The 105007-nt window shown below is 41.5% G+C and overlaps 1 protein-coding gene across 4 annotated transcripts; it reads right to left on the bottom strand.

The window, feature by feature from the left end:
* Positions 1–23000: 23000 nt before the first annotated feature.
* LOC138608714 (triple functional domain protein) lies at positions 23001–99768 on the bottom strand. Of its 4 annotated transcripts, none has more exons than XM_069681274.1 (63): positions 99526–99768; positions 82383–82433; positions 65734–65808; positions 62913–63027; positions 60974–61166; positions 58345–58449; positions 57823–58019; positions 56858–57107; positions 55984–56106; positions 55257–55448; positions 52713–52844; positions 51676–51906; positions 50833–50955; positions 49942–50133; positions 49438–49607; positions 47955–48129; positions 47649–47844; positions 46638–46804; positions 46380–46499; positions 46061–46252; positions 45807–45956; positions 45603–45717; positions 45193–45308; positions 44903–45025; positions 44579–44773; positions 44344–44459; positions 43594–43660; positions 43365–43474; positions 42427–42496; positions 42094–42183; positions 41920–42012; positions 41723–41834; positions 41412–41602; positions 41054–41155; positions 39962–39991; positions 38337–38479; positions 38120–38219; positions 37768–38011; positions 37557–37664; positions 37245–37438; positions 36965–37135; positions 33807–33902; positions 33376–33524; positions 33191–33257; positions 32896–32999; positions 32742–32811; positions 32545–32634; positions 32367–32459; positions 32098–32148; positions 31928–32005; positions 31564–31755; positions 30055–30235; positions 29670–29918; positions 29016–29518; positions 27895–28142; positions 27365–27506; positions 27236–27263; positions 26917–27079; positions 26529–26650; positions 26345–26423; positions 25834–26034; positions 25588–25726; positions 23001–24810 (listed from the first exon to the last, which is right to left on the bottom strand). In XM_069681274.1, exons 1-63 carry the CDS (start codon positions 99593–99595, stop codon positions 24253–24255), a joined length of 9312 nt encoding a protein of 3103 aa, XP_069537375.1. In that variant the 5' UTR covers positions 99596–99768; the 3' UTR covers positions 23001–24252. The 4 variants fall into 4 exon arrangements, with proteins under 4 accessions (XP_069537375.1, XP_069537374.1, XP_069537376.1 ...); XM_069681273.1 differs by having other exon boundaries at positions 29670–29936; XM_069681275.1 differs by lacking the exon at positions 39962–39991 and having other exon boundaries at positions 29670–29936.
* Between the last annotated feature and the right edge of the window lie 5239 nt (positions 99769–105007).

Consider the following 105007-nt stretch of genomic DNA (forward strand, 5'->3'; position numbering starts at 1 on the left):
AGCACAGATAGAACCTTGTCAATCCAAGGTAATAAAGCAAGCATAGATGTGCAGGGTTAATGTTCATAATGAAAGATCCTCAAAGAAAGGCCCTTTAACTGAAAAAAATCATATTTAAAGAAATATGGCACTTTATAGTGAACAACAGCAAGAATGGATTGTTATTAATTTCATTTCAAACACGTCAAATTTTATGAAACCAAATTTTAGTTGCTTTTTGTGAGTTGATAATATAAATGTAATGGATTCTGTTAATGGGCATGTATCATCTGATATTGATAACAGGCCCCTGAACTGAAGCGAAGCGAATCGTATCAGGACTTCGAGACTTTGAACAATGATGCGATATTTGCCGATGTCACAAAGAATCTATATATCGTATCGTGATGAAATTTGCAATTTACACCCCTAGTGATTAGTACACAATACTTCTTCACTGAAGTTCTTCCTCGTGTGACTTTTCCTATTTTGTTCTGGCTGCTGTTCAATATACTTCCAGGAGTCAGGGTAGATGGATCACTCACAGCGGTTTATTCTGCAATCATGGGACACAAACAACCACAGTAGCTGAGCATGACAGGAAAGTTGGTCAGAAGTTCGCTCCAACATGAACAAGTTGCAAAAGTCTGTCCATCCACTGGTCAAACACCTCACAAGTCAAGATTCAAGTCCTGCAGCCCCAGCTTTTTTAGAGCACCCTCCATGTGCTGAGGAGACCTTGAATTTGCAGAGTCCTTTAAGACACTTTGCGTGTTGACACGATACTCATCATCAGGCAGAGACAGCTCCTCGACTGCTAGACACGGGAAAACATCTGTGTTCTTGCAGTTCCTTTTCAGGGTTTCTGCCTCACTGCTAGGGTTGATCAGTTTCAGGGGCACCCACCTGTCTCCCCACAAAGGTGAGATGACGCGCCCCACCAATACATTCCTCGGCCTTGATCTTGACTGGGTTGGTTCGACAATGACAGTGCTTCCCAAGGTGTTCACGCAGTGGTTCAAGTGTCACACTCTGTCTCAGCTTGACTGTGCCGATCTTGTCTGGCATGGGTCCGCCCCTCCATTTCTGAGAGTTGGAGAGCAGGGACAGGAACCCGAAGCAGTCATCGTCTGCAACGTCAACTGGTGTAACCAAAAGTCTCCAATAGTTGTCAGAGCTTTTCATCAAATGTAACAGCTTTTTGATTGCATTACTGCCGGCAATCATGTTGCTGTCTGCCCTGGGATGACGAGCGTTGGGATAAGCAGCTTGAAACCATAGATGGTCACCTCCAAGTCATAGACTGCCATAGGAGTAACATGGTGACCCCCAGCACCAACCACAACAATGTCATTAGCTGGACTCTTCTTTATGTCAGGGCAGTGTTGCAAAAGGCGTGCTGCAGCAACCTCATTCAGAGAACATGACATGGAGCCACTGTCAATCATGGCTTTCAGCTGAACTCCATTAGCTGCAAGAACATCGGTATAAAACAAACAGTCAGCCCTCTCAATCTTGTGTGTCAATTGGAAAATAACAGTATTTCCAGAGGGTGCAAAAGAGCAAGGACAGTCATATAAAGATTCCAAGTTGTTGCTCTAAAGGCTGGGAGGGTCACTTTCATTATCCACACTGTCCTCCCCTAAGTGCGGACCCACTAGTTTCCTGTTTGGTGTTGAGAGGTTGACTTTGTGCGGTCGGGGCAAGCACGTCTTGAATGGCCAGGTGAATGCCACTGAAAGCAAAGCCTATGGTCACGACAGTGAGTAAAGGCAGAATGAGCAGCATCATTAAAGACTGAACAAGCCATCTCATGCAGATCTCCAATCTTGGGGAGCCATAAGCCAGACTGTCTGTTTGACCCTTACACAATGGGTCTCTGCAGAAGCACTTTCACGAGCATGCTAACGAGGCGCTCAAGGGCAGCAGAGTCTGGGGTCTGTGCCTGTTGTGGGCTCTGTGCCTCAGTAGTTGCTGCAGGTGGCGGAACAGCAATGTGGGAGACATTCACTGACACCTTCTCCTTAGGCGTCCTATTCGCCACTAAAGCCATGCCAGAATGGTACTCATTCAGAATATCTCGAACCTCATAAGCAGTCCACCTATCCAATGTCTTTGAGTGGAAAGTCACAGCAAGCTCAGTGGAGGGGCATTTTCTTATGAACATGCGTGTCACCTCAGTGCCTGGACAATCCAGCGTCTTACCATGCTCTTTCAACCGCTCAGTGGCAAGATCGACGGCACAGCTCAGCCTGAGCCAGTAGTCAAACGCACCCTCCCCCTTCTCAGGCAGAGTGGTGTAGAAGTCTGCTAATGGAAGCGGTGAGCATGGGGCAGAGTTGAAGTGCTTCCGCAGGAGGCCGTAAATAGCTTCAGGGTTGTTGGTGATGTCAATTTCACTGTTCCTGGTCCCAAACCTGACCACATCTCTGGCTTTCTCATGGGATCTTCCCACTCTCGCACTGAAACAGGGTCAGAACTGTCCCCTCTGAAGCAGGGAAGATCCTTTAGCTTTCTGTGGGGCACATACTGAACATGGAAGGCATCAAGTGTATTTGAAGTTGACATGTCAGCATTGGCAGGTAAGGCAGCAGCACTGGGTAAAGGGGCACTAGCAGATGGGCTGAGGTGAGTAATAATGTTCTGTGCCACCTGCTTACCGACTTGTTGGATTACAACCCCCATCTGACTGACAATGTCTGCAGCAAGGGAATCTGGGCCAGTAGTAGGGGCACTAGTGTTTTGGGACACGTGTGAAATGTCCACAGGATGGCCCAGGGGAGGGGCTTCAATGTCATTAATCAAAGGGGCCCCTGTTGTACGGTGACTATCACCCATCACAATACCACCCCCCTGAACAGGACTGTCAAACTGCACAATCAAGGGTGTTTGTAAAACTCCTCTACCCCTGCCAATCTCACGTGTTGTACTAAATCCCCTCCGAGCATAACTCATCCTCAACAATCAATGAAAAGAGCACAACACCATTAAAGGGAGGAAAATAACAAAGTACACAAGGCAGGCACAGATAAAGGGCAAAGAAACAGTCAAATCAATTTTTAGTCTGGCCAAAAAGGGAGGGGATAACATGTACTGTAATATACCGATAGTATTGGTTAAAGAAAGATTTAACCCCTCACTGAAAGCTGATGTCAGTCCAAACAACTCATCCACCTGTTTCCACACGGAGGAACAGCAGCAGCAGCAGAACAGTCCCAGATAGGCTGAAGAAACCGCAGTTCAACAGAAGAATCGACGGGTCACGGCACCAATGTGACTTATTCCTATTTTGTTCTGGCTGCTGTTCAATATACTTCCAGGAGTCAGGGTAGATGGATCACTCGCAGCGGTTTATTCTGCAATCATGGGACACAAAAAACCACAGTAGCTCAGCATGAAAGGAAAGTTGGTCAGAAGTTCGCTCCAACATGAACCCCAGCAGAGTATTCACAGACTGCCATATATAACAACTATAGTGATCGTATAGTGACATTATGTTCATATAAAAATAGTAACAAAAATATAAAAATAAAAACATATTCAAGCTATGTAACAATGAGCTGCCATCAACAATAAACACACTTGTTTATACTGACAATTTTCAATATAGACTCATGTTACATTACTGCACACTTATAATACAAAATCTTCTCACTTAAAAGCTCCATTTCACACATACAAAACCGTAATAAACAGTTTACTGCCACCTTGTGTGGTAACTGGTAAGCATCTAAGCTACAGAAACATCCTAACATTTTAATGCTGTGTAACATATACAATAAAACAAACAGTTCAATATAAAAACATACCTGCAATCATCGGACACAAACAACCACAGTAGCTCAGCATGACAGGAAAGTTGGTCAGAAGTTCACTCCAACATGAACTAGAAGACAAGGTTACGTAACAATGAACTGGTCGGCAACGTGCGGGACACAGCTTGCTAGCGGCTAGCTAAAGTGCTACTCCCTACTAAGTCAGCAATTACTTTAAAAAAGATAATTTCAACACTTAATATCACCCTGGAATAAACTTTACCAGGGAGGCTAAGAAGTGTTATACCGCAATAATTGGGGCACACCCACCAGTCCCCCTGTTTAAAGATGGGCACCAGTTTGCAATTCCAGAAGTACTGTCCCAGACCAGCCTTGAGCATCTCAGGGCAAATCTCGATTCTTGACAACCCCAGCGACCTCTGCCATCAATATAGATAAGGCTTCCCCTGGACCTTCGAACTCTGCCTCCTCATCAGAGGATGTGTTGGTTGGGTTCAGGAGTTCCTCAAAGTGTTCCTTCCATCGTTTCACAATAACTCCAGTCCAGGTTAGCAGTTCTCTACCCCTGCTGAAGACAGCTTGAACCAATCCCTGCTTCCCCCCTATGAGTCGTCTAACGGTTTGCCAGAACTTCCTTGAGGCCAACCAAAGGTCCTTCTCCATATTCTCCCTGAACTCCTCCCACCCGGGTTTTTGCTTCTGCAACCAGTGAAGCTGCAGCCCTTCTGGCCACCCGGTACATGTCAGCTGCCTCTGGAGACCCCTGGGCTAACCAAGCCCGAAAGGCCTCCTTCTTTAGCCGGGCAGCTTCCATCATTGCCAGTCACCACCAACGGGTTCTAAGGTTACCACCATGAAAGCCACCGATGACAGACAGACACACACATATGGACAGACAGACATATAGACATGTAGACAGACAGACATACAGATATATAGACAAAGACAGACATACAGATATATAGACATAGACAGACAGACTTATAGACAAAGAGACAGACATATTGACAGACAGACGAACATATAGACAGACAGTCAGACAGACAGACACACACACACACACAGACTATATGATGGTCATTACTATTACTATATTTCGGTCATTACCCAAATCTCCAAAGATCCGTCTGTCAATCTCATGATCCATTTTACCCTCACTCGTGAACAAGACCCACAGATATTTAAACTCCTTCACTTGAGGCAGAGACTCACTCCCCACCCGGAGGGGGCAATCCACTGTTTTCCGGCAGAGAACCATGGTCTCAGACTTGGAGGTGCTGACTCTCATCCCAACCGCTTCACACTCGGCTGCAAACTGCCCCAATGCCTGCTGGAGGTCCCAGTTTGATGAAGCCAACACAACATCATCTCTAAAAAGCAGAGATAAAATTCTGAGGTCCCCAAACTGGAAACCCTCCTCCCCCACGGCTGTGCCTTGAGATCCTGCACATGAAAATCACTAACAGAATCGGTGACAAGGGACAACCCTGACGGAGGCCAACACGCAGAGGAACGTGTCTGACTTTGTGCCAAGGATGCGGACACAGCTCTCACTTTGGTTATAAAGAGACCGGATGGTTTGTAGCAACCGCCTCGGTACCCCGTACTCCCGCAGTATCCCACACAGGAAGCCCCGGGGGCATGCTCATAGCCCTTCTCCAAGTCCACAAAACACATGTAGACTGGAAGAGCAAACTCCCATGCTCCCTCAAGCAGCCTTGCAAGGGTAAAGAGTTGGTCCACTGTTCCACAGCCAGGTCGGAATCGACATTGTTCCTCCTGTATCCAAGGTTGGATGATTGGCTGGAGCCTCCTTTCCAGCACCCTGGAATAAACTTTACCAGGGAGGCTGAGAAGTGTTATACCCCGATAATTAGGGCACACCCACCAGTCCCCCTGTTTAAAGATGGGCACCAACACCCAAGTTTGCCATTCCACAGGTACTGTCCCAGACCTCCACATGACATTGAAGAGGCGTGTCAGCCAAGGAAGTCCAACAATGTCCAGAGCCTTCAGCATCTCAGGGCAAATCTTATCTACACCAGGCACCTTGCCATTGAGGAGCTTCTTGACAACCCCAGCGACCTCTGCCACCAATATAGATAAGGCTTCCCCTGGACCTTCGAACTCTGCCTCCTTAGCAGAGGATGTGTTGGTTGGGTTCAGGAGTTCCTCAAAGTGTTCCTTCCACCGTTGGACAATACCTCCAGTCCAGGTCAGCAGTTCTCTACCCCTGCTGAAGACAGCTTGAGCCAATCCCTGCTTCCCCCCTATGAGTTGTCTAACGGTTTGCCAGAACTTCCTTGAGGCCAACCAAAGGTCCTTCTCCATAGTCTCCCCGAACTCCTCCCACCCGGGTTTTTGCTTCTGCAACCAGTGAAGCTGCAGCCCTTCTGGCCACCCAGTACATGTCAGCTGCCTCTGAGACCCCTGGGTTACCCAAGCCCGAAAGGCTTCCTTCTTTAGCCGGGCAGCTTTCATCATTGCCAGTGTCCACCAACGGGTTCTAAGGTTACCACCATGAAAGCCACCGATGACAGACAGACACACACACACCCATGGACAGACAAATAGACATATAGACAGAAAGACATGTAGACAGACAGACATACAGATAGATAGACATAGACAGTCAGACTTATAGACAAAGAGACAGACATATTGACAGACAGACGAACATATAAACATACATAAAGACAGACAGACAGACACACACACACACACACACACACACACACACACACACACAGAGACAGACATATAGATAGACACACATATAGACAGACAGACAGGCACGGACAGACATAGAGATGTATAGCCATAGACAGACAGACTTATAGACAAAGAGACAGACATATTGACAGACGAACATATAGACATACATACAGACAGACAGACATCTAGAAAAACAGTCAGACACATACACACACACACACACACACACACAGATAGACAGACTATATGATGGTTATTACTACTACTATATTTTGGTCGTTACCCAAAGCTCCAAAGATCCATCTGTCAATCTCATGATCCATTTTACCCTCACTTGTGAACAAGACCCACAGATATTTAAACTCCTTCACTTGAGGCAGAGACTCACTCCCCACCCAGAGGGGGCAATCCACTGTTTTCCGGCAGAGAACCATGGTCTCAGACTTGGAGGTGCTGACTCTCATCCCAACCGCTTCACACTCGGCTGCAAACTGCCCCAATGCCTGCTGGAGGTCCCAGTTTGATGAAGCCAACACAACATCATCTCTAAAAAGCAGAGATAGAATTCTGAGGTCCCCAAACTGGAAACCATCCTCCCCCACGGCTGTGCCTTGAGATCCTGCACATGAAAATCACTAACAGAATCGGTGCAAATCTCATCTACACCAGGCACCTTGTCATTGAGGAGCTTCTTGACAACCCCAGCGACCTCTGCCACCAATATAGATAAGGCTTCCCCTGGACCTTCGAACTGTGCCTCCGTATCAGAGGATGTGTTGGTTGGGTTCAGGAGTTCCTCAAAATGTTCCTTCCACCGTTCGACAATACCTCCAGTCCAGGTCAGCAGTTCTCTACCCCTGCTGAAGACAGCTTGAGCCAATCCCTGCTTCCCCCCTATGAGTCGTCTAACGGTTTGCCAGAACTTCCTTGAGGTCAACCAAAGGTCCCTCTCCATAGTCTCCCCGAACTCCTCCCACCCGGGTTTTTGCTTCTGCAACCAGTGAAGCTGCAACCAAGCCAGGAAGGCCTCCATCTTTAGCCTGGTAGCTTCCCTCACTGTCAATGTCCACCAATGGGTTCTACGGTTGCCGCCATGAAAGGCACCCATGATAGATATATAGACATAGACAGACAGACTAATAGACAAAGAGACAGACATACATACAGATGAACATAGAGACATACATATAGACAGACGGACACACACACACCCACAGAAAGACAGACATACAGACAGATAGACAGACAGACCTGTAGACAGAAATACAAAGATATATAGACATAGACTGACAGACTTCTAAGCAAAGAGACAGACATTTTGACAGAGAGACGAACATATAGGCATACAGACAGACAGAAACACACATACACCCACGGAAAGACAGACATACAGACAGACAGACCTGTAGACAGACAAAGATATATAGACATATATAGACATAGACAGACAGACTTATAGGCAAAGAGACAGACATATTGACAGACAGACAAACATATAGACATACATATAGACACACACACACACACACACACACACACAGACATATAGACAGACACAAACAGAAAGACATATAGACAGACAGACATATAGGCAGACATGTAGACAGACAGACAGACAGACAGATATAAAGGTCGACATATAGACAGACATCTAGTCAAACAGACAGACATATAGACAGGCAGACAGACAAACAGACAGACATGTAGACAGACAGACATATAGGCAGACATATAAACAGACATTTAGACAAACAGACATGTAGGCAGACATATAGACAAACAGACTGACACATAGACAGACAAACAGACAGACAGACAGACAAACATATAGACAGATATATAGGCAGATAGACCGACAGACTTCGACAGACAAACAGACATATAGACAGTGTTACATGTCCCTCTGCATGTATTGTTCTGTGTGTGCTCTGTGTGCTCATTCTATGTCGTCTGCTTCTAGATCTCTCTGATCACTGACAGCTGGGTGAAGCTGTGGGCGGGGTATAAAAGGGGATCTTTACTCCGCCCACATTCTCTTTTCCCTCCATGATCCAGGAACCAGCAGTTTCGTATGTTTTTTGTCATGATATACTTTTAATTTCTGTAAATAAATGTTGTTACTTTGCATTCAGACCGGTGTTGTGTCGCTCCATATATTCCTCCAACCAGTCGTAACATAATGGGGGCTCGTCCGAAGCTCATTTTGGAGTAGGTATGTTTGTTTTTGTACCCCTAGAACATAATTTCTCTTTTGTCTCTGTTAGTTAGGAGGTTCATGCCACATGAGGTAAATGTTTCAATTCTTTTTGAGCTTGCCTGGTTAAGTAAGCCTGTGGGTGTCGGAGACACCTTCACCACTTTATTATTTTTGAGCGGAAACCCTGGGGTGGCCCCTGGCGTGCCCGGGAAAGCTGACGAAGACTAGTTGAGGCCTAGTTAGACAGCACAGTCTCTAAGGTAAAAAGGAATCCAGGTTAGTTCTAGAGCAGGTTAGTTAGAAATGTCAACTTCTAATCAGATGATACCATGTGGTGGCAACCAGGTGATTTCCCAAGCCCCACTCCATCCTATACCAGTGATGGGGGAACCATTTGTGAGACTCATTATTGACTGTGTGGGTCCGCTGCCTAAGTCCAAAGCTGGTCACCAGTATCTCTTGACTTTAATGTGTGCTGCAACTCTGTACCCTGAGGCAATTCCAATACGCTATCTCAAAGCCAAGGTGGTGGTGAAGGAACTAGTGAAGTTTTGTACCATTTTTGGTTTGCCAAAGATCATTCAAATAGACCAAGGTACACATTTTATGTCCAAAGTGTTTGCTCAGGTGTTTGAAGTGTTGGCTGTGAAGCATCAGATCTCTAGTGCCTATCATCCAGAAAGCCACGGGGCGTTTCCACCAAACCCTTGAGACTATGTTGTGTACCTATTGTCTTGAAACTGGCAAGGAATGGGATGAGGGTATTCCTCTCCTGCTTTTTGCTATTAGAGAGACTGTTCAGGAGTCATTGGGTTACAGTCCCGCAGAGCTGGTGTTTGGCCATACAGTTCAAGGCCCATTGAAGTTCTTGCGTGAGCAGTTAGTTGGAGATTCGTCCCCCAGCCAAAATGTGCTGGACTATGTCATTCTAACCATAAGTATGTATTACCTGTTGTTGTTCATGTAACAAGGACATAAGTTGTTGTTGTAACAAGATCACCTGTTGTTGTTGCTCTCTTTGCCCGTCTCTATCCTGCATTTCCTTCTATCCCATTTTCGGCCCATCCAGTCGAGGCAGATGGCTGTTTAACATGAGTCTGGTTCTTCTCGAGGTTTCTGCTTGTTAAAAGGAAGTTTTCCCTTGCCAATGTGCCGAATATTGCTAAGTGCTACTCATGGTGATTAATGTTGGGCCTCTCTTTAAATAACATAACAAAGAGTCGGTCTAGACCTGCTCTTTTTGTAAGGTAGCTCGAGATAACTCTGGTTATGATTTGCCGCTATACAAATAAAATTTGATTGATTGATTGATATGTCAGCTCTTTCAGAGAGCGCCTTCACCAGGCCTCTGAAGTCGCAAAACAGTCATTGACGATCTCCCAATCTAAAATGAAAGCATACTTTGATAAGACTGCTGTTGAACGAAGTTTTCAAGCCAGGGACTCGGTGCTGGTTTTCCTCCCCATGTCTGGTTCAGTACTGCAAGCTAAGTTTGCTGGTCCCTGTGTGGTTGAGCAAAAAATTTGTGAAACAGATTATGTTATCCGTACCCCAGATAGGAGACGCAAGACTTGTGTGTGCCATGTGAACATGCTGAAACCTTATGTTGCCAGGTCTAGTGAGGCAGTCACATCCACTTCAGTTAAGGTGTTGCCTGTAGCTTTGACTTCAGTGTTGCCTTCTTACTCTCCTCGGGAAGATGATTTGGTGATGCAGGATTCTCCTGTTCTGTGTGCTCGATTGCAGAATTCCCAAATGTTAAGTGAGTTAGAGAATAATCTGTCTCATCTCTCTGGGTCCCATAAAAGTGACATTGCCGGGTTCATTGAAAAGGATTGTGCACTCTTTTCAGATGTACCCACCCAGACAACCGTCTTGCAACACGAGATTGATGTTGGTGATTGTCTCCCTATTAAGCAGCATGCTTACAGAGTGAACCCCATTAAAAGAGCTCAGATGCAAAAAGAGGTTGAGTATTTGCAAAAGCATGGCCTAGCTGTTCCTAGTTCCAGTCCCCGGAGCTCTCCGTGTTTGTTGGTGCCAAAGTCTGATGGGACACCACGCTTTTGTACCGACCTCCGAAAGGTTAACAGTGTCACCAAGCCAGATTAATTTCCTCTTCCTCGTGTGGAAGACTGTATAGATAGGGTTGGTGCTGCTCGCTACGTCACCAAGTTAGACTTGCTCAAGGGCTACTTGCAAGTACCCTTGACAGCCCATGCTTCTTAGATCTCTGCATTTGTTACACCAGATTCTTTCCTACAGTATACAGTCATGGCATTCGGTATGTGTAACGCTCCGGCCACCTTTCAACGACTACGGCGTAGGGTGTTGTATGGAGTAGCAAACTGGGAGGCATATCTTGATGATGTGGTAGTCTATTTGTTTCAGTGTTTGCAAAAGGCTTCTCTCACCTTGAACCTTGCTAAATGTGAGTTTGCCAAGGCCACTATCACTTATCTAGGCAAGCAGGTTGGTCAGGGTCAAGTGCGTCCAGTTGATGCAAAGGTAACTGCTATTGCTAACTTCCCTGTTCCCACTACTAAGCGGAAGCTGTGTCGTTTTCGCGGCTTAGCTGGTTACTATTGAGGGTTTTGCCGTAACTTTGCCTCTGTTGTGTCCCCTTTGACAGATCTCCTTAGCCCTGCTAAAAATTTGGTTTGGGAAGAGAAGTGCAATCATGCTTTTCAGACTGTTAAGGTTCTCCTCTGCAGCTCACCAGTACTGTCAGCTCCAGATTTTACAAAACCTTTTAAGTTGGAGGTTGATGCGAATGGTACTGGAGCTGGTGCTGTACTGCTACAGGAGGATTCCTTCAGCATTGATCACCCAGTCTGCTACTTCTCTAAGAAGTTCTCTGCCGTGCAGCGTAATTACAGTACAATAGAAAAAGAAGTCCTAGCAATGCTCTGGGCCCTCCAGCATTTTGAGGCATACGTTGGCTCCACTCCGCAACCAGTGGTAGTTTTTACAGACCACAACCCTCTTGTTTTTTTATCTTGGACATACAACAGTAATCAAGTCTGATGCGTTGGGCCCTAATGACCCAGAACTTTAATTTAGAGATCCGTCATAAAAAAGGGCGAGATAACATTGTGGCCGATGCCCTTTCACGTGTACCTTAGGATGACACCCAGATGGCTGTCATCTTAAGGGAGAGGGTGTTACATGTCCCTCTGCATTTATTGTTCTGTGTGTGTGCTCTGTGTGCTCATTCTATGTCGTCTGCTTCTAGATCTCCCTGATCACTGACAGCTGCGCAGAGCTGTGGGCGGGGTATAAAAGGAGATCTTTACACCGCCCACATTCTCTTTTCCCTGCATGATCCAGGAACCAGCAGTTTTGTGTGTTTTGTGTCATGATATACTTTTGATTTCTGTAAATAAATGTTGTTACTTTGCATTCAGACCGGTGTTGTGTCGCTCCATATGTTGCGGCCTCCGAGCCAGTCGTAACAACAGACAGACTTATAGACAGACAGACTGTCTATAGCCTACGTTTGAGATGTGTATCTGTCTATATGTCTGACATATAAACTATAATGTTGCATTCCTTGTCTGGATGGTTCTCTAGGTTATACATATGCAATTCAAAGTTAAAGAGACAGAACATAGGAGGTTAGGTAGAACAGAACTCTGTATACGTATAGATTCATAAATAAATATGTATAGATACACTGTTATCCCACCAGTCACTTTTGTTGCCGTCAACATATTTACTCATGCTGTGACCACACTGAACAAAGCTGAGTGATTGTAAATACATATCTCAATACTAGACACCTTAAAAATGATGTATTGTGTACCAAAAATGGTTGACTTATCTTTATATTTAGATACTTTAATAACCTCTTTGTCAGAGCTTTAAAGCAGCCATCCTCCTCTAATGGTGCAACAAGAAAGTAATCAGCTCTGGTCATGTGAGAATTTACACTCAACAAGTGAAACTGCACATATGTTATTAAGAGGTTTTATTCTTTCAATATTTTCTGGAAATGCATTGATACATCATTCAGTAACATTTTTAGCGCCTTTTAACTGAAAAGGGTTTTTTACGTTACGATTGTGACCAATGGGATTATATGTTATTTTTTTTAAGACAGAAATTGTTTCAATATGCACTCCTTTCCAATTATAGGCAAGGATCCAATGCAAGTTCAGCTCCACAAAACAAGCAAACCCTTGTAGCGTGTAGAGCTTCTTCTTCTTTGGTCAAGCTTCAACTTTATTTCCACTGTTGCAATAGTGGAGGCAACACTACTTCCTTTGTTCTTGAACGAGGCTGAAGTCAACAATATCATTAAATGTAGCTCTCCGGCCATGCCTTTTCTGCAACTCACAGGCCACACTTCTTTTTTTTTTATGATGAATAGCATATTGTCAGGTGTGTTTAACTCAAACATGTACTCAACTTCTTCCATGGCGTTGCAATATCCTCTCACAAAGAGACTGTATGCCAGCAAAGATTTTACATCCTCCGACTTTACTGGTTTCCATGAAAGAGCCTTTTCCATGTAGCCAGAAGCGAGTATAAGCAGTCTTAATGTTTGTCAGTCTTCTTGTTAATGCTGGCCTCAAAAGCTCGGAATATGTGATTTTCTAATGGGTCGCCATCAAAAACCTGAATTTCTCATTTGGGCAAAAATTTAAAAAATAAATGAGACTTTTTACTGTACTAAGAATGCTATGCTTTTTTTTTGTGACTCTGATCACAACTGCTGTGTGGCAGTGCTGTCGATTGATTTCTTTGGTCCCGATACTGTGGAGTAGAATGGGTCATTTGTATTGCATCTTGATGTTTCTTGGCCTCTGAGATATGTAGCTCAAGATCTAAAACTCGACTCACTGTGTTGGGAAGCTCAATTTTGATTTTGTGTGCAGGCAATGTAGATGTGGTTCAGGCGGGCCACCTGTGGCAGGTACAAATGCTAGTGCATCAGTATTGAGTAATTTAACTTTCCTTTGTCCCCTTTCATGATGAATTGTTGCCATCTGTGTCCTGTGATACATTGCTTGCAACACCAGACTCACCAGAGCCTCTTAGCTGCATCAATGGCTAAAGTGAATGTGCTATTTCTACTTCAAGTCCCAATTGCTCCATATTTTTACTTAGCTGCTCCTCTTGTTCCTGTAATGCATGCTTGTCTTTCAGTAGGCTTTGTCTTGCAATAAGAGCAGCCATATCAGTCTTAGCTTTAATTCGTGCTAATGACGTTGGACCATATGACCTAGAACCAGAAGAGCTCCATTTTCCAGTCCCTCTGCTTCCAGCATGTGACCCACTGTCGCATGGATTGATCTCATGTTGTGCAACAAGAGGTTTCAACATTTTGTCAAGAATGTTTTGAAATATGAGGCTGATTTTCACCCAGTTGTTCATCAAATGCCACATCAGTTGCCTCGTTTTGGTATTTATGATTTATCTCCCAGAAACCCACTGCATTCATCCTCAATAAAACCAGTTTTGTATTCAAGTATTGCAAACCTTTTATTTTGTTTTTCCTGCTCCTCTTTTGGTAGTAATGGAATCAGACTCAAGTAACAGGGTGGTTTCTTAAACCAGTTTAATTAAATCCTTAAGTAGTGAGTGAACTCCTGAGGAATTGTCATCCTTTTGCATTAGATCCTTCATTGCTTTAATTGCAGCTTTTATTTAGTGAACCTTTGCTTGACGCCCTTTCTAGAGTTTTTCAACTTTGTTGCCCAAAGGCTTTGAGTAAGTTTAATTTCTCTTTTATGGCCATCCATTATAACTCATTGACATACCCCAGTGCACATTTTTCATTTAGTTGAAAACTACTATGCTGAATGCCCCCTGACTTTATTCTTACACGCACGCACACACATGTGCACCTACCCCCCATCCCACACACATACACACACTTTAATTACAAGTACAACTTTACTCTCATTTTCAATAGTGTATTTTGTAACAGCCTCAGCAGCAAAAACGTTTTAAAGACATCAACATTTTCCACATTGGCAACATTTTTACAGCTTCACTTTTCAGCAGCGTCCATAGTGAGCAGCGTGTGTGTGTGTGTGCGTGTGTGTGTGCGTGTGTGTGCGTGCGTGCGTGAAAAGCGAAGGCGCACACATACAAACAGCACTTAAATGTTCCACGAAATCTGTTTTTCACACAAACAAGCAAGACAGTTCCACTGTTCCAAATTCAGTTCATATGCGCGGATTTTTCCCAATAAAACCCAAACGGCACACAACTCAGCAGCAGTTTCAAACATTGAGCATGAGAAAAGCACAGCTTGGTTCATCCAACGGTGCCTCTCTTACCTTGCCTTTGGATCTGCAGCGGCGTGTCGGCCTCTCTGTCCGCTGAAACCTCAGCGCCGCACGTGTTACCAGCGTTCTTTCGTTGGATCCACAGCTCCGGTCTTTTCCTCAGGGCTGGTTCAAACTTCTGTATTTCTCTGAGATGATTCTTACTTTTGTTGTGACTATGTATCTAATTCCATTGTCTCTATTATAATCACATGCATAGTTATAGAATAATGGTCTTGCAGCGTCCAGATTGAGAGATGTGTTTGGATGATATTGTAAAATGAGGATTGACAGACAGAAATGATCACAGTGATGGAGATGATAAGCAAATGGTGAGTGACTGGTTATTTACTTGTTTGCTTGATTTAATGTTTTTTCTTGTCGTGATGAATTAATGTTGCCTGTCTATGTCAAGTACCATATGCCCCCACCCCCTTACTCCACCAAACTTCCTGTTCACCTGTGAACTTTTAACAGCTGACGGCGTCACCTGACTAATTAGCCTATCCCCCCCAAAAATTTGCTCCTATCACCATCTAGTGTCTACAGTGATTATAGTCAAATGGTGCATTTTGCTGTAATTTTATCAACGGCTGAAAACTTTCTGTGGAAAAGGTTTAGCATCAGATATTACACCAGTTGGTTCAGGGCCGGGCAGGGCCGGGCCGTGGCATAGACAGTATAGGCGAATGCTAAGGGTGCATCCATCCACTGGGGGCGCCGCACCGCACCGCCGCCTCATAAAGTTGTCTTTTTTTTTTTTTTTTTACAGTATCGTCAATCACCAGAATCAGCACCTCAGCTAAATGTATATGTCACTCAATAGAAAGTGCACTACACTATAATAGGGTATATAAGCCTATCAAAGAAAAACAAAACAAAACACGGAACTTACATTTTTGCATATTTTATTGAAAACCACACTGCAAACCATATCGAGAGAGAAAAACATTCGACGCTGAAAATAGCACACGTGTGTTAGGATTGTTCTGATTTGAAGCTTCTAGCTCCTACTGTTCATGAGTTCTGCCCATTCTTTTGGGCAGAGTATTTGGGCGTTTTTTTTTGCCAGGAATTGTCTTCTTTTCCCTGCTAGAGCATTTCCTTATCGGGGGCAGAGTCGTCGGGTTTTTCGTCCACATCTCCGTCAAAAAATAAACTGCAAAGCCTCAGCTGTATTATACCTCTTTTTTTGCCATTTCTGTTTTTCTTTCTATGTAAAAACTAAACTTTGGAAAACGTATCTCGTCTCTCTGTTTCGTCTCGCTTTGCTCTAGTACGCCTCCGTTTTCGCCTCTGTACCATGATTGAAATAAAAAATAAAAAAGTAAAACATAGGCAGATGGCACCCACTGGGGCCAATCAATGTGTCTGATTCGGAAACGTGACTCTCTACGTCAACAACAAAGATGGCTGATGACCACTGATCTATAAACATACAGAGAGAATGAGCAAAGCGCCAGGCAAAGCGTATCCATACTTTTTACAACTTTACGTTTTAGTTTTCCAACAAAACGAAAATCCACACAAAAGCAAGCTCGGGCTTGTTGAAAAGCTCTATTTCTCTAGTTTATGCGGAAAAAACTCTCTGTCAAGCCACCGAAGAGTTATGACGCTCTAAAGACGACATGGAATTTGGGCCCGTGTACGGGCCCGTGAGTCTCAAAGGGTTTTAATTGATTATAATTTGTTATGTCCTACCTTATTTATATTGTTTCAATGTCAATGTCACTTTTGTTTTGTAATATTGCCTAGGGCATCGAGTTGGTCAGGGCCTGCTCTGAGTTGTTTAACTGGTTTTCTAACTGGTGGAGGTCCAAAGAGGGAAAAAATATCCACTATTTTACTGAAACAGCAAAGATTTTGAACCTTTTCTTCTGTCCTCTCCTTTCATTCATCGCACCACCCCTCAGATAATTTAACTATTTATGTATAAAGCAAGTACTTGCACTTCGGATGCTTTAAGTACTCTACATTTTGCTGATAACATCTCTGTATGAGTTTTGAACACTAGAAATGTACGTGTAATGGAGTATTTATACAATAGAGTATCGATACTTTTATTTACCAAACAAGTAACCACGTAAGTGAAAACACTACTTTCAGCACTGACAGTCTCAAATGTATTAAAAGGGCATCTACTTTAAATAATTGTATTACCAATTACCAGAGCGTCACAAAATGAAGAGAGTATTTCTGTACTACATTTGATATTAATTAATATACTATTTATGATTTTTTCTTAACTAAACTTTAAAACAACAACAACTATTCTTCTAATTTATAGGGCTTTAATCACCATCTCTTCATTAGCCTCTTATAAACCAAACATATTCTTCATCACTATAACTCAGCCTGATATCCATTCCTCCTTCATTCATTTGATATTATCTGTTTATATACTTATTTACTCCCTCATTTATTTATTTACTTGTAATCATTTTATTATAAATAAAAAGGATTAATTTCCCCCCAACCTGTTGTCTGTCCTTTTTCAAAGCAGAAACTGAAGCTCAATGTATTCGAGAACTTTCAAGCCAGTAAATGAGATTGATTATTACCAAATATTTGTTTAATTTCCTCTGTAGTGGAGGTGGTGCCCTTCTTAACAAATGCAAATGATGAAATATTAATTTTAATAATACCTTATTTAGCTACGCAAGTCTTATGCATGTCCACTACACCTGGTGGTAAAATTAGGAGCTCTCAAACTGAGGGCCACCAACTCCACGCCACTTAGTACAACCATCTGCTTAGGGAAAATAATATTTGTCTGAAAAGTATAAAAAAGCCCAAGCTTCCTTCTGCCAAGCCAGAAATTGGAAAACTATGCATGGCCTACGACCTGAAAATCCTGCTAGATATCAGCCAGCACTTAATCTTTTTGACTGTAAATGCCTCCACTTACCTTCGCCTAGATTTCACTAAAAGTTGTGTGAATAATAGAGCTCACAGTCCAATCCAAGAGGATTAGGTCGAGAAGGCCTGAGTGTAAGGAACTGCGCTTTGTAGAGCTGGTAACAGAAACCAGACAGCTTTCCTGGAATACATAAATAAATCTGATTGAATGGGGAAGCGGAGGATTTGTGGCTCGGCAGAATACCAGCTGATCAGTCAGATCAAAGGCAGCTGAAGAAAATGTAGTGGATACGGCTCAAGTGGAAAGATCCTTGCTGGCCTTAAAAAATACAATCAAAGATTGGTCAGCACCCCAGGGTTGGTCTGGGACACCAGTTTCCAACCTTGAGCCCTCCAGAAATGTACACACAAGATTGTTTAAAACCAGTACTACGGAGCGCCAGTTTAGCTGAGCAGGTTAAATCGTGCGGCCCATGTACAGAGGCCATAGTCCTTGATGCTGCAGCCCTGTGGTCAACTCCCACCCTCGGCACTTTTGCCATGTGTTATCCCCACTCTCTCTTCCCCTGTTTCCAGCACTATCCACCGTCCTCTCTCTCAATAACGGCACAATGGCCAAATAAAAAATATAAAAACAGTACTATGTTAATTGATTCAGTTCAGTTCACCCCCCTACATCTGTCAGATCACTTCTTCATTTAATTCACTGTCTCCTAAATGGAACTCCCACATGCTCCTCCTGGTTTCACATCACGGAAACATCCAGTCATTTACACCAACCCAGCTTTCTAATGAGGTCTTGCTACCATGCCTCCTCATAAGGAATTCACCACACTCTTAGTAAATAAGCTACAGACACACTCTGCACCTCTCTAGCCTCCTCTCTAAACAAACTCTGCCCTCTAGTTTCCAAACCTACTCATAACACCCCCCTAGTTCATGGCTCAGTGAGGTCAGTGGACCGCTCATTGCTCTTCGATCTTGCATCAATCTCCTCCAGTTTAAAAACTGCTAGGACCTCTTATTATCAAAGCAGGAACTGTGGTGCCACTGATGCACGGAAATTGTTTCCCCCTCATACTTTACCGATAAGGTTTCTACCATCAGTAATCAGTTCTCTGAGCCTGACCAACTTAGTCTGCAAGCACCAGCAAATAGTGCCTGTTCAACCCAAAATCAGTCTGGCTTTTAACAGGGCCACCCTATGGAGGCTACACTACTGTCAATAGCAGTCAATGCTTTTGTCTAGAGCTGCTGGCCAGTCTGCAGCTCTATTGCTGCTAGATCTGTCAGCTGCCTTTGACACAGTGAACCACAAAATCCTCCTCTTCACACTCTCTAAGCTTGGTATCTCAAGATCTTCCCTCCACTAGTTCATATATTACCTCTCAGGGAGCTCTTTTAGAGTATCTTGGAAGGGAGAAGTGTCCAAACCGCACGGCTTATGCACAGGGGGGGCTCGGCCCCCTTCTCTTTTCAGGATACACCACCTCACTTGGTGCAATCATTCACAACCATGGTTTTTCATACCATTGCTATGAGGACAATGCCCAGCTCTTCCTGTCATTCCAACAGATGAAACTACAGTCTCGGCACGGATGTTGTCATTCCTTGCCCATATCTTTAAATGGATGAAAGAACGCCACCTTCATCGAAGACTGAGCTCCTTTTCATCCCAGCTAGTCCCTCTATGCAACCACAGATCAATATCCAGCTTGGACCAACCAAATTCATGTCCACAAAGTCTGCCTGGAACTTGGATGTCTTGATTGACGACTAGCTAACCTTTAAGGTTCACGTGGCCTCAATTGCATGGTCATGTTGATTAGCCCTGTACAACATGAGGAAGATCAGACCCTACCTGTAAGAGCATGCAACACAACTCCTGGTACAGGCTCTCGTAATATCATGCATTGATTACTGCAACTCCCAAATGACAGGCCTTCCTGCATGAACATGCAGCTGTGTAACTGGTCTTCAACCAACCCAAAACAGCACAAGTCACTCCGCTGGTCATATCCCTCCACTGGCTCCAAGTTGCCGCTCATCAAATTCAAAACCCTCTTACTCGAATTAAAAACAGCAACAAAAATGGCTCCTGCATGCCTGAACTCCCTCGTCGAGGTCTACACTACCTCCTTCACTCCCACAACATGGAAAAGTCCATGTGAAAGCTTGGAGAGAAGGCTGACTGGAGGTAGCAGTACCCGTGCAGCATTGCTGTTTCAACATGTTGGAGACATCCACAACTTGCGAGGGAAAGTCAATAAAGGAACATAACCTAGAGGGAAGAACCTACAAGAGCCAAAATCTAAGGGTCATCACAGTTAAAAACCCTGAAACGGGAAGAGAAAAACACCGCACAGGTCAACAGACGAGAGACACAAGCTTCAATTTGGTGTGCAATTTATGTTTTGGAGAAAGTGTGAATTAGCCCAAAGCATTGCTTTGACTATTTCTTTGGGCTGCTGTGGCTCAGAAGTATATCGGCTAGTCCACTAATGTATGGCAGTTCGGTCACTAGCTTGTCTAGTCCGCGTCTTTCCCAAAGTGTCCTTGGAAAAGATACTGAGCCATAAATTGCTTCCGTACCAAAATTCCCCAAGCATCAGCACCTTTGTCACTGAAGGGGATAATACAAGCACTTCATTGCCAATTGAGGGAAGAAGCATATGAACCATGTGCTGTTGCTTTTACAGACACCAAGCAACATGTCACAGCATAGTGGTGGACCATCGCTTCATTTCTTTTACATGAATGTCACCTTTTTTTTAATGACCAGAATATTTTAGTTGAAAGGACAAAATATGATGCGAAGCCTGCAAGCTAGTTCAGGCAGGCAACTTGAGCTGCACATACAGTATTTCACTTGACATGCATCACTCTCCACAATCACCTGACAAACACTTCTTCCAAATTTGGTGGTCTATTTCAAGATGCAAGATTTCCAGTCTCTCCCTCTGCTCTGTCATTGCCATCGCTGCCCTGCACCAGTACAGCCCTCATACTTTCAGCCCCACCACCACACAAGCATCAACTGCAGGCTCAAGCTGGGGGGTTTAGGATATTATCTCAGCACTCCTCAAATATCTGCATGTAAAAATAAATAAATAAAAATCAATCAATAAATAAGACAAAAAAATCTGTGAGGAGTGATGAGGTCAGAGCGTAGACACCAAACACAAGCAATCTTCTGCTGCTGCAATAAACATGAATAATAAACATCACAAATGTGAGTTGTCTGACTGAACTGTGCAAAAGAAAATGTTGTGAGATCATGACACTTACATCTACTCATATGCTGCAGATCCCTGCATTACATGGAGCAGGAGTTCTCTTGCACTTTAATTATTTTAAAGAGTTTACGGAGTTGTTTTAGGTACTGTGCATACCAGAACAGGGACGTCTTTACTATTATACCAAGTGTCAGAAGTCTGTTTTCAGTCTGACAGATGAGCCCTGGCTGCCTGATGGTTTGACCAGCAACATCATCAAGTGATGAAAAATAAGCTTTTAACATTTTTTTTTTTTTACTGTACGAGGTCATGACTTTGAAAATAAAATAAGGTTGAAAGGCCTGTTTTTTAAGATGGATGAATACATAATGTTTGACAGACCTTTGCTATTGAAAAGTGATTGTCTTATGTGTTATGTCCAATTGAGCTAAATTGACTATGCAATATAAGAACTACATATCTTCATTTTGTCAGAATTCTTTAAAAAACAACTTTAAAGTATATGTATGAAATGAGTTTTGAGTATATAAAAAGAAAAAAAACATCCCATATTCAATATATTGTCATTGTTTTAATTTTTTAATTTAAATTGGCTTAAAAATCTAGTATTGGCTCGAGGCCTTAAAATAGGTGTGATGAAGTCTTATCCACTGCTGATTCAATAGACACAATTATGTTAAGACCACTCCTGGTAAAGCCAACCTGTCTTGTTAAATAAATAGCTGGAATGAACACCGTCAGGCTACCTTTTACACTTTAGTATAAGTAAAATGTGGAAGGACTACAATTAAGAAACTACACAGAGTTTGAAGACTCTAACACAGCTCTCCCCCTTGTAAATTGAGTCAAATCCAAGCCACAGTAGGGTCACTGAACTGAGTATTCTCAGCACATAAATATGTCATCCAATTAAGAAAAGTGCTGGTGAAAAAGGTTATTACCTACACTAATCAAGTCATTGTTTACACTAATTTTTTCATTTCAACTTAAATTGATGTTCAGCTGTTCAAATAATAAGACACAAGAAGAAACAATACTTAAAAAACAAAATGTAAAACAGGATACATGATTTCATTGTTTAATTTTCAAATAACTGATGGCAGAATGGGAATATTTACAAGAGAAAATAAGTATGATCTGTACAAAGAAATATACATGCGGCGATAAAAAACAACATAAAAACAAATGCCAAACATGAAACACATAAAACAAACATGACAAAAAAGACAAACAGCAATGATACAAACCTAAACTGAAGTATCCAGTCCAAGTTTCCTTGTTTTTCATGGCCTGTTCACACCTCTTAAATAAATAAAGATAACAGAGGAAGTGGCCCTGTTCCTGACAGAATCAGTCTGAATGCAACATATCCTTACCCAGACTATTAATGGATTAATGTACAGTGAAGTGTTTTAATGTAGCTATCCTGTGTTTTAATTTCCAGGAAAGGAAACTAATTAGAAAGAGGGCCACTGGTTGGTTGCCGATTCAGGGTAGTTTTTTTTTTTTCTTTCTTTTTTTTATAAAAGGAAAAGGAATTTATGGTTAAATATTTTGGCAACAAGTATCTGTACATAAAGTTAGAACACCATTTGCTTAATGATGTACAAAAATCTCCCATTCATTCATCAATTGAAAACATTCTTTAATCCTCTGCCTTTGTTATAAAGAGCACAAAAGACTAAATAAAGTTCCCTCCAACATTGAGTTTAACTAGTGTAAACAATCATTTCACATGGTCATAGATTAACTAACTCAAGTGGCAATAAAACAATTTTTATTATTAAGTACTATAAAGCTAGCGCAACTTTGGTGTACCAATACTACAGAGGCATACAGTACAAAAAGTGTTAAATTATTTTGATCAAACCATAATGATTGTAGATTATGACCTCTAACCTGGCCTGGCCTGGAAGTCGTAACACTCAAAGAGCAAATAAACACAAACTACCAGCAGTGCTTGCAGTACCAAGTACATGCTTTTCTCTAGATTTATTACAGATACAACAGATGTCTTCATAAATAGTTGCATAAAATGTTAAAGCCGCAACATTGCACATGATAATCAAACATAACATACAACGAGTGCATTTACAGTAATTTGCCTTCCTCTACCTCTGAATTCACTCCCATCTGATTGGCAATCAGTGCTGCCACCGAGGCTGGGACAGTCTCATCTCCTGCCATCCAAAAGCAGGAGTCCAATGTGAATGTCAGAGGAAAGAAGGCAGAAGTCTATATACAAGGTAAGGCTTAAACATCTCATATCTGCGCAACGCAAGTTTTGTTCTAGGAAAAGCAAACGATGGATGTCTATTGTTTCTTCTCAGATTGGACAGTGCAGCATTGTTACTCGCAACATGGTCATCATGGTATCTTAGATTAGGTACATTATACAAGCGCAGCCATCAAAAAGCTCTGATCGGACGTATAAATGTCTCATTAAAGTTACTGTCTACAGGTGTCTACAGAGTCCAAAGTAGCACAGCAACTTTCAACTAAGGAGCATTTTCTAGAGTTATTTTTTTCTTGGAAACATAAAGACAGACTTTTCCTTTGTATACATTGTTTCTATGAGAAAGGGCTGCTTCTCAAAAGTCTTTGAGTGACAGTTTTAGTGTAAAAGAGCAAAAAGACAATATCTGTGTCCCTCTAGCAACAGGAAGGAGGGCAGTTTGCTTTCAGCGCTCTAACCAGCTTTGTTGGCATCACTTTCTCCTGAAAGCTCTGCATGTGTGCAGTGGTGTCAAGGCTCGATCAATTGGCTCTTCTGATCAGCTTTAACTCTTGCAAAGGAAAATAAATTACTTCATAATGTTTTGTTTTCATATTTTTGTTCACTTAACTACAAAATCTGTTTTGAGTTTAAACCAGCAAGCAGCAGTAGACAAGGGCATCCATTAATTTACGTGACTGGTGAGAACTCTGTTCTCTAGGGCTCTGATTTGCTAGGTCTCAGTTTAATTGGTGAAGGACTAGTCGACTTAATTAAATCAGCATTCTGTGAAAGAGGATAAGATCAGCATTCATTCTTTACATCTAAACCATCAAGGTGCTCAATTCCAGACGAACCTGCAGCCCCTACAGCCTCAGTACTGGACAACAGATGTAAAGGGTGTCCTGCTCTTCCTGCTTTTGTCTGTTATCATCAGGTAGTAGGCATAGTAGGGAGTAGGGATTGAGGTTTGGTTCAGACTTGTGTATCCTGTCCTTTAAACTTGAGGCTGAAGGCGACTTTGGATGAAGCTCCTGACTCCTCCGATGGCCCGGGCATCAGTTTGATGTTTCCTCCGGTCTATAAAGGAGATGAGGCGAGAGGTGTCCAGGCAGCCCTCTGCTCTGGCCCTGCCATCAGCCAGACCGGCCTGCAGCCACGGCTCCTGGAGGCAGAGCCCGGTGGGAGGCCTCCTTCCAGGGTCGGTCCTCAGTAGCAGACAGATGAAGTCCCGAGCTGCCTGGCTGACACCCTGGAAGTAATCCCTGGGGAAGCTGAAGTCTAGCCGGCAGATGTTCAGGCAGGTCTCCTCTGCGCTTTCATCAAGGAAGGGTGAGGCGCCGCTCAGCAGCACGTAGGTCACCACTCCAAGACTCCATAGGTCAGAGGTCAGCGACACTGGCTCTCCAAGAACCAACTCTGGGGAGGCAAACTCAGGGCTGCCCAGCAGAGGGTGAACGTAGTGGGCACTGTTGAGCTGGACAGCATCACCAAAGTCTGTGAGTTTGACCGTTGGCTGGCCACTGGAGCTGTGGGCCACCAGAAGGTTCTCAGGCTGAGAAAAGAGATTACAGTGGCACAATTAGTGGTGTCTACTTGATTCTTATTCATTACAGCAGTCCAACAAGTTGGTTGGCTGGTTAGTTAATTAATTTGTTGTTGCTGGTGAACAACACATCAAGTCTGTTTGTCCTTCAGCATAAGTGGTAATGCTGTTTTGGAAAGGACAATATTGACATATGAAAATAAGCTTCATACGGTTGTACGCAAAATATGCTAGTTTCTTCTTGATGAGTTACATAAAAAGATTGACAGAAGTCATACCAGCACCTGCACAATCTTGAGAACAAACTGATGTGTGAAAAAGAGAAGTTATGACTTTGTGGAGGATTAGGTGCCAGACTCCTTGTGCTAAGTTAAATGTTTGCTGGTGGTATCTTCTCACACTGCATGAAAGTGATATTAATCTTGTCATCCAATTCAGGGCAAGTTTTCGAAAAAACGTGTTTCAAAAAAATACTGAAATTTTTTTAATGTTGTTCTGCAGCAGGAGCAGGTCACTGACTCAAATCTAAACAGATCCTGTTGGCAATAAGAGCCTTGAAAGAGGGGAAAAATGCACTGAATGTGGAATGAGACAAATCCTGCTCCATGTATGGGGGGATTTGCTTAGCAGCACATGTTTTTACATGACTAGGAGAGAAAAGATTGTTGTTTTTAGTATTTTCATGCAAGTCTGTACACAAAATTGTACATGATTAACACCAAATCTTTATTATTACTTTATGTAATATCCACAAATGAATATACACAAAATTAAGGTAGTGCTTACTTTTACATCCAAATGTACTATCCTGCAGTTGTGCAGGTAGTGTAAAGCTTCTAAAATATCCCGTAGGTAGCAGGCCACTTTCTCCTCCGTCAGATTCCCCCAGCTAACGATGTAGTCCAGCAGACGACCTTGGTCAGCCCTGAACCACAAACATCACAAACACATTAGATGGACGAAATAAAAGGTTTCTCAAAGTTTATCAAGCTGATGATTCTCATACTGAAGAGTTTGATTTAAAAAACTCACATCTCCATGATGAGGGCATAGCTGCATGGGGTTTCATACGTGTCTATCAGACTGACTATATGGGGGTGTTGGAGTCTCTGGAGCAAGTTGAGTTCCTGAGTAACCCTATCCCTCCTCATCAGCTTCTTGTTCACATGTTTAACCGCCACTGTACGTTTGGTGCCCCGCTGGTCACAGCGCTTGACAACAGAAAAACGACCCCTGGTAAAAGAAAGAAGATGGATATTCATGTCAGTTACTTTACTTCAGAATATTGTTGTAGTTCTCTCATAAATACAGCTTTCATAATCAGAGTATATTTATTCTATAACTCCCCGTTTAATACCTGTGTACTTTGTTGATGGCTAGTAAAACAAACTTAGATCAGTCATATCAGTCAGGGAGAGAACACTGAATGTCAACTACTAAAGGTCAGTTTTTCTATTCATAACAAAAGGCCAAGATTGGTGCAGTATTGTTGCAATACCTATACCCTCGACTAACCAAGGAGATATTAAGTTGCGTCACCTACCTGCCCAGTTCAACCACCTCAGTAAAGTGAGACTCAAAGTTGTCCTTCCAGCTCACTCGGATCCCATCAGTGGACATGGCTGTGACAAAAAAACACAATCAATTCATTTCCAAACTGAGCACCAGCATTGCCTAATATCCTCTGATTGATAACTGTGCAACTGGTTCTCTACCTGCACTCTTACCTAACACTCTGAGGCTAGCTGATGATGCTACGCTGCCAAGCTCGTTCGTGGCAACACAAGTGTAAACACCATCATCCTCAGAGGCTACGCCGATTATCCGCAGTGTTGCTTCACCAGTGTCACTGAAATAAATAGATACACGTTCATCAAAATCTGATTTCAAGCCGATCTTCTTGTCTAGTGAGTGCCTTATTTATTGTTGAAAATATTCAACTGTGCTACAACAAATGTTCCAGTCAAATTGCGCAGAATGTACAATAAACCTGAAAGAAAATCTTATCTGCGGTCTGACAGAGCTTTACCAACATTTGTTACATTTAAAACAACCTTTATTTTTTATTTGCACTTTATTTGGTAACTGAAGGGATCTTCGATTGTGTTTCCTTACCTGTAGGTGATGCTGAAGTGTCCGTTGTTTGTGAGGTTGCTCTGGTTGGGTCCCTTCCAGGTGACAGCTGCCCGGGGGCGACCGCAGACCTTACATCTGAGGGTGACACTCTCTCCGTTGTCACAAGTCACATCGCTCAGAGGAACAAGGAACTCTGGGGGAACTGAAAGAGGGAGGAAGAAAAATAAGAGGTTAAGTCCTGTTAAATGCTTCCAATTTGGCACAAACTTCAAATAAGTGCTTTTAAAAATATATGGAATTGTGTTTTGGGAATTTTATTAATCATCAAATTGACTAACTTCCACAAAGTAACACTTACCATCATAGATGTAGTTTGGATTTAGAAGCTGGAAAAAAAGAACATAGCACGTTTGAATGGAAAATACATCGTGGAGCAGAGGCATTATTTAATGGCAGCACCAGTTTCCTGGTGTACTTTTAAACTCACCTTTACAGAAACTTTATTTGCTAGGCCATCTCTGGACTTCCTATAACCATTTTCCAGTTTGGTCTCTTTCTTTGCCTCCTTTTCCTTCTTCTCAGACTTTTTACGGATGCGCAGGGACGTGTGCCAGGATGAAGACTTCCTACTAGGAAAGCAAAATGTGTTGAGTCAAATCAATCTGTTTAACTTAACAAGGGAATAACACTGGGATCCCTTATCAAATTTACAATGAAATTGTACAACTCCCTATCACTAATGTGGATGAAATAAATGAAAATGATTGTATGAATGAAAATGATTGTATTAAATGGGCCTATGATATCATCTCACATGAACAGCAGACCCCTGAATTGATTTGAACCACAATCGTATTGCGGCAGACTTTGTGATATCAGGAAATATTGTGCCTTTATTAAAAGGATCAATATAACATTGTACTATTATCACACTTGTGATTTTGTGTACACCCCTAATTAATCCTGAAATCCCATCTGAACAGAAAAGTGAAAGTAAATCATTCTCAGAGCTCTTACTTTATGGTTCCCTCGGGGCAATCTGGTACGATGGCTGAGGTGTGTCCAAGAACGAAACCGGGGATCCAGCCCTCGGCTGCGGGGCCCTGCTCAGTAGCCGCCCTGAACACCAGAAACATGTTTTGCTGGTTGCTGGCTAAGATCTGGACCACTTCGCCTTGAATGACGCTGATTTCATCCTCCTTCACGGCCAGGTAGTCCTGAGTCACCAACATGGTGGATACGCTACTGCTGCTGCTACTTTCACTCTGCAACAGAGACAAATAATGAGCATTTGGAAAATTGTTAATTAAAGCTCTTGTGGTTTCATTGCAATCTTAACTTTCACAAATTTCCACTTTGTCCAAAAATAAACTTTTATATCAGAGGTGACTCATTGAGACAGATTGCCACTATAATTACATACTATTTACTTCTACTCATGGTGAGGAAGATTGAGAGAAAAGGTAAAGCAGACGAATAACACTGGAAAAACATTTTGGATTAATTGTTTCTACTTTATCAAGGAGACAGTAGAGTTAAGTGCAAGAAAGACCAGCGATTGGTTATTTTCTCCTGGAAAAAAACTGGATAAAGAGAAGAGGCAGGAAAAAGATGATTTCCATTTCACTCGTTTTTGCTCTGCAGCTCCAGGCAAAGACAAGAGTAGGAACGTTAGGTTGAATGAGAGGATCTCTGTCAAGTACGTTTGTAGACAAACCACAAACGTCAGAGGTTAGTTGCAGGAAAAGTACATTTCAGATACACACCATGAAGACAGCAGGAGGTGAAGGACGGCCAAGAGGAAGTCAGGTGTTAGTATAAGCTTTGTCAGAGTAAGAAATCTAGAGACAGCCTTGAAAGGGAGCCACTGAAGAGCTGACTGAGTTCCACTAGTGAGGTTTTGAATCTGAAACATGTTGACAGTGGAAATATTTTCTAGAGATTGTCTTCAGGAATTTTCTAAAGCTAGAGAAGATGATGTTGAAGAGTGGTGAAGGTTGTCAGAGATGCGTAGTAGGGGACAGATTAGTAGAGCTGGCTGCAGCAGGACAGGAGATAGCAGGCAGACAGGACAGACCAGGCTCCCCTCTGCCTCAGTGTTAGTTGGTGCTACACTGGGCAGCAGGTAGTAGTCTTACCCCGTTACTCTGGGTGGACTGGATGGACTGCTCACTGGCCGATGAGCATGTACTCATGCGGTCGGCTTCCTTGCTGTGCGTGGAGTGTCTGTGGGTTTGGCTCCCAGATCCAGAGCCAGTCTGGATCTGATTTGAGTTCTGACGGACTGGAGTCTCTCCTGCCTCCCCTGGGAAGGTGAACGAGCCAGGCCTGCTGGCTGGAGAGCCTGGCATGGAGCTCCAGAATCCAGATCCAGACTTCTGGCCTGGACTGGGCGGGGGAGGAGGAAAGCCATCCTTGCCAAAGGCAGGTGTGGCCAGGGGGGCGGCCATGGGGGACACAGCTCCTGGCCTTGGTTTGGAAGTGGGTGTAGAGGGCACAACTTTGGCACGGGGAATAGGGGCTACAGCACTGGCAGGAGTGGGTGTTTGTGCTTGCTCCTCTGGGGTCTGGTTGGGGCGCTTGCCCTGTGGGCTACCCCCTGGAGGCACTAGTGGAGTAGTGACAGGAGAAGGGGACGAACCTAGATCATAAGTGAGCAAAAACTCACACCTCAGTCACATATTTTATTTTACAATGTTAAATTTTGTCCAAAGCGACATACATCAGAGTTAGTACAACCACATTTTTGCCATACAAGATCAAATTTGCAAATAAAAATGGATGCTCCATACCTGACATCTTGTTGGGGCCATCCGGGTCGGCCCCAGGGTGGTGGCGGAGGGGCTGGGGCAGACGGGAGGGCTGGGGAATCCGGGAGGGCCGACGACAGCCACCCTGAGGTCCTGAAGGGACAGCATTTCCCTGGGAGCTTCCACTACCGACACCAAGGGGCGTACTCGTCCCACTGCTGCCTCCAACTGGAGCTCCCATGCTGGGCACACATGACCCACCGCTTGCCCCCACATGGTTCCTCTGATACTCTATTGGTGAGGTCAGAGCTGGGATGAGGTACAAAAGAGACGAGGGTGCCCATGTTGCAGTTGGTTCCTTCTATAAAACTTATCCTCTAAGTGTGTGTATGTGTGTATGTGTGTGTGTGTGTGTGTGTGACCCTACCATTGAGGAAATTGCGTTGGCTCTCCAGAATCTGGCCTATCTGAAGGGTCCAGACCTCACGTACCCCTGGGTGTGAAGAGTGAAGCACAAAGGACTCCCCACTGCTGTTGGTCGACCGAGAAGTGAGAAGAAACTTGCAGGGATCGCCTTCCACATTCTCCTCTAGACCCAAACAGCTTACCTGTGCAAAGAGAAACAAAAGGGAAGTAGATGTATGTGAGTACTGGGCTTTCTTTGTTTTGTTTGTTAGTATACTAATTGCTCTTTCTTTGTTACAGACAGGTATTTAGGTCCGGGACTTCAATGTTACATGTTCGTCACTGGTTCTAAAATACTGACCAAATCCTAAGCAAATGGTGCTGCTTTTAGTATTTATCATTTTAATTCATTCAAACAAACATTACATAACTGCCTGTTTACCAGAGGAGACCATCACAGCTGAGAACGCAGCTTTCAACACAGCTATAAAATTAACCATATTGGCCACCTCATTGGTAATTGTTGAATTTTTCCTCTCTAAAATTGGTATCGGTATTTTGTAAAAATACAAAATTCTATAAATCTGAAGCAGAGCCTTAATGGCAGCTGTAACTACGTCCTTGGTGTAACAGTTGTTCAGCTCCTCTTCAAACTAAACTCATGTATTGGACTTCACTAGTCTCATGTTTTAGCTCTGACTCTGTGAAACATTTTTACACAGTCAAAGAAAGTAAAAGTGTGTGTCCTGGAGTCGAACTGTCTTGCCTCACCCTGCCATACATTTCTATCACCCACATTTCTATCACCCTTCTCTGCCTGTATTACAGCTCGCTTTGGGGTTTGTGCTTCCTGCTCTGCTCTGTGTACAATGACACAGTATAAAAAACCCAAAACAAAAGTGCATTGATTCCTCTGACTGTAGTTATGAACTCAGGACATAGTAAGCATCCTTTTTAAGCACTTTTAATTGATCTTCCAAAAAAAAAAAAAATCACAGAAACGATGTCAGTTAAGCAGCAGCCCAGCTTTTGCTAATTTCTTAACAAATAACAAACAAATAATTATATCTATGGAGACTGGTATCAATGAGAGTATAGACAAATATTGGTATCATTAAGCCTAATCAGTATTAAGTCCTAACGATATCCATTCCTATCCATTGTATTGATAAGAACAAAAAGATTGTTACCTCCAAACAAGGATGTCTAAAAGCAATGGAGAATCTGTCCATGTTGCAAAACATGACAACCCTTTTCCCAAAAATGTATTTGACTTTAAAATCACCAAATGAAACAAGTTTATAAATGTTTTAGTTGTTTATCTACTTGTGCAAATATTTTTAAATTTGTTTTTATTGTAAAGTTTGTAACTGAATCAACAAATTCATTTTCTCAGGCTTCAGTTTGTCCACCAGAGGGAGCTACACACATTTAACTGATATCTATTCACACACACACACACCCTTATTTCCACTGGCCTTCACCTACAATGTAGAAGAGCTCATATTCTCATATTCTGCATGTCTGTTACCTTGATGCTGTTCTTATAGAGGAAGCCTGGCAAGGAGAAACCTTTCTTCTTGTCGAGGGGCTCGCTAAAGATGACCAGCTGCTCAAACAGAAAGACTCTCCTCTCCTTCATCCGGCCGAGCAGGCTGCCCTCTGGGTCAGACACCATGAATGTGTCCTGCAACAAAAGGCGGCCTTGGGCCACGATCTTCCCCTGGAGCAGAAGACATAGATGGAAATTTGAAGATTAGGTGTAGGAAAGAAAGAGAAAGAGATATGCCATGGGACAGTTGGAGAAAGTTTGTGTTAATTTGGAAATGTGCTTTAAATAGCGTGGTGTGTTGATGAGTGTATTGCTTTCATTCATATTCAGTGCTATTTCTTACATCAAATCCCTGAAGCCGGCCGACATTCATCATGTCATTACACCTTTTTGGCACGATGCACATGACCTCCACTGCTTTCTGTAAGAGTCAAAAATGACCAGGTTAATGGGGTAGATCAAAAGGTTTGTTTTGATTTTAGGCAATTCAGGAGCACAATCACATTATCGTACCTCCAACTCCATAGACTCCAGCCCAGCCTTTTTAGAGTGTTTCAGGAAATCCTATAAAAAGGAAGAAATTTCATCAACTCACCTATTAACACCTTTCAATATTACTGTAGACTATAAGCAGCAGATATTTGCATATAAAGAAAGCAGATACTGACAGTGACGTATTCTATAATAATATGGTTTCTAGTTAAGATGGCGAGACTAGATAAAGAGAAGCCTAAGCAGCAGCGGATGCTCTGGCGCCCTCTGCTGTCTTATAACAGACCAACCTTAAGCAGCAGCTGGTACTTCATGATCCTCTGGACCGGCTTGATGAGCAGGTCTGTGATCTGCAGCCTTTGTCCCAGTCGCTGCTTCAGTTCCTTCAATGTCAAAGGTCAGAGGTTACTTGAAATGCTGATATCTAGATGATGTTAGCAGTATCTGATGAAAATTATGGCCTCATACCTCAAAGTAGGTGTCAATATACTCTGAGACAATGTGCTCTGACTTGGGCTTGTTTTGACAGTACACTACATACATGTTAAGTCTTCGTTCCTGGATACAAAAAAACAGACAATTATAACATGATCTTATATATACAAATATAATTATATATATACATGTACAAATTAGAAGAAGTTGGAAATTCACTGTAGACGAACCTGTTTGAGAAACAGTGGTCCCAGTCTGTCGGGGTCCTCCAAACATTTCTCTAACTCCCCAAGAAAGAAACTGTACGAGACAGAAACCAGACAGAACAAAGTAAGCTCTTGTACAAGTCATGTGAACAGGGTACACTCTGTATTCTCCACGTACTCTTTGTGCCAGTCGTAGATCTGGTGGATGTTTCCAAAAACGATCTTGTCTTTTCCTTTCATGTCGTCAGGGACACCCTCCTCCTTCATCCGGCTCATGTAGCCCTTATGATGAAGAAACAAACTATTTAACACAAATTTACACCAGGAAGTCTCCAATATTCAGCAAATGTATTCTAATACTTTTAGTGACATTTTAAAATTATAAGAATCCTGTCTGCTAGACTAACAACAGAGGAACCTACATTGTCTTTAATAAAGTACAGTAAAAAGCAACTGATAAAGCATCAACTCACCTCCACGACCAAGCCGAGGTCTCTGACATAATCCCTCTCTGTCTCCACCAACTCCAGCAGAATATAACTACAGCAAAGAGAAAACAGATGTATGACTCATCCATTTAAGAACTGATTTAAAGTCATGAGGAATTACTCTGAAAATTGGTGTATTTTTGCGCTATAGATAACAGAAGTTGACATACTGTCTTTTCTTCAGAATGCTGGTTCGCCGTTCATCCATTTCTTCCATAGGGGAGGAGGAGGAGAGGAGGGAATTGTCAGATGGGTTGAAGGAGGGAGAGCTGCTGTCCCCCTGTTCAACTGAGAGTGAGCTTGGTCTGTCCTCCAAAGCCTGCACCAGAAAAAATCAGAAGGGGAACTAACATGTGTGAAAAAGAGCACGAAAAAGGTCAAAAGTGTAAGTCTGAGCAGCAAGAAGACAAACTTAATCTCTTGCTTTGGCAGTTAATCAAGCCAACTCATTATCCAATGCTGCGTCGGTGTAGATTCCCAGTTACATTTCAAATGGCTATGTATTGCATTGAATATCTGTGAAGCACACTAAGCACATTAATGTTGGATACACTTAAACTGATAAAATACAAAAATAATACATCAAGTTCTTGTCTCCTACCATCTTGCTTTTGACCAGCTCCTCGATTGCGCTCACCAACTCAGCAGCACTGGGCGTCTCTGAACTGGAAGGACGGACCGATAGGCGAGAAGAGGTCTGGATAATAATAGAGGTGAGAGGGTTGAGGAGGAAAATAAGCATTAGAAGCTGATAATAAATATAATCTAATAAATATTTCTGCCAAATGTAGTTCTACTCTCATAAACATAATTTTTTAATCTCTTAAACAGACAATAAAAAGTGTTATCTGTTTCACTTGAAAACTTTAAACCTCATTAAACCTATGTTTGTGAACCTACATGTAACAAGTTGATATAAAAAACAAAAGATATAGCTTAATATAAGTTTATGGTTGAAGCTCATGCCTAAATTGTGGTTTAGATTAATCTCAATATTAGCTTTTGTGAAGCTTATATTTTTATTTATATTATCACAAGTTAACGTTATATTTAAGTTACTTGTGTGAGCAATGACTCAGTGAGAATGTTTGTTAAATGTTCAATGTTGTAATTTGAAGAGAATTCCAAAGATGTTTCCAGAAGTGAAACCCCGGTGCTCAGGGTCTTCATCTAAAGGTTGAAGAGAGCGAAAAGGAAATATATATGAAATTTATATTTAAAAACTTGAGGCTGGAGGTGGCGTGACCAAATGAAGGTATGGGAGAAAAGTGAAATAAGAGAAAATATGATGAGAGATGGAGATTTGGGGTGAAAGAAAAGTGATTGAATGGAAGATGTTTCCGTTGCTTTCTCAGGTGATGGTGAATAGCCTATGAAATAAAAAAGGATGCTAACAGAACGAGAATGAAAGAGGTTTATGAATGTATGTATATACAGTTGAGGAAACTCTCACCCTTGCTGTGCTGTGCTTCAAGACTTTCCCCAATTAGGAATCTGGGTGAGGCTGTGTGCCCTTCTGGCCTCGCCAGCGTTTAGAGATGCCAATTACTCGCATGGTTAATGAGGTTAACGCACAGAGGGTAAAAGGGAGATGAGGACGAGCGGGCAGGGCGGGTGAGGGAGGGGGTTGGAGGATAATGGCAACAAGGGGGCTTTTGACTTTTCACCTCAGTGTGGGTTCAGATTTAGATTATTATCCAGGAGAGCTTCCTACTCAGCTGACAGAGAATCTTACAGACTTTGCTCTTGGTATTTATATGGACGCTTTCTTTTTTTTTTATAAAACTTCACATAACAGCCAACTATTTCAACATATGAATAAAAAACTGCAGTCCGTTTTTACTCCAACAGGCTCAAGGCATTACAAAATACAAAAGTTGATGTAAATTAGGCATTATATAAAATCTGATTTGCACTTACACAGGCAAAGAGCACCTCGACATTTCCCTCCATTTAGAGTAAAGAGCTACATGCATCCTCTTTTTTTCCCTACATTTTCATGTAGTGCCCTTTATATGCCAGGGGACTCTGCATTACAGTGGATTTGTTGTAGAGACAAGGCAGAAAGCTCAAGTCAAAATGAGTTAAACTAAAAAAAAGAAGAAGAAAGGAAAAAACTCTGCTCTACTGAAATTCAGGAATGTTTAATAAGAGTTCAGAAAAATATAAAAGTTAGGAAGAATGACTTGTAAGGGTCAAAGAAAGGTGGATTTTCAAAAGACAAAAGTTAAGTCTTAAGCTGCTAACTTCATTTCCGCTCAATCTATAAACTGACGTATAAACCAAAGAAAAAGCCTTTAGCAAGGAGTGCTTAGAGTTGAAGAGGGGAAAAAAAGAGTTTTGAAGAATTGACTGAGGTAAGAGACAGAGGGGGGAGAACGGGGCATTTCAGATGGAGAGGTATGGAAACTGAGACAAAGCAAAGACAGGACATAAATCAAGGTAATGCTACAGCATGGCAAACAGCAAACGATACAACCAGGAAACAAAACAAAAGAGAAAAAGAAATTAGTGTCAGAGGAGTCTCCGCTTTAGTCGAGGAGGCGACTTGGCGTGCCTGAAATGTTTCATTGCTTTCTGCTTTAGAACAGGGGGAAATATGATGCAACATGCCAAGTTAAAATGTTATGCATAACAGAAACTAAGGAGTCACTTAAAATTGTGTCACGAATGCTCTTTTTTGAGGAAAGTGGGGGACTGAAATGAGAGAAAATGTTACCTACAAGAACTAAAAGGCATAACAGCAATGAGAAGGAAGAGAACCAGTATAAAAAATGTTTCATTTAGATGATTAAAAAAAGCTTCATTTAGCTCAAGTGGTTAGCTTGTTCTTAAGTCTAAAAACATACATTATATAAGGTCTAATAGAAGTGAACCCTTACAGTGTAGCCTCTTCAATCTCAGACCAATCTTGGTGATTTAAGTCACTAATTTGATAACAATACCTACTGCTTAGATATAAAGATAGTTAGGGCTGTCTCCCCTTTTTATTAAATTTCATTGCCTTTCACAGTTAAACCAGAATGACAAAATGCATAAACAAAGAGCTTAAATTCATTGTTGGATTGATGACAGTTATTGACTAGTTGGCCTTCTTAAGGAAATGCCTACAGTATGCAGACGGCAACATCTTGCATATTTAGAGTGAGGATAATACATTATACTTCTCTCTCAACAAAGGTGGGGAAACAGAGCAACTCTCTTGAAGTATTTCAAATAGGACAAAATAACTGTGTTTATAATGTGTATAACAGTTATAGAGTTACTATAACAGTCTTAAAAATGAACAAAATTATGTTATGTGAATATTCTGTTTGATGGCCAAACAGGTATATTAGTGAATTTATCTCAAATAAATTAAAAATACTTTCATCAAAAGTATCCCTAAAGTGTAATAAAGTGTTAAAGACCAGAAAAAAAGTACAACAATAAGCCTATGTTGCCTTTTTACAAGTAATCCCAGATAGCCTTTATGCTCATCGCCAAACAAAGATTCTCCTGGGTTTATTCTAAAACGATAAAAGTAACTTGTGTTCGTTGTAGATATAAAATTTAAAAATATACTTTGAACCAACTTAGTAGCTCCAGAAAAAGTTAATTGTCAAATGTGAATACAGTTTGTGCCCCCATCCCACTCCTAACGTCCCCTCTGACTTCTCTGCATCTCTTTTTCAGTATCTTCACCTGTCCTTACTGCCTCTGTCTCTTTTCTCTGACCCCTCTCTGCTGCCCCAACTGCTTCCTCTTCCATCCCCTCACCTTGTCATCCTGTGAGTCCGGCTGCAGCAGGCTGTGCTGCTGGATGGCCATAGGTGGAGGCAGAGGTACAGAGTCAGCACCCTCCTCTCCCTCCTCCTCTCCGCAGCTCTGCATTCCTGAAGAACTGGACTTGGACAACGTGCCGCTGGATAAGCCCTCGTTACGAACCCTCTGTGACACACATGGGTAGAAAAGTTAAGATGACAGCCCCATAAATTATACAACTGCTCAATTAAGAGACAACATCTTTGAGAGTATGAAGTATTGTGTGTCCGCCCACCTCCTCAACAGTCTCGTCCTGAGGAGTAGCGGCACTGTCGTCTGAGTCCTTCTGGGACCCCATCGTCATCTCACCACTCTTCCTTATGTCACGACTCTTCTTGTGCTTGTGGGCTAGTTTCTTGACATGGCCATCTGCCTTGCCGCTGCTTAGCCGACGCACTGGACTGGTTAGCCACTTCCGCAGAGTGTTACCTAGGAAACCAGACAATCACATCTGAATGGAGGACTTTTTCCATTCTTCAAGACTGTTTTTTTTTTACACTTTTTCAGAGAGCAGATACAACAGACAGTATGACATAGGTGACCATACCTGGTCTTTTAGGTCCCGGTGAGGTGTGGGAGCTGAGGCCATGACCAGGCTGGAGCGTAGCGGATGACCCCGGCATGATGGAGTCATTGCTGCACACCGACAAAGTGTCTGTGAAGAAAAAGTGATTTAATCATTAAAAATGTGAGAACCATTTTTTCTCAGCCCTTATGCATTCATTCCTTAAACTGTCCAAAGACACCACAGGATGTACCTTTGTGGTTGAAGATGCCCTCCATCTCCATGGAGGACCTGGAATGGGCAATGCAGAGCATGGAGCAGGGCACCAGGCCCTCCAGTGCAGGGGAGCGGTCTGTGGTCCTGACCAGGCACCAGTCTGGCCTGTCATGGCAGCGCTCAAGAACCTCAACTGTCTGACAGCGCCTTACTGTCAGCTCATTGCTGTTGCTGGCCATGAAGTCATGGATCACCACAGTCAGCTCACAGCCACCAGAGAGCTGAGGGAAAAAATAGAATAACCGTGAGCTTGTTTGGAAATCTTGAAGATTTTTTGTAACTGCATAACATGTGTAGTTAGGCCATAATTAATGTAAATGTTGGCTCACCTTATCGCTGTCCAGTGTGTTCTGTGAAGTGCGGGATGCCAGAGAGATGGTGTCTGGTTGGCTGCTGCCTTCACCCTGGCTGTCCAGGTCCTCTCCATCCCTGATAGATACACAAATGATCAATTAAAGATGGCACAGTGTCTGAAAGTGATTTGATAAAAACTTCTCTCTTTCCCATGTGCATAACTCTCTTGTTATTAGGATGTCACATGTTTACCTTCGCCCCTTGAGATGCTTAGCTGTAGTTGCTTTGGGAATATGAATGGGCTCCTTGAGTGCTCCTCTGAGGTGAATGGTACGCTCCTGAATCACCTCCCTGATGTGTTTGATCCAGTCCTGCTTGTTCTCTATGCTCGATGCCTATTAATGGCCAATAAGGGATCGAGAAGTCAAAAGTTGTCAGGAAATGAACTTCCTTTGGAATTCTTGTTTCACTCTGTGTTTCTCACAAGTCTGAATTTATCTCTTGTCATCTCTTATCAACTTAAGGCAATTTTTTCATATTTTCTGAGCCCTAAAACAGTTGTTCCCAACCCTTTTTATAGGCTACACCCCCACAGCCCTGTTAGATAAACCCAAGTACCACTTCCTGGACACCCTGTGCCATGTTCCAAACATGTTCATTTGACATTAAACAATAATGTTTTATGCTTTAACTATCAGTATTTGATTCAGTTACCTTAAGTTTTAGCAATTGTTTGCTACTTTATCACTTTTTCATCCATTACTCTTAACTATGTATTATAGCCATTATCTATAGTCTCCTTTAGCTACCATTAAAAATTTAAACTACCTGGGCCACTTTCAACGCATGCATTACTTATAACTAACTATTTTCACTGTAATTGAGTTACCTTAACTTGTGTGACCGCTATCTGACCCTACTACGCCGCTCTCAGACTGGAACAGCTGATCAGCGGCTAACAGTACGCTGCAGGCATAGTAACACGTAAATGCTGCGGTCCACACAGTGTAGTGCCAAAGAAAGAGGCTTTCTTAGTGAAAAGTAAAGCGCGGTGAAAAATTCAAATATAGTGGTCCATTGAAACCACTATTGGTTTTTAGGTCGGACGTCCATATAAGTGGATAAACTACGTGTTACCTGTAGCCCTATCTGCTGCTGCTGCATATAGCCTTGCTTCCGTGCCGTCAGTCCGGTTACTCAACACAGGGGTCATGCTGACCGGCGTCCATTATATGTAGTAGGCTACACTTACTTATTTATAAGTATCTCACACAACCCCACTTCAAACAAACCAAACTGTCCCTCTAAGTCAAAATTTTCAACTGTGCATCCATTACTTACAACTGCCAACACTGGCTAACTATTTCATTCATCAATTTACACATTAATAAATTATTTAAACATTAAGTAACTACAGCTTTCTATCTAATACTTTAAGCTAACTTGGCTATTTGTACAGCTTATTTATAACTTCTAGCTAGCTAGTCCAACCATTTATCCACATTTGTTAGCTAACCTAACTGTTTAGACCTCTCTTCTCACTGGCTGATCACTTTTACCAAACACTATATTGCATCACAATGTTTTCAGGTGTTGCATCCAAATCTTTCAAATTAGTAGAGTGATGGAACACTGGGTTCCACGACTGTTCTGGGAATCACTGCCAAAGAAGAGTTCACACTATAATCTTTCAGCCCCCCAGCTTTGGCAGTGGGGTAGAAGTGGGTTTCTGCTTTGGATCACAGGTAGTGCTTTGGCCAATCAATTTCATTCTTAAGCTACTGTTCAACAAGGGCGAAGATTGGAGTGAGAAGAGTTTTTCTTTCAGACTTGTGAGAAGTGGCTTAGGGCTGTTCTGTAGGATAGTTTGTACTCACCATCGCTCCGTGTTTGGATCCCTGACTTAGCTTTGAATTTAAAATATAAAATAGAAAATTTCACTGGTTTGGTTTTAGAAGATGTACATGACAATTTTTATGCTGACAAAATGGGTTGACATGATAGAAACGTACAACATTGATAATTTGCCTTGACAGCTGAGTGTAGGTCAATTAAATGTTTCACATATTGTAATTGATGGTGTGTGTGTGAGTGTGTTTGTGTGAGAGAGAGATTCAGATAGACAACATGTGTAGTAAGTAATGAGAGACACTTCATTAACAATACACATACCACATAACTGTTTCTCAGCAGATAGTTTGGTAATCAACATGTATAATAGCGTTGTAATACTCAGAGTTAAATGTGTTAGGATTCATGCTGTTCCAACGGCTGACCCAATTTTTAATCCATCTGTGACTGTATTCAGGAAAACACAAGATGCTTGAAAATTGGGGGAAGAAAAATTCACACAGAGAACTAAATAAATTGATGTCGTATCTTAATTCTACAATGGCGTCCAAATCATTAAAAAGTTTATTTTTCTGGTAGAGAAAGATGGCTATTCGTCACTTCAGTAAAGTGGCACAGAGCCAGGATGGGAGATTGTGGGCGTTAAGGGGTTGAATCGGTGTCAGCAGCGTTGGTGGAAGCATGTCAGCCCACAGAGAGAATTAGAGATACAAACATCCACAGAAAAACACAGCCCAAATATTCAAATGTGCCTGTGTTTGTTAACAGATGGAACAAAGCAGAAACAGAGGCTGGCAGAAAAGGATGGACAGAAGACAGAGAGACAGAAGACAGAACTCAGGGAGAGCTTTTTGTAAATATGGGAAGGATCTGGGACACCTTAAGCTGCTCATGCACTAAAAAGGTATCAGAGAGACGAGAGTAGAAGAAAAAAGGTAGTGAAGGGTCAAATATGAAGAAAGGAGAAAGAAAACTGGGTAAGACCAATATAGAGAAGTTTGGCCAAAATTAGCCATTTTCCCAGCAATCAGATATTGATCCATCTAATATCATAACATATATTGGTCGAACCCTTAAGCAGATTGTAGAGGAAACAGAAGAGAGTAAGTGTGTTTTACCTTGAGCACAATCTTGTTGTCAGAAGTTGGGGTGCGTCCCACCCATAGAGCAAACTTACAGGGGTCTCCTTCAACATGCTCTGTCACACCTAACTCTGACGTCTTGGAGAACAAAAGAGTAAGATAAGAAGACATCATCTGGATTGCCACAAGAGAGTCTGAAAGGTTCATTTTTCACTGCAGTACAAAACCTATTGGATAAACTGTCACTCCCAAAAACTGTGACTTGTTGACTGTAGATTGAAGTGGCATTTAGATGCCATCTACAACTAAGACATTTCTTTAACTCAAAAGTCTGATTGGCTCTGTAAATAGTTCCCAAATATCTTTCCTTACACATTTCCAAATATCTACTTACAAAGAGTTTGCTCTTATAGATGTATTTGCTCCTGCCGTTGGAGTCCTTGACCTCCTTGCTAAAGACAAGAGACATCTCGAAGAGGAAGAGGTGACGCTCTCGACCCTTTCGGATCAGAGTCTTGGGATCCCAAACCTGGAACGACTCCTGGAGAATAAGCTCGCCCTGGGACTCGATGTTTTCATCAAAACCTGGGAGCAGGGGATACAAGTATGAGAATTAAAAAAACAAATACAAACAAAAACATGTCATCTGATTTATAAAGAGTGGCAAAATATCACAGCAACAAAAATGAGTGGTGTGTTAATCACCTTCCAGCATTGAGAGGTGCATGGCATCGTTGGCTCTCTTAGGAACGCTGAGCATCACCTCCAGGCCGTCTTTGATCTCTCCTTTCCCTTCTTCACAGCACGTCAGCAGCTCCTAAACAGACACAAGCACTGAAACCATGACAACAAGAAAGTACGGGACGGCCACCACAGCAGTGAGATTTAGTTTGGTGGGTTACCTTCAGCAGGAGCTGATACTTGGTTATTCTCTGCACAGGCTTGATCAGGTAAGAAGAGATGGAGTTGGCCAGTCGATGTCTCTGTTGAATTTCCTGTAAAGAGAAGACCAATCATGTGGACGTACCTGCAAAGAGCCGTGTATTTTCAATTCAACGGCCATAGGCAATACTCACATCAAAGTAGTTCCCAGCATGCTCTAGGATGAGCTGGGTGGAGTCAGGTTTGTTCTTACAGTAGTTCACATACATCTGGAACTTATCAGCCTAGATGAAGAGAGAAAGATGTGACGGTGAATGTGAGTAGAACTTTAAAGAGGAAGAAAGTTGACAGTGATTGAGATTAAGCATGTTTCCAGGGCCAGGAGACAGTCATACTCATAAGTAATATGTACTATATCGTTATGAAAATATCTAAATGTCCATTGATACAGTAACATTGTATGATTTTTTTTTAATTTAATGGAAGGTTTGAGACACAGACAATGCCATTGAACAATTGATACATACCCATGTGACAAAGCAATGCCCAACATCCTCTGGTAGCTGCTCATATTTCTCCAGCTCTTTGAGAAAGATGCTGACAAACACAAGAACAATTTTAAGATTAAAATGTGACCAACAGCAAATACACAAAAGCTTTATTAAATAAAGTCATATGTCATATAACTTTAAAGGGGACATGCTTTAGCTATGCTTTGCTAGTGCAAGAAGGCAGCCTGAGGTGAATGACGATTGTTTGATTTCAGCGAAAGCAAGGTAGAAACCTGCAGCTGTTCTGAACGGCCCATTTAAGAGGCTACCTTATTAAAAATATAATTCTGGAAAAAAATAAAAAACACAGAATTACTTTTTTGCTGTGAACAATAAACACCCCAAAAATATGAAACCCATGCAAAATATGAGAATATCCATTTAAAGGTATGGCCCCTTAAAACCTGTAAATACAATAACATCTTTGGAGATTTGCGACATCCAAAGCAGTTCAAGATTCTTCAATTTGATTTAGTCTTGATCTGAAGTGCATCAGGCTACTTTGACTCTGCTATAGAAGCTTGCAGATGTAGTTTCAAAATTAGATTTTACATACTGTAGATCACAATTAAAGCACTGGTTATAGACTGAAATTAATTCTGATTACTCTACATCAGCTACAAAAGCAAACCAGACCATCAGCGACAAGATTGATTATTTCTATAGTTATTTTTAACATCTGAAACTGTTGGCTGGGGGGAGGTGTAAGACGAAGCGATTAACTGCACGCTGCCTTTGTTTACATTTTCCAGGGCACAAAGTTAAAGTGAGTGATACATATGACCACATAAAACCACCACTTAAGCATGTACAGGTCAAAATCAGCAAAGAGATAAGAGGCACAGGGGGCGCCAAATTCAACACAAACTGTAAGTTCCTCACAGAAGCTTTAATTACTTAAATGTAATACTCACTTATGGTGGAATTCATAGAGGTCCTGCATGTTTCCAAAGATGATGTGCTCCTTGTTGATGATTCCTGGAGGAATCTCCTCAACACCACTGGTCATCTCCCACAGGTAGGTCTGCATGCAGAGAAGAAGACAAGTTTAAAAAAACAAATTCATTTGAGCTTTAAAAAAAAAGTTGTTGCATGACTGGCATGAAAAAAGTTAACAGTGGTGGGTTTAATAGATGGACTTACATCCATGCACTCCCGCAGGTCTCGCACGTAGGCTTTTTCTGTCTGAATCAGCTCTGCCATGATGAACCTAGACTCACACAAACACACATAAGCACAAAATTAGCAATTGTCATACTGTCCTCATCCACAGAATGATTTATCACCAGGCCAACAGCTCTCTTTTGTTCTCTTGTGAAGCAACATTATCGTGTCTGCAGTTCTTGTGCTGGTGCAGCCGAGAAGAAGCCGGTGTTTAAATTATAAAATCCTCTATGCGTTTACATGTGCACTGAACTCACTCTCTTATTCAGAACCACTTTCAACTATTGAGCAAGCGGGATTCACAGCGGGTTTGACAAAGACGCTAACGGGTGAAATAATCGAACCTTTGACCCTCTTATAACAGATCATCTTCGTAACCATTAGGCTGCTCTGCAGTGCAGTTTAGGCACTGAGCCGATAATTGAATTGCTTGTCATGTGGGGCAATAAAACATTACCAACGGGGGGAAAAAGTGCTGAGAAAGTGCTGACATGCTACTATTTGTTTTGGTTTGTAGGCATAGCACGTACTGCTTTTAGCTATGCAGTACAATTTTTTATTAGTTTAACAGACACAACCTAGTGTGCTTTATAACCTAATTAATTATGTAGACTAGAAATTGTATTACTTTTCTGAAAAGCTATTCTTTACATATAAAATCAGCTCTGAACACTTCTTCTGTTTTTCTATTAATTAAAGGTATGAAATATAAAGGAGGGACTGACTTACTCCTTTCTGCGTGCTGACTTGCGTTTCTCCTCATTTAGCTCATGAGCAGCATCCCGCAGCTTGACTTCTGACCCTGGTGCCGTGGCTGGGATGATGTCCAACTGGAGATCCTTACTCTGTCACATTCAGAGACAATGAAAGATTAAGTGATATAAAGAGAATGACCATAAAATCACAATGTGAATTAGATGACTTCCTAAACATGTAATTTTTTAACAAACACATCACCACTTACGGCCTTGTTGGAGTCTGAAGAGATGCCCAGGGCTTTCTCCAGGCTGCAGCGGTACTTGTCCATGCGCAGGGAGAAGTCTCTGTAGCGTTTGTCCACAGCAGTCACCCATTTTTTGATCTCCCCAGCGTGACTGTGGCCTTTCTCACAGAAGCCGTCAGCCAGCTGTATCAGCAGCTTTACACGCTCCTTAGTTTGCTGTAGGAGAGAGGGGAAGAAGCGTTTTATGCATATTAGATAATCCTTTACTGATCCCCAGGGGGGAATATACACATCAAGCACACAGTGACATGATTGTCTGTGTGTGTTTGTGTGTATAAGACCTACCTTGGCTGTGATGTGGAAGTCCTCATGCTCCTTCAGAAGTTCCTGTGTGTGGTGGATACTTGAGCCAGTGGAGGTGTGTGTGGACAGGTAAAACTCCCCAGTGTCATGAATCCACTCAAGAGCCTGAAAACACACAGGATACACAGATTGTCAGATAACATGACAACAAAGAGCAGTGTGTGTCCAAGTGTGTTGCTATTTCAAATGAGCTACACAAGTTCTTTTTCATGTGTTCTTTAAAGAAATAAAATAAAATAAACTGTGTGTATGAGTGTATGTGTGTCATGTACCTGTTTGGCACTGCGCTCAAACACCACATACTGCTGACACTGGTCCAGCCGTCGTTTCCTCATGGTCCAGAAGTGGAGGACACGATTCTCTCGCTGTAGCAGCTCATTGAGGATGTCTTCAAAAACAAAAGACACTTTAAATTCAGGCACTGAGGACTCAAACACCCAGCTTTTCTAAATGATTTAATCAGGCTGCATAGTAGTGATATGCAACAGAAACTCCAGGTTGTTAAATAGCATTTCTGACTTAATTTGTTAGCAAGGGTGGAAGTTTATGTGAGACCATTAGCTAGGCAAACTATTACTTTTTATTTTTGCATAACCAACTGGCTTTCATAACCTCTCCATCACTACATGCTGAGTTGAGGTGTTTCATCTTAGTGGTGTTCAATTTACATCCTGACACTTACTTTTAACCTGCTGTTCTGGGGCTTTGACGTGGCTCAGCATCCCGGGCATGTTGACACTGTTCCTGTGCATGTACTTGAGGAAGACGTCTGCGTTTCTTCTGGCCAAAGTGCATGCCTGATAGAAATATTAACACCCACATACTGAGATCAGTTTCGTAACTTGATATTATGCTTAAGATTTGTTCTGATCGTCAGATATGTTACCTTGAGGAAGGCCTCCTTCTGCTCAAGATGTTTACTGATCATGGGGGTGACATGGTCAGTTTCACAGTTGGGTCCTAGTTTGTCTGCTCCTCCACACCAGTCCTCCTCTCTCTTGTACTCCTGCTCCAGACTTTCCAAAACACTACAGACCTGTGAGGACAAAAACATTTAATCTGTCATCCACAGTCCCCTTGAAATTTGGGGGACAAAAAAATACTAAAATTGAATGCTGAACTCTTTGTGGGGTCTCCTACCTGTTCAGAGGTCTTATAGAAGGCCACTGATGCATTGACTAGCTTGAGTCGGTCCTCCATTTTCAGCATGAGCTGCTGCCAGTGGGAAGCCACGCTCTCCGCACAGTCTCTGATCAGGTCCATGTCATAGTGGTTTGCCTGGAGCAGAGCCTCTGCCTTCTGCTGAACCTGCAGGGCATTCTGGTGGGTTTTCTGCAGAAAGAGAGAAGAGGTGGAGAATGAATAAGGATTAGAATGACCAACCAAAAATAAAGTTAACCTCCAGATTCAGACTTGGAACATAAAACACACTTGATGGTAAGCGCAAACCCCGTCTCACCTCAATGGCATGTTGAAACTGTTCATGTTCTCTCTGCAGTTGTTCAGCTTCCTGTAGGGAGCTCGCTGTTATTAGACCAGCATTCAGCATTGACTCGCCATTACGAATCCAACCCAGAACCTGAAAAAACAGGCAAGTTAGGATAAAATGTCACACTTTCTATTTTAATCTTTAACTTTGAGATATCCTGGTATACTCTTGTAACAAATTGTAATCCTGCAGATGGCGTCTTGTTAGAGGTATGTGACTGTGTCCTACCTGTTTGACTTCAGCCTGCAGGTGTCTGAGCTGGACGCACTGCTCCAGGTGTCTGCGATGCTGCTCGGCTGCCAGGTCCAGTTCTTGCTGCTTCTCATGGAGAAATTCCAGCAGGTCCTGAACCCGTGTTGCCATGTCAACATCCCGGTCACACAGCAGCTCCACACCTGGACACAACACATACACTGACATTAGCTTTGGATGGATACAGTAGAACTTTATTTATTTTAGCTGCAGTACTGAAGCCTTGCAATAACTTTCAATTAGCTTCAACTACTTTTATTCCTCACAACCTGAAATATTACCTACATTCATATTTGTCTCGCAAAGAATGATTGAATCTATTCTATCACTTTTTTATAAATATCATCAGTATGTTTCAATACACGTGACATGATGTAACCATTCTTTGTACAGTTTTAGAGAGCACCTATTAGCATGTGAGATCACAGGTGAGTTATTATGGTTAGTGAGTGGGTGCCTCTCATCACAAACGCTGACCGACTCTGACCCGCGACACCTACACAATATCAATATTAAACTAATGTAGCCAACACAGAAATCTGTGCAGCAACAGTGAACATGAGCCGTACAAGGCTTTAACTCTCCGCTGAATTCTGACTGATGACTGATGTGGTAGCAAGGTGACAGTACAACATCTCTTCACTTTTACTTCAAAGCATTTGAGATATAATCACTTATAATAGCAGAATCACAAAGGACAGATACTGAACAGTCAAATATCTGCTGATTTCAAAAGACAATTTAAGACCTTTAAGGCCTTGTAGCATTTATCGAAAAATGTAAAAGAAAGAAGAGAAAAATTAAAGAAAGCCAGCAACTACTAAGGGAAAAGATAAACAAGGGTGCCAAAGCTAACTGCTGTTTAATAGAAATTAACACAATGAAGTTCATTGTATTTACAGATATGAATATTAATAATTGTATTCTAATGGATACTGTGGCTGGTATAGTGCTGTACATATATTACAGTCTGGATAGTGTACTCACCAGAGGCCTGGACTTCATTTACGTACTGCAGCAGCTCCTGTCCCTGGTGGATGACATCGAAGGTGAGGTTGTTCATGGTCAGGGCCTTGTCAGCGTGGTGCTGCAGCCTCTGTTCAGCCACCGTCAAGTCCTCTGTGTCAAAATCATTCATCTGACCTGTCAGCTCCTCGTTCCACGACTCCAGGTCAGAGATGATCTAAGGAAGGACAGTAAGAATCCACATTTCAGACACCAAGAACAGCAGAGTATTCGTAAACCATGCTGAAAGGATATTGGAAACCCCTTCAATTTTCTAAGCTGACTCACATCAATGGCATCCCTCTCGAAGATGCGGAGCTGCAGGAAGAGGTCCAGTTTGATCTTTCGCTCCTGAAAGAGCTCCTCCATCTGGGCCTGGGCCTCGTCCAGCTGCTGCAGGACGCTCTCGATGTGGTTGATGGAGCTATTGTGGGGCGTCTTGTTGCTGGAGATAGCCGAGTCCCTGGAACAGAAACACACAATTAAGCAATAAGTGGTGAGCGACAGTGCAGTGCACTTTAAAAACAGTTCTAAAGACACATTTGGGCATGACGCCAAGCAAACTTAGCTACTCTGAGAACTACTGCATAGCACATCCTGCAGAGGCATTTTCAGCTGTAAAACTGAGAAGTGGTAGATTTTTTTTTAAAAAGGAAGCTCATGTTTTCATTCTTGAAGAGAATGCCATTTCCCCTTTAAAATGTTTTTTTTTTTAATCAAATATTTGATCTGTTTTATGTCTACGCAACATGGACAGACTCTGTTTCCTACAGATTCTGATTCATCAGTCTGACAGATGCACCCGTGTATGATGCATGAACTTACAGACACCAGTGAGTTATTGAGAGGCTTTCTATGAGTAAGCAAAAACAGTGGAGGTCAGACAGATTCTTATTGGCTTCGGGTTGATTAATCAGCCTGACAGGTGAAACCCCCACACTCAAATGGATATTTATGACTGCACGGGTGCACACAGTCTCACACACACACACACACACGCTGGCAAAAAGGTTTATAGAGTTACAGTTGCCACCCTGGGAGACTGCCACCCAATTATACACACGCGATTATAAAATCAGACTTATGTAAGAATTCACTGTGGAGCCCATACACTAGGGAGAGAGGGATGAAGAGAATGAGAGAGAGAGAGAGAGAGAGAGAGAGAGAGAGAGAGAGAGAGAGAGAAAGAGAGAGGGAGAACAAAGGGGGTGGATGAAGAGGGAGGAAAAAGAGGGACTGGAACATCCACCGTATAAAAATAGAGTTGGACAATGACAGTCGATGGCATCCACCTCTCCAACACCTTCTCTCGTCCTCTCGGCTGTCTATTTTAGTTTTTATGCCTCTTTTTAAAAAATTACACAATCTGATTTTTTTGTTGCATATATTTACATAATCATAGAAAATTTCAACTCCAAATCTGCCCATGTCTAAATTACCCTGCCAAAGCTCTATTGAGAAAAGACCAGAATAGGGATATTATATAAGTAGACCTAAAAATGCTTTTGCTTTGTTTTTATACATTTTTTTAGTCACTAATTGGCTCAGAGGATTACTGCATCATTTGTTGGGTATAGCATGTGCAGCATGTGCACTGTAACTTGTTTTCTGTCACGGCTGCTGTATTTTCTCTCTTAGGAGTTTAAGTGGTTTAAGATGATTGGGCTCAGTTTATTAGTTTTATATCTCAATCTCATCTCAATGTATCATTTAAGCTTGTCTTAAATGCTTAGCACTGGTTTCATTTTAAATCAGGTATATTAATCCTTACCTGAGCTGCTGGATGAGATCCTCTCCCTCCTTGATGACATTGACGGTGACCTGAAGCGTTGTCTGCTGCTGCTGGCCGAAGCGTTTGATCAGGTCCTGGACAGCCTCCACTGATTCTGCGTAAACGTCGTCCAGCAGCTCCTTCTGAAGCTCCTCCAGCCATGTCCACAGCTACAGGAGGAAAGTTATCAGTATGACACAGCACAGAGTGTTCTTATACTTTCTTTCAGCTTTTCTGGTAATTTCTATATAACATATTTCATTAGACTTGAGTGAAATCTCATTCTGACAAAAATAATGACACTCACAGATGACAGATCAGTCACTAGCATAAATTCTGAATTCATATAAAACATCCACGTAATCAAGTGGATACAAGCAAAACAATACAAACACATTTCTATTTAACTGGTAATTATGTTCCTGTTGCTCAGAGAGCACTGTGAGAGCTCATCCACACACAGCCCACCATCCTCTTCAGCATTACGTCATCCTTGCTGCCTACCTCTTTGACGTGTGTGTGGAAGGCGACAGACATGTCCAGCAGGACTTTGCGCTGCTCCACGCGACGGACAAAGTCTTGGATTCTGTCTTCGAGCTGGTGGGCGGCCTGGTAGATCTCCTCTGGGTCGCACTCTCCCGTCTGGGCCAGCTGCTCTGCCGCCTCCAGCAGCTTGTCCGCATTTGTGTATGTATTCTACACCGAGACAGGGGACGGAGCGACAGAGGGATGGATTAACCCAAGAGGACAAATTAATGCAACTTAAACATATTCTTAAGATGAGCAGAATGAGACAAGAGTTCAGACAGGAAGAAAGTGACAAACAGGATATGCAGAAGACGTGTACACTGATAGAAATCTGTGATAGTAGAGCTTCAGAGAGACAACTAGCGAGAGGAAATCAAGACACAAAGAGATTGTGTGAAGTTGAACTAAAGAGTAAGAGAAAGGGCTACAGAAACAACGGGCAACGTTAGGTTGGATATTACAAATACTTTGCTTAGCTGACATTTGGCACAAATATTCTACACAGTTTTGTGTATTTAGCGTTGGTGGGGGAAGAGCTTTTACTTAAGTAAAAGCAGCACGACAGCAGTAAAAAAAAAATCTATTATCAGTAAGAAGCCTGTATTTTAATGGATCAAAAAAGCTGTAGCTGCTGTACTGAATGCAAAAGAGGTTTTATCATTATTATTATTAGTAATACAAGTAATGAATTAAACACTGTTAAGAGGAAAAATGTACTTAAAAAATGACTCAACAATAAAATTAATACGTAGAAAAGGGTGGCTGTCACTGCTATTCTATCATAAGAAAATACAACAACACATTGAGAAATTAACTAAAATACTGTAGAGAATACTGTAGAGTGAGAGAAACAGAAACAGAACCAACCTGTGCCACTTCCTCAAAGTCTTCATGCCGTTTCTGTAGAGCTCGGGCTCTGTGGAGAGACTTCCCCACACCTGTGTGTTTGCTGAGGAAGGCCTCGCCATGGTTTTCTATCCAGTCCAGCACCTGTGCACAGAGACCAAAAATTCCACATTGTGAGTCAGTACTTTGGAAAAAGGCTGGACCACAGGGGGGCGCTGTATGGTGGTAGATGAGCCACAAGTATAGATGATAATCAAGAGCGTGTAAGAGGAGAGGAATGACAGAAATGATGATCAGTATTTTACGAGGCGTCTGCACTGAGCCTTTTTCAGTTGACACTGCTCATCCTGCACAATGTCCTTTATAGTGTTAATAGAAGAACAGCATCAGCATGGACACATGACCCAATTCAGTTGCCATGGCAACAGTTGCCATGCCACCACACTCAGGAATGCCCATGATTTTAGGACAGAAAGCAACTGATTTATCATATTGGACCATATGATTATGGCATGCTCCTTATCCTTAGTTTCAAACCTTTATTCTACAGAGGAAAGTTACACATTAGGTTTTTATCCAACGTTCTTTTCCACTGATACACATGATGAGTGAAGACGCAGGGTTCCAGCAACCTCCTCAAGGACATTCTGATAGGAAACATGGCTGCTGCTGGGATCAAACCCTCTATTAAGAGTCAAATTCTTCTAACCAGTACGTTACCCTGCGATTTTCAAATTACTATCTAACCCTCACATTATACTGAAAAAACTTGCAATTAAGTTTGGTTCTGGAATTATCACCCCTTTCAACCAATGCCTGCATATAAATAAAAACATACATACAGTATATACTGTATGTGTTTACCTGCTGGACATCCTGTTGAAAAACACAGAGCTGCAGACGTTGGTGCAACCGCACTTTGCGGTGTTGCCAGATGTTTTCCAGCTGTCTCTGGTGATGCAACACCTCGTGAATGATGTCCAGGACGTGGTGAACTGCCTTGGAGTAGTTTGCTGATGCTGTCAGTGAATCAGCACTGCCTGGGGTCAAAGGTCGCTGCAGCTTGTCCAACAGAGCTTTGCCATCTTGGCTCACCTGTGGAACAGGTATAATATAATATAAACATTTATTAAAAATAATATATAATATATTATAAAATATACAAATGTGAACATCATCTGAATACGAACAGCCAGTCAACAGCCTGGGAATGCACACACTATTGTTGTTATATTTAGATTAGGAAAAAGGAGAAATGGTAAATGAAAGAGCCACAAAGGAGGGATTAGTGAGACTGAGGAGCTATTTTTACACTGTGTAGTTGTAATTCCTTTAATTGGATGCTGCAAATAAAGTCTTTCCTTTTAGATGAAAATTGAAGTGAGTTTCACTGCTTAGAAGTTGGCTGGAAAACGCTATTAGTAGGACTTTACCAAACAAAATGTAATTCTAACAATATGAGAGGCGCACTTCTAGTGAATGAAAGTAAACTTAATTTCTAAAGGTAATTTTTCACAAAGAGAAAAATCTTCCACAGTTACTGTGTGCGAAGAATGTCTTTTATCAAATTACGACTCTTAGAAGTTCATTAAAGCTGTCACAGAAAGGGTATTGCTGCAATTTAAAGCATCATCATTTAGTCCATTAATCAATTGGCAAATATCTTAATAATCCATTTTTTTGGCAACTTATAGACTAAATAATTCATAGAGAATGCAATCAGCAGATCAATTGATAATAAAAATGAAAATAGTTGCAGTCCCACTGCAAATGCAAACATAATTGTACATGTTATTATCATTTTAGTGATGTTGTGATATAGCATTTAATTACCTCCTCTGTGGACACATTATGGCTTAATGATTTTGCACATTAAATATGTGGATAAAACGTGATATTACCTCAGAGTAGGCAGCAGTTATATGTTCATAGAGGCCTTGGTGGTGATGGATGGCATCTTCAAGGTCTTGCAGCTCGGAGGGCAAATCCACCTCGCCGCACGCCTTGCACCACGAGTCCACATTACTCATGTACTGCAGGGAAAGAAACGCACACTTAGGTTTACTCTAACTGTGTCTCAGATGTAAAGCATTTCACATGAGACACTGGTGTATACATGTGCTCTTCTCTTGAGTCACATGTTAGTCAGACACATTAAAGCACGGGAGAAATTGCGCGAGGAGCATTTTCTTTTAGCATTATTTAGCTTAAACAGTCAGAAATGTTCTTATGGATGGTTATGAGATCTTTTAAGACTTTCTCAGAAAAATTATCCATGGCTGAGTTTTCTGTTTAGTGGCCTGTGATAACTTCCTAGAACGTTCTGTTCCCCGATGTGGGAGAGAGGAAAACAAATCAGCATGCGTGCCCAATACGAAGCTTTAGAAAGTTGAAATTATCTCATTATTGCCTTTTAAACATATCTCCCATGATAGTTGGAATAAGACACTGAAAAAGAACAAAGAGTTAAAATTCGCTTCTCAGTATATGTGGGGGAGAAAAGGTTGGGATGAAACCTCTGGAAAATAACGCTGTTTCTATTTCAGCTTACAAACATGAAAGGCTGCTCTGATGACGGCAATATTCCAGGTCGGAAAAGTTGTACCACCCAAGTCCCCTAGTAGGGATTTTGCTTATGTGCTTGTTCAGGCCACGAATCATTCCATAGTGTCAAGACTAATGAGCTCGGACAGAAATAACAGGAGACAACAAATGCTTTACTTATGGCCTGCATATGTGTATGTAAATATATGTTAATGTAATGCATATGTTGGGCTTTACAGATTTAATGAAGCCAAATGGGTATTTTACAAAGCAGCTAGTGTGTGCATGCACGTCCCTGTGCATCCATTAAAATAGTGAAGGTCAACACCTCAGCTGGTTAAAAAAAGGTACATCCATGTGACTTTCACTGAATTAATTTACAACTCTTAGCTTTCTTGAGTTTGATATGAAGATCATTACTGGGCTAATGTTTAAATGCTAAATATGAAGCTACAGCCACCTGCCTGTTAGAACAGATAAGGACTACTCATCAGTCGGGCACAGCTACAGCGGAGAGAAAGCAATAAAAGTTTAACAATGCAAAAACTGGGCTACAACAGAGAGAACTACAAAACTGAAGACGGCACATAAAGTAAACGTTAAACGGAACACAATACGGGATATGGCAGCGTATAAAGACAGTGAATGGAAAAGAAAATGTCATCATGATGCCAATGACACCATCAGAGGAAATGTTTCCATCAGCTTGGCTAGCTGATTTTAAAGGGCCAGTTCGCCAATTTTCAACATCAGTCCTATCATGCTTTCATGGGGCGCTAATGCCATTATGGTAGGAAAAAAATGCAAAATGTCACTCTGTGACTTTGGAGGACACTATTCGCTTCTCCAATGGGCCCTGGAAAACTTCCACCAGACTATGTTAAACACACCATTTGATGGAGGCCAGGTAGCTTGCTAAACTACACTTCCTCAATCTAGGACGCCCGCCTCCGATGTTATGTCTCGTTCAAAATTGAAATAGAGACTGCAGACCTGAAGAGACCGGTATATTCTCGTCGTATTTCGGATTCTGTACCGCTCTGACCCGATGCCTGCAGCAAAACGGTAGTATTTCACTCCAGCGTCTCTCGCTGGGCCGTTCCTTTCAGAGTGAGGGGCGCAATGCATGCTGGGTGTTTTAGGAACGTAGAATGGGTGAAACCACGAGCTGTTTGTACAACTTTCTCCACAGCTATGGTGCCAGTTTCAAATATTATTGCTTCCATTGATTACAGAGAACACCAGCTTTGACTCACAGTAGCTTTTTCCAGCTTGGTTAGCTCATTTTAAAAAGGCTACAGAGTTAACCGTTGCTATGGACGCAGCTCTCATAGTCTGTTACAGAATATTTTTCAACTTAAAATTGAAAGATAATCATTTATATTCAATAAAATGATTTCCAAATCAATATATTGTGTCAAATAATTCATTTTGTGATTAAAAACTGTGTAATAAGCGGGATAATGTATGGTGAGCAGGTTATTATCGTGGAGGAACCCCTTCAGGATGATCCAAGACCTGCTGGGGGTTCCCTTCTGCTCCCTATACATTATCCCTTACTTCATCAATAAGTTTATCGCCAGGAAATTATTCTGCAACAATTTTGATAAGAGATTCATCTTTTAAGTACTCATAATTGTTTAGGAGAAAGTCCTTTCTGTACTTTGTTTTCTATAATAGCAAACTAAATGTCTTTCATTCTGGAACACTTACTCATAAAAGCAAACTAAATATAACAGAAAATATAACACTCGGCTTGTGATGGATATTTTTCACAGTTTGTGTCATTTCGTAAATCAAATGATTAATCATCAAAATATTCATATTAACACTGATCAGTTAATAAAACAATCTTTAGTTGCAGCTCCAAATCAACGTTACCACAGTTGTTGCTAGCTCACCTGGTCACATTTCTGATGGAAGCTGGCTGACATCTCCAACAGCGTGCTGCGTTCATCCAGTGCTGCAGCGAAGGCCTTCCACTCCTTCTCCAGCTGGCCTGAGATCTGCTTGATCTGCTGGGAGGCGTAGTGACCTGACTCTAACAGCCGGTTGCCCACTGACATGATGCGGTTGATATTCACATACACGTTCTGCACAACACGGGAAGAAAAGTAAAGAGAGGGTTGAGCAAAGGATTGTGGGTAGATTAAACACCTGACATTGGGTGAGAATAAAATGAAAATGAAGAGATTTCAAAAAGAAAAAGTAGACGGAGGGGCGATGGGCTTGAGGGGAGAGTAAATGAAGCACTGCAAGTAAAACAGGGACAGAGACTGAGGTGAGAGCAATTGAAAGAGTGCCATTATTTCTCATCTGAGGGCTCTAGCTGCTAGATTGATTCCTCCTCTCTACAGTTTTATAATGGTTACATAAGGCTGACTGTGGATAAAGAATAGGATTACTCAATACCTGGTTGTACTGCTGCTAACACACAGAAAATGTGCAAGTGCACAAAAGCAGAGGCTGCTCCAAACAAACACTCAAACACAGTACTAGAGGTGATGCTAAGTGCAATAACTATATGATTACACAGTACAGGGCATGGACCTGATAGTCCAAGTGGGCGGACAAGAATTACCTCCTGCTGCGAAGGAGTGTGCATGCGTGTATTTGTGTGTGTCTTACCATGCAGTTCATAGCGAAGTGGTTGTGCTGGGTTTGCAGCTCAACGGCGTGGGGGTGGTTGTTGCCAATCTCTGTGTAGCCTGCCAGGAACAAACCCTTGTTGTGCATGATCCAGTCAAACATCTGAGGCACGGAGAATGACAGAGGCACAGGAATAAAAAGTAAGCGAGCTAAAGAAACACATATACACACAAGGTACAGGTTCAATGTTAACGTCCACATATCATTGCAAGAACAGGTAGAAACAAACAGCTGGCACTTAGCTGTGTTGAGACACCTGAGTGTGTATGTGTACTGCTGCAGAAACGCAGATACTTGTCATCTTTCTAGGCCAGAATACAGAGAAATGGACCGCCTGTATTAAGAGTATCCTCTCAGGCTCTCCAAGAGAACAACTCGTGGCCTATGGTGTCCTAGCAACAAGCTCCTACTACTGCAGTGTATCCAAGACTGCAGCTCTCCCTGTTGCTGCAACCTGCTATTTTATTCCACTCACTCAAACATGGATCTCTGAATTTCTCTCCCCTCATCTTCTGTTTTGTGCTGCAGCTGTCATCACCTGTCAGCTCTCAGGGTGGCAGCCAGAGTAGGGGGCTCATTCCTGCATGAGCTACAGTATCCTCCATCTCTTTCTCTCTTACTCAGGGATGTAGTGAAGGGCGAAGCCATTTAGTTTTACATTCTGTTTTATTTAAGTGTAAGATATCTGTTTAAAGAAATTAAAAGGACACAAGTTCAATGCTTCTCTGTGGGTGTAATTAAGTTATTGTTATATTGGCAGCTGTATGCCCTGCAGTGATTAACAACTGTGGTTATAGATTACCACTACATCACTAGTCATGCTGAATGACCCTGGCACAAGCCACCAACCAACCTTCTCTGCATCCTGTTCGAACAGGCGAAGCTGGAAGCACTGATCCAGCTGGAGCTTGCGGACGTGCCAGGCCTGGTGGAGGTGCTGTCTCGTGGAGTGCAGTTTGTCCAGCAGCTGGGTGATCCGAGGCACCAGGCCCTGGGTGTCGGCATTACACATCCCACTGCTGCTACTGCTGCTACCACCGCTGCCACCGCTGCTGCCATTACGGTTGGAGAAGGACTCGCTGCTCTGGATTCTCTGAAGCAACCTGGAGATGGATTTATTTGAATATCAAAGCTGAATTACTCATGCTTGTAATTTGCTGTAATTTTCTTTACTTCTGTTGACGTGTTAAAAATCACATCAACAGAAGTAAGATTAACATAATATTACATTTGAATAGAATTTTTTTTTGTGTACTGCTGATATTTTATATACATTAAAGCTTGATAGTGTATTAAGTTCAGTTAGGGGCTTGGGTGGACTTGATCAGAACTATTTTGTTGTAAAATGAATTATTATTAATTGATTTTTCGCCCCACTATTCCACCTCCGTGCGTTTTTCATAGAAGACGGAATGTAACCCTCCTTGAACTGGCAGTGTAAAAGGGGCTAGTATCTAATTAATATGGGGATGTAAGTGCACAGTCTCTTCTGGAAGGTATTTATAGTGTCGGTCTCTGTTGTTCAGAACAAACGTGAAGAAGTGAAGTAAAGATTGGAAAATGCACCTTTTGACATAATGTGCCTTTTCAGTATCAGAAGGTATAAAAATCCCATCTTGTCTTTTCTCTTCAGTTTTACACCCTCTTCACTATGTGTGTGTTTTGTATTTACACACCTGCTTGCATCAGAAATGTTATTCAGCTTAAGGAAGGCTGGACTAAGACTTGGAAGAAGATGATGTGAGTTTCCATCTTTTGCCTTTGTCATACAGGAAACAAAAAATCAAAAAATCCCAGAGTGAGAATGTATGTGCTTACCTCTGTCCCTCCGTATCCAGCTCCTCTATCGGGGCTTTTATGACTTTCTTTTTCAGAGTTGCGTGTTCTTCTATCATCCGCCTGGCTCCTTCCAGATCTTGTGGAAAGTCTTTCCGTGACACTGTTTCTTGCATCTCCTCTAGTCGAGCTAACATTTGGGTGGCATGACCAGAGAACTCCTCAAACGCCACGCGCACCTGGAAAAAAAACATTTCAGAAAGGGGCCAGGATGTTATAAGAGAGAATGTGGCTTTTTTTCCAACTCAAAATTACTCAAAACTAAATGAAGCATTCTGCATATAACAAGACTCCTTTTACCCCTGACATTGCTACAGCTTCAAACACAACACTCTCTGCTACTCTTCACTTAATTCAATTCATCCCCTTGGTTTCTTACCCTGTTCTCTGCTTACTGAACAAAGCACTTCTTCATTTTAAAGTCATTGGGGGTTTAAAGGATTTTAAGAGATTTTCCAATCAGGCTGTTGGGCTTCAGTGACAGGATAAGGGTGCTGATCTCACCTCTATCCACTCCTCATGGTTGTAGTCCAGGCTGCCGTCGAAGTCAGACGTCAGTTGGGAAGGGTCGACGACCTTCGTAAGGCCCTCTAGTGACACCATGGTGGTCTTGGGTAGGAAGGTGGAGGAAAATAATATGAGAGAGAGAAAGAGGGATTGAAGGGGGTTTAGTTGGATTTAAATTAATTTCAGTCAATTGAGAGCAAAATGCTTTTAATCTGTCCTCTTTCCTCAAAGAATTTCTTCATAGCCGATAAAAATTTTGCTATTTACAAAAGGCCGACCTCTGTTTCACTACATTTTTAATGACAGCAGGGTTGAAAAAAATGTATTTTAGCAAAAACTATTTAGTTAATGTCTATTTTTGAGCCGTGGGGATGACACGCGACACAGGGCCGAGGGTGGGAGTCAAACTCGGGTCTGTCGCATCGAGGACTGTAGCCTTTGTATATGGGAGAGGCAATTTAACCTGCTGCGCTAAACCAGCGCCCTGACATTTCTTAAACACATTTCAACATTCACTATTTTTCAGCATCAACTGTTTACCACCATCAGAAATGCACACACAACCTGTTTTCTTATGTGACTTCAAAACCCTGATTTTGTCATACCTTTAAAACACCATGCCACAATTTCTCTTTGATCACCTCTGCTCATCCTTTACTTCAGAGTTAAGTGCAATCAAATCTTCTCCACACAACAACTGCATATTACAATATCAATTTCAGAGAAACAGTAAGGAAATGTCTCCCTGCTCGGTCTCAGTGCCTCTATGTTTCTGCTAAGCCACCTCCGCACAACACCCCCACACACATGGCCAGAGATGGATGGAGACAGAACGATAGCTAGATAGCTTTGTGTAGGCCAAACAAAGCAGACACGCACTGTTGTCCTTGGGTAAGAAAGCACGGTGGCCCTTAACAGGGGAAAGTACTGATGCCTCTGTGTTTGCTGTTGTTGTTCAAGTAAATTGATTTGAACTCTTAAATGGTGAGAGGGAGAGTCGGCCTGGGCAGTTGGGTACAGTTTACTCCCAACACTGAACAACGCAATTCATCAACAATAAAAGTCAAGGTTGCAGTCGGCTCACTGTGCTTTGGCTCGCTGCTTCCTTTCTTTTTGATTCAATCCCATCCAATTCAAACAGAGAAGAGAGGAGGAAAAGAGACAAGTCCTACGTCTGTTTTTTTTTACCAAACGAAGAGAAAATCTTTGATGCGCACACACAGACACACACTTGCTTCAGTAACAATCGATAATGTATATGCTTTGAGTGTATTGGTGGTGTGTAGGCTGGATGTGGTAGACCAGTTTACTCAGGCATTCAATTTTGCACAACTTCTCCTAATAAATGAACAGTATCAGGTCAGGTAGTTTTAACATGAAGACAGACACACATGCAGGGGATCCAATCAATGCCTGTGTGGCCCATGTTGTACAGCAGGACAGCTTGTGGATAAGTGTAACCTGCCCTGTGGCATCTGCCTATTCCTCTCTCAAATAATCAATATGGTGTCATCAGACTACAGTGGGCCTGTTTGTGTACAGCCATGTGAGCAATCAGAGCTATTTCCACACCACTGCTTCACTAACACACTGTACAAGAATCCAAGCACATACTGTACATAGAAACACGATTTGTTTTTGTATCGATGCAAGTCTCTGAGCTACGAATGATAATCTCATCATTATGAAAGTAAGCAGTGTTCTATAATGACAAATCAAACAGAGGGTGGGAAGTTGTAATCTAGTCCTCATTAGAGGACATTTACAAGACAGTCTTCTAATCAGATGAAGGCATCTTCCCTACTTCACAAGCAAACAACCCGCACTGATTAACCCATGCAGTTGTATTTTCCCTGTTGATCCAGTGTTTGTCAGAGCGCACTGGGGCACATTTTGGTGTCAATTTATAATTAACAAACAATCAGGGCATAAAAATAAGCCTGTTCCTGTAAATGTATCACTATATTAGATGTGATAATGTGTTCTTATGTTTGAACGTCTGCATTGCAAACACTGATCCCAGCAAACTGCGGTGTGCTCGTTTCAGAGGTTGTATGCAATGATTTTTTTCCGCTGGTAGACAGCAGGCTGGAGATGTATGCATCCAAAACAGCGGGGAGGAAAATAATGAAATGTGCTGACAATGAGCAGCTCAGCTGGCTGCTGCGGCCATGATCACAATTCAGCTGACAGCAAATGAGGGGAAATATGGTTGACTTTTGTTCTACTTTTTTAACTCATTGCGTTAAAACTGGCAAATATAGAATTGAGGGACTTAATTTCTCCATATCCAACTTATTACAGCATGCTTTATATGTACTATAGCAAAGTCTATCATTAACTCAACAGCAGAATGTAATTACGTAAGTGATCTGTAGCTTTGACTAAAAGCCTCACATCTGAACTGCAGCCTTTCCCATAATTCTAACATAATATATGCAATTATCTATTGGTAAACATTCACATCTATTGCCGTCATGTAGGGTAATATATGACAATTTCAAATAAAACGTATTCCGGGTTTTTGATCAGAATTATTGTTTGACTTGTGCCCATAACATAAACAGTTTAAAAAATGTTTCTTCTCATTACAACAAAACAGAATCTTAAGGTTTTCTCTTCCTACCTCAAACTCAAACTTGGAGCTGCCGAAGTTGGTCCTCTGCTTCTGCCAGAAGTTGTCTGGTTTAATGATGAGGGCGACGTGGATGCAGGACGGAAACGACTCCTGCAGGATCTTCAGCAGAGGTTTGATGCTATCCCACTTGGAGCCGCGCATATCAACGATGACCGTGAAGCCATGTTTACAGACCTCCTCGCTGGGATGTATGGAGGTTGGCGGGAGTGGGAGGAATTAAAGAGAAGAGAGGGAGGGAGGGAGGGAGTGAGAGAGGGAGGGAGGGAGGGAGTGAGAGAGGGAGAGAGGGAGGGAGGGGCATTAAGAGATTGGAGAGAGCATAATCCAGAGACAGAGGAGACAGATGACAGGCGTGGGAAAGGATGAGAGAGGGATGGAGGGAATAGAGAAAGACGAAATGAGAAGAGAGAGACACAGATGGAAAAAAGAAGAGAATCAAAACAAACAGTGAGATGACGCATTTTCTATACTGTGAGAAGCCTACGCAGCAAACACACATCCCCCACAAACACCCACGCACCCACACACACACACACACACACACACACACACACCCACACCCACACAGAAAACCTGCGACGAGTGAGTCACAAATGTGTGCAGAAGTATAAAAATACAAATCAGCACATTTGTACATCAGCAACATGATCTCCCTTTGGGGCCGGCATTATTATCACATAACCTTACACACAGAAATGAACTGCATCTACTGCACACACCTGAAACTACAATCTGATAGAATTATATAGGAAATTACAAAAAATAACTGTTTCTCTTCATTTGAGAAGCAAAACTGTTACAAGTATTTTTTTAACTAAATTGTTTTTACAAAAGATTCACAAACCTGGACTGCTTCTTTTCCCTTTGATGATTTTATGCATTTTAAAAATCATCCCTCCATCTGGTCCTTCACTTTATAGACTGTTTAATTTTTTTATTGTAATACCCATCTATTGTTGCATCTCTCAATACCTCCATCCTTTACCAAAACCTCTCCCTCTCCCCCTGTAACAGCATGTCAGTAGATAGCCAGTGTGCAGCTGTCTGCAGATGTTGCCTTTCCCAAAATAGAACACCTCTGGTCTCCAAAAACTAACACTGGTTAAGAGATTATGAAGATATGCAAAACATGGCATGATGGAAGTGCTGTTACAGAAGCCTTAAGGACATTAAAAAGTAAAAATAAAGATAAATGACTGAATTTACTCAAATTTTAAACCATACTGAGATAACGTAGTGACTGATGTGGAGATGAGAGTAGACAGAGACAGGATGGATGGATTAGGACAGATGGAGGGATGAGACATGCGTCAGATTAAAGAGACAGAGAGGTAAATAGAGAGCTGGAGCGGAACGATGTTTTACCTGCGAGGCGAGGAGCTACTCGTCCACAGTAACTACTGCTACTGCTGCTGCACTGCCTCAGCTACTGCGACACTTTGTTTTGCTTTCACGCACACACACTTGCTCGCTCCCTTGCTCGCTCCCTTGCTTACACACACCTCCTCACACATGCGCTCTCCCTCTCTGTCAGTTTTAATCCCCCCTCCCTCTCTGCACTGCTTTCTCTCCGTTGATCCCTCCTTCCTCCCCTCATTTGTTTGCTGTTATACATCCCTCTCTTAGCTCAGGCTTTCTCTCTCTGTCTTAGCATCTCACCATGTCACTAGAACTGATTTTTGGCAGCGAAGAAGCTGCGGCAAGCTAACTGGTCTTGAATTATTTCTCTCTCCATTGCTCCCTCACCCCCTCACATGCTCATCTTAGCTCTCTCACGTGTCTTTCGGGGCCTCTTCCACTTGCTATGGGTGTTGGCTTCGTTTTGTGTCATTGCCTCTCCTTCCCTTAAGATGAATGACAACACACACGCAAACATAGATACTGTGCTCAAGTGCACAGCAGAAAACAGAGGTAAAGGAGGTGTCACCTGGGGATTCCAGCGAGGTAGGCAATCAGTCTCCTCAGGTCGTCCGTTCGTATTCTATCGTGGTTGCTGCGTGATGGAAACGTTAACACCGGACCTCCGCGTCTGTCTCTGCCACCTGAGGCGACACAAAAGTTGTGTGCACAAACACGCACACAGGGAGTCAGATGAGAGCGAGAACATGACAGATCATACAAAAGTATATTTACATCCATTTTGCCACCAATGAAAACATTCACAAAACTGGAGATCTAACAAATCACCATGTTTTTCTAAACAGCAAATGTTGTAAAGTTATTAAAATGATCTGAGTGTTATATTCATGACACTAAATCTGCAAAAATCTAACTGGACTATAACAGTCATCATAGTAACAAGATGGCTAATCCAGGAAATGAGTGATAGGCTCAACAATTATGAGATGCTGAGCCTGCTGAATTAAACACTCTGGCAACAGATTAACAAATTGATTTGAATCCTTATCTGCTATTTATTACAAGGAAGACACCAGACAACTGTAACACAGAAAGCTTTAAAAACCTCATATACTTAAAAACGATATAAGAGAGAAGAGACAAATTCAAGCTAATGCTGCTTAATTTTAAACACAACATACATTTAGAGCTATTCTGTATGTCTGTGTACCTAAATGTTTTCGTCTATAAAAATTCTACATCAGTCGCACAGCCTGAATTCCATTTATTTGTGATCTGTTTTCACGTCTGAATGCAATGAAAACAAGAGCCTACAGCTGAGCTATTGGTTCTTTGATGCTGCACATAAATGCTTAAGCTAGTATGATAACAAGCTCACAGTGACAATGCTAACATGCTGATGTTTAAGCAGCTATAATTTTTAGCATCATTTAAGTATATTAGCAGGCTAACATTTCCTTAATAGCAAGTACGCCTGACGTTGATGATAATGTTTGCAGTTATTTGGTCAAAAGTATTCGACACACTGACATTTTGACCGGATGAAAAGAGGAAGTTTGGATCACCAAAACGACTACATGTTATCTGAAGATGGACATGAATGGCTACATTAACCTTGATCAAGAAGATGCTAAGAAGATATTTCACAGGAAATGTTAAGAAGTCAACATGCTGTTAGATCAAACACCAGGGGATCAGCTGAGTCTGTAGGATTCATCCTCATGGGATGTTTCAACTGAAGGACCAGCCATGCCATCTCTAAAACTAGGGTGCTAGCGTGGCTTAGAACGATACAAATAAATCAAACTATAAAACCTTTTTACATAATTCAAACATAAAGGCTAAATAAATGTTTTCTGGATTTCCATGTTTACAGTATATCTGCCTTTAACAGCCTCATATCCTGAATCCAACCTTTAAAATATTATCTTGTCATTTAAATTGCTGGTTGGATAACATTTTCTGTATGTACATAATAATGAGACAGAGTTATGAATTATATATAATAATAATAATAATGATATTTAGCTTTGGTTCCTGACCAGCTGCCGAAGCAGAGAGATGCTCCACTCACGTGCTAACTTGTAAACACAGGCTGACTGCGCTCAGCACACAAATTAGTAAGTTCAGTCAGGCTGCTGTGTGCCTGTGGGCCCGACCCGGCTGCTCAGAGGAGAAAATCAAACACTCACGTGGCAAACAGGCAAACATGAGTGAGGGCGAACATGGCCGATTTATTAAGGGGCCAGATTTGGGATAATAGGCTTAGCTCATTTACCCTCCTTTTCACCAGTGGTCTGTCCTCTACCCCCCTCCCTCCTTCATTTCAAAGCCAATTACTCCGCAAGCGACTACTATGGGATGCAGTAGCAGAGAGTAAGTCATCTCCATGGCAACGTCGACCTGCCTCTCTCTCTCTCTCTTTCTCTGAATTTCAGTGCTTTTGTCTGAGTCATGGTCCTCATCAGTGTGTTACTGCCTATGACCTTCGCTGCTGAGACCAAAGCGGCATGAATACACAACCTGCACACGCGCACAAACACGCACACACTAATTAACATAAATTTCATTTTGTTATTCCATTTGATACTGCTGAGGTCTGCTGGACAACTGTGTTTTTAATCTGCATTTGGATGTACATAGATATGTGTGACGATAACACACATTCCCTTTCTGGTGCGCGCACACACACACACACACACACACACACAAGCTGAATAATGCTTTGCGTGTTTTACAAATAATCCTGCTGGATGTTCTTGGCAGTCCTTGTCTCCAGCTCGGCCTCCTGTGAGTTTTCCCTGGCAGGACTCTAGTGTGTGTCGGTGTCTGTGTCTGTGTGTGTGTGTGTGTGTGTGTGTGTCTGTGTGTGTCAGATATGGCTGTGCTTTCCTTGGAAGGGACAAAGACAAAGCAGTAGTTTGCTATTCCGTAGTCCTGCTGACTAAACAAGGGATGTCTGTGTGTGTGAAGTACATGCGTGCATGTATGAGTGAGAAAAAGAGTCAAGGGTTGAGTGTCTGGGGCTCAGTCTGACCCCTTGAGATTTTACAGGCAGAGTGTTCAGCTTATAATTATGTCCTTATGGTGTGTGAGTGTGTGTGTGTGTGTGTGCATATGTGAGAGAGAGAGAGAGAGCGAGGGAGAGCCAGAGAAACAAACAATGGCAGAATGTGTGCAGAATACCTGCAAGCTGTGCATATATGCAAAGTAGCCTTGTCTACTATGATTAGACAGTCGAAGTTCTAGACTAGACTTGCGAGACTAGAGACTAGACACACACACACACACACACACACACACACACACACAAAACACACACACAAAACACACACACAAAACACACACACACACACACACACACACACACAAAACACACATAATCTTACCTGACAAAAAGGCAACTTTTTCTTTGAGGATGGGAAGAACCTCCATCGCTCTCATCTCCTCATTTCTCCTGAAACCTGGGAAGAATTAAAAGAAAAAGAGGCTTGAATGAGAGAAAAATAAAAGTATATCTGTTCTCCAGCTGATCACACTGGATTTTTTTCTCGAGGGCAGGTTATTTGGAACAGAACAGATTTTGCCGCCTGGTAATCTGCAGATCTGCAGATTTCACAGAGATCGAGTCTCATTTTGGATTGCTTGCATCATGAGAAAACAGTCAGTAAGTCACTCACACAGAGAAACACACACCACACACAAACAACACAAGAGGAAGCACCGCGGCTGTGGTTGGAGAACAGTAGTGGTGAGACAAAGTGAGGCCAAACTGAGGGGAAGTTCAGGAGAAACAAAGAGCTGTTGTAGCTCTCACTGTAGCAGAGGTGAAACGGGGTGAAGCAGCGTTTAACGCCACAGGCCACTTCAGTTCTCATCAGCTTCAGTTACAGCTGGTGAGTTTTTACATCTACCAGTAGGTGTTCATTGTAGTGTAAAAAAAGGTACCACAAGTATGCTTAAATGGTCACAATGACAATATAAAGCAGGTGTAATGTTTATGTTTAGTTTGTTATAGCAGGACATTAGCTTATTAGTATGAACAAAAAATATGGCTGAAGCCGATGTTAAAGGAGAAATTCACCCCGGGAAAAAGCCAATGTCAGTCAAAGCTGGTGTTCTCTGTAATTGATAGGAGTAATATTTGAAATTGGCGCCATAGCTGTGGAGAAAGTTGTACAAACAGCTTGTGGTTTCGTCCATTCTACATTCCTACAACACCCAGAGTGCATTGCGCCCCCCACCACAGCAGGAGTAAAATACTACTGTTTTCGCTGCAGCAAAGTCTCAGAGCAGTACAGAATGGGAAATACAACGATAATATACGGGTGGATTGTGTAAAAAAACTTCATTCTACATGTCAAACCCGATGATTTTGAACGAGACATGACTCAGTTATAAATGTGGAATGTCTGGGAGGGAAAGCAGGAGAGCAGGCATGATTTAAGTCAGCTCATGGAACAAATGATTACATTTTACGGTATGTGTTTTATTTTTCAACTAAACACTGCAGACATCGGAGGCGGGCATCCTAGATTGAGGAAGTATAGTTTAGCAAGCTCCCTGGCCTCCGCTACACGACGTGTTTTACGTAGTCTGGCGACGGTTTTCCAGGGCCCATTGGAGAAGCGCATAGCGTCCTCCATTGTTTTTCTACCATTATGGCATTAGCTCCCCATAATAGCATGATAGGACTGAGGTTGAAAATCGGCAAACTGGCCCTTTAATGCTACAAGCTTTGAAGGTTTGTGTTACAGAAAAAAACCTTGACCTGATTATGGCACGAGATCATCAAAGTCAAGATTGGAACAACATTCCTTCCACCAGTTTCTACTAGACCTACTGGCACACTGACACCACAATCAGAGCAACACCACTGGCACGGCTTAAATGTATTACCTGAGTGAACCCATTTAACAACTCTTTTGAACTGTATTAATCCTGTGCATCATCCCCTGACTAACTGGATGTTTTCATTTTAGAAATCTCAGCTGTTAAAAATTCCCTCCACCTTCTGCACAAACCGCAGTCAGGAGATTTTCTAAATTAAACAATTAGAGAGGCCAGCACATGCTGTGATCTGAAAAAAATGAATAAAATACAGTTTATTTCGTCACTTCAGCTCAGTTTCCCTACTTTTAGACTAATAATCTCTGACATTTTCCTATTTTTCTTATTAATATCTGTCTGCAAGAACACTACATATTAGTGATGAATCACACAAAAGTGGCAGAACATCAAGTAGCTTCATAACTCTAACACTTGCTTAACGCTGGCTTGCTTATAACTGCTCTTACTTGGGAAAAAATCCTCTGGAAAGGCACACAAGGTCTGAGCTGTCTTACATACTGGTTTGTCTGGAATTATGGAAGGAACACTGGAAGGCTAGCGTGAGAATTCCTGGATAAAAAAGCCCCATAGCTATAACCCTAACTATAAATTGGCACCCAATAAATGTCAAGCTGGATTTCATGGGTGTGATAGTGCCAAAGATCCCCCTGCTGTGCTGCTAATATTCTGTCAGAAGTGAATGAATGGCTGTCAGGAGATACAAGTGAAAACCTTTTTCAAACAACTTCTGTATATAGATGCACAAGTCCCTCAAGTGATTAAATTCACATCTCAACCTGAACACACACAGGTGGAAAAATGGAGCCAGAGTTTGTCCTTCAGGCAGAGCAGAGGTCTGCTTTTTGTGAGTAATGACCCAGACAAGTCACAGAAGCTATTATATGAGCCTCTTTTTCTACTGTTCTGGCTGTGACCCAATGACTTTCTCCTCATTTTCATCGTCAACCTGTATTTTAGGGAAGAAGATTCAATGTTTTCTTTAACAAGTTATCAGAGACCTTATAACTTATTAAATAACTCTCTGACGTATATTAAGCACATGTTGCAAACACACAATAGTAACTGCTTCTGTGTCTTATAATGTGGCAGTGAACTGGTAAGACGCACACACTGTTATACCATGTATTACATAACAAGTACAATGTAAAGAGGAGTGGTCTCTCTGCTGGCGTTCTACTATTGTTATGATGCAGAGCCCCCCCCCCAAAACACACATACACACACACACAGTCCTTTCAGGCACTCGTAGTGTATTGTACTCCAGTCTCTCATCTCAGCATGTGATCCTATTTATGACTGTATGCTAATGAGGATGCTAATTCTTTTCCGCCAACGAAGGAGATGGATGAGAATCAGGACTTGTCTCTATTTTTACTCTTCTTTCCTTCTCTCATTTGTCTCCTGACTTCCCTCAGGGTGCCACAAAATACAAATTAGCATGATCAACTACATTTCCCACTGCGCTCCTGAAGAGTGTGAGCTTGTAGTTCTTTATAGATGATGCATGAGAGGAGGTTGATTCAGACAGAGGGCTCTGGCTCTGCCTCTATTTCTAGAAGCCACACAAGGATCAGGTTCCACTCTCTCTGGCAAGAGCAGTGATGTCAGATTAGGCTGCAATAAATAATCTGTTTTGTTAATCATGAGTGTATCAATTAATTTCTCATTAATCGTTAGAAGAAAAAATATGCAAACGTAAAGTTCCTAAAGTATATAACGTACAGATCTGGGAAAAAAAAATAAGAGACCACTCTAAATGTTCTCTCTTCATGTCATGGCCAGCCCAATCCAGAACTGAACCTCATTGAAAACCTCTTGAATGTGAACAAGAGGAAGATAGATGGTCACAAGCCATCAGACAAAGCCGAGCTGCTCGAACTTTTGCTCCACGAATGGCCTCACGTCATCCAACAGCAATGTGAAAGACTGGTGGAGAGCATGCCAAGATGCATGAAAGCTGTGATAAAAGATCAGGTTATTCCACCAAATATTGACTTCTGAAGTTTCCCAAGTTAAAATATGAGTATTCTGTTGTTAAAAAATTAACATGAACTTGTTTTCTTCATTATTCGAGGTCTGGAGAACATTTGTTTTTGCATCTTTTGGTTATCTTAATGACCAGCTCCAGTCATGTTTTAAGATAAACAAAATGCTATGCTTGAAATAATAAATTGTGTCTGGTTTGTTTTATCTGCAAATTATGTTTAATTACCTTTCAAAATCCTCCCAAAGGATGTTCTCCTTCTCCTTCATTAAAAATTCCTGAATCTGCATAGTCCTCGCCCACTATGCAAATTTCTAATCACCCCTCTGTCACGAAAACAAAAAACGTCTCTACCATCGTTTAGTGGAAACTTGTTGAAACTTTGCTAGCTTGAAATTTAGTAATTAGTAGTAGTAACGTTAACGTTAGTCGTCAGTAGTGAGATTGCAAAATAACGACGACGGTTACATCTGGCTCGCGCATCGCAGAAGTGGTTGCTATAGGTTGCACTAGGGCTGCAACTAACAACAATTTTGATAATCAATTAATCTGATTATTTCTATGATTAATCGATTATTACTCGGATAAAAAGAAAAAAAGCTCAACTTAAGTATGAGCATTATATTCCAAACAAAAAATAGATCTTGTTTTCTTGTACAGTGCAATGTTAATATATCAATAATGTAACTCAATAAGTATCTTGTTGATTTACTTAATCATTTCACATGAAAAAGAAAAGTACAGACAAGGCCACTACAATAAAGGACATTGAGGATGCAGCCATGAACTGAGTATTACAGGGAAATGTAACTAACCATTATATATTTATTCAGATATTGCCCAAGTTTCTGTTGTGAATAAATAAAATATTCACTTAAGTCAGTCTCTGACCAATGGCACGAAATATTAAAAAACTCCATAACGTGATGTTATACTCCAGAGTCTCTCCCATCCCATTTAAGCTAATTAGCGATAGATTAGTGTCCGTTCTGACAAACGCATGATTACAAGTAAATTTAAACACAACTTGAAGGACAGAAATACGCTGTTAGTTTTCATGGTGGTTTAATGAAGCTGGGCATTAGCTTTAACAAGAGTTAGCATTAGCTAATTAGTTAGCTTATTAACAGCTTTATTACCACGGTATACTATCCTCCGCTGCTTTATCACCGGAGGCGGACGGATAATCAGCACTGCACAACAAACGGATTCTCCTCATTCACTCCTCGACGTTTTCACAGCGCATGCCGTGCAGGATAACAAAGACCCAACTAATCGATGATGAAATTCATTGCCAACTATTTTAATCACAGATTTTAATCAATTTAATCAATTAGATGTTGCAGCCCATTAACAGGATTAGCTCCTTAGGTTTGTGACGTCTCAAACCTGCCAAACTGAAAACGTGTTGCTCAGCATGTCTTACATGCACTGCATGGTACACTGCAGTTAAAAAGCAGGCAGGTCCAGCCATGGAGATGACTGCTTATGCTGTCCCTGATATGTCTCGTAGCACATGAAAAACACAACATGGAGATTTTTACAAGGTTAAAAACTGGATTTTCACTGGAGGGGGGCTTTAAACAAATTTTCTGCAAATAAAAGACATAAAAGAGAATATTTTTAGAAAAAATGATTTCAACACAAACACAAACACAAACCTAGAAACAGAGAAAAAGCAGGGCTAAGAGTATTCTGGTTTTTATTTCAAACAAATACTACAGTATGATGTAGTTGCAGGTTTTTTGTATTAAGATATAGCTATAAGATTATTCTTGTATTGTAAGTTTTGAGGCCTTGAACTGACAATGCAACCATTTGTTTTTTTGGACAATCTTACGATGAAATAGTGCAAAGTACATAACAGAAATGAAAAGAGTACATGTATCTAAAGAAACTAAATCTAAAGCAATGAGCGTTTCACTTTACAAATCGTTGGCTCTTTCAGGTTCCAAACTGATTTTTATATTTGCATGAATAAAGAGTGATTTTTCGGGTTTTTTTCATAAGGGTGACCTGGGTATTCTGAAGCTTCAAATGTTGCCATGGTAATTGAAGCCCAAATCAGTATTTGGAAGCAGCCTTTGCATCACCCCTCTGGAATAGAGACAGTGGGCTGTGAAAGGGATAAAGTTAATAGGCAGACACCCCCCTGTTTTCCCAAAATAAATGCTGATGTTAATAAACTGTCAAAACCAAACTGCAAATTAGCGCGAGTCATTTCCTGTACACCTGCAGTATAATTGAAAAACGAGAAATAATGCCTCAGAGTTTTCTCCTCCAACGAGTCAAGTTTCCACAGAATGACAGAGTAACTGTGGCTGGGACTGGGAATCAATTTGTATATTGAAAATATCTAAGGGCAAATATTAAATACAAGAAAAACTAAGCAATGGCATTAGGCCTTGTGAAAAAAGACAGCTGGTACCACAATAATCTACAGGAGGGACAAACTGCCAAAGAACATCTCTCTGACAGCACAACAAATGTACGCAGGGAGGAAAAGAGGGATAGAGCTATTCTTTCTCTTGGATGGATAAAAAGAAAATAATCTACTTAGTTCAACATTGAGTTCAAGTGGAGGTTTCAGCCACATATAAAGATTTGCAGCGAACAGTGTTAAATTTGTAAATAGAAGACTGTCAGAGCAGATCTCTGGGGCGCATATGCATCACTTATGCTCAGCTCTCACATCTGAAGAAGTCAAGGACAAATATTACAGTGGTAATAATGTATGCAACAGCCACTTTGCTAACATACCACACTGACTAATATTTACAGTAACTAAATATGTGTATAATCACCATCAGTTTAAATGACAGCCCTTGTTGTCATCCGCTGTCCATTTTTTCTGATCATCCAGTTAATGATTTAAACGCAACAAAACATAACTGGTTTCTGTGTTATCTTTTTGTGGTGATGACCAAAGCTATGCTTGAAGGAGCTGAGTATTTCGCACCTTACAGTTAAGTATGATATTTAGTAGTACAAATAACAGTTGTTATGCCTCAACCATTACCATTGGTGGAGGGCAACAGAACTTCGCCACAAACTTGATGTTGATTAGCAGCCATCAAGCAGCAGGATAATAAAAGGTCAAAATGAAAGAACGAAAGTGCACAAAACAAGAAGCCGAAAACTAGTATGTGTGAGAAAGAGAGCGTTTGTAGAGAAAGAGAGCACACAGCGGGTGCCTTGTAGCGCTGTGTCATGCCACTGCTGAACAGTGAAATTTAACCGTCACTGGATTTGTGACATCCCCACACACAGAGACACTCTTTTAATACCGTTCTTTTATCTACTCTGTACATCACAAAAATAAAAATTATCTGAAAGGTCGAATCATCAAAAACTCTTTAAAGGCATTTCCTTTAAGATACTTCATCATCTTCTACTTCCTTCTACCTCCCTTAGCTATTTTATACACATGCTCCAACGCTCCAGAGAAATGCAGGGAAGATGTTGCATTCAGCAAAATGCACTCAGTGTTGTTGATATACCTGTTAGTAAAGAAATTGGTGGTTTTGCTTCTTGTATGGTGATACGTTTATTGTTTTACCAGGTGTGATTAAATGTTGATGCAAAATTGTTCCTCTTGTTTTATACACATTAACTAATGACGACAGATAATTACCTGGATCTTTGAAACATTGTCGGCTCCTAAATGGCATGAGATCAGAACATGCAGACATACTTTCTATGAATAGTCTAACAATGAAAGCGTTACAGTACAGAACGGTACAATCCCAGTACAGGTTGTTAACCGTGTTCAAGTAGTTTTTTTCTTTTGCCAAACACAAAAGGTAAGTTTAGCACAGAGACACATCAAGTTCCCTGTGCTCTGCAGTGCTTGGGCACTGGAAAGTGGCACAGCTGCTAAAATTAGAGTGGCCAGGTCACTCTCTCTCTCCCACATGCGCTCGCGCTCTCTCTCTTTCTCACACACACAAACACGCGCACACACAGGATAAGAATGGTTTTCTGGATTGATGATCAGCAAGAAACAAAAGGGGGACAAGTAAAAGAGAAACCACAAACATGTTTTTAAAAAATTGAGAAATCTTACAGTAACAGGGCTGAGAGAATAAAAAGTGTGTGTGAGAGAGGGGGAGGGAATGACGGGGACAGTGTCCCGTTTTACACAGAGATTGCTCAAAAGCACCGGAACAAACTTTCCGCCATTACTGCACCTTTATACTTTTACACTGAACCAAACAACACTGATATATTAGTGTCCCAGTGTGTGATGTCACACCGGGCAATGTCTTTGTGTTTTAACGATTTAACGACATGGCAAAAGAACAAAAAATAAGTCTGGACAGGTTTTTTTTTAGTTTGAACATTGACTCGATCCTCTATGCTGTTCCTGCGTCTGTCTTTCTGCCTGGCTCATCTGTTATCTGCAGTTTTAACCAAAAAAAGACTATAGGCTCATATTTTTAGCAGAGCAGAGCAAAGAGACACTTCTGGTTCTCTATGGCGCATTTGTTGGAAACACAAGCATCCATCAGAGTGTGAAGCAGCCGTGCATGGTAGAAATACAACAAGGTAAGAGTTAAGAACAGGAGGGCAGTGATCTCGTGGTAGATGTATCACAGTTCTCCCCTCACCCATACACCCTCAGAAGTAGCATTGTACCTGTCAGCTGGATGAGGGCGGACCCTGTCTGGGCATACCGCCAATTGTGATTGGTTGTCCAGCAAGTCATGCTGGAAAGTTCTTCCACAATTTTTTTTTTTTAAGCATAAATTGCTGGGGATTTGGGGTCGTTTCCTGTTGGGGAACCGTAGTCTGCTGCTACCGTCAGCTAATGATAGAGTGACGGGTCTGATGTGCTGAAGGGATCCCGGTCTGCTGTGGGCAGAGTGAGAGCAGCTGAGGCGAATCCTGGGATTCCTGAGGGGAGATATTCCAATCCAGCAGACAACCAAAACCGCCCATTTTGGTGTCGTCTACATGACCGCACGGAAAAGCTGGTGCAAATATTTCCAAACAGAAACACAGCTTTCACTGAGTGTGTCTCAGTGCAGTCAATAACAATCTCATGTGACATAAGTGAGCTGCTAATCTGTCTGTCTTTGGAAAGGCAGGTTCCTGGAGGTAATCCTCAATTTGTAGGAGGAGCAATAATTATAAAATGCCTGCACTGCATTTACTCACCCAGAGAAGCTGCTTAGCATCAGGAGGGAGATGCGAGATTGATCAGGGAAACCCTTACAGTGCATAATAACACCAAATACCCATCACAGTCTCTCCCTCTTGCTGTCCCTCTCAGTGATAAACCACATTAAGCTGTTGTTGTACTAGGCAGCTGTGTGTGTCTAAAAACTGCATTTTGCTTGGATATTCAACTTTAATCAGAGTGAGAAGTGGGAGAAATTATCAAACAAAAAATGTATCTGCAACTTTAGCCATGCCAGGTCTTTAGAAAACTGTTGTATTTGTTGTGTAGTTGAAGTTGTATTTCCCACATGTTGACAATAAGAGCCCAATCAGGTAAATCAGGTCAAAAGAAGGATTTTTGCTTTGGATTTTTGTTTTGGAGTAACGTGATACATGACGTTGCCTGGTACAATCAGATTCCAGTGCAACAATAAACATTATTTAACAGCTGTAGTTATGTACTTCTAACTTGGTACGGCATCAGTATGGCATGAAGCTTTGTATATAGCTTTGTATATTGTACAGATTGTTGTTTTACTGATGGAACATTTCAGTGCAGACTCTTGCCAAATTCTTTACATATTGCCAACTCTAACAGATCTCTGCAAAAACCCCAACCGCTGTAGTTGTTTGCGATTACATAACAAATTACCGTAAAATTTGGGGTATACGACTCACTTTTAATACTTTTTTTTGTCTATTAAGTGTAGAGTGTGTATACAGTCCTCGTTGCACTGATCGCAGGTTCGACTCCCGGTCTGCCGATCATTCGGTGCATGTCATCTCCCACTCTCTCTTCCCAACATTTCCTGTCTATCTTCAGCTGTCCTATCAATTAAAGGCAAAAAAGCCCAAAAAAGAATCTTTAAAAAAAAAAGTTGGCTGCATCCTATATACCGGTGCAACCAATATACCAATATATATATTTTACCGAGAACATGGTGCCATAAGGTAGCTAAAGCTGCGTCATGGACATTCACCGTAATGACATCATGATCTCCAGTGCAGGCGCTACCCTCACAACAATCAACGTTATTGTAGGCTGCTACACCCGTAGCCAGCAGGATTGCAAATTCGACATGGTGAAAACAGATGGTAGGCTATAATTTGTGTGTGCTTTGAATATGTTTTAAATGAAAATAAATAGAAATAGTGTTGAAATACCTTGTATACATGTTGTTATTAATAAATAGGGAAGGAAAACCTTTTTTTTCTCTAGGATACCCCCCAAAACAGACTGCTTCTTATATTCTGGTGCGACTTATATTCCGGATATGGTATGTGAAATCAGGTTTTCTTTGCCGCTCTAAAAGGGTAGTTATCAGTGGTAGAAATATGTGGTTGCAGAACAACTGGACTTGCTGTGTAGACATCAGTTTTGGTGCTGTTATTTATACAAGATTATACAGTATAGCTATATTTTTCATTTCTGGTAAAACCATTAAAAAATGTTTTCAATTCTAACATATCATATTCATCATCGCCAAAATCGGTCTGGCCTTTGACGCTGTATTGCAGGCTTAGGATAGAGGTGTTGGCATTGACTCTAGAAAATAATGTAATTTCATAACATTCCTCATTTTACTAGTAATCAATAAGACATTAGCTACAGCAGGAAAGGGTATTACCTTATTGATGAAGTCTTAATTCAGAAAAATCAGCGTACATTTCCAAGTCCAAGCCTCATTCCTGATCGACAGTCAGTCCCATTATTTCCTGTGTCATTGGTTCTGTGTGAAGTGGGTGGTGGTGAAATGCACTAACCAATAATACGGCTACACCCCTCAGTGAGAAGGGCATGGGATGAGACGCAAATGCCAGAAATGTCCGTCATCCTTTGCAGTGTTGAACCAACAGTCAGGTCATCATTCCAGGTCAGGAGGATACTGAGTCGTGTGTCTGTGTCAGAACATGTCAACAATCAGTCCACACTCAGAGGCTTGAGACTTGTGGGGGCCTCACGGAGGTCAAGTGGGCATTAGGCTGGCTGATGCAACAAAGCAGTTTACTCAACAACACCACTACAAGAGCGCCCAAGAGAGATTGTGACAAATAGCTCAGGGAGGGGTCGAAGTCTGTGTGTTTCTGTGATTTAAAAAAAAGACAGGGAGAATGCAACAGCTGCCTGGACCAGGACAGATGGGACGGGTGGTATGGTCAGTCGGCGAAGGGAGGGGAGAAGTTGCCTACATACCACAAAATGAGTACACACACTCACAGCATCTCCTATGTCTGGTTAAAAAGCAGTTACATGCAGGAGTAATCTCGCAATGGCTCCACGGCAGCTGACTTGGACGCTTCAGTTCTAAACCAGCTGTTATGAGTGAAGAGAAACCAGAACCGTGCACATGTGTGTGCATCCCTGCATAATAGTGGACTTCCCACATTCACAGCGTGCCAGAAATTGCTTGCTGAGGGATGTGCGGGTATGGCAGGAATTCCTTGAGGGTGAGAGAGTGGACAGGAATAGGGCGTCCGTGACCTGGACCCCTGACCTACATTGTGATCATAGCCACTCTGAAAACTACCAACCAGTGTAGTTTTATTTGACTGCATGCTTATGACTGTTTTACTGTGGGAAACTCTTGAATGGAATTAATTTGATTTTAACACTGTTTATTGATTTTACTCAAGTATGCATGAACATTTTTTATTTTTCCCATGGTCTAAATGCTATTTTAATGGCATGTGCATAAAACACACTGTGGAAAACACTCTACCATATGGTCCAAATTAAACACATTGGCTCTCATGATCAACCAAAGAGATTTATCTTCTGAAAATCCAAAGTTGTCCAGAAGAGCAGCAGTGAATGGACCCAGTGCTTAGCACTGCCCCCTTGGTTTCTGTTGCTACGCCTGTCAAGTGTGGTAACAACGATGACAGTGGCAGATTTACCAATTTAAATTCTTCTAAAAACATGTGAAGTCTATTATTCAAGACAGAGAAAAAAACTGGCAGGCTGCTGCTAACTTCTAGCCAACAATCAAAGATTTTTCTGTTTGCTCTCAAGCATGTTTGATGACTTGTAGCTAGCTAAATAACTAAGCTAACACAAGCTGCTTGGGGAGGTTGAAACGTCTTTCTCTGTCTTATATTTTATAGTTTCCTGCCGCCTCGCCTTTTATGAGAACCCATAAAGCTGTCTTTCATATACACGTGATAGCTACATTCAGTAAATACATTTTGAATTGGAACTAAAAGAGTAAAGCTGTACATCTCAGGTGAAAACAAATATTCACATGTTAATGAAGAAGACATGGAAATTAAGAACAGCACTGTTTTGTGTATTACAAAGAGAAGCTTATTAATCCAAGTATTTTCAGTATGATAAAAAAAATGCTATGTGTCAGTAGGTGTCACTTTTAACGCTACAACAGAAAACGTTTAAGAATGAAGATTAACTAATGTGTTTGCAAACATGAGGCTATCTTGGGTAATGTGTTTGGCTAAGGTGTTTGGGCTTCCCAAAATCCAATTGAGCAGGACAGACCCACTTATGTTAGCTTACATCCTTGTTGGATTAACAACAATTAACTTGGATTGATGCTGGGTTACTGCTGTAAGTAGTAAGCAAGTAAGCAGGACAAGTTAATGTTTGTGGTAACGTAAGTGCAGACAATGCAGCATTCCACCCATTTCTTGTTTTCTGCTCTTGGAAATGATAAAGGAGATAAACTGTGATCTAGACTCTTTAAATGTTGAGAATCACTCTTACTGCTGCTCCATGCATAGTAGGGGTGCAACAATTAGTCGACATTGTCGACAAAAATCGATGACAAAATTAAAGTCGAGGTGAAATGAAAAATGTCATTTTCATCCTTTTAGATCACATCCCCGCTAATATTGTGCATCTATTTGACAATATAGGCCAAAAAAATACAGAAAATCCATTTCTTTGTATTCTTATATCAAAATCAGATCATTTTTCTTTCTGTAAAACAGAATATCACATGTGCTTACGTCAGTTAGCACCAAACATTTTCAACCAATCAATCTGCAACATTTAGCCGCAGAGCACCAAGAACGCTTGGCCAGTTAGCTAGACTGCGCTGTGGAGAACGTCTGTCCACACCAACTTCTCAACGATCAAATCAAATCCCTCTAATGATATGTCCCGCCTGCACGTCCTGTTTCACTCGGAAATACGTCACGATACGGAAGCTAGATACTCTCGAAATGCCGTTTCAGCTCGACTTTAATTGCCAACAAATTTGATTGTCGATACTTTTGGTTATGTAATCTTGCATGTTTTTCATGCAGTGCGCAGGCATAACATCATTTTCCAGAGCTGAGTTTGCTGAGGGGTGAGCCATCTTGCATCCTTACTATCTCTGCTGAGAGCTGCACATGCAAAACAGCGATAAGCGGCAGGTAAACAAAACATGGCAAAACGGCAGCGGCCGATGCAACGCCATGGCATCCTAAAACTTCTAAAGTCTGGGAGCATTTTAACCTCAACTCTGCAAAGAAAAGGATCGGCTGCAGGATTTGTAAAGTGGCTTGCTTATCACAGGAGCACGACTGTAATGTGTGAACATTAGAAGGGAATGCACATTGGACTTGAGTTCTTGATTTGATTTATGTTTTATATAAGCACTTTGTCTGTCCTGGTTTTAAATGGACAACAACGTATTATATTGGATTTTACATTTATCTTTTGTATCAGTAGGAGCCAAAACAGCAGCAGTTTATTTATTAAAAGACATATTTTTGTATGAAGAACTCATTTATTGTCTTTATTGTTAGTTGGCACTAAGAAGCTTCAGCTACTACATTTAAAGCTGATAGCTAAATAAGAGCCATTCAGTAACAATTCATGATCCGATAAGTCGATTAATTGTTTCAATAATCGATAACTCACTGACTGTTAAAATGGTTGTTAGCTGCAGCCCTAATGCACAGTGCTCAACATGTGGCTATATCTAAACGTAAACAGTTTCCTGAGGCTACCTAGCCATAATGAGATGTTGCTGCACAGACAAGGGGTTTATTGTTTTTATTGAGTAAATTGTTAATTATTGCAATAGCACAACAAATTTAGGTTCAGTGATTATTTTTGTGGCTCTTACTACATGACAAGAGCTAAAACATCAATAAAAGTAAATGAGCAGATATTTACAGATACATTTGTGTGACACAAACTGGCTGTTTCCTCTTTCATATTACTTTCATACTTTCTATTCTCCTCTTGTTTTGACTCTTCCATGTTCTCTCTTGCATGTCTTCAACTGTCGTTCCTCTGAGTTCCTCTGAGTTACTATTAACATTACCTCTGGCAGCTGTGAGCCCGCCTCACTGCTCTATTAGAGGAGCCTTGATTGGCAGCTGCACAGGAGGGTGTTGCCCTACTTGACAACGATGAAACATCTCATGTGATTGGCTGCTATGATCAGACACAGCTGTGCTAGCGAACAATGAATCTACTGTGGGTACAGTATGCACTGGCTATGCCACTGATCACACACAAACAAGTGGCTACCTAATTAACAGTCCAGAATATGTAATTACAGCCTTATGTTGCATCTAGTAATTAAGCAATATATACCCATAATTCTTTCTGCCATTTGTGTCAAGTCATTCTCAATCCACAAAAATGTTAAGAAAAACATTTAAGCAATACAAAAATCTTTTTGCACCTACATTTCAGTGTTATTGCGGTAGGAAAGCTGCAAATTTACGCTATGAGACACTAAAACTTCCCATTTGAGCTCTTTAGGGCAGAGTGAGGCAGGTTTCACTACACATTTTACAGCTCAACACCCCTAAACTTGTTGAGTAAAATCCTACTTGACACCACTGGAATGATTTCTCTGTCCAGCCGTCTGATCTTATCCAAGAGAGAGTGGGATAAAAGGTGCAATTTTTCAAAAGAGATATTTGTGTAGCACTTATTTCATGCTCCATTGAAAATCCGGCCCTGTCTGTGAAAACGGGGTATCATTATCTAGAAACACCAAGCTGACAGAGCAAGCGATTAAACAGCACAGCCTGGGTGTTTGTTTCCAGTCAACTCCTCTTAGACTCTCCATGCCCTGCCTCATTTTCCTCTTTTTGTCCCCAAATCTGAGTTTTGGCCCCAGAAAGAGAGTGCGCCATCTTTCCTTTACCTCCGCCTCTTTCTGTTCTCTCCATCCGTCCAGACCTCTAATAGCAGGGTAGGCTAACCGAGCGAGAAACAGGCCAGGGTTACCCCAGCGACCCAAACACAGCAGGGGAGGAGGGGAGAGAGAGGGGGAGGAAGGGAGAAAAGAAAGACAGAGAAGGAGAGAGAAAAAAGACTGCTTGTTATAGTTGCCAAGAGTTCATTCGCCCGGGCCTTTTAATGCCACCTGATCTTATTCTGACAAACCGTGACGAGACAGAAAAATCACTGCTGGCAACTCATAGCTTAACAGATGAATATCTGATACAACTATGATAGCAAGAGTAAGAAAACCATGTGTTTCAATCTATTCCTTCCTTTTGTGCTGGTTATACTTTCAGATTTTCAGGGAAAGATGGAGTGAACAGTTTAATACTGAAGTCTTGTTTTCTGCTCTTCTCTCCTGCTGTAGCTCAGCAGCCAGTTGCCTGCTGCAATGCTTTTTCTGCTTGAGCCATTCCAATCTGCACGAATACGCCATCTGCAGGCGACTATGAAATTCAATTTCAGCTTGCATAATGCAATTGATTACTGAAGATTTACACAAATTCAATTCACTTACACTGGAGTAGTTCAACATTTTGATCAAACTGCCAGGAAGAGAAAAAAAAGAGCAAGAGACTGATTGAAATGCACAAACCCACAACATTCCATCCTTGCAAAGTACTCTTCAGCACATCTGTCAAGGTCCAAAGGCATTAACATTATTACATAACAGCACTGCCCACCATCCCTTTGCAACACACTCTTCAGTCACCCAGTCAGACCAGTGGCTGAGAAGCCCAGGCCAGCAGATGGACAAGCCTAATCCTCCAAACCCCCCCTAAACCAGGAAGTGATTACTGCCATGACAGTGTTTCGAAGTCAGGCCAACGGGTACCAATGAGGCCAGGAATTGTCTACATATAATTGCAGTCATGTTTTTCATCGACTTTTTCTGCAGGCACTAGAGCTGTCTCCACTGAAGCCCCCGGGCATCAGAGCAACCTGCCAACTCACTGTCCTCCTTTAAAACTGGGGTTTGAGGCTTAAGATTTTTCATGGCTAACACTGCTGATCATTTTTGACTAAAGCTTCAGGAAGTCAATCATTTGTTTGCGTCTACTTTTTAAACTAGAAAGGGTAGCCCTTAATATTAAAACTTCCTGCTGAAGCACAGGAGAGCCATGATCTTAATTATCAAAGTGGTCACATGTCTCCACAAAAGGTCACATAAAAGGCAGGAGACAACGACAAACACACGTGCATCCTCTTAACGTGAATAAATGAAACATAATAACACATTTCTGGCTTAGTCTTTGGTACATGATGAAAAATGACTGAGAAGAGCGGTCCTTTAGGATGATGAAAGGACAAATTTGGTGAATAAATCACAATAGAGAAGACGGCAGAAGCAACTTGAAATATCAAATGTAAAACTAAATTGACAGAGGGCCGGAAAAAACGAGCAGGAAAGCTACAGACATCATCCATCTCAACTCATCATGGAGAGCCGGCTGTCGCTACGGAGACGAGTGCTAGACACAGGTAGCCAATCATGGGCTGGGGAACAGGGTGTGCGATGACGGGGGGAGGGAGGAGATGGGAGGATGGAGAAGAGGAGAGGAGGGAAGGGGAGTCAGGGAGATGTGAGAAATAATGGTGACAATGACCTGTCTTTGTCACTGGGAACACTGAAATATTAATCTTGTGTGTGTATATACGTGCTTGTGTGTGTGTCTGTGTGTGTGTGTGTGTGTGTGTGTGTCTGTGTATCTGTGTGGGTGACAGTGTTATTTCCACTATAATAAAGAACACACTTGTGTCTCACAAAGACATGGCAAGGTTGAAAAAACAGCAGCAGAATTTCCAGCCCCTGCTTTTAGCATGTTTGGGTTTGTTTATGTTTGTTTTACCTGCTATCTGACTCGATACATCTCCTTTTGGCTCTTTCGGGAGGGATCCATCTGTAGGCACACACACAAAAAGAAAGATACATTACAACACAGCAATAGAGCTGATTTTGCTCTGAGCCAAGTTATGTACAAAATTAACAATGGAAAGGAACACGAAAAGGAAAATACAACAAGCCAATAATTGGCTCTTTTAACAAGTATGACATAGATTTTATTACACTGTTGCACAATTTAAGGATCCTGAGCACTCGTCCTGCTACTTTAATCACCCGTCGCATTGAAAGCCATACTTCCAAAATGATATGATTAAAATGCCAACACACTTATATCAAGTAATGCATATACCATAGTTAATACTAGATGGTAAGCCTAGATTTGCAAAATTCTCACCAAATTGCGTACTATGGTATAAAGAGTGACAAAGTCTTTGCAAAAACAAGTTCAGGGTGGATGAACGGATTAAGCCTGATCAGTACCTGCGCAGTTAATCTATATAGTGCCTGATGCCGTTGCGAGTAGGGCTGTCAACAAATATTCTACATTTGAATATATAACCGTATTGTGATAAAAAAATATGGATATTTGTTTATTAAAATAAATATTCGATGTGAAGAAATGTGCATTAGCGCAGCTGTCTCACGTGTTCTCATATGTCCTCGCACGCACTCTCCTGGTTAAGAAGTCTCTGAATGCACACGTCACTTAATACGATAATAATGAACTTTAGTCTAGCTGAAACAAGCTACGACAACAGCCGTGTGGCATGTGGTAATTATGGCGGAGAATTCTCACCCCCAGATTGGTATAGGTATATTTAAATAAATATACACAGCACAGCTCGATCGGAGTGCTGAAAGTCCATAACACCGTAACATAACTATTTCATTTGTTTATTTCGCAAGGTGTAGGAATCTTATCTTGGTCTTTTTAAAGGCATGTTAATGTTTACATAAATATATTTTTGTAAGTAAGTTTGTCTATCGTTGTAATTGTATGGCCTTTTGTGGACATATTGCACAAAAGGAATAATCAAACGTCATCTTTGGCCAATTTTGACAGCACTAGCTAGCTCCCGGTTATCAGCTGAGGTGTGGGTCACAGAGCTGTTTTCAGTGGGTCGCGGATGTGCGCTTGAAAAAAAAATTTGTGGCAAAAGTCTATGCTGCGCTTTTATTTTGAAGGACATGGGTTTCCTGTGACGTGCGTGCAGTAGTAGTGTTGTTTATTCACACTCCATGTATCCACTGATTGGGTAATCCGGCTACACTTAGATTTACATCATTGAAACGTGATGAGCCCTACAGTAATTGCATTGGTGTTGCAGTATTATATTGTTGTGTTTTGTGATGTTGACATACTGTGATATTTCGTTCCATCTCTGGTCCAAACTGCACAGATTTTAATTAAATAAATGTAACTGGTTAAAAAAATGTGTGTCGAGAATCGTCATTGAGGAGGTGGTGGTGGGTCCTGAGCATAGACTGTATAAATAATGGACGTAGTCTCAGTGACGTCACTCATTGGTTTCTGAAGAAGCGTTTTGAAGCCCGACTTGTGCTGCTGCCGCTGGGGGTCGCCCTATTGGAAATGCCAGCTAATCCAGAAATGCGCAAAGAAGCGAAGCGCGACCGAGCTAAAGCCTATGGCTGAGCTCTATGGGCGGGCCGCATGAATTAGCCAGCTACGGCTATGAAGCTGGGCTATATGGTCTCCGTAGTTCTGCAAAGCTACCGAGCAGACTTGTCACAGCTATTATGTTGTGTGTCAAATAAAGTGTAGTTAAATTCCTGAGGATCTGCATGGCAGGCTATGGTGTAGGGACCACAGCGACACCCTACTTACCGCTGCTGTCAGTACAATACCAGTCCATGTGGGGATCCATTATGACATTATGTTTGGTAAAGAGGGTTGTGAGACTTTCATAATTTGTTTCTTGCATAACTTAAAGGCCATTTTAAATCTCTCTAACATTAGCTTGTAAAGCAACATCTTCTGTTTTTATGAGAAACGCAGATTACATTTCCAGAAATATCAGCATAAACAATCCCACATATGTGAGAAAAAAGCTACTGTTGTCTAGAGTTTTCATATAAAATGGTACAACCAATTTGACAATTTTGACCAGTGCATGCAGGAGTCATCGTCTAATCACTCTATACCTCATGACCAAGGCCCACTGGTTTCTCAGCCAATACGACAATTGGCCCATTGATCCAGCCTATAGCCGGTGTGTGAGAGAAGCTGCTGCTGTGACTGAGGGGAAGATACAGTCAGTGTCATGTGCCGTCAACATGTAAACAGGCTGCTGGACGCTCCACTGACTGACTCAGTGACACACGCACCCTCTGTTCTGACTCAGGCTTACTCCCTCATGTTTGACCATACAGAGGGTTTCAGTGAAAGAGAGAGAAAGAGAGAGAGAGAGAGGGATAGAGGAAGTCATTTGTGATGGATTGCACTCACCAACCATCACAAAATTAGAAGGATACTTTTGCTTCTTCAGTTTTCACTTCTGAATCTGTATAACACTAGAGTTACCACCTTGTGGATGAACTCCTCTGTCAACCAGTCAAGTTGCAATTTATATCCAGCCATGTATGTATCAATTCTTGAATTCTTGCCAATAACTTTCTTGGCTGGGTCACAGTGACCTTGACTTTTGACCACGATACTCGACACAGATTGACAGATAGACATACAACCCCAAAAACATAGTGCCTCTGACCATGTCTGTCACCATTTGACATGGACGGTGGCCTGGAGCAGGAGAACTCAGCTTTCAAGGTCAGTAATACACACTGAGGAATATCTTTCTTCAACTGAATACATCAAGACTAATAACATGTTACCAGGAAGTATCCGCCTTGCTAAAGGGCCCTTAGCAAGAAACATATCCTTCTAGCTTCTTATGTAACAGACAATGACATGAGTCGTTCAGAGGCATGAGACAAGAGGACCAACATTCCTGTATTAAACCAGCCTGCTGCTTGGTTAATTTGGTCTTTGTGGTACAATAGTCCTCTACATGGTAACTGGTTTTCTTCTGTACTGGCTGCTAGAGTGACAGACAGTGATGATATAGCAATACGTCTCTGGTGGCAATTTCCATTACTGAACATACAGCAGCACAGTTCATATAAAACTACACAGCAGCAAACGTGCTGGTGGTAAATGCCAGCGCCATCGGGGCTTTTGTTCATAAGAAAAAGCTCAGACACACATAAACATGGCATGGGACAGCAGATTCGGGCAGTCAAGAGAAGCACAAGATCTCAAGGGAATTTTCTACAAAGCTGTGTACCTGGGAGAATTTAACAGAAAATGAATGGCATGAGGGACAAGAGAAAGGAAAAAAGGAAGGCACGAGAAAGACCAAACACCCACATACTTCACATATTTGCAATGCCAAAGATGTCCACTTAAGCCACAGTGTGCAACAATGTAATACCAGACTACAGTAGTGGTTGCCCACATCTAATCACAATCTAAACAATAAGAGTTGTAGCTGAGCCAGAAGTCAAACATGCATGGGCAAAAAGGAGATAAAACACACAGTATGTGTGCAGAGCGAGAGAGACTCAGATATACACATGCAGTCATGGACGAAAGCTTTTCCTCCAGGTTTGTTGCAGTTGAAGCAGAGGGTTAATCCATCCACACGCATTAACACACACACATGCACACAGTGAGCCAGCTTTGTACAGACCATAGTAGGATAAGTACACTGCCAACATGTTAACAAAGCTGTTTGGACAAAGTTAAACACATCACACACACACACACATCTATCGACGGTTGAGGAAGTGACAAAGCAAAAAATGCAACAGACCCATTCCCATAAATCCTCCCAACTCCCATCTCTCTGAAACACGCAAACAGTCAGTTACAGTGAACTCACCTAGACGTCAGCGCCGTTGAACACTGGCCACACTGTATCCTAAACTATGTTTCCTTCCACAGACGGCTCTCTCTTATCCGGACACACTGTTTCTGCCTCTGAGCCCACATAAACGCAAGACCACCCTTTCTGTGGGCCCCTGCCTTTCCCTACTCGGCAGGCACACTCATCGTTTGACTCATACACAAATAGGAAAGACCCCCTTTCATTTAAAAATACCTATTGTCTGGCTCACATCGACAAGAATGAGGTGTGAGGCACAAAAACAATGAGCAATACCCTGCTGTCAAAGCTGTCTCGGAGAGTGAAGCGGTGAATACTGCTGTCGGGGTTTAGCAAATGTTTAAATGTCAAGAGCCATGGACAGAACACTTAACAATAAAATACCTATGGGATCACCCACCTGAGAAGAATACATTGCTCGGCGTAGAGCTGTAGGTGGTGAGATACTGATGCAGAGAGTGAAACTTGTAGAATGCATGATGTCAGCTTGTGAAACTCGGGATCAAAAAAGTGGCAAGTTACACTGAACTTGAAGTGAAAATGAGAGTTTTAATGCTTTGTTATCCTGGTCTCTGATTCAGAGCCAAATGCTCTGGCTGTGGTATTTATGCAGAGCTCTTCCTAGAGATAAACTCTAAGTCAAACATTGTGATCGGTGCTGTAACATCGCTTTCAGCTGATTTCTGCCAAAGCCCGAGTATCCGCAGCTGGTGCTCCTTTCTCTTTTTAGTTCAGCCACAACGATCATCAGTGCTCTGCCAGCTTTGTGGTATTAAAGAGCCCACCTTTGCTACAGGTTAAGATAACATCCCTTCAGACTCTGACTGTAACCTTTAAAGAGTACTCATACATCAATTTAAGGCTGCACTTCTAATGCAGGGTTGAACTCCCAAAGGATTGTTTAAAATAGGATCCTGAAATACCAGAGATATTCCACCCATTCTGCACACAACCAACAATCAAATGAAACAGGATTTGCATGTTGCACTCTAAGTAGGGACTGAAAGTAGTTTAATCTTTGTTATATGAAGACGTGAGATAAACGAATCATAAAAGATTGCTTGAAATGAAATTAATAAAAATGTATACACGCCATGCATTCACCACAAGCATGCAGCCATTTGACTTTTCAGATGGATCTCTGTGTGTATACGTATGGGCAATGCATTCACACCATTTGACCAATAAATGAATCATGTACAGCTAATATGCACATATTATTTATGCAAAGTTAAAACCAGTACCATTAAATTCGGTGTATAAGTAAGCACTTTTTATAAAAAAAAATGAATCTAAAAACTGGGCTGTATACTGGTGCGACCATTATGCCAGTATAAAATGCAGAGAGAGGTAAGTAATTGTGTTGTGGTATTTTACCCAGACGATGGCACTATAATCTAGCTATAGTTGTCGGTGGTGCCGTCACATCTCCGCATTAAACTGTTTTCCGGGTCCGAGCCTCTACAACGTCTCTTATTTACAATATGCCTCAGTGCTGTTTTTGGTGGCTTAAAACACCAATGAAAAATAACTTGATTGTTGCTAATGCTTCATCACGGACGAACACCATTCCAGCCGCCACCCTCACAACAATCAACGTTACCGTAGGCTGCCAGCTTCCGCTAGCTACAGAACCGGTAGCTAGCAGGATTGCAAACTCGACATGGTGAAAACAGATGGTAGGCTGTAATCTGAGTTTTTAATGTGTTTTAAATGAAAACAAATTGAAATTGTGTTTACATAACTTGTATACACGTTTTTATTAATGAATAGCTATAGCCTTTGTCCCTCTGGGATACCCCCAGAAACAGACAAATCACAACTATGCTGTGGTAGAGAAATCTGTCAAACAAAATCAAAAAACAAAAATGATAAATGGGTGCTGATTGAATATCTAAAAGAAATATTCAATCCATGAAACTAGTGCTCTTCAGTCCTCATGCTAGTGATGCACTCACCCAGGATCCCAGGTGCAGAATATACTCTATTAGACAATGCATCCACGATTAAAAAGCGAGGCTGTGCCCAAAGGATGATGCCATAGACTTGAGGCCACTGCTTTGAACTGTTTCACGTTTTGCCTGCAGACCTCTGGGACCCTCTCAAGGACCTTAGCGTTCCATAGCCTTTACTTTAAGACACAAAAGGCCACTGACTGTGATGTTTACAGTGGATCATTTTGTCTCGGTTACCGGCCCTTATCAGGAGAGAAAAGGGACTGAAAAGTAGTCAGAGAAGACAGAAAAAGACAGAAAGAGAAAGTGAGCAAGATGGGGAGGGCAACCGTGAGATAGCAGTTTTGAATGCACTGGAGACAGAAAAAAAAAGGAGTACAATGGTCTTTCAGGACTTGTCCTAGTTTGGTTCACTCTCTCCGTCTCTTTCTACTCTCAAAATAGGAGCAGAGAACATTCTGGCAAATCTTTCACACTGATCCTAATCAATTGCAAGCCGATTCAAGTCTTTTACTGACCTGTTTTATAAACCAATAGAAACTCTGTTAACACAGGTTGGCACTCACATCTACACTTCTCTCTTCATTATCTTTCCAAGGTCTCTCTCTCACTCTGCCTTTGAATTGCACAGCTCACTCTCTCTTTTCTCTTCCACCTGCACTGAATAGACTTCCTTATTTCCCTTTCACAGGACAATAAAATCATTCACTTACTCCAAGGCTTTTTGTCTATGCTTCTCTTGCAAGTATGCATAAAGAAAATGGTTATCTGCGCACGTGATTTCACGGCCACTTGCAACCTGCGCACCCTGCCTCCCCTACAACCTACCTCCTGCCTTTCCCTCCTTCTCCATCTTCTCTCCATATTTCTCTGTGCCCCCTCGATTCTTCTCCCTCTCTTGTTCCAGCTTGTTTGAAGAAGACAGCGGTGGGGCGGCAAATTTTCCCCGAGCTCACACCAATTAGCTATCACGCCGGAGAAATTACTGAACAAGAGCTCGGCAAATGAGAGGGAAAAGTGGGACAAGCTCCTTTTTATAAACACACGGAGAGGCGAGAGGTTTGCATGTGTGTGTTCGAGTGTGTATGTGTGTGTACTGTATGTCTGTTTCACCAGTTCCTTGGAGAGGATTTTACAAGCCAAAAACTCTTACATTTGCACATCTGAAACACACCCTAATACTTTAAATCCCTGGTTAATTTACTAACAGACAATATGTGATATTATACTTTTAAATTACTCTTAATCCAACAACACAAAACTGTTCTAACCAAGACAACTGCAACTCAATAGCCCTCTTTTCACTACTCAGTTCCTACTTTTACTTTTAAAGGTAGATGCATCGTGACTGACAGCTATTTCATAGATGAGCAAAATCAGTTTTTTGTAGGTGCATTCAAGAGATATCAGGTACAAGTTTGTTTTTAATGCATTCAAATGCAGTGACTGACCTCTGATCACTGATAGTATGAACTAAATGGCCCATATCAAGACCATGGAAACCACCGGCCAATTAGCTCTTATCAGCTGGCATTTGGTCTTATCTGGTCCGTCTCTGGCCGGCAACCTGTGTGTCTGTGTGTGTGTAGTAAAGCTTCACTGATAGCACAGGCCTTTGTCGATCTGGTTTACATAGACTTGTTAGTAAAGACATAGCATAGGTCAAATGGACGGACACGGTAGCTGTTGTAACCATGGTGACAGACTGCTTAGCCAGCCAAGTCTGGTGGACATGAACCTACAACACAGAAGGCTGTCTTTATTGTTTCTATTTCTTGTGCTGGTGTTAAATATCTTCCTTCTTTGGTATTAAGCAATTGTTTCAGTATAAAGGTTACTCATTGCTTCCGTCTGGTATAGAACCGCCACATTGTTTTTAGTACCCACTCAAATGTGTCTATAGCACTCAATATGTGACTATAACTGTCAAGTTGGCACTGAATGTAGGTCAGTGGTTTTTTTTTCTTCTTCTTGGATCAAATCTCTATTAAAGTTATTTTTTGATTGTGTTAAAGGAATAGTTTGAATACTTTTTTAAATACTTTATATATTTTTGTGTACAAAAAACAAAAGCAAAAGGACTTATTTTGGTTAAAATGGGGATTAAGTTGAAACACATTCTCTATGCAACCACAACATGTTTTTTAGTTTATTCTTTGTACATATTTTTGGATATCGTTGCTGCGGACAGAGACAAGCTAGAAGTTTCAGTTGAAACAACTAGGCTGGCTCTAGATTTATATTTACATTCTGACATGAGAGTGGTATCGTGCTACGTTTGGCAGAAAAGCAAGTAAGCAAATTCCAAATGTCACACAGTTAATTGTGTGTGCCTGTGTGTGTGTGTGTGTGTGTGTGTGTGTGTGTGTGTGTGTGTGTGTGTGTGTCTAACCATGTGGCACATAACTAATCTTTTTTCTTACCTCCCAACTCCCTCTCTCAACCTCTTTACCTATATTTGAAAACACGCACGCACACGCACGCACGCACACACACACACACACACACACACACACACACACACACACACACACACACACACACACACACACACACACACACACACACACACACACACACACACACACACACACACACACACACACTAACATACAGTAATCCCAGAGAATAAAGACCAGATTAGATTAGGTCAGCGTGTGTAATCCAATGAACTCTCACCTCTAACATGCCTAATGCTATCAGAGCTGACAACATCACACACACCCACACAGACAGGGACTTGTACTGCTGCCACATAGCTCTGCTCTCAAACAAATTATGTATATACTTCTGTTTAAGGAAGCAGATTTGTTGTTGAAACAGTTCTTGGCCAGTCTGCTTCCCCACACACTCCATACCCTCTGTGAGAGGATCTGCAATCTGCTACCTAAATTATTAATATCATACTGACCTGCTGGTACCAAAATATATTCTTGCTATATATTTTTTTTAAGTGCTTAACCATCATCCATAGCATCTCCCATTTCTGTCAGGGCCTGTGTCTACTAACAGTGTTTTTTGCGCTGGCAACCATAGACTGTATAAAAAGATGGACGACATGACAGCTCCCTAAAAGTGAAGCCAAAACATTTCGGGCGCCCCCTGCTGACTGGCTGCAGTATAGGTCATAAAGCCCGCCTCCTCCATGTTAACAGGTGGGACATGGGTCAAACTATAAAATCAAAATACACGCCCGATAAATTTTTCTCAAACATGGTTTCTGTCATTATAGCTAGTTATTATCATGCTGATTTACGTCCAAGTGTTAATTTTTTTGACAAGTTTATTTTTAATTAGTTATTTGATGCTGTACAAATGATGATTGACAGCTCTGTTGACAAATCCGGCTCCTGCAGCCAATCAGTTCCGGGTGAGCAGAGTGGAGGATGATCCGCGAGTGGAAACGTAACTAAAACAATCACTACAGTCATTGAAGTTTCCATACCTGTGAACGTTAACCACAGACCAACACAGAGAAGCTGTTCTGCTGTTGAACACGCCAGTAATTGGTCGATCCCTAGTATTCAGATATCAACTTTCTCAACAACAGCGGAGGAGAAGCTAATTCTTTTGTTTTTCGGAGGGTACAATTTCCAGGTCTAGAGCTGTTTATGCCAGGACACAATTCCTTTCCAAAATTTTCTTTATAAAATGTCCTTTAATAAAAGCAAAAATTAAGCATACAGAGCAATTCAACACAGACTTCGGTCATTACCAAGGGAAGCGGAAGTGCCGCCAGACCACTTTCGTAACCTAGCAATAGAAAGCACTGGGGAGAGGAAGCAATTGAGGTCGAGGGCTCTGCTGGTGCATAAAACACTGTTAGTGGACACAGGCCCTAACGCACTATAATCTTCATATCAGCCTAACTGTTACAGGCCACTCTTCACATTTCCATGTAGGGCACATCCAGAGTGAAACAAAACTTGTTTGCAGACATCTGACTAGCAGGGAAGTGAACATTAGTCCCTCTGAAATGCAATCTGGTGCTTTTTGTTCAGGTTTAGTGTTGTATTACTGTGGTACGCCTTAGAATTCACACTGACATCATACATGCTTTGGGCTACTAACAACTCCAGTGCTGCCACTCATTTTACTTCAGGTTTTTTGATGGATTTGCTCACCGTGTTCTGATTGAAAAATTACAGTGTTTAGTCCAGCCAGGCATCTGTGGGCTGGATTTTCCAACCACTTCTGCATTGGACCCCAATCTGTGAGGTCAAATGTATTTTATTTTTTGCTACTTTTCTGTTACCATGGAAGTTCCAAAAATCTTTTATTTGCATCACTAATTTTTGCATTCCCAATAGAAACTAGAAGATGCAGATGCTATGTAAGTGACACATGGCTTACCGTTGATATAATCACTATCTCTATAATAACAATGGATCCCATGACTTTTGTGCAGTTCCTCTCAGCTTTACAGAGAATTTTAGCTTCTTTAAGATCATAGTTTTGGTTTAACATCCTGCAACTTTAGTGTTTTGGTTCCTCTTGAAGCACTCATAGCATTGTTTTTGGCTGCAGCAGGCTTTTGGTTTTAGTTTGGAACCGCTATAAAATCAGGTGCACAACCTGCTCATTGCTCACAGTTAGCGATTAGCAGGTGAATATATTGGAGCCGTAGGAGATAAGTAGAGACAGGTTCCAAAAGTTCATCTACATGAGGTCACAGTTTCTGTCACGTGTTGTAACTGTACATTTCTAGAAGATGATAAGTCAAACAAAAACTTTAGTTGTTTCCTTCTATTTAAGCTAAAACACTCTGAATTTCACCCACATATTTCTGAATCAAGCCTGCTACAGGCTACACACACCAATCCTGGTCTCCTATGTGATTCCACTCAATTGATCAAGTTTCTGGCAAATATTTGTTTAAATGCAAAGTTTTACCAACACTTTGATCATACTACCAGGGCTTCCAACAGATGATAATTTAAACAAGGGAAAAAACAATCCTCCCATTAAAACGGACCTCACAGCAGACTGAGGAGGTTTGGCTAGCTCTGCTAGCTGTAAACTGCCTTTAAAATGTAATGTACCTGCACCTGTTATAGGGGATGAGAAACATTATGTGTTTACACAAAGACTCTTGGGAAAAGCAGAAAACAATTTCATTTATTTACTCTTTACTCACCACCTGATATTTTCAGCATGTTTCTCCAATTTTCTTTTTACATGAGTGAATGACAGAAAGAAGTTGTTGCAGGGCATGATGGCTTCCAAGTGCCTGCGTTGCTCATCGTCTTGTGACTATGTGTTAATTGATATATTTGTGCTTAATTTAAGGGATGAATGCCATTCTAACTGAAACATCACATTTTTAATGCCACAACAAAGGGAACAGTTCGAGTAGAAGGAGTGTTTTTATCCCCATGTTTGAGCTTAATCTCCTGCTCTTTCTAAAAAGCTTTTTATGCACCCATCCATTTGCTCTTCATTGAAGCTGCCTGGCTAATAAAAGGCTAAAATCTCATAACCATCATCTTTCCCTCCAGCTGGCCTCCATTTATTATGTTCACTCCTCTCTGTTGCACACTAGTACAGTCACTTAGAGATGTACCTGATATTCTGCGACTTAGCATGCTTGTATGAGTAAACAAGGCCACTCACTGTTGATGTCATGTTAATACATGGTGATACAAAGACAAGGAGAAGACGAGATGGAGGAGACAGAGATGAGGTCAGTGGGAATGGCAAACCGAGAAAAGTGCTGGTGTGAGTGTGAAAACCAATTGAGAGGGAACAGCGGCTGCCTATCACAACGCCCCTTGTACTCCAAACCACATGATGACAAAGTGCCAGTAAGAGTTATTCTCATCCTGAGTTTCTTAAAATGTGTCTCTCTAAAACACGATTTCCTGTGCTCTGTAGCGATTTCACCTAAATTCTTTAAGACTTAAGCATCTGGCGTAATATTTAGACATACAGAGGTTAAAACTGTGAGACCATAAAAATATGTCTATGGTCACAGAATTTCCTAGGACTGTCCACACCTATTGAAATTTTTCTCTCCCACTACTAATTCCGATCATAGACCGTATAAAAAGATGGACAACATGACAGCTCCCTAAAAGTGAAGCCAAAACATTTCAAGCGCCCCCTGCTGACTGGCTGCAGTATGGGTCATAAAGCCCGCCTCCTCCATGTTTACAGATGGGACATGAGTCAAACTATAAAATCTAAATAAATGCCAAATACATTTTTTTTTGTCATTATAGCTAGTTATTATCATGCTGATTTATGTCCAAGTGTTTATTTTTCTGACAATTGTATTTTTAATTAGTTATTTGATGCTGTAAAAATGATGATTGACATTTCTGTTGACAACACGGCTCCTGCAGTCAATCAGTTCCCGGATTAGCAGAGTGGAGGACAATCCGCGAGAGGAGAGAGGCTGTTAAAAATGGCGGCGTGCGGGATCCTTGCTGTTTTTTCGGCAAGTTAAGTGTGTGTTTTGGTTGGCGGAAGTGGCTACGGCGGCGCCACCAGCCGATCTTTACTGCGCAGACTCTGGCCCCAAATGACGTCATGCCAAATGACATCAGCGCCCACCACAGGGCATCAATTCTGTATGAGAGCAGATGGAGACACTAATAGAGAAATCCTTTATTTGACAAATACTGATAAAGAAAAATATTAAATGTGGATTTCTCATGTCATGGACAATAACAGATCAGACTAATAAAGAAAAGATTGACACCGATGGGATTTTGCGGATCAGATTTGGGTATCCATAAACCATCCCTTTTTACCCATGTTACACCTCGCACACATTTTGACGTGACAGCGCTGTGGCGGACTTGCAACGTAAAAAGGGGTTTTGGCTGAGGTTATACCAAAAGAGGTACCAGAAACTATCAATAGCTTTTGTCAAAAGAAACCCCTCCACCAAAAGAATTGATTCCAAACAGGTTGAGTCGCACCACAGTACAACCAAATGAGCCAAGCTGCAACATGCAGTAGAAATATGGCTGTTTCTATGTGATGAAACATTATGAACAACTTGTCATGTTATTATGTAAGAAAATCAGGATCTAGAGAAAGGGGTAAAACAAAATGACAACAAAGCTAGCCTTTAATTATTCATTTGCATTGATCTCTGATGCACCAATCCACCATTTACATCCAGCCCATAAACACAGGATGATAAAAGAAATCTGCTCTGTACAGCATTAGGCCTTAGCATCTGCTCTATGTCTGACTTGGCAGGTTTAAGCCTGCAGGAAACCTTTACTGAGGGGCCTCAATCAGTCTCCATCTCCTGGATCAATATCCATTAGTCTCAGACTGCATGTGTGTGCATATGTGTGTGTGCAGACCTCATCCTGGTGAATGGCTCTGAGTCATAAATGCATGCTCTGGATCAGATTTCTCTCCCTCTCTCCTGCTTGTCTGTTTCACTCCCTTTCTTCACACACAAACACATACAGGCATACACACTGATGCTCATTCAAACATACAGACTTACCTTGTGAACGGCATGTTGCGGCCTCTAAACATTCATTCATGAAGGCCCAGCAGTGTGGACCACAGATTTGTCCGCCCAACATGAAATGCCCTACACTACCAACAAGTAATTAATGTATGAAATCAACACTAAATCAGCGCCTTAGTCATCAGGGTAGCCAAAGATATGATTGGAGTGGAATAACTTGATGATTGACAACATGCCACAACAAAACTCCCCATTTCAGAGCTCTGAGGTCTAGGAATTAATTCCAGTCTGGAAGACAGGGGAGAGAGACAGGGGAAGCTCATGTTTTTGGTAAGTTGTCATTTTGCATCAGGACGGAGAGGCCCAACCGATGCAAAAGATCGAAGTGGGGGAGGAAACAGACTTTGGCAAATTAACTCTCAGACAGCAGGCAGTCACACAGAGAGAGGGGAAGAAAGCAAAGAGGGACAACATGGGAAAGACAAAGAGACCACATGCCAAAGGATGGAAAAAGAGATGGGGATGGAGCTGGGGATGGAGGGGGGGGGCGTAGCCTGTGGCAAGACACTCAAACCTGTGCATGTCACAACAAGATTCCCAGATCTGTAGAGAGGAAGTTCATGAGAAAAACAAAAGAGGGGGGTTTGAGCGTGACACACAAGCCTCCCAACTTCAGCTTTTTGTAAAAACAAAAGCGATCTCAGGCATATAGTAATTTCAATTCTGGTTTCATTACAGAGATGACAGATTCTGAACGAGACCTTCAACCTTCGAGACTGTTTTAAGCCAATAACCAAACTAACTGAATCAGTACCAGATAGGGTTACAGAAGAACTAAAAATTTTGTACAGTACTAAACCAGGAATACTGCTTAAAAAAGTGCAGAAAGGAGAATTTCTGATGTCCTCAGTTGATGTTAGGATAAATAAGATAATACACATGACTTGCACTTTGATACAAAAATCATATCACTGTTAGCCAAATCCATTTATATGTTTACAGTGTTCATGTGTCCATAGTTATTACTATCATCTCTTCCAATAGGTGGTCTCCTCAATCACGGTCCTGTTGCACTTGGTGATTCGGGGCAGTACAACAACAAGGACGTCGCATCCAACAATAAGCTAAATTCAACAGTACCAGACAGTACCAGCTGTTTGTAGCTAGAGCTCAATCAGTAACACATACAGCATAATCATTGCTTAATATAGCTTGAGTTAAGAGGTATGTAAAAAAAAGACATTACCTCTTTAAGGGTCTCTTCGCAAGATGGTAATTTAACTCCATAAACTCAACTTGAGATACATGGGGTACATGTAGGCAATTGTAATTTAAGACTTCAATCTTCCAAACTGAATATCACTGTTAAAATATTCTTTGAATTTTTACATTGGCGATAGTAGAATGAAATGTTCGTTTATTTTTTATCATCCCTAAAAAGGTGTTTAATTGTCAAAAACCAACACGGCCTGAGTTTTATTTTCACAACAATTGATCCACTTTTAATTCTGCAGCAGCAGCCCCGCCACTGTGAGAAACTCAACAAAATTATCTGAGCCATTGGTCCTTTTAAACAAACAAAGGGAATGTATGGTTTAAGTGCAGTATTGGTCACGAAAGAGCTCTTTCCAAACTACAAACTAAAACATGAAGCAGATAGACTTAAAGTAATAAAAATGGGTTGCATGTCTAAATATTGTGGTTATTCTTCAAATTAGCATCCAATCTGATCAACAATGAAGGAGACTGGCTGCAGCTGCACACCATAAACAAAACAAAGTTTGGTTGTGAGCTACAGTATGCCTCTTGCCACTCACCCTGAGAGGAAGCCACGAAATCAGCTTAATACATGTACTGAATTTCCCTCTGTGCTTATCTCACTAGGCACAAAACCACAGGAAGCCAGAGGCTGGATGTCAATACTCTGCATTCTTATTCTTGTTTACAACCATCTAACTGTATTTCAACATCTCAGTTCTCCCACAAAAGTCTTACACATGACTTATGAACAATACACACCGTGCATTACTATTCTTGTATGTCACAGCTTATATTGGAGAATCATACATCATGCACATAACTACAGATCAGACACAAGAAGCTGCTGCTTTGTGGGGAAACTTTTTAAAAAACCCAAAAAAACATATAAGCTGTAAGCTGGCACAGCAAGTGGAGTTAGTGAAGCCAGTGGCAGACATGACATCAGGCACTGGATCTAATTCACTGTTTGCAGTCAGTGAAAATAGCTAGAGGGTTATCTGGCATGCAAGTGCAGCCCTAAGATCACCAGCTTTATCATGTCAGAGACCAACAAATAGACAGACATTTGACAGTGGATCCTAATTTCATTCAACTGTGTCAGAGGAAACACTCTGATAAATAGTGCAAGTCTTTGTACCACATCAAAACATTTATACTGTTAATTAGGTCGATTTATGGTAATGAATAGCAAATGAGTCATCATTACACATGGCATCACTATGTAAAGCCTGCTGGGAATAATAAAACATATATATTTTCGGACCCTTTAAACAACTCAAATCCACAGTTTATGAGCCTTTGTGTCAGTCTGTGAAATCACTGTAGGCCCGTGTTAGGACTTCAGGTCACAGTCCTTGCTGATTAATTAGCCTACTTAGCTAATGTTAAAATCTTTACAACCAAATGGACAGCTTCTAACCAAGTCCAAACGTATAAGTGTGATTCTTCGGGGGGAGGGAAATAAGTGTCACTGACATTACGAGTATAATCACAACGGTAACAGTGATATTGATAACAGGCAGCTTTTTGGCCTTGATAGCCATGTTACACAGCTAGCTTACCCTGCACAGTGCACACCCAGCCTGTGCCACGCCATGTATTGTTTACATAGCTTACATAGCTTTGCTATTTTTTTACAGCACAGAAAACAACAAAATTGGAGTACACGGAATACTGAGTTTAAAACAGACCTACATTATACCTCTGTGTACTTAATACATCTATAGGCTGTTCAGATATACGTCAGCTTTGTCAACTCACAGGCAAGCTAGCGATGCTAACTAGCTAGCAATTGTTAGCTAACGAGCAGACAGGATTCACCAGATCTGATTCAGGATTCACAAGCTCAGATGCTAACACTGGAAGCTAATGTGGAAAAGTAGTTAGTTAACACACCAACCCATTATCGGACAGACCTGACCTGTTTCTGTTTTCCACCAGACTCCACAGTCAACACGATGCATGTAGTTTTAATTGTCTTACATATACTATTTAGAAAGTGTTTTAATCTTAATAAAAATAGCTATGATCCAATTATTTTATGCTGGAGGAGGACGGACAACAGGACTGCGGCTCCCTTTTGGTTTTCCATTCTCATAACGTTTACTGGCTCAAACCTACTTTCCATATTCTCATTTAAAAGCTGTCAGTACTTTTGATGAGTTAAAATATTGCCACGGGAAGGGCAAAAAATAACCTAATATATTGTAAAAAATACAACACGTAAACTAACTAGCCAAGCTCTGCTAAATCCAGGAGAGGTGTCCGAAGATGGAACTCAGACATTTAGCGCTCTAGCTAACGTTGCTAGGCTACACAGTCCGGATGTGCTGATATGTAATGTTAGTGAGAGAAATGGGTTTAATAAATCCCATTGTCAGAGATTTCCACAGTTGTGTTGACCATCGATGTGTGCTGTACACTTTGTTTACAATAACAGCCATAAAATGTATTTGCTGAAGACTTCCCTACCCCTTACTCTATGAGCCCCCAAAACAGTTAACACAAACGGGAACAATGTCCCTAAACCAAAGGGAGCAGCTCTCAGTCGAGCTCAGTCCGACCTCTCTCAGTAATTTTTGGGCTTACCGGTCTTGAAGAACGCCGCTATTTCGCTGGCGTCCTTCGAAGTCTCCTCCGCTCCTTCCCCGGAGCTCATGGCTGCCACAACCCGAACCTGGCGCTCAGTATCTCCCCAATAGATCCCTCCAAAAAAGGTCCAAAAGATGGCACAAAATCACTCGTGTCCCGAAAAAAGCGTCATTAAAGACACACGGACGGTTACGGTGACTCGTAGACGCTAGCGGTGCCATCTGCAGACCTCCATCTTGGGGTAACGTAATTGGAAACGATCAGCCGGGGGCACCGGGTTCCTCCTCGGAGTGGAGCCGAGGGGAGAGTAGCTGTAGCGCGGAGGAGGGGGGCGGGAGGGGCCGGGTCGTTGCTCGGTGAATCTCCGTAAGCTTTCGGAAATGAGCAAACGGTGGGTCATCAAGGAACGACGGCGGTCACTGTGCGCGTGTGTCGACCTAACAGTTGAGACATGTTCAACAAAAGTTTCATAAAAACTACACACTGTCAAGAACAAGGCATGACAGGCTGTACGTGGTCATAGTTATCTGAATGCTTAAAAATTAGGTGGAATCTGGACTAAGTCTTTGCCCAATTATGCGACGCACTGTTGGGGACGGTAATGCTAAGGTTACAAATATTTAACAGACTATGTTTCATGTATCATTGTTTTTTTTCCTCTGTGATGTTTCTACAAAAGTGGGTGAATGTTTATAGTTAATCATACGTGAAGGGAGGAGTCGAGTGATTGGTAAAGTCTACCGGATACAATCCAAACAGAGAAGGTCAGCTGTTTTGATTGAGTTTCTAACCTTTGTGATCTGAGCTGTATCACTGGTGCCACCTGCTGGTGTACGCATAAACTGATGTTTAGCTGAAGGTCTCAGCAGTAGAAATATGAAAACGGAGAACTTGAGTTGATCATATGAAAAATAACCTTTTATGCATGATTTAACCCTACATGATGCCACCGCTAAATGACCAGCTTTCACCTTGTATTCACAATCCAGTTCTAAGATAAGATAAGATAAGATACAATAAGGTGTAACTTTATTAGGCCTAATCCTGAAGGAAATTCTGGTGTCGGATTGCTCCAAAATGACAGAACAATATAAGGGTAATATATAAAGTAACAGCTAAGATATAAGTAAAATAGAAAATATAGTGTATATTGGCCTATATGGGTTAAATGCAGAGACCGTGCCTAATATATTAGCTATAGTACAATAAGTTATTTACAAAATAAAGATTAGTAGAATCAGAATCGTGCGTTACAGTTGCTAGACACTAACTAGAAGTATGAAGAAATATAGAAATATGAATAGTGTACAACTATGTAAATATGTTAGTTATATACAAATGTAATGAAACAAGTATATGCATTTAATGTAACATTTTCAGTAGGTGTCTTGGTGAGTTCAAAAGTTTGATGGCCACAGGCAGGAATGACTTCCTGTGGCGTTCTATGGTGCATCTTGGGGGAATGAGTCTTGCAAATATTAAATATAAAAGAGTGATGGCAATTATACAGAAGTATCGACAGTGATAATAAGTAGTACAAACTTGATAATTATGAAAAGTCATATCAGAATCAGAATCAGCTTTATGGCCAAGTATTTGGGCACATATAAGCAATTTGACTTCGGGTTTTCTTTTCTCTCAAAGCACAGACACACATACTAAACAGACATACTAAACTTAAAAATAAGGACAGGTTAGACAAGGTACTATATACAGACCTATGGATGCAAAAATATTTTACAAATTATTAATATATATGTATACAAGTAAATATACATTATTTAAAGAAAACACAACACTTATAGACAATAGACAATAGTGGAAAGGTGCAATAGAGAGTGCAAAGGTGCAGAAATAATTATGGTTGTTATGTACAAGAGGTAGATGGTTGTAGTATTTACAGTATTTACACAGAATGTGGATTGACTTTGATGTAGGGATAATATATACATAAGAGGGTGGATTAAGCAATGACAATAAATATTGAATAACATATTTCCCATGCACAGTGGATGTTTGTATAACTCACATATACAGCTGGTTAGGCTATTACACAGTTAATGCACAACATAGTAAAAGGTTCAGTTATATAGCACATGGTACTAATAAATAAGCGATGGTAGTGCACATGATAATGCACATGCTTCCTTAGGGTGTATAAAGTGTTCAGGACTTAATAATACAGTATGTGTAATATAAAAAGGAAACAGTAAAAATAATAGTAATAAAGAAAATATTCACACTGTACACATTTTCCCTCGTCAATAGGTAAACAGGTTATTTTTGTGCACAGAAAATTGTAGTCATTTTTAAAAACCAAACACATATGGTGTGTAGCATTATGATTAAAAGCAGAATGATATAAAAATATTGCAGAAATATTACACAGTGTAGAAGAAATTTATTGCACAGAATTATTGCACAGCATTATTGAAATATGTACATAATAAAAGCAATATTAAAAAGAGAATATGTATAATTGTAGTATATGTTGACATGCATAATATGTAACCTGATAGATTAATGCAGTAACTGACGTATCATTAAGTAGTAGAATAGTCACAGTACTGTAATTACACTATAATTAGGTGTTATAAAGTGGTTATGAAGGACCTGCGGTTGCGCTCCTTATTGCAGGGTGGGTGTTTCAGTCTGCTGCTCAAGGAGCTGCTTAAGGCCCCCACAGTCTCATGCAGGGGGGGAGAGGGGTTGTCCATGATAGATGTCAGCTTGGTTAACATCCTCCTCTCACTCACCTCCTCTGGAGTCCAGAGAACAGTCCAGGACAGAACCGGCCCGTCTGACCAGTCTGTTAAATCTCTTCCTGTCCCTCTCCGTGTTCCCTCCTCCCAGGAAGAATCACTTAATCCACACCTCTTTAAAACAATTTGATAATAACTCTGCTGCAGTCAACAGATAGTAGAGTGATTTATTGATGAGATGGCATTATAGTGTCCTTCTGTAACTAGGAGTCAACATGGAAAATGACCTTTAGTGTATTCATTAGAGGACTGCAGATCATCCTCATTTCAGCCATCTCTCTCATGCAGCATGTGTTTAACTACTGAGGTTCAGCAGAGAGGTCGGCATATTGTAGATGTTTGACTGCAGGTCTATCTTGGTATGTATGGGCAGATTAACTAAACATTATCAGATGTTTTAAAAGATTAGAAGTACATGCTCATGAGCAAATTGGATGTCTGCAGCAAAGAGTCTACTACAGATGGAGCTTCAAATTTCCTTCATGGAGACTGGAAGTATAAGTGTAGCCTAAGTGATGAAATCCATCTTTCTCAGGTAAACTCACATTAAATTGCAAGTTTATCACCTATAAGTTTTTGTCAGAAGTTAGTGTCATATTAACAAAAACAACACAGAAAGCATTTAAGAGTACAAAGCGGCCCAAAGGCTATGCAGCTCTACTAGTTTAACAGGCACGCAACTAGAGAAAAGTAATAAGGTTACACAGGGTTTTCTCTCTAAAGTTACTAGCTAAACATAGCTAAAATTTGACACTCTAAGGCAGTGGTTCCCAACCTGGGGTCCGGGCCCCCCTTAGACCCCCTGACTAGATTTGCACATGTTAAATAAAATCATTAAAAGGAAAAAAGGTTGGGAACCACTAAGCCTTAGGTACTGGACATACTTGAAACATCTCAGCTTTTTAATTTGTAAAGTTAAGAATGTGGTCTTTGTTCTAGAAAAGCGTACACTGTCCTGCTTTAAAGAAACTGCTACAGGATTTGTAGCCTGTGCCAAGAGAAATATCATTATTATTATTTCCAGGCTCTTATCTGGTGAACTAATCTGGCTTTAAAACATTTTTTTAAATGTATGTGGGCCTCTTTTGTCATGCAGAAAATGTGACAATCAAAAGCCAACTTGCTGGAGTTGCAGTTAGCTTTCAGCATGAAAAGATTTGATGCTGATTTAAGAGTAAGAAATTTAATTTAATTGATGCTTCATTGGCATCACTGTTTATCAATAATTCTTAGATAAGTTGAACAAAAAGGTTTATGAGAATACAGTCTTTTCTTATTTTATTGCCTCTGTTATTTATAGTGTTTTTGTTTTGAAAAATAAGTTTGTGAAGATGCTGATGTAATACTTGTCATGTCCAGCAGGTGGAAGGCTGATACTAGTGATTAACTGGCCTTCGTCCACAGGGGGAATTTAATGCTAGGTAGTGGAAGAGTGAGATTAATATGTTCTCTTTTCTCGTAATATTAGTATTTAACAAAATGCTGATATTAGATCAGTGTTTCAAACAAGAAAACATCCAGTAATCTCCAATCTATACTGTAGCTGACAGAGATAGCATCCTTGTGGACATGGTTACAAAGAAGTAAGAGTGACTGGTTAGTTGTATGTCCTTTGTTGTTTTGTATGTTTTTTCTATTGTAATCCTTCCTGTAAGAATCAACATCCATTCAACATAACATACATTAAGAGTTTCCTGCTCAGTTAATCTGTTTCCATAGGAACACTGTCTCGTGTCAACATAAGCAAACAGCCATCGCTTTTGCCATCTTTTTGACATCCGGCCACTTGGGCAAAAAGACAAATGCAGAAATCTCAGGTTTAGATTAACAAAACAATTCAAACTTTGGCAGAGGAGTTTGTGTAAGTAGAATGCATTTGCCTGCCGTAAAAAGCTGATTAAAAAATAGATTTTCACAGTATTTGATAACCCAGATTTTACAATTCAGTATATGTTCAGTGCTACTTTGAATATAATAAAAAATTTGCAGAGAAGAAACCATAACATACATTTTCAAATTAATAAAACATCATATGAAGCCGTGGAAAAATATACAGAAGAGAACAAGGCTCAGTAACAAAGGTACCTCTCTTTAATAACTTAGGACCACTGAATGGCTGACCTTTGCCTTCAGGTGGTTTCATTCCCACAGTGACTCCCGCCAAATAGCAATATATCCCTCTAAAATGTCATCAGTAATTACTCCTGTGCTCTGAGACAACCTCTGAAATGAAAGAAAGCAGGTGGTGATCATGCTCGCTCTCCAGCACTCTGACTGTCTCTCTTTGTCCACATGTCCCCACTGTCCTCTACGTCATTGCTGCTGGAAACCTCTTGAACTGCACAGCAGAGTTGTCGACAGTTTTGCCCATATTGTGTGTGCATGTGTGTGTGTGTGCGTTTGTTATGGTCTGGGACAATTCACAGCGCAGTAAGTGGTGTCCTCCTATTGGCCACCCACCGCTGCTTTGTTATAAATACATGGAAGGAGAGAACAGTAACAGCAGGTGGGAGTCGTGAGACTGGCTGCCACACACACACACACACACACACACACACACACACACACACACACAAATGAGGTGTGTGTCACTATGTTGCAGCTGTAATCTCCAAAATGGAAAAGGTGGTTAACTGGACCACTGAGGGAACAATGTAAGCTTTCTAAGACCACTATCACTGAGCAAGACACACACGCACACACACAGCGAATTGATA

The sequence above is a fragment of the Semicossyphus pulcher genome, unplaced genomic scaffold (genome assembly GCF_022749685.1).
Source record: "Semicossyphus pulcher isolate SPU_LCO1_2020_fin unplaced genomic scaffold, fSemPul1.0.p SCAF_5, whole genome shotgun sequence".
NCBI classification, from domain to species: domain Eukaryota; kingdom Metazoa; phylum Chordata; class Actinopteri; order Labriformes; family Labridae; genus Semicossyphus; species Semicossyphus pulcher.

Bases quoted from the DNA above. Each gene is read 5' to 3' on its own strand.
- LOC138608714 (XM_069681273.1), bottom strand. From the start codon at position 99,595: ATGAGCTCCGGGGAAGGAGCGGAGGAGACTTCGAAGGACGCCAGCGAA. The intron at 29,937-30,054 runs GTAGGGTCACAC...ACCTCATCCCAG, and splicing joins CCAACGCAATTTCCTCAATG to CTCTGACCTCACCAATAGAG. The intron at 26,651-26,916 runs GTAAGGAAACAC...TATTTATTTCAG, and splicing joins CACTTCAGCATCACCTACAG to TGACACTGGTGAAGCAACAC.